A 143,601-nucleotide genomic window follows, 5' to 3' on the forward strand; every position below is an offset into this window, starting at 1 on the left:
CCCTGAACCTAAAACACCCCTAACCCTGGGCCCTGGGCCTGACCCTAAAACAACCCTAACCCTGGGCCCTGTCCTTGACCCTAAAACAAGCCTAAACCTGGGCCCTGGCCCTGACCCTAAAACAAGCCTAACCGTGGGCCCAGGACCTGACCCAAAAACAAGCCTAACCCTGGGCCCTGACCCTGACCCTAAAACAAGCCTAACCCTGGGCCCTGGCACTGACCCTAAAACAACCCTATCCCTGGGCCCTGGCCATGTCCTAAAACAACCCTAACCCTGGGCACTGACCCTAAAATAACCATAACCCTGGGCCCTGGCCCTAACCCTAAAACAACCCTAACCCTGGGCCCTGGCCCTGACACGGAAACAACCCTTACCCTGGACCCTGGCCCTGACCTTAAAACAACCCTAACCCTGGGCCCGGGCACTGACCCTAAAACAACCCTATTCCTGGACCCTGGCCCTGACCTAAAACAACCCTAAACCTGGACCCTGTCCCTGACCCTAAAACAACCGTAACCCTGGGCACTGGCACTAAAACAAGCCTAACACTGGGCCCAGTTCCTGAACCTAAAACAACCCTAACCCTGGGCCCTGGCCCTGACCCTAAAACAAGCCTAACCCTGGGCCCTGGCCCTGACCCTAAAACAACCCTAACCCTGGGCCCTGTCCCTGACCCTAAAACAAGCCTAACGCTCGGCTCTGGCCCTGACCCTAAAACAAGCCTAACCCTGGGCCCTGGCCCTGTCCCTAAAACAAGCCTAAACCTGGGCCCTAGCCCTGACCCGAAAACAACCCTAACCCTGGGCCCTGGCCCTGACCCTAAAACAACCCTAACCCTGGGAGCTGGCCCTGACCTAAAACAACCCTAACCCTGGGCCATGGCCCGGACCTAAAACAACCCTAAACCTGGGCCCTGGCCCTGACCCTAAAACAAGCCTAACCCTGGGCCCTCACCCTGACCCTAAAAAAACCCTAACCCTGGGCCCTGGCCCTAACCCTGACCCTAAAACAACCCTAACCCTGGGACCTGGCTCTGACCCTAAAACAAGCCTAACCCTGGGCCCTGGCCCTGACCCTAAAACAAGCCTAACCCTGGGCCCTGGCCCTGACCCTAAAACAAGCCTAACCCTGGGCCCAGGTCCTGACCCTAAAACAATCCTAACCCTGGGCCCTGGCCCTGACCCTAAAACAACCCTAACCCTGGGCCCTGCCCTGACCGTAAAACAACCCTAACGCTGGGCCCTGTCCCTGACCCTAAAACACCCATAAACCTGGGCCCTGGCCCTGACCTTAAAACAACCCTAATGCTGGGCCCTGGCACTGACCTAAAACAACCCTGACCCTGGGCCCTGGCCCTGACCCTAAAACAACCCGAACCCTGGGCCCTGGCACTAAAACAAGCCTAACCCTGAACCCAGGACCTGACCCTAAAACAACCCTAACCGTGGGCCCTGGCCCTGACCCTAAAACAACCCTAACGCTGGGCCCTGGCCCTGACCCTAAAACAACTCTAACCCTGGGCCCTGGCCCTGACCCTAAAACAAGCCTAACCCTGGGCCCTGGCCCTGACCCTAAAACAAGCCTAACCCTGGGCCCTGGCCCTGACCCTAAAACAAGCCTAACCCTGGGCCTTGGACCTGACCCTAATACAAGCCTAACCCTTGGCCCTGGCCCTGACCCTAAAACAAGCCTAAACCTGGGCCCTGGCCCTGACCCTAAAACAAGCCTAAACCTGGGCCCTGGCCCTGACCCTAAAACAAGCCTATCCCTGGGCCCTGGACCTCAAACTAAAACAACCCTAACCCTGGGCCCTGACCCTAAAACAACCCTAACCCTGGACCCTGGCCCTGACACTGAAACAACCCTTACACTGGACCCTGGCCCTGACCCTAAAACAACCCTAACCCTGGGCCCTGGCCCTGACACTGAAACAACCCTTACCCTGGGCCCTGGCCCTGACCCTAAAACACCCCTAAACCTGGGCCCTGTCCATGACCCTAAAACAACCCTAATGCTGGGCCCTGGCCCTGACCTAAAACAACCCTTACCCTGGGCCCTGGCCCTGACCCTAAAACAACCCTAGCCCAGGGCCCTGGCACTAAAACAAGCCTAACCCTGGGCCCAGGTCCTGAACCTAAAACAACCCTAACCCTGGGCCCTGGCCCTGACCCTAAAACAACCCTAACCGTGGGACCTGTCCCTGATCTAAAACAACCCTAGCCCTGGGCCCTGGCCCTGACCTAAAACAAACCTAAACCTGGGCCCTGGCCCAGACCCTAAAACAAGCCTAACCCTGGGCCCTCGCCCTGACCCTAAAAAATCCCTAACCCTGGGCACTGGCCCTAACCCTGACCCTAAAACAACCCTAACCCTGGGCCCTGGCTCTGACCCTAAAACAAGCCTAACCCTGGGGCCTGGCCCTGACCCTAAAACAAGCCTAACCCTGGGCCCAGGTCCTGACCCTAAAACAATCCTAACCCTGGGCCCTGGCCCTGACCCTAACACAACCCTAACCCTGGGCCCTGGCCCTGAACTTAAAACAACCCTAACCCTGGGCCCTGGACCTTACCCTAAAACAACCCTAAACCTGGGCCCTTGCCCTGACCCTAAAACAACCCTAACCCTGGGCCCTGGCCCTGACCCTAAAACAAGCCTAAACCTGGGCCCTGGCCCTTACCCTAAAACAACCCTAACCCTGGGCCCTGACCCTGACCCTAAAACAAACCTAACCCTGGGCCCTGACCCTGACCCTAAAATAAACCCAACCATGGGCACTAACCCTAAAACAATTCTAATCCTGGGCCCTGACCCTAAAACAACCCCAACCCTGGGACCTGGCCCTGACCTAAAACAACCCTAACCCTGGGCCCTGGCCATGACCTAAAACAACCCTAACCCTGGGCCCTGGCCCTGACCCTAAAACAAGCCTAACCCTGGGACCTGGCCCTGACCTAAAACAACCCTAACCCTGGGCCCTGGCCCTGACTTAAAACAACCGTAAACCTGGGCCCTGGCCCTGACCCTAAAACAACCCTAACCCTGGGCCCTGGCACTAAAACAACCCTAACCCTGGGCCCTGTCCCTGACCCTAAAACAGGCCTAACCCTGGGCCCTGGCCCTGACCCTAAAACAACCCTAACCCTGGGCCCTGGCCCTGACCCTAAAACAACCCTAACCCTGGGCCCTGGCACTAAAACAAGCCTAAACCTGGGCCCAGATCCTGACCCTAAAACAACCGTAACCCTGGGCCCTGGCCCTGAACCTAAAACACCACTAACCCTGGGCCCTGGGCCTGACCCTAAAACAACCCTAACCCTGGGCCCTGTCCTTGACCCTAAAACAAGCCTAAACCTGGGCCCTGGCCCTGACCCTAAAACAAGCCTAACCGTGGGCCCAGGACCTGACCCAAAAACAAGCCTAACCCTGGGCCCTGACCCTGACCCTAAAACAAGCCTAACCCTGGGCCCTGACACTGACCCTAAAACAACCCTATCCCTGGGCCCTGGCCATGTCCTAAAACAACCCTAACCCTGGGCACTGACCCTAAAATAACCATAACCCTGGGCCCTGGCCCTAACCCTAAAACAACCCTAACCCTGGGCCCTGGCCCTGACACGGAAACAACCCTTACCCTGGACCCTGGCCCTGACCTTAAAACAACCCTAACCCTGGGCCCGGGCACTGACCCTAAAACAACCCTATTCCTGGACCCTGGCCCTGACCTAAAACAACCCTAAACCTGGACCCTGGCCCTGACCCTAAAACAACCCTAACCCTGGGAGCTGGCACTAAAACAAGCCTAACACTGGGCCCAGGTCCTGAACCTAAAACAACCCTAACCCTGGGCCCTGGCCCTGACCCTAAAACAAGCCTAACCCTGGGCCCTGGCCCTGACCCTAAAACAACCCTAACCCTGGGCCCTGTCCCTGACCCTAAAACAAGCCTAACGCTCGGCTCTGGCCCTGACCCTAAAACAAGCCTAACCCTGGGCCCTGGCCCTGTCCCTAAAACAAGCCTAAACCTGGGCCCTAGCCCTGACCCGAAAACAACCCTAACCCTGGGCCCTGGCCCTGACCCTAAAACAACCCTAACCCTGGGAGCTGGCCCTGACCTAAAACAACCCTAACCCTGGGCCATGGCCCGGACCTAAAACAACCCTAAACCTGGGCCCTGGCCCTGACCCTAAAACAAGCCTAACCCTGGGCCCTCACCCTGACCCTAAAAAAACCCTAACCCTGGGCCCTGGCCCTAACCCTGACCCTAAAACAACCCTAACCCTGGGACCTGGCTCTGACCCTAAAACAAGCCTAACCCTGGGCCCTGGCCCTGACCCTAAAACAAGCCTAACCCTGGGCCATGGCCCTGACCCTAAAACAAGCCTAACCCTGGGCCCAGGTCCTGACCCTAAAACAATCCTAACCCTGGGCCCTGGCCCTGACCCTAAAACAACCCTAACCCTGGGCCCTGCCCTGACCGTAAAACAACCCTAACGCTGGGCCCTGTCCCTGACCCTAAAACACCCATAAACCTGGGCCCTGGCCCTGACCTTAAAACAACCCTAATGCTGGGCCCTGGCACTGACCTAAAACAACCCTGACCCTGGGCCCTGGCCCTGACCCTAAAACAACCCGAACCCTGGGCCCTGGCACTAAAACAAGCCTAACCCTGAACCCAGGACCTGACCCTAAAACAACCCTAACCGTGGGCCCTGGCCCTGACCCTAAAACAACCCTAACGCTGGGCCCTGGCCCTGACCCTAAAACAACTCTAACCCTGGGCCCTGGCCCTGACCCTAAAACAAGCCTAACCCTGGGCCCTGGCCCTGACCCTAAAACAAGCCTAACCCTGGGCCGTGGCCCTGACCCTAAAACAACCATAACCCTGGGCCCTGTCCTTGACCCTAAAACAAGCCTAATCTTGGGCCCTGGCCCTGACCCTAAAACAAGCCTAACCCTGGGCCCTGGCCCTGACCCTAAAACAAGCCTAACCCTGGGCCTTGGACCTGACCCTAATACAAGCCTAACCCTTGGCCCTGGCCCTGACCCTAAAACAAGCCTAAACCTGGGCCCTGGCCCTGACCCTAAAACAAGCCTAAACCTGGGCCCTGGCCCTGACCCTAAAACAAGCCTATCCCTGGGCCCTGGACCTCACCCTAAAACAACCCTAACCCTGGGCCCTGACCCTAAAACAACCCTAACCCTGGACCCTGGCCCTGACACTGAAACAACCCTTACACTGGACCCTGGCCCTGACCCTAAAACAACCCTAACCCTGGGCCCTGGCCCTGACACTGAAACAACCCTTACCCTGGGCCCTGGCCCTGACCCTAAAACACCCCTAAACCTGGGCCCTGTCCATGACCCTAAAACAACCCTAATGCTGGGCCCTGGCCCTGACCTAAAACAACCCTTACCCTGGGCCCTGGCCCTGACCCTAAAACAACCCTAGCCCAGGGCCCTGGCACTAAAACAAGCCTAACCCTGGGCCCAGGTCCTGCACCTAAAACAACCCTAACCCTGGGCCCTGGCCCTGACCCTAAAACAACCCTAACCGTGGGACCTGTCCCTGATCTAAAACAACCCTAGCCCTGGGCCCTGGCCCTGACCTAAAACAAACCTAAACCTGGGCCCTGGCCCAGACCCTAAAACAAGCCTAACCCTGGGCCCTCGCCCTGACCCTAAAAAAACCCTAACCCTGGGCACTGGCCCTAACCCTGACCCTAAAACAACCCTAACCCTGGGCCCTGGCTCTGACCCTAAAACAAGCCTAACCCTGGGGCCTGGCCCTGACCCTAAAACAAGCCTAACCCTGGGCCCAGGTCCTGACCCTAAAACAATCCTAACCCTGGGCCCTGGCCCTGACCCTAACACAACCCTAACCCTGGGCCCTGGCCCTGAACTTAAAACAACCCTAACCCTGGGCCCTGGACCTTACCCTAAAACAACCCTAAACCTGGGCCCTTGCCCTGACCCTAAAACAACCCTAACCCTGGGCCCTGGCCCTGACCCTAAAACAAGCCTAAACCTGGGCCCTGGCCCTGACCCTAAAACAACCCTAACCCTGGGCCCTGACCCTGACCCTAAAACAAACCTAACCCTGGGCCCTGACCCTGACCCTAAAATAAACCCAACCATGGGCACTAACCCTAAAACAATTCTAATCCTGGGCCCTGACCCTAAAACAACCCCAACCCTGGGACCTGGCCCTGACCTAAAACAACCCTAACCCTGGGCCCTGGCCATGACCTAAAACAACCCTAACCCTGGGCCCTGGCCCTGACCCTAAAACAAGCCTAACCCTGGGACCTGGCCCTGACCTAAAACAACCCTAACCCTGGGCCCTGGCCCTGACTTAAAACAACCGTAAACCTGGGCCCTGGCCCTGACCCTAAAACAACCCTAACCCTGGGCCCTGGCACTAAAACAAGCCTAACCCTGGGGCCAGGACCTGACCCTAAAACAACCCTAACCCTGGGCCCTGGCCCTGACCCTAAAACAACCCTAACCCTGGGCCCTGGCCCTGAACCTAAAACAAGCCTAACGCTGGGCCCTGGCCCTGACACTAAAACAAACCTAACCCTGGGCCCTGGCCCTGACCCTAAAACAACCCTAACCCTGGGCCCTGTCCCTGACCCTAAAACAGGCCTAACCCTGGGCCCTGGCCCTGACCCTAAAACAACCCTAACCCTGGGCCCTGGCCCTGACCCTAAAACAACCCTAACCCTGGGCCCTGGCACTAAAACAAGCCTAAACCTGGGCCCAGATCCTGACCCTAAAACAACCGTAACCCTGGGCCCTGGCCCTGAACCTAAAACACCCCTAACCCTGGGCCCTGGGCCTGACCCTAAAACAACCCTAACCCTGGGCCCTGTCCTTGACCCTAAAACAAGCCTAAACCTGGGCCCTGGCCCTGACCCTAAAACAAGCCTAACCGTGGGCCCAGGACCTGACCCAAAAACAAGCCTAACCCTGGGCCCTGACCCTGACCCTAAAACAAGCCTAACCCTGGGCCCTGGCACTGACCCTAAAACAACCCTATCCCTGGGCCCTGGCCATGTCCTAAAACAACCCTAACCCTGGGCACTGACCCTAAAATAACCATAACCCTGGGCCCTGGCCCTAACCCTAAAACAACCCTAACCCTGGGCCCTGGCCCTGACACGGAAACAACCCTTACCCTGGACCCTGGCCCTGACCTTAAAACAACCCTAACCCTGGGCCCGGGCACTGACCCTAAAACAACCCTATTCCTGGACCCTGGCCCTGACCTAAAACAACCCTAAACCTGGACCCTGTCCCTGACCCTAAAACAACCGTAACCCTGGGCACTGGCACTAAAACAAGCCTAACACTGGGCCCAGGTCCTGAACCTAAAACAACCCTAACCCTGGGCCCTGGCCCTGACCCTAAAACAAGCCTAACCCTGGGCCCTGGCCCTGACCCTAAAACAACCCTAACCCTGGGCCCTGTCCCTGACCCTAAAACAAGCCTAACGCTCGGCTCTGGCCCTGACCCTAAAACAAGCCTAACCCTGGGCCCTGGCCCTGTCCCTAAAACAAGCCTAAACCTGGGCCCTAGCCCTGACCCGAAAACAACCCTAACCCTGGGCCCTGGCCCTGACCCTAAAACAACCCTAACCCTGGGAGCTGGCCCTGACCTAAAACAACCCTAACCCTGGGCCATGGCCCGGACCTAAAACAACCCTAAACCTGGGCCCTGGCCCTGACCCTAAAACAAGCCTAACCCTGGGCCCTCACCCTGACCCTAAAAAAACCCTAACCCTGGGCCCTGGCCCTAACCCTGACCCTAAAACAACCCTAACCCTGGGACCTGGCTCTGACCCTAAAACAAGCCTAACCCTGGGCCCTGGCCCTGACCCTAAAACAAGCCTAACCCTGGGCCCTGGCCCTGACCCTAAAACAAGCCTAACCCTGGGCCCAGGTCCTGACCCTAAAACAATCCTAACCCTGGGCCCTGGCCCTGACCCTAAAACAACCCTAACCCTGGGCCCTGCCCTGACCGTAAAACAACCCTAACGCTGGGCCCTGTCCCTGACCCTAAAACACCCATAAACCTGGGCCCTGGCCCTGACCTTAAAACAACCCTAATGCTGGGCCCTGGCACTGACCTAAAACAACCCTGACCCTGGGCCCTGGCCCTGACCCTAAAACAACCCGAACCCTGGGCCCTGGCACTAAAACAAGCCTAACCCTGAACCCAGGACCTGACCCTAAAACAACCCTAACCGTGGGCCCTGGCCCTGACCCTAAAACAACCCTAACGCTGGGCCCTGGCCCTGACCCTAAAACAACTCTAACCCTGGGCCCTGGCCCTGACCCTAAAACAAGCCTAACCCTGGGCCCTGGCCCTGACCCTAAAACAAGCCTAACCCTGGGCCGTGGCCCTGACCCTAAAACAACCATAACCCTGGGCCCTGTCCTTGACCCTAAAACAAGCCTAATCTTGGGCCCTGGCCCTGACCCTAAAACAAGCCTAACCCTGGGCCCTGGCCCTGACCCTAAAACAAGCCTAACCCTGGGCCTTGGACCTGACCCTAATACAAGCCTAACCCTTGGCCCTGGCCCTGACCCTAAAACAAGCCTAAACCTGGGCCCTGGCCCTGACCCTAAAACAAGCCTAAACCTGGGCCCTGGCCCTGACCCTAAAACAAGCCTATCCCTGGGCCCTGGACCTCACCCTAAAACAACCCTAACCCTGGGCCCTGACCCTAAAACAACCCTAACCCTGGACCCTGGCCCTGACACTGAAACAACCCTTACACTGGACCCTGGCCCTGACCCTAAAACAACCCTAACCCTGGGCCCTGGCCCTGACACTGAAACAACCCTTACCCTGGGCCCTGGCCCTGACCCTAAAACACCCCTAAACCTGGGCCCTGTCCATGACCCTAAAACAACCCTAATGCTGGGCCCTGGCCCTGACCTAAAACAACCCTTACCCTGGGCCCTGGCCCTGACCCTAAAACAACCCTAGCCCAGGGCCCTGGCACTAAAACAAGCCTAACCCTGGGCCCAGGTCCTGAACCTAAAACAACCCTAACCCTGGGCCCTGGCCCTGACCCTAAAGCAACCCTAACCCAGGGCCCTGGCACTAAAACAAGCCTAAAACTGGGCCCAGGTCCTGACCCTAAAACAAGCCTAACCCTGGGCCCTGGCCCTGACCCTAAAACAAGCCTAACCCTGGGCCCTGGCCCTGACCCTAAAACAACCCTAACCCTGGGCCCTGTCCCTGACCCTAAAACAAGCCTAACGCTCGGCCCTAGCCCTGACCCTAAAACAAGCCTAACCCTGGGCCCTGGCCCTGACCCTAAAACAAGCCTAAACCTGGGCCCTAGCCCTGACCCTAAAACAACCCTAACCCTGGGCCCTGGCCCTGACCCTAAAACAACCCTAACCGTGGGACCTGTCCCTGACCTAAAACAACCCTAGCCCTGGGCCCTGGCCCTGACCTAAAACAAACCTAAACCTGGGCCCTGGCCCAGACCCTAAAACAAGCCTAACCCTGGGCCCTCGCCCTGACCCTAAAAAAACCCTAACCCTGGGCACTGGCCCTAACCCTGACCCTAAAACAACCCTAACCCTGGGCCCTGGCTCTGACCCTAAAACAAGCCTAACCCTGGGGCCTGGCCCTGACCCTAAAACAAGCCTAACCCTGGGCCCAGGTCCTGACCCTAAAACAATCCTAACCCTGGGCCCTGGCCCTGACCCTAACACAACCCTAACCCTGGGCCCTGGCCCTGAACTTAAAACAACCCTAACCCTGGGCCCTGGACCTTACCCTAAAACAACCCTAAACCTGGGCCCTTGCCCTGACCCTAAAACAACCCTAACCCTGGGCCCTGGCCCTGACCCTAAAACAAGCCTAAACCTGGGCCCTGGCCCTGACCCTAAAACAACCCTAACCCTGGGCCCTGACCCTGACCCTAAAACAAACCTAACCCTGGGCCCTGACCCTGACCCTAAAATAAACCCAACCATGGGCACTAACCCTAAAACAATTCTAATCCTGGGCCCTGACCCTAAAACAACCCCAACCCTGGGACCTGGCCCTGACCTAAAACAACCCTAACCCTGGGCCCTGGCCATGACCTAAAACAACCCTAACCCTGGGCCCTGGCCCTGACCCTAAAACAAGCCTAACCCTGGGACCTGGCCCTGACCTAAAACAACCCTAACCCTGGGCCCTGGCCCTGACTTAAAACAACCGTAAACCTGGGCCCTGGCCCTGACCCTAAAACAACCCTAACCCTGGGCCCTGGCACTAAAACAAGCCTAACCCTGGGGCCAGGACCTGACCCTAAAACAACCCTAACCCTGGGCCCTGGCCCTGACCCTAAAACAACCCTAACCCTGGGCCCTGGCCCTGAACCTAAAACAAGCCTAACGCTGGGCCCTGGCCCTGACACTAAAACAAACCTAACCCTGGGCCCTGGCCCTGACCCTAAAACAACCCTAACCCTGGGCCCTGTCCCTGACCCTAAAACAGGCCTAACCCTGGGCCCTGGCCCTGACCCTAAAACAACCCTAACCCTGGGCCCTGGCCCTGACCCTAAAACAACCCTAACCCTGGGCCCTGGCACTAAAACAAGCCTAAACCTGGGCCCAGATCCTGACCCTAAAACAACCGTAACCCTGGGCCCTGGCCCTGAACCTAAAACACCCCTAACCCTGGGCCCTGGGCCTGACCCTAAAACAACCCTAACCCTGGGCCCTGTCCTTGACCCTAAAACAAGCCTAAACCTGGGCCCTGGCCCTGACCCTAAAACAAGCCTAACCGTGGGCCCAGGACCTGACCCAAAAACAAGCCTAACCCTGGGCCCTGACCCTGACCCTAAAACAAGCCTAACCCTGGGCCCTGGCACTGACCCTAAAACAACCCTATCCCTGGGCCCTGGCCATGTCCTAAAACAACCCTAACCCTGGGCACTGACCCTAAAATAACCATAACCCTGGGCCCTGGCCCTAACCCTAAAACAACCCTAACCCTGGGCCCTGGCCCTGACACGGAAACAACCCTTACCCTGGACCCTGGCCCTGACCTTAAAACAACCCTAACCCTGGGCCCGGGCACTGACCCTAAAACAACCCTATTCCTGGACCCTGGCCCTGACCTAAAACAACCCTAAACCTGGACCCTGTCCCTGACCCTAAAACAACCGTAACCCTGGGCACTGGCACTAAAACAAGCCTAACACTGGGCCCAGGTCCTGAACCTAAAACAACCCTAATCCTGGGCCCTGGCCCTGACCCTAAAACAAGCCTAACCCTGGGCCCTGGCCCTGACCCTAAAACAACCCTAACCCTGGGCCCTGTCCCTGACCCTAAAACAACCCTAACGCTCGGCTCTGGCCCTGACCCTAAAACAAGCCTAACCCTGGGCCCTGGCCCTGTCCCTAAAACAAGCCTAAACCTGGGCCCTAGCCCTGACCCTAAAACAACCCTAACCCTGGGCCCTGGCCCTGACCCTAAAACAACCCTAACCCTGGGCCCTGGCCCTGACCCTAAAACAACCCTAACCCTGGGCCCTGGCACTAAAACAAGCCTAAACCTGGGCCCAGATCCTGACCCTAAAACAACCGTAACCCTGGGCCCTGGCCCTGAACCTAAAACACCCCTAACCCTGGGCCCTGGGCCTGACCCTAAAACAACCCTAACCCTGGGCCCTGTCCTTGACCCTAAAACAAGCCTAAACCTGGGCCCTGGCCCTGACCCTAAAACAAGCCTAACCGTGGGCCCAGGACCTGACCCAAAAACAAGCCTAACCCTGGGCCCTGACCCTGACCCTAAAACAAGCCTAACCCTGGGCCCTGGCACTGACCCTAAAACAACCCTATCCCTGGGCCCTGGCCATGTCCTAAAACAACCCTAACCCTGGGCACTGACCCTAAAATAACCATAACCCTGGGCCCTGGCCCTAACCCTAAAACAACCCTAACCCTGGGCCCTGGCCCTGACACGGAAACAACCCTTACCCTGGACCCTGGCCCTGACCTTAAAACAACCCTAACCCTGGGCCCGGGCACTGACCCTAAAACAACCCTATTCCTGGACCCTGGCCCTGACCTAAAACAACCCTAAACCTGGACCCTGTCCCTGACCCTAAAACAACCGTAACCCTGGGCACTGGCACTAAAACAAGCCTAACACTGGGCCCAGGTCCTGAACCTAAAACAACCCTAACCCTGGGCCCTGGCCCTGACCCTAAAACAAGCCTAACCCTGGGCCCTGGCCCTGACCCTAAAACAACCCTAACCCTGGGCCCTGTCCCTGACCCTAAAACAAGCCTAACGCTCGGCTCTGGCCCTGACCCTAAAACAAGCCTAACCCTGGGCCCTGGCCCTGGCCCTAAAACAAGCCTAAACCTGGGCCCTAGCCCTGACCCGAAAACAACCCTAACCCTGGGCCCTGGCCCTGACCCTAAAACAACCCTAACCCTGGGAGCTGGCCCTGACCTAAAACAACCCTAACCCTGGGCCATGGCCCGGACCTAAAACAACCCTAAACCTGGGCCCTGGCCCTGACCCTAAAACAAGCCTAACCCTGGGCCCTCACCCTGACCCTAAAAAAACCCTAACCCTGGGCCCTGGCCCTAACCCTGACCCTAAAACAACCCTAACCCTGGGACCTGGCTCTGACCCTAAAACAAGCCTAACCCTGGGCCCTGGCCCTGACCCTAAAACAAGCCTAACCCTGGGCCCTGGCCCTGACCCTAAAACAAGCCTAACCCTGGGCCCAGGTCCTGACCCTAAAACAATCCTAACCCTGGGCCCTGGCCCTGACCCTAAAACAACCCTAACCCTGGGCCCTGCCCTGACCGTAAAACAACCCTAACGCTGGGCCCTGTCCCTGACCCTAAAACACCCATAAACCTGGGCCCTGGCCCTGACCTTAAAACAACCCTAATGCTTGGCCCTGGCACTGACCTAAAACAACCCTGACCCTGGGCCCTGGCCCTGACCCTAAAACAACCCGAACCCTGGGCCCTGGCACTAAAACAAGCCTAACCCTGAACCCAGGACCTGACCCTAAAACAACCCTAACCGTGGGCCCTGGCCCTGACCCTAAAACAACCCTAACGCTGGGCCCTGGCCCTGACCCTAAAACAACTCTAACCCTGGGCCCTGGCCCTGACCCTAAAACAAGCCTAACCCTGGGCCCTGGCCCTGACCCTAAAACAAGCCTAACCCTGGGCCGTGGCCCTGACCCTAAAACAACCATAACCCTGGGCCCTGTCCTTGACCCTAAAACAAGCCTAATCTTGGGCCCTGGCCCTGACCCTAAAACAAGCCTAACCCTGGGCCCTGGCCCTGACCCTAAAACAAGCCTAACCCTGGGCCTTGGACCTGACCCTAATACAAGCCTAACCCTTGGCCCTGGCCCTGACCCTAAAACAAGCCTAAACCTGGGCCCTGGCCCTGACCCTAAAACAAGCCTAAACCTGGGCCCTGGCCCTGACCCTAAAACAAGCCTATCCCTGGGCCCTGGACCTCACCCTAAAACAACCCTAACCCTGGGCCCTGACCCTAAAACAACCCTAACCCTGGACCCTGGCCCTGACACTGAAACAACCCTTACACTGGACCCTGGCCCTGACCCTAAAACAACCCTAACCCTGGGCCCTGGCCCTGACACTGAAACAACCCTTACCCTGGGCCCTGGCCCTGACCCTAAAACACCCCTAAACCTGGGCCCTGTCCATGACCCTAAAACAACCCTAATGCTGGGCCCTGGCCCTGACCTAAAACAACCCTTACCCTGGGCCCTGGCCCTGACCCTAAAACAACCCTAGCCCAGGGCCCTGGCACTAAAACAAGCCTAACCCTGGGCCCAGGTCCTGAACCTAAAACAACCCTAACCCTGGGCCCCGGCCCTGACCCTAAAACAACCCTAACCCAGGGCCCTGGCACTAAAACAAGCCTAAAACTGGGCCCAGGTCCTGACCCTAAAACAAGCCTAACCCTGGGCCCTGGCCCTGACCCTAAAACAAGCCTAACCCTGGGCCCTGGCCCTGACCCTAAAACAACCCTAACCCTGGGCCCTGTCCCTGACCCTAAAACAAGCCTAACGCTCGGCCCTAGCCCTGACCCTAAAACAAGCCTAACCCTGGGCCCTGGCCCTGACCCTAAAACAAGCCTAAACCTGGGCCCTAGCCCTGACCCTAAAACAACCCTAACCCTGGGCCCTGGCCCTGACCCTAAAACAACCCTAACCGTGGGACCTGTCCCTGACCTAAAACAACCCTAGCCCTGGGCCCTGGCCCTGACCTAAAACAAACCTAAACCTGGGCCCTGGCCCAGACCCTAAAACAAGCCTAACCCTGGGCCCTCGCCCTGACCCTAAAAAAACCCTAACCCTGGGCACTGGCCCTAACCCTGACCCTAAAACAACCCTAACCCTGGGCCCTGGCTCTGACCCTAAAACAAGCCTAACCCTGGGGCCTGGCCCTGACCCTAAAACAAGCCTAACCCTGGGCCCAGGTCCTGACCCTAAAACAATCCTAACCCTGGGCCCTGGCCCTGACCCTAACACAACCCTAACCCTGGGCCCTGGCCCTGAACTTAAAACAACCCTAACCCTGGGCCCTGGACCTTACCCTAAAACAACCCTAAACCTGGGCCCTTGCCCTGACCCTAAAACAACCCTAACCCTGGGCCCTGGCCCTGACCCTAAAACAAGCCTAAACCTGGGCCCTGGCCCTGACCCTAAAACAACCCTAACCCTGGGCCCTGACCCTGACCCTAAAACAAACCTAACCCTGGGCCCTGACCCTGACCCTAAAATAAACCCAACCATGGGCACTAACCCTAAAACAATTCTAATCCTGGGCCCTGACCCTAAAACAACCCCAACCCTGGGACCTGGCCCTGACCTAAAACAACCCTAACCCTGGGCCCTGGCCATGACCTAAAACAACCCTAACCCTGGGCCCTGGCCCTGACCCTAAAACAAGCCTAACCCTGGGACCTGGCCCTGACCTAAAACAACCCTAACCCTGGGCCCTGGCCCTGACTTAAAACAACCGTAAACCTGGGCCCTGGCCCTGACCCTAAAACAACCCTAACCCTGGGCCCTGGCACTAAAACAAGCCTAACCCTGGGGCCAGGACCTGACCCTAAAACAACCCTAACCCTGGGCCCTGGCCCTGACCCTAAAACAACCCTAACCCTGGGCCCTGGCCCTGAACCTAAAACAAGCCTAACGCTGGGCCCTGGCCCTGACACTAAAACAAACCTAACCCTGGGCCCTGGCCCTGACCCTAAAACAACCGTAACCCTGGGCCCTGTCCCTGACCCTAAAACAGGCCTAACCCTGGGCCCTGGCCCTGACCCTAAAACAACCCTAACCCTGGGCCCTGGCCCTGACCCTAAAACAACCCTAACCCTGGGCCCTGGCACTAAAACAAGCCTAAACCTGGGCCCAGATCCTGACCCTAAAACAACCGTAACCCTGGGCCCTGGCCCTGAACCTAAAACACCCCTAACCCTGGGCCCTGGGCCTGACCCTAAAACAACCCTAACCCTGGGCCCTGTCCTTGACCCTAAAACAAGCCTAAACCTGGGCCCTGGCCCTGACCCTAAAACAAGCCTAACCGTGGGCCCAGGACCTGACCCAAAAACAAGCCTAACCCTGGGCCCTGACCCTGACCCTAAAACAAGCCTAACCCTGGGCCCTGGCACTGACCCTAAAACAACCCTATCCCTGGGCCCTGGCCATGTCCTAAAACAACCCTAACCCTGGGCACTGACCCTAAAATAACCATAACCCTGGGCCCTGGCCCTAACCCTAAAACAACCCTAACCCTGGGCCCTGGCCCTGACACGGAAACAACCCTTACCCTGGACCCTGGCCCTGACCTTAAAACAACCCTAACCCTGGGCCCGGGCACTGACCCTAAAACAACCCTATTCCTGGACCCTGGCCCTGACCTAAAACAACCCTAAACCTGGACCCTGTCCCTGACCCTAAAACAACCGTAACCCTGGGCACTGGCACTAAAACAAGCCTAACACTGGGCCCAGGTCCTGAACCTAAAACAACCCTAACCCTGGGCCCTGGCCCTGACCCTAAAACAAGCCTAACCCTGGGCCCTGGCCCTGACCCTAAAACAACCCTAACCCTGGGCCCTGTCCCTGACCCTAAAACAAGCCTAACGCTCGGCTCTGGCCCTGACCCTAAAACAAGCCTAACCCTGGGCCCTGGCCCTGGCCCTAAAACAAGCCTAAACCTGGGCCCTAGCCCTGACCCGAAAACAACCCTAACCCTGGGCCCTGGCCCTGACCCTAAAACAACCCTAACCCTGGGAGCTGGCCCTGACCTAAAACAACCCTAACCCTGGGCCATGGCCCGGACCTAAAACAACCCTAAACCTGGGCCCTGGCCCTGACCCTAAAACAAGCCTAACCCTGGGCCCTCACCCTGACCCTAAAAAAACCCTAACCCTGGGCCCTGGCCCTAACCCTGACCCTAAAACAACCCTAACCCTGGGACCTGGCTCTGACCCTAAAACAAGCCTAACCCTGGGCCCTGGCCCTGACCCTAAAACAAGCCTAACCCTGGGCCCTGGCCCTGACCCTAAAACAAGCCTAACCCTGGGCCCAGGTCCTGACCCTAAAACAATCCTAACCCTGGGCCCTGGCCCTGACCCTAAAACAACCCTAACCCTGGGCCCTGCCCTGACCGTAAAACAACCCTAACGCTGGGCCCTGTCCCTGACCCTAAAACACCCATAAACCTGGGCCCTGGCCCTGACCTTAAAACAACCCTAATGCTTGGCCCTGGCACTGACCTAAAACAACCCTGACCCTGGGCCCTGGCCCTGACCCTAAAACAACCCGAACCCTGGGCCCTGGCACTAAAACAAGCCTAACCCTGAACCCAGGACCTGACCCTAAAACAACCCTAACCGTGGGCCCTGGCCCTGACCCTAAAACAACCCTAACGCTGGGCCCTGGCCCTGACCCTAAAACAACTCTAACCCTGGGCCCTGGCCCTGACCCTAAAACAAGCCTAACCCTGGGCCCTGGCCCTGACCCTAAAACAAGCCTAACCCTGGGCCGTGGCCCTGACCCTAAAACAACCATAACCCTGGGCCCTGTCCTTGACCCTAAAACAAGCCTAATCTTGGGCCCTGGCCCTGACCCTAAAACAAGCCTAACCCTGGGGCCTGGCCCTGACCCTAAAACAAGCCTAACCCTGGGCCCAGGTCCTGACCCTAAAACAATCCTAACCCTGGGCCCTGGCCCTGACCCTAACACAACCCTAACCCTGGGCCCTGGCCCTGAACTTAAAACAACCCTAACCCTGGGCCCTGGACCTTACCCTAAAACAACCCTAAACCTGGGCCCTTGCCCTGACCCTAAAACAACCCTAACCCTGGGCCCTGGCCCTGACCCTAAAACAAGCCTAAACCTGGGCCCTGGCCCTGACCCTAAAACAACCCTAACCCTGGGCCCTGACCCTGACCCTAAAACAAACCTAACCCTGGGCCCTGACCCTGACCCTAAAATAAACCCAACCATGGGCACTAACCCTAAAACAATTCTAATCCTGGGCCCTGACCCTAAAACAACCCCAACCCTGGGACCTGGCCCTGACCTAAAACAACCCTAACCCTGGGCCCTGGCCATGACCTAAAACAACCCTAACCCTGGGCCCTGGCCCTGACCCTAAAACAAGCCTAACCCTGGGACCTGGCCCTGACCTAAAACAACCCTAACCCTGGGCCCTGGCCCTGACTTAAAACAACCGTAAACCTGGGCCCTGGCCCTGACCCTAAAACAACCCTAACCCTGGGCCCTGGCACTAAAACAAGCCTAACCCTGGGGCCAGGACCTGACCCTAAAACAACCCTAACCCTGGGCCCTGGCCCTGACCCTAAAACAACCCTAACCCTGGGCCCTGGCCCTGAACCTAAAACAAGCCTAACGCTGGGCCCTGGCCCTGACACTAAAACAAACCTAACCCTGGGCCCTGGCCCTGACCCTAAAACAACCGTAACCCTGGGCCCTGTCCCTGACCCTAAAACAGGCCTAACCCTGGGCCCTGGCCCTGACCCTAAAACAACCCTAACCCTGGGCCCTGGCCCTGACCCTAAAACAACCCTAACCCTGGGCCCTGGCACTAAAACAAGCCTAAACCTGGGCCCAGATCCTGACCCTAAAACAACCGTAACCCTGGGCCCTGGCCCTGAACCTAAAACACCCCTAACCCTGGGCCCTGGGCCTGACCCTAAAACAACCCTAACCCTGGGCCCTGTCCTTGACCCTAAAACAAGCCTAAACCTGGGCCCTGGCCCTGACCCTAAAACAAGCCTAACCGTGGGCCCAGGACCTGACCCAAAAACAAGCCTAACCCTGGGCCCTGACCCTGACCCTAAAACAAGCCTAACCCTGGGCCCTGGCACTGACCCTAAAACAACCCTATCCCTGGGCCCTGGCCATGTCCTAAAACAACCCTAACCCTGGGCACTGACCCTAAAATAACCATAACCCTGGGCCCTGGCCCTAACCCTAAAACAACCCTAACCCTGGGCCCTGGCCCTGACACGGAAACAACCCTTACCCTGGACCCTGGCCCTGACCTTAAAACAACCCTAACCCTGGGCCCGGGCACTGACCCTAAAACAACCCTATTCCTGGACCCTGGCCCTGACCTAAAACAACCCTAAACCTGGACCCTGTCCCTGACCCTAAAACAACCGTAACCCTGGGCACTGGCACTAAAACAAGCCTAACACTGGGCCCAGGTCCTGAACCTAAAACAACCCTAACCCTGGGCCCTGGCCCTGACCCTAAAACAAGCCTAACCCTGGGCCCTGGCCCTGACCCTAAAACAACCCTAACCCTGGGCCCTGTCCCTGACCCTAAAACAAGCCTAACGCTCGGCTCTGGCCCTGACCCTAAAACAAGCCTAACCCTGGGCCCTGGCCCTGGCCCTAAAACAAGCCTAAACCTGGGCCCTAGCCCTGACCCGAAAACAACCCTAACCCTGGGCCCTGGCCCTGACCCTAAAACAACCCTAACCCTGGGAGCTGGCCCTGACCTAAAACAACCCTAACCCTGGGCCATGGCCCGGACCTAAAACAACCCTAAACCTGGGCCCTGGCCCTGACCCTAAAACAAGCCTAACCCTGGGCCCTCACCCTGACCCTAAAAAAACCCTAACCCTGGGCCCTGGCCCTAACCCTGACCCTAAAACAACCCTAACCCTGGGACCTGGCTCTGACCCTAAAACAAGCCTAACCCTGGGCCCTGGCCCTGACCCTAAAACAAGCCTAACCCTGGGCCCTGGCCCTGACCCTAAAACAAGCCTAACCCTGGGCCCAGGTCCTGACCCTAAAACAATCCTAACCCTGGGCCCTGGCCCTGACCCTAAAACAACCCTAACCCTGGGCCCTGCCCTGACCGTAAAACAACCCTAACGCTGGGCCCTGTCCCTGACCCTAAAACACCCATAAACCTGGGCCCTGGCCCTGACCTTAAAACAACCCTAATGCTGGGCCCTGGCACTGACCTAAAACAACCCTGACCCTGGGCCCTGGCCCTGACCCTAAAACAACCCGAACCCTGGGCCCTGGCACTAAAACAAGCCTAACCCTGAACCCAGGACCTGACCCTAAAACAACCCTAACCGTGGGCCCTGGCCCTGACCCTAAAACAACCCTAACGCTGGGCCCTGGCCCTGACCCTAAAACAACTCTAACCCTGGGCCCTGGCCCTGACCCTAAAACAAGCCTAACCCTGGGCCCTGGCCCTGACCCTAAAACAAGCCTAACCCTGGGCCGTGGCCCTGACCCTAAAACAACCATAACCCTGGGCCCTGTCCTTGACCCTAAAACAAGCCTAATCTTGGGCCCTGGCCCTGACCCTAAAACAAGCCTAACCCTGGGCCCTGGCCCTGACCCTAAAACAAGCCTAACCCTGGGCCTTGGACCTGACCCTAATACAAGCCTAACCCTTGGCCCTGGCCCTGACCCTAAAACAAGCCTAAACCTGGGCCCTGGCCCTGACCCTAAAACAAGCCTAAACCTGGGCCCTGGCCCTGACCCTAAAACAAGCCTATCCCTGGGCCCTGGACCTCACCCTAAACCAACCCTAACCCTGGGCCCTGACCCTAAAACAACCCTAACCCTGGACCCTGGCCCTGACACTGAAACAACCCATACACTGGACCCTGGCCCTGACCCTAAAACAACCCTAACCCTGGGCCCTGGCCCTGACACTGAAACAACCCTTACCCTGGGCCCTGGCCCTGACCCTAAAACACCCCTAAACCTGGGCCCTGTCCATCACCCTAAAACAACCCTAATGCTGGGCCCTGGCCCTGACCTAAAACAACCCTTACCCTGGGCCCTGGCCCTGACCCTAAAACAACCCTAACGCTGGGCCCTGGCCCTGACCCTAAAACAACTCTAACCCTGGGCCCTGGCCCTGACCCTAAAACAAGCCTAACCCTGGGCCCTGGCCCTGACCCTAAAACAAGCCTAACCCTGGGCCGTGGCCCTGACCCTAAAACAACCATAACCCTGGGCCCTGTCCTTGACCCTAAAACAAGCCTAATCTTGGGCCCTGGCCCTGACCCTAAAACAAGCCTAACCCTGGGCCCTGGCCCTGACCCTAAAACAAGCCTAACCCTGGGCCTTGGACCTGACCCTAATACAAGCCTAACCCTTGGCCCTGGCCCTGACCCTAAAACAAGCCTAAACCTGGGCCCTGGCCCTGACCCTAAAACAAGCCTAAACCTGGGCCCTGGCCCTGACCCTAAAACAAGCCTATCCCTGGGCCCTGGACCTCACCCTAAAACAACCCTAACCCTGGGCCCTGACCCTAAAACAACCCTAACCCTGGACCCTGGCCCTGACACTGAAACAACCCTTACACTGGACCCTGGCCCTGACCCTAAAACAACCCTAACCCTGGGCCCTGGCCCTGACACTGAAACAACCCTTACCCTGGGCCCTGGCCCTGACCCTAAAACACCCCTAAACCTGGGCCCTGTCCATGACCCTAAAACAACCCTAATGCTGGGCCCTGGCCCTGACCTAAAACAACCCTTACCCTGGGCCCTGGCCCTGACCCTAAAACAACCCTAGCCCAGGGCCCTGGCACTAAAACAAGCCTAACCCTGGGCCCAGGTCCTGAACCTAAAACAACCTTAACCCTGGGCCCTGGCCCTGACCCTAAAACAACCCTAACCCAGGGCCCTGGCACTAAAACAAGCCTAAAACTGGGCCCAGGTCCTGACCCTAAAACAAGCCTAACCCTGGGCCCTGGCCCTGACCCTAAAACAAGCCTAACCCTGGGCCCTGGCCCTGACCCTAAAACAACCCTAACCCTGGGCCCTGTCCCTGACCCTAAAACAAGCCTAACGCTCGGCCCTAGCCCTGACCCTAAAACAAGCCTAACCCTGGGCCCTGGCCCTGACCCTAAAACAAGCCTAAACCTGGGCCCTAGCCCTGACCCTAAAACAACCCTAACCCTGGGCCCTGGCCCTGACCCTAAAACAACCCTAACCGTGGGACCTGTCCCTGACCTAAAACAACCCTAGCCCTGGGCCCCGGCCCTGACCTAAAACAAACCTAAACCTGGGCCCTGGCCCAGACCCTAAAACAAGCCTAACCCTGGGCCCTCACCCTGACCCTAAAAAAACCCTAACCCTGGGCACTGGCCCTAACCCTGACCCTAAAACAACCCTAACCCTGGGCCCTGGCTCTGACCCTAAAACAAGCCTAACCCTGGGGCCTGGCCCTGACCCTAAAACAAGCCTAACCCTGGGCCCAGGTCCTGACCCTAAAACAATCCTAACCCTGGGCCCTGGCCCTGACCCTAACACAACCCTAACCCTGGGCCCTGGCCCTGAACTTAAAACAACCCTAACCCTGGGCCCTGGACCTTACCCTAAAACAACCCTAAACCTGGGCCCTTGCCCTGACCCTAAAACAACCCTAACCCTGGGCCCTGGCCCTGACCCTAAAACAAGCCTAAACCTGGGCCCTGACCCTGACCCTAAAACAACCCTAACCCTGGGCCCTGACCCTGACCCTAAAACAAACCTAACCCTGGGCCCTGACCCTGACCCTAAAATAAACCCAACCATGGGCACTAACCGTAAAACAATTCTAATCCTGGGCCCTGACCCTAAAACAACCCCAACCCTGGGACCTGGCCCTGACCTAAAACAACCCTAACCCTGGGCCCTGGCCATGACCTAAAACAACCCTAACCCTGGGCCCTGGCCCTGACCCTAAAACAAGCCTAACCCTGGGACCTGGCCCTGACCTAAAACAACCCTAACCCTGGGCCCTGGCCCTGACTTAAAACAACCGTAAACCTGGGCCCTGGCCCTGACCCTAAAACAACCCTAACCCTGGGCCCTGGCACTAAAACAAGCCTAACCCTGGGGCCAGGACCTGACCCTAAAACAACCCTAACCCTGGGCCCTGGCCCTGACCCTAAAACAACCCTAACCCTGGGACCTGGCCCTGAACCTAAAACAAGCCTAACGCTGGGCCCTGGCCCTGACACTAAAACAAACCTAACCCTGGGCCCTGGCCCTGACCCTAAAACAACCCTAACCCTGGGCCCTGTCCCTGACCCTAAAACAGGCCTAACCCTGGGCCCTGGCCCTGACCCTAAAACAACCCTAACCCTGGGCCCTGGCCCTGACCCTAAAACAAGCCTAACCCTGTGCCCTGGCCCTGACCCTAAAACAACCCTAACCCTGGGACCTGGCCTTGACCCTAAAACAACCCTATCCCTGGGCCCTGGCCCTGAGCCTAAAACAAGCCTAACCCTGGGCCCTGGCCCTGACCCTAAAACAAGCCTAACCCTGGGCCCTGGCCCTGACCCTAAAACAAGCCTAATCCTGGGCCCTGGCCCAGACCCTAAAACAACCCTAACCCTGGGCCCTGTCCCTGACCCTAAAACAAGCCTAACCCTGGGCCCTGGCCCTGACCCTAAAACAAGCCTAACCCTGGGACCTGGCCCTGACCCTAAAACAAGCCTAACCCTGGGCCCTGGCCCTGACCGTAAAACAACCCTAACGCTGGGCCCTGGCCCTGACCTAAAACAACCCTAAACCTGGGCCCTGGAACTAAAACAAGCCTAACACTGGGCTCAGGTCCTGACCCTAAAACAACCCTAACACTGGGCACTGTCCTTGACCCTAAAACAAGCCTAATCCTGAGCCCTGGCCCTGACTCTAAAACAAGCCTAACCGTGGGCCCAGGACATGACCCTAAAACAAGCCTAACCCTGGGCCCTGACCCTGTCCCTAAAACAACCCTAACCCTGGGCCCTGGCCCTGACCCTAAAACAACCCTATCCCTGGGCCCTGGCCATGACCTAAAACAACCCTAACCCTGGGCACTGACCCTAAAACAACCCTAACCCTGGGCACTGACCCTAAAATCACCATAACCCTGGGCCCTGGCCCTGACCCTAAAACAAACCCAACCCTGGGCCCTCACCCTAAAACAACACTAACCCTGGGCCCTGACCCTAAAACAACCCTAACCCTGCGTCCTGACCCTAAAACAACCCTAACACTGGGCCCTGGCCCTGACCCTAAAACAACCCTAAACCTGGGCCCGAGCCTTGTCCCTAAAACAACCCTAACCCTGGGCCCTGCCCCTGGCCCTAAAACAACCCTAACCCTGGGCCCTGGCCCTGACCCTAAAACATCCCTAACCCTGGGCCCTGGCCCAAATTGTAATGAGGTCTGTTGGGCAAAATTCCATATAAGCATAGTATAAATTAATAAAGCAAATCGTGATAAATTAGTACGATTGACTTCTGGAGTTTCTGAGAATAAAAGTAAGGAAAATGCAGAACACAAAGACAGAGAGTAAAAAGAGAAATTAGGAAAGCATTCTACATGTTTAATAGGAAGACAGTGGTCGTGTTCCTGCAGCGGCAGTATGTCACGACATGACATACTTTGGAGAGAAGTTAACAGATGAGGAAGTTGATAAAAATCATAAGAGAAGCAAAATACTGGTAGCGACACTCAAGGAAACCACGAAATTTCCATAACTTATGTCAGCAAAGTGGGAATATTGTACAGTGTGTGTTGAAGTTCCTATACAACATTGCTTATCTGCCGTTTGTTTGTTTGTAAGGAATGTATATACTAAGAGTTCTTCTTGCTGTCAAAAGAATATGTGTGAATAAGTCATTTTAACTTATTCTTCTGTTTTTCTTTTATCTTCCTGCCATCATCCACAGCCTTACTTTAGAAATTTTTTCTTTAGAAAATTGAACAAGTGCCCCTTGTGGTGGCACATACCTCGAGGATGGGAGGCAGGGGTGGAAGGGTCACTTGAGGCCATTAGTTTGACAGCAGCCTGGCCAACAAAGTGAGACCCCATGTCTGCAAAACAATTTAAAAATTAGCCAAGTATCGTCATGTATACCTACAGTCCCAGCTACCTCAACTTACGGAGAAAGTTCAGGGCCTGGAGAGAAGGCTGGGCGGCAGGAGCTGGGTCTAAAGAGGCCATTGTAACGATGGAGCTGTGCCTGTGGAGGCTGTTGTGAGGCAGTAGGCTCATCTGCGGAGACTGCCGTGAGGTAGGGTATGGGCCTCAATAGGCCATTGTGAGTCATGAGCTTGGTCTGTAGAGGCTGACTGGAGAGAGTTCTGGGCCTGGCGAGGCTGCCGGGAGGTAGGAGCTGGGCCAAAAGATTTAAGCACATTTACGTTTATTAGGCACTTCATTTCCATTATTACACTGGAATATATAATAAAATAATTATAGAACTCACCATAATGTAGAATCAGTGGGCGTGTTAAGCTTGTTTTCCTGAAACTGGATGGTCCCACCTGAGCGTGATGGGAGAAAGTGACAGATCAATAGGTATTAGATTCTCATAAGAACAGCGCAACCTAGATCCCTCACATGCACGGTTCACAACAGGGTGCGTTCTCCTATGAGAATCTAATGCTGCTGCTCATCTGAGAAGGTGGAGCTCAGGCGGGAATGTGAGCAAAGGGGAGTGGCTGTAAATACAGACGAAGCTTCCCTCACTCCCTCACTCGACACCACTCACCTGCTGTGTGGCTCCTTACGGCTCCATGGCTCAGGGGTTGGGGACCCCTGCTCAAGTGCATCCGAAGCGACCCTTCCCACACCAGTCTTCATAGTAGTCAAGGGCAGCAACCAATTAGCTCCCAAGGCATGTGCCTCAGCTGGCATTTCATCACAATCAACAGTAAGTGGTAGCCTGAGTCACTGTGAGGTCACTTCCTGGAAATCACCCTAACCCTGGGCCCTGACCCAAAAACCCTAACCCTGGGCCATGACCCTAAAACCCTAACCCTGGGACCTGACCCTAAAACCCAAACCCTGGGCCCTGACCCTAAAAACCTAACCCTGGGCCCAGGCCCTGACCCTAAAACCCTAACCCTGGGCCCTGGCCCTGACCCTAAAACCCTAACCCTGGGCCCTGGCCCTGACCCTAAAACCCTAACCCTGGGCCCAGGCCCTGACCCTAAAACCCTAACAATGGGCACTGGCCCTAACCCTAAAACACTAACCCTGGGCCCTGGACCTGACCCTAAATCCCTAACCCTGGGCCCTGGCATTGATCCTAAAACCCTAACCCTGGGCCCTGGCCCTGAGCCTAAAACCCTAACCCTGGGCCCTGGCCCTGACCCTAAAACCCTAACCCTGGGCCCTGGCCTCGAGCCTAAAACCCTAACCCTGGTACCTGGCCCTGACCCTAAAACCCTAACCCTGGGCCCTGGCCCTGACCCTAAAACCCTAACCCTGGGCCCTGGCCCTGAGCCTAAAACCCTAACCCTGGGCCCTGGCCCTGAGCCTAAAACCATAACCCTGGGCCCTGGCCCTGAGCCTAAATCCCTAACCCTGGGCCCTGGCCCTGAGCCTAAAACCCTAACCCTGGGCCCTGGCCCTGAGCCTAAATCCCTAACCCTGGGCCCTGGCCCTGAGCCTAAAACCCTAACCCTTGGCCCTGACCCTAAAACAACCCTAACTTTGGGCCCTGGCCCTGACCCTAAAACGCCCCTAGCCCTGGGCCCTGGCCCTGACCCTAAAACAACCCTAACCCTGGGCCCTGGCCCTGACCCTAAAACAACCCTAACCCTGGGCCCTGGCCCAAATTGTAATGAGGTCTGTTGGGCAAAATTCCATATAAGCATAGTATAAATTAATAAAGCAAATCGTGATAAATTAGTACGATTGACTTTCTGGAGTTTCTGACAATAAAAGTAAGGAAAATGCAGAACACAAAGACAGAGAGTAAAAAGAGAAATTAGGAAAGCATTCTACATGTTTAATAGGAAGACACTGGCCGTGTTCGTGCAGCGGCAGTATGTCGTGACATGACATACTTTGGAGAGAAGTTAACAGATGAGGAAGTTGATAAAAATCATCAGAGAAGCAAAATACTGGTAGCGACACTCAAGGAAACCACGAAATTTCCATAACTTATGTCAGCAAAGTGGGAAGATTGTACAGTGTGTGTTGAAGTTCCTATACAACATTGTTTATCTGCCGTTTGTTTGTTTGTAAGGAATGTATATACTAAGAGTTCTTCTTGCTGTCAAAAGAATATGTGTGAATAAGTCATTTTAACTTATTCTTCTGTTTTTCTTTTATCTTCCTGCCATCATCCCACAGCCTTACTTTAGAAATTTTTTCTTTAGAAAATTGAACAAGTGCCCCTTGTGGTGGCACATACCTCGAGGATGGGAGGCAGGGGTGGAAGGGTCACTTGAGGCCATTAGTTTGACACCAGCCTGGCCAACAAAGTGAGACCCCATGTCTGCAAAACAATTTAAAAATTAGCCAAGTATCGTCATGTATACCTACAGTCCCAGCTACCTCAACTTACGGAGAAAGTTCAGGGCCTGGAGAGAAGGCTGGGCGGCAGGAGCTGGGTCTAAAGAGGCCATTGTCACGATGGAGCTGTGCCTGTGGAGGCTGTTGTGAGGCAGTAGGCTCATCTGCGGAGACTGCCGTGAGGTAGGGTATGGGCCTCAATAGGCCATTGTGAGTCATGAGCTTGGTCTGTAGAGGCTGACTGGAGAGAGTTCTGGGCCTGGCGAGGCTGCCGGGAGGTAGGAGCTGGGCCAAAAGATTTAAGCACATTTACGTTTATTAGGCACTTCATTTCCATTATTACACTGGAATATATAATAAAATAATTATAGAACTCACCATAATGTAGAATCAGTGGGCGTGTTAAGCTTGTTTTCCTGAAACTGGATGGTCCCACCTGAGCGTGATGGGAGAAAGTGACAGATCAATAGGTATTAGATTCTCATAAGCACAGCGCAACCTAGATCCCTCACATGCACGGTTCACAACAGGGTGCGTTCTCCTATGAGAATCTAATGCTGCTGCTCATCTGAGAAGGTGGAGCTCAGGCGGGAATGTGAGCAAAGGGGAGTGGCTGTAAATACAGACGAAGCTTCCCTCACTCCCTCACTCGACACCACTCACCTGCTGTGTGGCTCCTTACGGCTCCATGGCTCAGGGGTTGGGGACCCCTGCTCAAGTGCATCCAAAGCGACCCTTCCCACACCAGTCTTCATAGTAGTCAAGTGCAGCAACCACTTAGCTCCCAAGGCGTGTGCCTCAGCTGGCATTTCATCACAATCAACAGTAAGTGGTAGCTTGAGTCGTTGTGAGGTCACTTCCTGGAAATCACCCTAACCCTGGGCCCCGGGCCCTGACCCTAAAACCCTAACCCTGGGCCCCGGGCCCGGACCCTGAAGCCCTAACCCTGGGCCCCGGGCCCTGACCCTGAAGCCCTAACCCTGGGCCCCGGGCCCTGACCCTGAAGCCCTAACCCAGTGTCCCGGGCCCTGGCCCTGAAGCCCTAACCCTGGGCCCCGGGCCCTGATCCTAAAACCCTAACCCTGGGCCCCGGGCCCTGACCCTGAAGCCCTAACCCTGGGCCCCGGGCCCTGGCCCTGAAGCCCTAACCCTGGGCCCCGGGCCGTGATCCTGAAGCCCTAACCCTGGGCCCCGGTCCCTGACCCTAAAACTCTAACCCTGGGCCCTGGGCCCTGACCCTAAAACCCTAACACTGGGCCCTGGGCCCTGACCCTAAGACCCTAACCCTGGGCCCTGGCCCTGACCCTAAAACCCTAACCCTGGGCCCTGACCCTAAAATCCTAACCCTGGGCCCTGACCCTAAAACCCTAACCCTTCGCCCTGACCCTAAATCCCTGACCCTGGGCCCTGACCCTAAAGCCCTAACCCTTCGCCCTTACCCTAAATCCCTAACCCTTCGCCCTTACCCTAAAACCCTAACCCTTCGCCCTTACCCTAAAACCCTAACCCTTCGCCCTTACCCTAAAACCCTAACCCTAACCCTAGTGAGCCTAGACCACACATTGCACTCCAGCCTGGGTGACAGAGCATGACTCTGTCTCAAAAAAAAAAAAAAGAAGAAGAAAAGACAGAGAAAAGAAAGCCAACAAGACACCATTAGGCAAACCATTGTCAGGTTATGGGAGTTTGAGAAGGAAAGTAGAGAAAGGAGAAGAAAGCTTATTTAAAGAATGGCTGAAGACTGCCTAAATCATGGGAAAGATTTGGACATCTAAATCCATGAAGCTTAAAGATTCCTAAAGAGGTTCAAACCAAATAGATACTCACCAAGTCACAATATAATCAAATAGTCAAAAGTTAAAGAAACTTTGCAGGTCAGGACAGAATCGAATAATAGATTCAAAGTGCTGAAAGAAAAAAAGTGCCAGCAACTAATACTATGTCTGACAAAGCTGTCCTTCAGAGAGAAAAAAGAAATAACGTGCTTCCTCGACAAACAAAGCTGAGGGCATTCAGGACCACTAGGTCTACCTTAAAAAAATGCTTAACGGAGTTTTTCAAGTAAAAATGAATGAAGTTGGGAGCAGTGGCTCATGCCCGTAATCCCATTTTGGGAGGCTGAGGTGGGTGGATCACCTGAGGTCGGGAGGTCAAGACCAGCCTGGCCAACATGGCAAAACCCCACCCCCAGTAAAAATACAAAAAATTAGCCAGGTATGAAGGCCACTGAGATCGTGCCACTGCACTCCAGCCTGGGTGACAAGAGACAAACTACATTTCAAAAACAAAAAAACAAACAAAAAAAACAAAACTTGAGGCCTGGCCTTCTGCTCCTCTCCAACCCCCACTTCTCTGGGCCCAAGCCACCTGGGCTGAGGAGGGGGTGAGGTGTGAGCCCCTGCCAGGAACTCCCTGCCCGGACCAAGTACTCGGCCCCCAGGCCTGCATTCAGTGAGGCCTCCCGTGGCGTCAGCATGTTCGTGTGGAGGAATGTGGAAGGTCACTCTGTGGCCGTGTTCCCCTGGTACTCCATCCCCTTCCTGACCCCTCCCTGCAGCCACACGAGGCCCAGCAACCTGCCAGTTACTCAGTGGCCTCCAACCAGAGAAAACAACCTGCCAAGTTGGCAGCTGTTGCTCATGAGCATCCACCAGGTGGCACAGGGAGTGTTGACCCTGGGCGGCCCCCTGGAGCCACCTGCCCTGAAAGCCCAGGGCCCGCAACCCCACACACTTTGGGGGTGGTGGAACCTGTTAAAAGCTCACCTCCCACCATGGAGGAGGAGCCCTGGGCCCCTCAGGGGAGTCCCTGCTGGACAGTGAGACAGAGAATGACCATGATGATGCTTTCCTCTCCATCATGTCTCCTGACACCCAGTTGCCTCTACCACTCAGATGATGTCAGGCCCAGTCCCTCAGTGCCCTGCGCAAGGAACAGGACTCATCTTCTGAGAAGGATGGACGCAGCCCCAACAAATGGGACAAGGACCACATCGGTGGCCCATGAGTGGCGGTCATGATCTTCAGCAAGCGGCACCAGGCCCTGGCAGGGCGCACCAGGGTCACTCCAACCAGGATATCCGGACTGTCAGCCAGATGCTGACTCTGGCCCAAAGACTTCTACTCAGTATGGAGCTCCAGGCCACTTTGCAGCCCCTGGTGAGGGAGGTGTACATACCATGAATTGTGGGACCTTCAGAGCTTTTCACTTTTCGGAAAATAGCTCCTGTTGGGGCTACAAGATGGAGTGTGAAGAGGGCCTTGGGCCACAGGGAGGTGCCTGTGGACTAGGGGGAGTTCATGCACCCCTTCTTTCCCCAGAGGGGCTGGACTCAGGTGAGTATGGGGGTGGGGGCTCCTGCACTTCGACACAGGCAGCGGGAGGGTTTTCTCCCCATTCCCTCTGCACTCCCAACTTGAGCTATACTTTTTAAGAAAGTGATTCACCCTGCCTTTGCCCCCTTCCCCAGAACAGAACACGTTGATCATGGGCGATATTTTTCATTGTGCCAAACAGTTGCCATGACCGTCATTAAACCTGTTTAACACCAAATAATAAGGAAAATAAAATAAAAAATTCGGGCTTGGTGCAGAAACTCACTCCAAATAAATCACCTACCAAAATATTTACATAATGGTGGAAATATTCCAAAATTCAATATTTTGGGATTTATACACAAAAGATAAACAAATTAGAGGCCAAGAGGCTGCCAGAAGGGAAAAACGGGGCCTGGGAAGGCCGTTGTGAGGAATGAGCTGGGCCTAAAGAGGCCACTGGCAGGCGGGAGCTGGGCCTGCCGAAGCGGCCGAGAGGCAGGAGCTTTGGACTCGGGAGGCCGCAATGAGGCGAGAGCTAGCTGGGCATGGAGAGTCCGCTGTGAGTCCGCTGTGAGTCCGGGCCCATGCAGGCCTTCGAGAGGCAGGAGGCCGGGCCTGCAAAGGCCCACTGGAGGTCAAGTTCTGGGCCTGAAGAGGCCACCAAAAGTCAAAAGCGGGGCCTGGGAAGGCCGCCAAGAGCCATGAGCTGGTCTGGGCTGAAAGAGGCCACTGGGAGGCAGGAGGAGCGGGGCCTGGAGAGGCTGACTCGAGGAAGTTTTGCACCTGGAGAGGCCGCCGAGAGGACGGAGCTGGGCCCGGGGAGGCCGACTTGCTGCTCTTCCGGGCCCAATTCCAGGCCGACTTGACGACGACTTGGGCCTGCTGGGAGCTGGGCAGGAGCTGAGTCCAAAGACGTTGTTGGGAGGCCAGAGTCAGGCCTGGAGACGCAGCCGGGAGGAAGAGCTGGGCCCGGAGAGGATGCCGGGAGGCTGCAAGTGGGTCTGGAGAGGCCGATTTGAGGAGGCCCGGCCTCCGCCTCCCGCATGGCGGCCTCTGCAGGCAGAGCTGTTTCTCCTGGCTGCATCTCCCGCCTCCCAGCAAACAACCTTTTTTGGCTCAGCTCCCGCCTGCGTTTGTAGACCCCGAAGTTTCTGCAACCAAGCTCTTCAGACCCACATCCCACCTCCCAGTACCTGAACAGTCCCAGCTCCGGCTGGAGAACAGAGTCTGTAGGCCCCGCTGTTGCCTCCCAGGGGAGTCTCCAAGCCCAGCTCTCACCCCACCACGACCTCCCAGGCCCAAGTCGCTGCCTGCCTCACAGCAGCCCGCGTGCGACCCTGCTCCTCCCTCAGGGTGGCCTGTTGAGGCAGGGGGTCACGCTGACCTCTCTCAGCGTGGGAGGGGCCGGTGTGAGGCAAGGGCTCACGCCGACCTCTCTCAGCGTGGGAGGGGCCGGTGTGAGGCAAGGGGCTGACGCCGACCTCTCTCACCGTGGGAGGGGCCGGTGTGAGGCAAGGGCTCACACTGACCTCTCTCAGCGTGGGAGGGGCCGGTGTGAGGCAAGGGGCTGACGCCGACCTCTCTCAGCGTGGGAGGGGCCGGTGTGAGGCAAGGGCTCACACTGACCTCTCTCAGCGTGGGAGGGGCCGGTGTGAGGCAAGGGGCTGACGATGACCTCTCTCAGCGTGGGAGGGGCCGGTGTGAGGCAAGGGCTCACGCCGACCTCTCTCAGCGTGGGAGGGGCCGGTGTGAGGCAAGGGGCTGACGCTGACCTCTCTCACCGGGGGAGGGGCCGGTGTGAGGCAAGGGCTCACGCTGACCTCTCTCACCGTGGGAGGGGCCGGTGTGAGGCAAGGGCTCACGCTGACCTCTCTCAGCGTGGGAGGGGCCGGTGTGAGGCAAGGGGCTGACGCTGACCTCTCTCACCGTGGGAGGGGCCGCTGTGAGGCAAGGGCTCACGCTGACCTCTCTCAGCGTGGGAGGGGCCGGTGTGAGGCAAGGGGCTCACGCTGACCTCCCTCAACGTGGGAGTGGCCGGTGTGAGGCAAGGGGGTGACGCTGACCTCTCTCACCGTGGGAGGGTCCGGTGTGAGTCAAGGGCTCACGCCGACCTCTTCTGTGTGGGAGGGGCCGGTGTGAGGCAAGGGGCTCATGCTGACCTCTCTCAGCGTGGGAGGGGCCGGTGTGAGTCAAGGGCTCACGCCGACCTCTTCTGTGTGGGAGGGGCCGGTGTGAGGCAAGGGGCTCATGCTGACCTCTCTCAGCGTGGGAGGGGCCGGTGTGAGGCAAGGGGCTCACGCTGACCTCTCTCAGCGTGGGAGGGGCCAGTGTGAGGCAAGGGGCTCATGTTGACCTCTCTCAGCGTGGGAGGGGCCGGTGTGGGGCAAGGGCTCACGCCGACCTCTCTCAGCGTGGGAGGGGCCGGTGTGAGGCAAGGGGCTCACGCCGACCTCTCTCAGCGTGGGAGGGGCGGGTGTGAGGCAAGGGGCTCACGCCGACCTCTCTCAGCGTGGGAGGGGCCGGTGTGAGGCAAGAGGCTGACGCTGACCTCTCTCACCGTGGGAGGGGCCGGTGTGAGGCAAGGGCTCACGCCGACCTCTCTCAGCGTGGGAGGGGCCGGTGTGAGGTAAGGGGGTGACGCTGACCTCTCTCACCGTGGGAGGGGCCGGTGTGAGTCAAGGGCTCACGCCGACCTCTCTCAGCGTGGGAGGGGCCGATGTGAGGCAAGGGGCTCACGCTGACCTCTCTCAGCGTGGGAGGGGCCGGTGTGAGGCAAGGGCTCACGCTGACCTCTCTCAGCGTGGGAGGAGCCAGTGTGTGGCAGGGGCTCATGCCTCTGGGCAGGGTACCAGAGGCATGGGCATCAACAGGCCACCGTGAGGGAGGAGCTGGGCCGCATGCGGGCTGCTGGGAGGCAGGCAGGGACTTGGCCCCGGGTGGCCGCCGTGGGGGCGAGAGCTGGGCCTGGAGAGGCCCCTGGGAGGCAAGAGCGGGACCTGCAGAGGCCGTTCTCCAACCATTGCTGGGCCCGTACAGGCCACCGGGCGGCAGGAATGAGGCCCAAAGAACGTGGCTGGAGAAAGTTCGGGACCTACAAAGGCGGTTGGGAGCTGGGCAGGAGTTGAGCCAAAAGAGCTTGCTTACTTGCTGGGAGGCACGGCTGGGAGATGCTGACTTCAGGACAACTTGGGCCTGCAGAGGTCACCGGGAGGCCCAAGCTTGGCGTGGAGGAGCCCACCGACCGGAGACCATTTGGGGCCTGCAGGTGCCATTGGAGGGCAGGAGCTCATCGTGGAGGGGGCACCGTGAGGCCTGACCTGGGCCTGGGGAGCTTGGCTTGAGGAAGCTGTGGGCCGACCAAGGACGCCAGGAGATGGGTAGGCACTGAGTCCAAAGACGTTGTTGAGAGGCAGGAGTCGGGCCTGGAGACACAGCCAGGAAGAGGAGCTTGGCCCGGAGAGGACGCCTGGAGGGTGCAAGTGGGTCTGGAGAGGCCGACTTGAGGAGGTTCTCAGCCCGGAGAGGCCGCCGGAAGGGAAAAACTGGGACTGGAAAGGCTGTTGTGAGGAATGAGCCCCATGGGCCTGAAGAGGCCACTGGCAGGCGGGAGCTGGGTGTGTAGAAGCTGCTGAAAGGTTGGGAGCTTGGCTTGGGGGGTCCACAGTGAGGCAGATGCTGGGCCTGAAGAATCTGCTTAAAAAGATTTAAGCACATTTACATTTATTAGGCACTTTATTTCCATTATTACATATATCTAAATATATATATATACGTATTATATATCCGATATATAATAAAATAACTATACAACTCACCATAATGTAGAATCAGTGGGCGTGTTAAGCTTGTTTTCCTGAAACTGGATGGTCCCACCTGAGCGTGATGGGAGAAAGTGACAGATCAATAGGTATTAGATTCTCATAAGAACAGCGCAACCTAGATCCCTCACATGCACGGTTCACAACAGGGTGCGTTCTCCTATGAGAATCTAATGCTGCTGCTCATCTGAGAAGGTGGAGCTCAGGCGGGAATGTGAGCAAAGGGGAGTGGCTGTAAATACAGACGAAGCTTCCCTCACTCCCTCACTCGACACCACTCACCTGCTGTGTGGCTCCTTACGGCTCCATGGCTCAGGGGTTGGGGAACCCTGCTCAAGTGCATCCAAAGCGACCCTTCCCACACCAGTCTTCATAGTAGTCAAGGGCAGCAACCACTTAGCCCCCAAGGCATGTGCCTCAGCTGGCATTTCATCACAATCAACAGTAAGTGGTAGCTTGAGTCACTGTGAGGTCACTTCCTGGAAATCACCCTAACCCTGGGCCCTGACCCTAAAACCCTAACCCTGGGCCATGACCCTAAAACCCTAACCCTGGGTCCTGACCCTAAAACCCTAACCCTGGGCCCTGACCCTAAAACCCAGACCCTGGGCCCTGACCCTAAAAACCTAACCCTGGGCCCAGGCCCTGACCCTAAAACCCTAACCCTGGGCCCTGACCCTGACCCTAAAACCCTAACCCTGGGCCCTGGCCCTGACCCTAAAACCCTAACCCTGGGCCCAGGCCCTGACCCTAAAACCCTAACCCTGGGCACTGGCCCTAACCCTAAAACCCTAACCCTGGGCCCTGGACCTGACCCTAAAACCCTAACCCTGGGCCCTGGCACTGATCCTAAAACCCTAACCCTGGGCCCTGGCCCTGAGCCTAAAACCCTAACCCTGGGCCCTGGCCCTGACCCTAAAACCCCAACCCTGGGCCCTGGCCCCGAGCCTAAAACCCTAACCCTGGGCCCTGGCCCTGAGCCTAAAACCCTAACCCTGGGCCCTGGCCCTGACCCTAAAACCCTAACCCTGGGCCCTGGCCCTGAGCCTAAAACCCTAACCCTGGGCCCTGGCCCTGAGCCTAAAACCCTAACCCTGGGCCCTGGCCCTGAGCCTAAAACCATAACCCTGGGCCCTGACCCTAAAACAACCCTAACTTTGGGCCCTGGCCCTGACCCTAAAACACCCCTAGCCCTGGGCCCTGGCCCTGACCCTAAAACAACCCTAACCCTGGGCCCTGGCCCTGACCCTAAAACAACCCTAACCCTGGGCCGTGGCCCAAATTGTAATGAGGTCTGTTGGGCAAAATTCCATATAAGCATAGTATAAATTAATAAAGCAAATCGTGATAAATTAGTACGATTGACTTTCTGGAGTTTCTGACAATAAAAGTAAGGAAAATGCAGAACACAAAGACAGAGAGTAAAAAGAGAAATTAGGAAAGCATTCTACATGTTTAATAGGAAGACACTGGCCGTGTTCGTGCAGCGGCAGTATGTCGTGACATGACATACTTTGGAGAGAAGTTAACAGATGAGGAAGTTGATAAAAATCATCAGAGAAGCAAAATACTGGTAGCGACACTCAAGGAAACCACGAAATTTCCATAACTTATGTCAGCAAAGTGGGAAGATTGTACAGTGTGTGTTGAAGTTCCTATACAACATTGTTTATCTGCCGTTTGTTTGTTTGTAAGGAATGTATATACTAAGAGTTCTTCTTGCTGTCAAAAGAATATGTGTGAATAAGTCATTTTAACTTATTCTTCTGTTTTTCTTTTATCTTCCTGCCATCATCCCACAGCCTTACTTTAGAAATTTTTTCTTTAGAAAATTGAACAAGTGCCCCTTGTGGTGGCACATACCTCGAGGATGGGAGGCAGGGGTGGAAGGGTCACTTGAGGCCATTAGTTTGACACCAGCCTGGCCAACAAAGTGAGACCCCATGTCTGCAAAACAATTTAAAAATTAGCCAAGTATCGTCATGTATACCTACAGTCCCAGCTACCTCAACTTACGGAGAAAGTTCAGGGCCTGGAGAGAAGGCTGGGAGGCAGGAGCTGGGTCTAAAGAGGCCATTGTAACGATGGAGCTGTGCCTGTGGAGGCTGTTGTGAGGCAGTAGGCTCATCTGCGGAGACTGCCGTGAGGTAGGGTATGGGCCTCAATAGGCCATTGTGAGTCATGAGCTTGGTCTGTAGAGGCTGACTGGAGAGAGTTCTGGGCCTGGCGAGGCTGCCGGGAGGTAGGAGCTGGGCCAAAAGATTTAAGCACATTTACGTTTATTAGGCACTTCATTTCCATTATTACACTGGAATATATAATAAAATAATTATAGAACTCACCATAATGTAGAATCAGTGGGCGTGTTAAGCTTGTTTTCCTGAAACTGGATGGTCCCACCTGAGCGTGATGGGAGAAAGTGACAGATCAATAGGTATTAGATTCTCATAAGCACAGCGCAACCTAGATCCCTCACATGCACGGTTCACAACAGGGTGCGTTCTCCTATGAGAATCTAATGCTGCTGCTCATCTGAGAAGGTGGAGCTCAGGTGGGAATGTGAGCAAAGGGGAGTGGCTGTAAATACAGACGAAGCTTCCCTCACTCCCTCACTCGACACCACTCACCTGCTGTGTGGCTCCTTATGGCTCCATGGCTCAGGGGTTGGGGACCCCTGCTCAAGTGCATCCAAAGCGACCCTTCCCACACCAGTCTTCATAGTAGTCAAGGGCAGCAACCAATTAGCTGCCAAGGCATGTGCCTCAGCTGGCATTTCATCACAATCAACAGTAAGTGGTAGCCTGAGTCACTGTGAGGTCACTTCCTGGAAATCACCCTAACCCTGGGCCCCGGGCCCTGACCCTAAAACCCTAACCCTGGGCCCCGGGCCCGGACCCTGAAGCCCTAACCCTGGGCCCTGACCCTAAAACCCTAACCCTGGGCACTGACCCTAAAAACCTAACCCTGGGCCCAGGCCCTGACCCTAAAACCCTAACCCTGGGCCCTGGCCCCGAGCCTAAAACCCTAACCCTGGGCCCTGGCCCTGAGCCTAAAACCCTAACCCTGGGCCCTGGCCCTGACCTTAAAACCCTAACCCTGGGCCCTGGCCCTGAGCCTAAAACCCTAACCGTGGGCACTGACCCTGAGCCTAAAACCCTAACCCTGGGCCCTGGCCCTGAGCCTAAAACCCTAACCCTGGGCCCTGACCCTAAAACAACCCTAACTTTGGGCCCTGGCCCTGACCCTAAAACACCCCTAGCCCTGGGCCCTGGCCCTGACCCTAAAACAACCCGAACCCTGGGCCCTGGCCCAAATTGTAATGAGGTCTGTTGGGCAAAATTCCATATAAGCATAGTATCAGTTAATAAAGCAAATCGTGATAAATTAGTACGATTGACTTTCTGGAGTTTCTGACAATAAAAGTAAGGAAAATGCAGAACACAAAGACAGAGAGTAAAAGGAGAAATTAGGAAAGCGTTCTACATGTTTAATAGGAAGACACTGGCCGTGTTCATGCAGCGGCAGTATGTCGTGACATGACATACTTTGGAGAGAAGTTAACAGATGAGGAAGTTGATAAAAATCGTCAGAGGAGCAAAATACTGGTAGCGACACTCAAGGAAACCACGAAATTTCCATAACTTATGTCAGCAAAGTGGGAATATTGTACAGTGTGTGTTGAAGTTCCTATACAACATTGTTTATCTGCCGTTTGTTTGTTTGTAAGGAATGTATATACTAAAAGTTCTTCTTGCTGTCAAAAGAATATGTGTGAATAAGTCATTTTAACTTATTCTTCTGTTTTTCTTTTATCTTCCTGCCATCATCCCACAGCCTTACTTTAGAAATTTTTTCTTTAGAAAATTGAACAAGTGCCCCTTGTGGTGGCACATACCTCGAGGATGGGAGGCAGGGGTGGAAGGGTCACTTGAGGCCATTAGTTTGACACCAGCCTGGCCAACAAAGTGAGACCCCATGTCTGCAAAACAATTTAAAAAGTAGCCAAGTATCATCATGTATACCTACAGTCCCAGCTACCTCAACTTACGGAGAAAGTTCAGGGCCTGGAGAGAAGGCTGGGCGGCAGGAGCTGGGTCTAAAGAGGCCATTGTAACGATGGAGCTGTGCCTGTGGAGGCTGTTGTGAGGCAGTAGGCTCATCTGCGGAGACTGCCGTGAGGTAGGGTATGGGCCTCAATAGGCCATTGTGAGTCATGAGCTTGGTCTGTAGAGGCTGACTGGAGAGAGTTCTGGGCCTGGCGAGGCTGCCGGGAGGTAGGAGCTGGGCCAAAAGATTTAAGCACATTTACGTTTATTAGGCACTTCATTTCCATTATTACACTGGAATATATAATAAAATAATTATAGAACTCACCATAATGTAGAATCAGTGGGCGTGTTAAGCTTGTTTTCCTGAAACTGGATGGTCCCACCTGAGCGTGATGGGAGAAAGTGACAGATCAATAGGTATTAGATTCTCATAAGCACAGCGCAACCTAGATCCCTCACATGCACGGTTCACAACAGGGTGCGTTCTCCTATGAGAATCTAATGCTGCTGCTCATCTGAGAAGGTGGAGCTCAGGTGGGAATGTGAGCAAAGGGGAGTGGCTGTAAATACAGACGAAGCTTCCCTCACTCCCTCACTCGACACCACTCACCTGCTGTGTGGCTCCTTACGGCTCCATGGCTCAGGGATTGGGGACCCCTGCTCAAGTGCATCCAAAGCGACCCTTCCCACACCAGTCTTCATAGTAGTCAAGGGCAGCAACCACTTAGCTCCCAAGGCATGTGCCTCAGCTGGCATTTCATCACAATCAACAGTAAGTGGTAGCTTGAGTCACTGTGAGGTCACTTCCTGGAAATCACCCAAATCCTGGGCCCTGACCCTAAAACCCTAACCCTGGGCCATGACCCTAAAACCCTAACACTGGGTCCTGACCCTAAAACCCTAACCCTGGGCCCTGACCCTAAAACCCTAACCCTGGGCCCTGACCGTAAAAACCTAACCCTGGGCCCAGGCCCTGACCCTAAAACCCTAACCCTGGGACATGGCCCTGAGCCTAAAACCCTAACCCTGGGCCCTTGCGCTGAGCCTAACACCCTAACTGTGGGCCCTGGCCCTGACTGTAAAACCCTAACCATGGGACCTGGCCCTAAAAGAACCCTAACCCTGGGACCTGGCAGTGACCCTAAAACAAGCCTAAACCTGGGCCCTAGCCCTGACCCTAAAACAACCCTAACGCTGGGCCCTGGCCCTGACCCAAAAACAACCCTAACCCTGGGCCCTGTCCCTGACCCTAAAACAAGCCTAACGCTCGTCCCTGGCAATGACCCTAAAACAAGCCTAACCCTGGGCCCTGGCCCTGACCCTAAAACAAGCCTAAACCTGGGCCCTGGCCCTGACCCTAAAACAACCCTAACCCTGGGCCCTGGCACTAAAACAAGCCTAACCCTGGGCCCAGGTCCTGACCCTAAAACAACCTTAACCCTGGGCCCTGTCCTTGACCCTAAAACAAGCCTAATCCTGGGCCCTGGCCCTGAACCTACAACAACCCTAACGCTGGGCCCTGGCCCTGACCCTAAAAGAAGCCTAAACCTGGGACCTGGCCCTGACCCTAAAGCAACCCTAACCGTGGGCCCTGGCCCTGATCCTAAAACAAGCCTAACCCTGAGCCCTGGCCCTGACCCTAAAACAACCCTAACCCTGGGCCCTGGCCCTGAGCCTAAAACAAGCCTAACCCTGGGCCCTGGCCCTGACCCTAAAACAACACTAACCCTGGGACCTGGACCTGACCCTAAAACAAGCCTAACCCTGGGCCCTGACCCTGACCCTAAAATAACCCTAACCCTGGGCCCTGGCCCTGACCCTAAAAAAACCCTATCCCTGGGCCCTCGCCCTGACCCTAAAACAAGCCTAACCCTGGGCCCTGGCCCTGACCCTAAAACAACCCTAACCCTGGGCACTGACACTAAAACATCCCTAACCCTGGGTACTGACCCTAAAATAACCATAACCCTGGGCCCTGGCCCTAACCCTAAAACAACCCTAACCCTGGGCCCTGGCCCTGACACTGAAACAACCATTACCCTGGACCCTGGCCCTGACCCTAAAACAACCCTTACACTGGGCCCTGGCCCTGACACTGAAACAACCCTTACCCTGGGCACTGGCCCTGACCCTAAAACACCCCTAAACCTGGGCCCTGTCCCTGACCCTAAAACAACCCTGATGCTGGGCCCTGACCCTGACCTAAAACAACCCTGACCCTGGGCCCTGGCCATGACCCTAAAACAACCGTAACCCTGGGCACTGGCACTAAAACAAGCCTAACACTGGGCCCAAGTCCTGAACCTAAAACAACCCTAACCCTGGGCCCTGGCCCTGACCCTAAAACAAGCCTAACCCTGGGCCCTGCCCCTGACCCTAAAACAACCCTAACCCTGGGCCCTGTCCCTGACCCTAAAACAAGCCTAACGCTCGGCTCTGGCCCTGACCCTAAAACAAGCCTAACCCTGGGCCCTGGCCCTGTCCCTAAAACAAGCCTAAACCTGGGCCCTAGCCCTGACCCTAAAACAACCCTAACCCTGGGCCCTGGCCCTGACCCTAAAACAACCCTAACCCTAGGAGCTGGCCCTGACCTAAAACAACCCTAACCCTGGGCCATGGCCCGGACCTAAAACAACCCTAAACCTGGGCCCTGGCCCTGACCCTAAAACAAGCCTAACCCTGGGCCCTCACCCTGACCCTAAAAAAACCCTAACCCTGGGCCCTGGCCCTAACCCTGACCCTAAAACAACCCTAACCCTGGGACCTGGCTCTGACCCTAAAACAAGCCTAACCCTGGGCCCTGGCCCTGACCCTAAAACAAGCCTAACCCTGGGCCATGGCCCTGACCCTAAAACAAGCCTAACCCTGGGCCCAGGTCCTGACCCTAAAACAATCCTAACCCTGGGCCCTGGCCCTGACCCTAAAACAACCCTAACCCTGGGCCCTGCCCTGACCGTAAAACAACCCTAACGCTGGGCCCTGTCCCTGACCCTAAAACACCCATAAACCTGGGCCCTGGCCCTGACCTTAAAACAACCCTAATGCTGGGCCCTGGCACTGACCTAAAACAACCCTGACCCTGGGCCCTGGCCCTGACCCTAAAACAACCCGAACCCTGGGCCCTGGCACTAAAACAAGCCTAACCCTGAACCCAGGACCTGACCCTAAAACAACCCTAACGCTGGGCCCTGGCCCTGACCCTAAAACAACTCTAACCCTGGGCCCTGGCCCTGACCCTAAAACAAGCCTAACCCTGGGCCCTGGCCCTGACCCTAAAACAAGCCTAACCCTGGGCCGTGGCCCTGACCCTAAAACAACCATAACCCTGGGCCCTGTCCTTGACCCTAAAACAAGCCTAATCTTGGGCCCTGGCCCTGACCCTAAAACAAGCCTAACCCTGGGCCCTGGCCCTGACCCTAAAACAAGCCTAACCCTGGGCCTTGGACCTGACCCTAATACAAGCCTAACCCTTGGCCCTGGCCCTGACCCTAAAACAAGCCTAAACCTGGGCCCTGGCCCTGACCCTAAAACAAGCCTAAACCTGGGCCCTGGCCCTGACCCTAAAACAAGCCTATCCCTGGGCCCTGGACCTCACCCTAAAACAACCCTAACCCTGGGCCCTGACCCTAAAACAACCCTAACCCTGGACCCTGGCCCTGACACTGAAACAACCCTTACACTGGACCCTGGCCCTGACCCTAAAACAACCCTAACCCTGGGCCCTGGCCCTGACACTGAAACAACCCTTACCCTGGGCCCTGGCCCTGACCCTAAAACACCCCTAAACCTGGGCCCTGTCCATGACCCTAAAACAACCCTAATGCTGGGCCCTGGCCCTGACCTAAAACAACCCTTACCCTGGGCCCTGGCCCTGACCCTAAAACAACCCTAACCCAGGGCCCTGGCACTAAAACAAGCCTACCCCTGGGCCCAGGTCCTGAACCTAAAACAACCCTAACCCTGGGCCCTGGCCCTGACCCTAAAACAACCCTAACCCAGGGCCCTGGCACTAAAACAAGCCTAAAACTGGGCCCAGGTCCTGACCCTAAAACAAGCCTAACCCTGGGCCCTGGCCCTGACCCTAAAACAAGCCTAACCCTGGGCCCTGGCCCTGACCCTAAAACAACCCTAACCCTGGGCCCTGTCCCTGACCCTAAAACAAGCCTAACGCTCGGCCCTAGCCCTGACCCTAAAACAAGCCTAACCCTGGGCCCTGGCCCTGACCCTAAAACAAGCCTAAACCTGGGCCCTAGCCCTGACCCTAAAACAACCCTAACCCTGGGCCCTGGCCCTGACCCTAAAACAACCCTAACCGTGGGACCTGTCCCTGACCTAAAACAACCCTAGCCCTGGGCCCTGGCCCTGACCTAAAACAAACCTAAACCTGGGCCCTGGCCCAGACCCTAAAACAAGCCTAACCCTGGGCCCTCGCCCTGACCCTAAAAAAACCCTAACCCTGGGCACTGGCCCTAACCCTGACCCTAAAACAACCCTAACCCTGGGCCCTGGCTCTGACCCTAAAACAAGCCTAACCCTGGGGCCTGGCCCTGACCCTAAAACAAGCCTAACCCTGGGCCCAGGTCCTGACCCTAAAACAATCCTAACCCTGGGCCCTGGCCCTGACCCTAACACAACCCTAACCCTGGGCCCTGGCCCTGAACTTAAAACAACCCTAACCCTGGGCCCTGGACCTTACCCTAAAACAACCCTAAACCTGGGCCCTTGCCCTGACCCTAAAACAACCCTAACCCTGGGCCCTGGCCCTGACCCTAAAACAAGCCTAAACCTGGGCCCTGGCCCTGACCCTAAAACAACCCTAACCCTGGGCCCTGACCCTGACCCTAAAACAAACCTAACCCTGGGCCCTGACCCTGACCCTAAAATAAACCCAACCATGGGCACTAACCCTAAAACAATTCTAATCCTGGGCCCTGACCCTAAAACAACCCCAACCCTGGGACCTGGCCCTGACCTAAAACAACCCTAACCCTGGGCCCTGGCCATGACCTAAAACAACCCTAACCCTGGGCCCTGGCCCTGACCCTAAAACAAGCCTAACCCTGGGACCTGGCCCTGACCTAAAACAACCCTAACCCTGGGCCCTGGCCCTGACTTAAAACAACCGTAAACCTGGGCCCTGGCCCTGACCCTAAAACAACCCTAACCCTGGGCCCTGGCACTAAAACAAGCCTAACCCTGGGGCCAGGACCTGACCCTAAAACAACCCTAACCCTGGGCCCTGGCCCTGACCCTAAAACAACCCTAACCCTGGGCCCTGGCCCTGAACCTAAAACAAGCCTAACGCTGGGCCCTGGCCCTGACACTAAAACAAACCTAACCCTGGGCCCTGGCCCTGACCCTAAAACAACCCTAACCCTGGGCCCTGTCCCTGACCCTAAAACAGGCCTAACCCTGGGCCCTGGCCCTGACCCTAAAACAACCCTAACCCTGGGCCCTGGCCCTGACCCTAAAACAACCCTAACCCTGGGCCCTGGCACTAAAACAAGCCTAAACCTGGGCCCAGATCCTGACCCTAAAACAACCGTAACCCTGGGCCCTGGCCCTGAACCTAAAACACCCCTAACCCTGGGCCCTGGGCCTGACCCTAAAACAACCCTAACCCTGGGCCCTGTCCTTGACCCTAAAACAAGCCTAAACCTGGGCCCTGGCCCTGACCCTAAAACAAGCCTAACCGTGGGCCCAGGACCTGACCCAAAAACAAGCCTGACCCTGGGCCCTGACCCTGACCCTAAAACAAGCCTAACCCTGGGCCCTGGCACTGACCCTAAAACAACCCTATCCCTGGGCCCTGGCCATGTCCTAAAACAACCCTAACCCTGGGCACTGACCCTAAAATAACCATAACCCTGGGCCCTGGCCCTAACCCTAAAACAACCCTAACCCTGGGCCCTGGCCCTGACACGGAAACAACCCTTACCCTGGACCCTGGCCCTGACCTTAAAACAACCCTAAACCTGGGCCCGGGCACTGACCCTAAAACAACCCTATTCCTGGACCCTGGCCCTGACCTAAAACAACCCTAAACCTGGACCCTGTCCCTGACCCTAAAACAACCGTAACCCTGGGCACTGGCACTAAAACAAGCCTAACACTGGGCCCAGGTCCTGAACCTAAAACAACCCTAACCCTGGGCCCTGGCCCTGACCCTAAAACAAGCCTAACCCTGGGCCCTGGCCCTGACCCTAAAACAACCCTAACCCTGGGCCCTGTCCCTGACCCTAAAACAAGCCTAACGCTCGGCCCTAGCCCTGACCCTAAAACAAGCCTAACCCTGGGCCCTGGCCCTGACCCTAAAACAAGCCTAAACCTGGGCCCTAGCCCTGACCCTAAAACAACCCTAACCCTGGGCCCTGGCCCTGACCCTAAAACAAGCCTAACCCTGGGCCCTGGCCCTGTCCCTAAAACAAGCCTAAACCTGGGCCCTAGCCCTGACCCTAAAACAACCCTAACCCTGGGCCCTGGCCCTGACCCTAAAACAACCCTAACCCTAGGAGCTGGCCCTGACCTAAAACAACCCTAACCCTGGGCCATGGCCCGGACCTAAAACAACCCTAAACCTGGGCCCTGGCCCTGACCCTAAAACAAGCCTAACCCTGGGCCCTCACCCTGACCCTAAAAAAACCCTAACCCTGGGCCCTGGCCCTAACCCTGACCCTAAAACAACCCTAACCCTGGGACCTGGCTCTGACCCTAAAACAAGCCTAACCCTGGGCCCTGGCACTGACCCTAAAACAAGCCTAACCCTGGGCCATGGCCCTGACCCTAAAACAAGCCTAACCCTGGGCCCAGGTCCTGACCCTAAAACAATCCTAACCCTGGGCCCTGGCCCTGACCCTAAAACAACCCTAACCCTGGGCCCTGCCCTGACCGTAAAACAACCCTAACGCTGGGCCCTGTCCCTGACCCTAAAACACCCATAAACCTGGGCCCTGGCCCTGACCTTAAAACAACCCTAATGCTGGGCCCTGGCACTGACCTAAAACAACCCTGACCCTGGGCCCTGGCCCTGACCCTAAAACAACCCGAACCCTGGGCCCTGGCACTAAAACAAGCCTAACCCTGAACCCAGGACCTGACCCTAAAACAACCCTAACGCTGGGCCCTGGCCCTGACCCTAAAACAACTCTAACCCTGGGCCCTGGCCCTGACCCTAAAACAAGCCTAACCCTGGGCCCTGGCCCTGACCCTAAAACAAGCCTAACCCTGGGCCCTGGCCCTGACCCTAAAACAACCATAACCCTGGGCCCTGTCCTTGACCCTAAAACAAGCCTAATCTTGGGCCCTGGCCCTGACCCTAAAACAAGCCTAACCCTGGGCCCTTGCCCTGACCCTAAAACAACCCTAACCCTGGGCCCTGGCCCTGACCCTAAAACAAGCCTAAACCTGGGCCCTGGCCCTGACCCTAAAACAACCCTAACCCTGGGCCCTGACCCTGACCCTAAAACAAACCTAACCCTGGGCCCTGACCCTGACCCTAAAATAAACCCAACCATGGGCACTAACCCTAAAACAATTCTAATCCTGGGCCCTGACCCTAAAACAACCCCAACCCTGGGACCTGGCCCTGACCTAAAACAACCCTAACCCTGGGCCCTGGCCATGACCTAAAACAACCCTAACCCTGGGCCCTGGCCCTGACCCTAAAACAAGCCTAACCCTGGGACCTGGCCCTGACCTAAAACAACCCTAACCCTGGGCCCTGGCCCTGACTTAAAACAACCGTAAACCTGGGCCCTGGCCCTGACCCTAAAACAACACTAACCCTGGGCCCTGGCACTAAAACAAGCCTAACCCTGGGGCCAGGACCTGACCCTAAAACAACCCTAACCCTGGGCCCTGGCCCTGACCCTAAAACAACCCTAACCCTGGGCCCTGGCCCTGAACCTAAAACAAGCCTAACGCTGGGCCCTGGCCCTGACACTAAAACAAACCTAACCCTGGGCCCTGGCCCTGACCCTAAAACAACCCTAACCCTGGGCCCTGTCCCTGACCCTAAAACAGGCCTAACCCTGGGCCCTGGCCCTGACCCTAAAACAACCCTAACCCTGGGCCCTGGCCCTGACCCTAAAACAACCCTAACCCTGGGCCCTGGCACTAAAACAAGCCTAAACCTGGGCCCAGATCCTGACCCTAAAACAACCGTAACCCTGGGCCCTGGCCCTGAACCTAAAACACCCCTAACCCTGGGCCCTGGGCCTGACCCTAAAACAACCCTAACCCTGGGCCCTGTCCTTGACCCTAAAACAAGCCTAAACCTGGGCCCTGGCCCTGACCCTAAAACAAGCCTAACCGTGGGCCCAGGACCTGACCCAAAAACAAGCCTAACCCTGGGCCCTGACCCTGACCCTAAAACAAGCCTAACCCTGGGCCCTGGCACTGACCCTAAAACAACCCTATCCCTGGGCCCTGGCCATGTCCTAAAACAACCCTAACCCTGGGCACTGACCCTAAAATAACCATAACCCTGGGCCCTGGCCCTAACCCTAAAACAACCCTAACCCTGGGCCCTGGCCCTGACATGGAAACAACCCTTACCCTGGACCCTGGCCCTGACCTTAAAACAACCCTAACCCTGGGCCCGGGCACTGACCCTAAAACAACCCTATTCCTGGACCCTGGCCCTGACCTAAAACAACCCTAAACCTGGACCCTGTCCCTGACCCTAAAACAACCGTAACCCTGGGCACTGGCACTAAAACAAGCCTAACACTGGGCCCAGGTCCTGAACCTAAAACAACCCTAACCCTGGGCCCTGGCCCTGACCCTAAAACAAGCCTAACCCTGGGCCCTGGCCCTGACCCTAAAACAACCCTAACCCTGGGCCCTGTCCCTGACCCTAAAACAAGCCTAACGCTCGGCTCTGCCCCTGACCCTAAAACAAGCCTAAACCTGGGCCCTGGCCCTGTCCCTAAAACAAGCCTAAACCTGGGCCCTAGCCCTGACCCAAAAACAACCCTAACCCTGGGCCCTGGCCCTGACCCTAAAACAACCCTAACCCTGGGAGCTGGCCCTGACCTAAAACAACCCTAACCCTGGGCCATGGCCCGGACCTAAAACAACCCTAAACCTGGGCCCTGGCCCTGACCCTAAAACAAGCCTAACCCTGGGCCCTCACCCTGACCCTAAAAAAACCCTAACCCTGGGCCCTGGCCCTAACCCTGACCCTAAAACAACCCTAACCCTGGGACCTGGCCCTGACCCAAAAACAACCCTAACCCTGGGCCCTGTCCCTGACCCTAAAACAAGCCTAACGCTCGTCCCTGGCAATGACCCTAAAACAAGCCTAACCCTGGGCCCTGGCCCTGACCCTAAAACAAGCCTAAACCTGGGCCCTGGCCCTGACACTAAAACAAACCTAACCCTGGGCCCTGGCCCTGACCCTAAAACAACCCTAACCCTGGGACTTGGCCCTGACCTAAAACAACCCTAACCCTCGGCCCTGGCCCTGACCTAAAACAACCCTAAACCTGGGCCCTGGCCCTGACCCTAAAACAACCCTAACCCTGGGCCCTGGCACTAAAACAAGCCTAACCCTGGGCCCACGTCCTGACCCTAAAACAACCTTAACCCTGGGCCCTGTCCTTGACCCTAAAACAAGCCTAATCCTGGGCCCTGGCCCTGAACCTACAACAACCCTAACGCTGGGCCCTGGCCCTGACCCTAAAAGAAGCCTAAACCTGGGACCTGGCCCTGACCCTAAAGCAACCCTAACCGTGGGCCCTGGCCCTGATCCTAAAACAAGCCTAACCCTGAGCCCTGGCCCTGACCCTAAAACAACCCTAACCCTGGGCCCTGGCCCTGAGCCTAAAACAAGCCTAACCCTGGGCCCTGGCCCTGACCCTAAAACAACCCTAACCCTGCGACCTGGACCTGACCCTAAAACAAGCCTAACCCTGGGCCCTGACCCTGACCCTAAAATAACCCTAAACCTGGGCCCTGGCCCTGACCCTAAAAAAACCCTATCCCTGGGCCCTCGCCCTGACCCTAAAACAAGCCTAACCCTGGGCCCTGGCCCTGACCCTAAAACAACCCTAACCCTGGGCACTGACACTAAAACATCCCTAACCCTGGGTACTGACCCTAAAATAACCATAACCCTGGGCCCTGGCCCTAACCCTAAAACAACCCTAACCCTGGGCCCTGGCCCTGACACTGAAACAACCCTAACCCAGGGCCCTGGCACTAAAACAAGCCTAAAACTGGGCCCAGGTCCTGACCCTAAAACAAGCCTAACCCTGGGCCCTGGCCCTGACCCTAAAACAAGCCTAACCCTGGGCCCTGGCCCTGACCCTAAAACAACCCTAACCCTGGGCCCTGTCCCTGACCCTAAAACAAGCCTAACGCTCGGCCCTAGCCCTGACCCTAAAACAAGCCTAACCCTGGGCCCTGGCCCTGACCCTAAAACAAGCCTAAACCTGGGCCCTAGCCCTGACCCTAAAACAACCCTAACCCTGGGCCCTGGCCCTGACCCTAAAACAACCCTAACCGTGGGACCTGTCCCTGACCTAAAACAACCCTAGCCCTGGGCCCTGGCCCTGACCTAAAACAAACCTAAACCTGGGCCCTGGCCCAGACCCTAAAACAAGCCTAACCCTGGGCCCTCGCCCTGACCCTAAAAAAACCCTAACCCTGGGCACTGGCCCTAACCCTGACCCTAAAACAACCCTAACCCTGGGCCCTGGCTCTGACCCTAAAACAAGCCTAACCCTGGGGCCTGGCCCTGACCCTAAAACAAGCCTAACCCTGGGCCCAGGTCCTGACCCTAAAACAATCCTAACCCTGGGCCCTGGCCCTGACCCTAACACAACCCTAACCCTGGGCCCTGGCCCTGAACTTAAAACAACCCTAACCCTGGGCCCTGGACCTTACCCTAAAACAACCCTAAACCTGGGCCCTTGCCCTGACCCTAAAACAACCCTAACCCTGGGCCCTGGCCCTGACCCTAAAACAAGCCTAAACCTGGGCCCTGGCCCTGACCCTAAAACAACCCTAACCCTGGGCCCTGACCCTGACCCTAAAACAAACCTAACCCTGGGCCCTGACCCTGACCCTAAAATAAACCCAACCATGGGCACTAACCCTAAAACAATTCTAATCCTGGGCCCTGACCCTAAAACAACCCCAACCCTGGGACCTGGCCCTGACCTAAAACAACCCTAACCCTGGGCCCTGGCCATGACCTAAAACAACCCTAACCCTGGGCCCTGGCCCTGACCCTAAAACAAGCCTAACCCTGGGACCTGGCCCTGACCTAAAACAACCCTAACCCTGGGCCCTGGCCCTGACTTAAAACAACCGTAAACCTGGGCCCTGGCCCTGACCCTAAAACAACCCTAACCCTGGGCCCTGGCACTAAAACAAGCCTAACCCTGGGGCCAGGACCTGACCCTAAAACAACCCTAACCCTGGGCCCTGGCCCTGACCCTAAAACAACCCTAACCCTGGGCCCTGGCCCTGAACCTAAAACAAGCCTAACGCTGGGCCCTGGCCCTGACACTAAAACAAACCTAACCCTGGGCCCTGGCCCTGACCCTAAAACAACCCTAACCCTGGGCCCTGTCCCTGACCCTAAAACAGGCCTAACCCTGGGCCCTGGCCCTGACCCTAAAACAACCCTAACCCTGGGCCCTGGCCCTGACCCTAAAACAACCCTAACCCTGGGCCCTGGCACTAAAACAAGCCTAAACCTGGGCCCAGATCCTGACCCTAAAACAACCGTAACCCTGGGCCCTGGCCCTGAACCTAAAACACCCCTAACCCTGGGCCCTGGGCCTGACCCTAAAACAACCCTAACCCTGGGCCCTGTCCTTGACCCTAAAACAAGCCTAAACCTGGGCCCTGGCCCTGACCCTAAAACAAGCCTAACCGTGGGCCCAGGACCTGACCCAAAAACAAGCCTAACCCTGGGCCCTGACCCTGACCCTAAAACAAGCCTAACCCTGGGCCCTGGCACTGACCCTAAAACAACCCTATCCCTGGGCCCTGGCCATGTCCTAAAACAACCCTAACCCTGGGCACTGACCCTAAAATAACCATAACCCTGGGCCCTGGCCCTAACCCTAAAACAACCCTAACCCTGGGCCCTGGCCCTGACACGGAAACAACCCTTACCCTGGACCCTGGCCCTGACCTTAAAACAACCCTAACCCTGGGCCCGGGCACTGACCCTAAAACAACCCTATTCCTGGACCCTGGCCCTGACCTAAAACAACCCTAAACCTGGACCCTGTCCCTGACCCTAAAACAACCGTAACCCTGGGCACTGGCACTAAAACAAGCCTAACACTGGGCCCAGGTCCTGAACCTAAAACAACCCTAACCCTGGGCCCTGGCCCTGACCCTAAAACAAGCCTAACCCTGGGCCCTGGCCCTGACCCTAAAACAACCCTAACCCTGGGCCCTGTCCCTGACCCTAAAACAAGCCTAACGCTCGGCTCTGGCCCTGACCCTAAAACAAGCCTAACCCTGGGCCCTGGCCCTGGCCCTAAAACAAGCCTAAACCTGGGCCCTAGCCCTGACCCGAAAACAACCCTAACCCTGGGCCCTGGCCCTGACCCTAAAACAACCCTAACCCTGGGAGCTGGCCCTGACCTAAAACAACCCTAACCCTGGGCCATGGCCCGGACCTAAAACAACCCTAAACCTGGGCCCTGGCCCTGACCCTAAAACAAGCCTAACCCTGGGCCCTCACCCTGACCCTAAAAAAACCCTAACCCTGGGCCCTGGCCCTAACCCTGACCCTAAAACAACCCTAACCCTGGGACCTGGCCCTGACCCAAAAACAACCCTAACCCTGGGCCCTGTCCCTGACCCTAAAACAAGCCTAACGCTCGTCCCTGGCAATGACCCTAAAACAAGCCTAACCCTGGGCCCTGGCCCTGACCCTAAAACAAGCCTAAACCTGGGCCCTGGCCCTGACACTAAAACAAACCTAACCCTGGGCCCTGGCCCTGACCCTAAAACAACCCTAACCCTGGGACCTGGCCCTGACCTAAAACAACCCTAACCCTCGACCCTGGCCCTGACCTAAAACAACCCTAAACCTGGGCCCTGGCCCTGACCCTAAAACAACCCTAACCCTGGGCCCTGGCACTAAAACAAGCCTAACCCTGGGCCCAGGTCCTGACCCTAAAACAACCTTAAGCCTGGGCCCTGTCCTTGACCCTAAAACAAGCCTAATCCTGGGCCCTGGCCCTGAACCTACAACAACCCTAACGCTGGGCCCTGGCCCTGACCCTAAAAGAAGCCTAAACCTGGGACCTGGCCCTGACCCTAAAGCAACCCTAACCGTGGGCCCTGGCCCTGATCCTAAAACAAGCCTAACCCTGAGCCCTGGCCCTGACCCTAAAACAACCCTAACCCTGGGCCCTGGCCCTGAGCCTAAAACAAGCCTAACCCTGGGCCCTGGCCCTGACCCTAAAACAACCCTAACCCTGCGACCTGGACCTGACCCTAAAACAAGCCTAACCCTGGGCCCTGACCCTGACCCTAAAATAACCCTAACCCTGGGCCCTGGCCCTGACCCTAAAAAAACCCTATCCCTGGGCCCTCGCCCTGACCCTAAAACAAGCCTAACCCTGGGCCCTGGCCCTGACCCTAAAACAACCCTAACCCTGGGCACTGACACTAAAACATCCCTAACCCTGGGTACTGACCCTAAAATAACCATAACCCTGGGCCCTGGCCCTAACCCTAAAACAACCCTAACCCTGGGCCCTGGCCCTGACACTGAAACAACCATTACCCTGGACCCTGGCCCTGACCCTAAAACAACCCTAACACTGGGCCCTGGCCCTGACACTGAAACAACCCTTACCCTGGGCCCTGGCCCTGACCCTAAAACACCCCTAAACCTGGGCCCTGTCCCTGACCCTAAAACAACCCTGATGCTGGGCCCTGACCCTGACCTAAAACAACCCTGACCCTGGTCCCTGGCCATGACCCTAAAACAACCGTAACCCTGGGCACTGGCACTAAAACAAGCCTAACACTGGGCCCAGGTCCTGAACCTAAAACAACCCTAACCCTGGGCCCTGGCCCTGACCCTAAAACAAGCCTAACCCTGGGCCCTGCCCCTGACCCTAAAACAACCCTAACCCTGGGCCCTGTCCCTGACCCTAAAACAAGCCTAACGCTCGGCTCTGGCCCTGACCCTAAAACAAGCCTAACCCTGGGCCCTGGCCCTGTCCCTAAAACAAGCCTAAACCTGGGCCCTAGCCCTGACCCTAAAACAACCCTAACCCTAGGCCCTGGCCCTGACCCTAAAACAACCCTAACCCTAGGAGCTGGCCCTGACCTAAAACAACCCTAACCCTGGGCCATGGCCCGGACCTAAAACAACCCTAAACCTGGGCCCTGGCCCTGACCCTAAAACAAGCCTAACCCTGGGCCCTCACCCTGACCCTAAAAAAACCCTAACCCTGGGCCCTGGCCCTAACCCTGACCCTAAAACAACCCTAACCCTGGGACCTGGCTCTGACCCTAAAACAAGCCTAACCCTGGGCCCTGGCCCTGACCCTAAAACAAGCCTAACCCTGGGCCATGGCCCTGACCCTAAAACAAGCCTAACCCTGGGCCCAGGTCCTGACCCTAAAACAATCCTAACCCTGGGCCCTGGCCCTGACCCTAAAACAACCCTAACCCTGGGCCCTGCCCTGACCGTAAAACAACCCTAACGCTGGGCCCTGTCCCTGACCCTAAAACACCCATAAACCTGGGCCCTGGCCCTGACCTTAAAACAACCCTAATGCTGGGCCCTGGCACTGACCTAAAACAACCCTGACCCTGGGCCCTGGCCCTGACCCTAAAACAACCCGAACCCTGGGCCCTGGCACTAAAACAAGCCTAACCCTGAACCCAGGACCTGACCCTAAAACAACCCTAACCGTGGGCCCTGGCCCTGACCCTAAAACAACCCTAACGCTGGGCCCTGGCCCTGACCCTAAAACAACTCTAACCCTGGGCCCTGGCCCTGACCCTAAAACAAGCCTAACCCTGGGCCCTGGCCCTGACCCTAAAACAAGCCTAACCCTGGGCCGTGGCCCTGACCCTAAAACAACCATAACCCTGGGCCCTGTCCTTGACCCTAAAACAAGCCTAATCTTGGGCCCTGGCCCTGACCCTAAAACAAGCCTAACCCTGGGCCCTGGCCCTGACCCTAAAACAAGCCTAACCCTGGGCCTTGGACCTGACCCTAATACAAGCCTAACCCTTGGCCCTGGCCCTGACCCTAAAACAAGCCTAAACCTGGGCCCTGGCCCTGACCCTAAAACAAGCCTAAACCTGGGCCCTGGCCCTGACCCTAAAACAAGCCTATCCCTGGGCCCTGGACCTCACCCTAAAACAACCCTAACCCTGGGCCCTGACCCTAAAACAACCCTAACCCTGGACCCTGGCCCTGACACTGAAACAACCCTTACACTGGACCCTGGCCCTGACCCTAAAACAACCCTAACCCTGGGCCCTGGCCCTGACACTGAAACAACCCTTACCCTGGGCCCTGGCCCTGACCCTAAAACACCCCTAAACCTGGGCCCTGTCCATGACCCTAAAACAACCCTAATGCTGGGCCCTGGCCCTGACCTAAAACAACCCTTACCCTGGGCCCTGGCCCTGACCCTAAAACAACCCTAGCCCAGGGCCCTGGCACTAAAACAAGCCTAACCCTGGGCCCAGGTCCTGAACCTAAAACAACCCTAACCCTGGGCCCTGGCCCTGACCCTAAAACAACCCTAACCCAGGGCCCTGGCACTAAAACAAGCCTAAAACTGGGCCCAGGTCCTGACCCTAAAACAAGCCTAACCCTGGGCCCTGGCCCTGACCCTAAAACAAGCCTAACCCTGGGCCCTGGCCCTGACCCTAAAACAACCCTAACCCTGGGCCCTGTCCCTGACCCTAAAACAAGCCTAACGCTCGGCCCTAGCCCTGACCCTAAAACAAGCCTAACCCTGGGCCCTGGCCCTGACCCTAAAACAAGCCTAAACCTGGGCCCTAGCCCTGACCCTAAAACAACCCTAACCCTGGGCCCTGGCCCTGACCCTAAAACAACCCTAACCGTGGGACCTGTCCCTGACCTAAAACAACCCTAGCCCTGGGCCCTGGCCCTGACCTAAAACAAACCTAAACCTGGGCCCTGGCCCAGACCCTAAAACAAGCCTAACCCTGGGCCCTCGCCCTGACCCTAAAAAAACCCTAACCCTGGGCACTGGCCCTAACCCTGACCCTAAAACAACCCTAACCCTGGGCCCTGGCTCTGACCCTAAAACAAGCCTAACCCTGGGGCCTGGCCCTGACCCTAAAACAAGCCTAACCCTGGGCCCAGGTCCTGACCCTAAAACAATCCTAACCCTGGGCCCTGGCCCTGACCCTAACACAACCCTAACCCTGGGCCCTGGCCCTGAACTTAAAACAACCCTAACCCTGGGCCCTGGACCTTACCCTAAAACAACCCTAAACCTGGGCCCTTGCCCTGACCCTAAAACAACCCTAACCCTGGGCCCTGGCCCTGACCCTAAAACAAGCCTAAACCTGGGCCCTGGCCCTGACCCTAAAACAACCCTAACCCTGGGCCCTGACCCTGACCCTGACCCTAAAACAAACCTAACCCTGGGCCCTGACCCTGACCCTAAAATAAACCCAACCATGGGCACTAACCCTAAAACAATTCTAATCCTGGGCCCTGACCCTAAAACAACCCCAACCCTGGGACCTGGCCCTGACCTAAAACAACCCTAACCCTGGGCCCTGGCCATGACCTAAAACAACCCTAACCCTGGGCCCTGGCCCTGACCCTAAAACAAGCCTAACCCTGGGACCTGGCCCTGACCTAAAACAACCCTAACCCTGGGCCCTGGCCCTGACTTAAAACAACCGTAAACCTGGGCCCTGGCCCTGACCCTAAAACAACCCTAACCCTGGGCCCTGGCACTAAAACAAGCCTAACCCTGGGGCCAGGACCTGACCCTAAAACAACCCTAACCCTGGGCCCTGGCCCTGACCCTAAAACAACCCTAACCCTGGGCCCTGGCCCTGAACCTAAAACAAGCCTAACGCTGGGCCCTGGCCCTGACACTAAAACAAACCTAACCCTGGGCCCTGGCCCTGACCCTAAAACAACCCTAACCCTGGGCCCTGTCCCTGACCCTAAAACAGGCCTAACCCTGGGCCCTGGCCCTGACCCTAAAACAACCCTAACCCTGGGCCCTGGCCCTGACCCTAAAACAACCCTAACCCTGGGCCCTGGCACTAAAACAAGCCTAAACCTGGGCCCAGATCCTGACCCTAAAACAACCGTAACCCTGGGCCCTGGCCCTGAACCTAAAACACCCCTAACCCTGGGCCCTGGGCCTGACCCTAAAACAACCCTAACCCTGGGCCCTGTCCTTGACCCTAAAACAAGCCTAAACCTGGGCCCTGGCCCTGACCCTAAAACAAGCCTAACCGTGGGCCCAGGACCTGACCCAAAAACAAGCCTAACCCTGGGCCCTGACCCTGACCCTAAAACAAGCCTAACCCTGGGCCCTGGCACTGACCCTAAAACAACCCTATCCCTGGGCCCTGGCCATGTCCTAAAACAACCCTAACCCTGGGCACTGACCCTAAAATAACCATAACCCTGGGCCCTGGCCCTAACCCTAAAACAACCCTAACCCTGGGCCCTGGCCCTGACACGGAAACAACCCTTACCCTGGACCCTGGCCCTGACCTTAAAACAACCCTAACCCTGGGCCCGGGCACTGACCCTAAAACAACCCTATTCCTGGACCCTGGCCCTGACCTAAAACAACCCTAAACCTGGACCCTGTCCCTGACCCTAAAACAACCGTAACCCTGGGCACTGGCACTAAAACAAGCCTAACACTGGGCCCAGGTCCTGAACCTAAAACAACCCTAACCCTGGGCCCTGGCCCTGACCCTAAAACAAGCCTAACCCTGGGCCCTGGCCCTGACCCTAAAACAACCCTAACCCTGGGCCCTGTCCCTGACCCTAAAACAAGCCTAACGCTCGGCTCTGGCCCTGACCCTAAAACAAGCCTAACCCTGGGCCCTGGCCCTGTCCCTAAAACAAGCCTAAACCTGGGCCCTAGCCCTGACCCGAAAACAACCCTAACCCTGGGCCCTGGCCCTGACCCTAAAACAAGCCTATCCCTGGGCCCTGGACCTCACCCTAAAACAACCCTAACCCTGGGCCCTGACCCTAAAACAACCCTAACCCTGGACCCTGGCCCTGACACTGAAACAACCCTTACACTGGACCCTGGCCCTGACCCTAAAACAACCCTAACCCTGGGCCCTGGCCCTGACACTGAAACAACCCTTACCCTGGGCCCTGGCCCTGACCCTAAAACACCCCTAAACCTGGGCCCTGTCCATGACCCTAAAACAACCCTAATGCTGGGCCCTGGCCCTGACCTAAAACAACCCTTACCCTGGGCCCTGGCCCTGACCCTAAAACAACCCTAGCCCAGGGCCCTGGCACTAAAACAAGCCTAACCCTGGGCCCAGGTCCTGAACCTAAAACAACCCTAACCCTGGGCCCTGGCCCTGACCCTAAAACAACCCTAACCCAGGGCCCTGGCACTAAAACAAGCCTAAAACTGGGCCCAGGTCCTGACCCTAAAACAAGCCTAACCCTGGGCCCTGGCCCTGACCCTAAAACAAGCCTAACCCTGGGCCCTGGCCCTGACCCTAAAACAACCCTAACCCTGGGCCCTGTCCCTGACCCTAAAACAAGCCTAACGCTCGGCCCTAGCCCTGACCCTAAAACAAGCCTAACCCTGGGCCCTGGCCCTGACCCTAAAACAAGCCTAAACCTGGGCCCTAGCCCTGACCCTAAAACAACCCTAACCCTGGGCCCTGGCCCTGACCCTAAAACAACCCTAACCGTGGGACCTGTCCCTGACCTAAAACAACCCTAGCCCTGGGCCCTGGCCCTGACCTAAAACAAACCTAAACCTGGGCCCTGGCCCAGACCCTAAAACAAGCCTAACCCTGGGCCCTCGCCCTGACCCTAAAAAAACCCTAACCCTGGGCACTGGCCCTAACCCTGACCCTAAAACAACCCTAACCCTGGGCCCTGGCTCTGACCCTAAAACAAGCCTAACCCTGGGGCCTGGCCCTGACCCTAAAACAAGCCTAACCCTGGGCCCAGGTCCTGACCCTAAAACAATCCTAACCCTGGGCCCTGGCCCTGACCCTAACACAACCCTAACCCTGGGCCCTGGCCCTGAACTTAAAACAACCCTAACCCTGGGCCCTGGACCTTACCCTAAAACAACCCTAAACCTGGGCCCTTGCCCTGACCCTAAAACAACCCTAACCCTGGGCCCTGGCCCTGACCCTAAAACAAGCCTAAACCTGGGCCCTGGCCCTGACCCTAAAACAACCCTAACCCTGGGCCCTGACCCTGACCCTGACCCTAAAACAAACCTAACCCTGGGCCCTGACCCTGACCCTAAAATAAACCCAACCATGGGCACTAACCCTAAAACAATTCTAATCCTGGGCCCTGACCCTAAAACAACCCCAACCCTGGGACCTGGCCCTGACCTAAAACAACCCTAACCCTGGGCCCTGGCCATGACCTAAAACAACCCTAACCCTGGGCCCTGGCCCTGACCCTAAAACAAGCCTAACCCTGGGACCTGGCCCTGACCTAAAACAACCCTAACCCTGGGCCCTGGCCCTGACTTAAAACAACCGTAAACCTGGGCCCTGGCCCTGACCCTAAAACAACCCTAACCCTGGGCCCTGGCACTAAAACAAGCCTAACCCTGGGGCCAGGACCTGACCCTAAAACAACCCTAACCCTGGGCCCTGGCCCTGACCCTAAAACAACCCTAACCCTGGGCCCTGGCCCTGAACCTAAAACAAGCCTAACGCTGGGCCCTGGCCCTGACACTAAAACAAACCTAACCCTGGGCCCTGGCCCTGACCCTAAAACAACCCTAACCCTGGGCCCTGTCCCTGACCCTAAAACAGGCCTAACCCTGGGCCCTGGCCCTGACCCTAAAACAACCCTAACCCTGGGCCCTGGCCCTGACCCTAAAACAACCCTAACCCTGGGCCCTGGCACTAAAACAAGCCTAAACCTGGGCCCAGATCCTGACCCTAAAACAACCGTAACCCTGGGCCCTGGCCCTGAACCTAAAACACCCCTAACCCTGGGCCCTGGGCCTGACCCTAAAACAACCCTAACCCTGGGCCCTGTCCTTGACCCTAAAACAAGCCTAAACCTGGGCCCTGGCCCTGACCCTAAAACAAGCCTAACCGTGGGCCCAGGACCTGACCCAAAAACAAGCCTAACCCTGGGCCCTGACCCTGACCCTAAAACAAGCCTAACCCTGGGCCCTGGCACTGACCCTAAAACAACCCTATCCCTGGGCCCTGGCCATGTCCTAAAACAACCCTAACCCTGGGCACTGACCCTAAAATAACCATAACCCTGGGCCCTGGCCCTAACCCTAAAACAACCCTAACCCTGGGCCCTGGCCCTGACACGGAAACAACCCTTACCCTGGACCCTGGCCCTGACCTTAAAACAACCCTAACCCTGGGCCCGGGCACTGACCCTAAAACAACCCTATTCCTGGACCCTGGCCCTGACCTAAAACAACCCTAAACCTGGACCCTGTCCCTGACCCTAAAACAACCGTAACCCTGGGCACTGGCACTAAAACAAGCCTAACACTGGGCCCAGGTCCTGAACCTAAAACAACCCTAACCCTGGGCCCTGGCCCTGACCCTAAAACAAGCCTAACCCTGGGCCCTGGCCCTGACCCTAAAACAACCCTAACCCTGGGCCCTGTCCCTGACCCTAAAACAAGCCTAACGCTCGGCTCTGGCCCTGACCCTAAAACAAGCCTAACCCTGGGCCCTGGCCCTGTCCCTAAAACAAGCCTAAACCTGGGCCCTAGCCCTGACCCGAAAACAACCCTAACCCTGGGCCCTGGCCCTGACCCTAAAACAACCCTAACCCTGGGAGCTGGCCCTGACCTAAAACAACCCTAACCCTGGGCCATGGCCCGGACCTAAAACAACCCTAAACCTGGGCCCTGGCCCTGACCCTAAAACAAGCCTAACCCTGGGCCCTCACCCTGACCCTAAAAAAACCCTAACCCTGGGCCCTGGCCCTAACCCTGACCCTAAAACAATCCTAACCCTGGGCCCTGGCCCTGACCCTAAAACAACCCTAACCCTGGGCCCTGCCCTGACCGTAAAACAACCCTAACGCTGGGCCCTGTCCCTGACCCTAAAACACCCATAAACCTGGGCCCTGGCCCTGACCTTAAAACAACCCTAATGCTGGGCCCTGGCACTGACCTAAAACAACCCTGACCCTGGGCCCTGGCCCTGACCCTAAAACAACCCGAACCCTGGGCCCTGGCACTAAAACAAGCCTAACCCTGAACCCAGGACCTGACCCTAAAACAACCCTAACCGTGGGCCCTGGCCCTGACCCTAAAACAACCCTAACGCTGGGCCCTGGCCCTGACCCTAAAACAACTCTAACCCTGGGCCCTGGCCCTGACCCTAAAACAAGCCTAACCCTGGGCCCTGGCCCTGACCCTAAAACAAGCCTAACCCTGGGCCGTGGCCCTGACCCTAAAACAACCATAACCCTGGGCCCTGTCCTTGACCCTAAAACAAGCCTAATCTTGGGCCCTGGCCCTGACCCTAAAACAAGCCTAACCCTGGGCCCTGGCCCTGACCCTAAAACAAGCCTAACCCTGGGCCTTGGACCTGACCCTAATACAAGCCTAACCCTTGGCCCTGGCCCTGACCCTAAAACAAGCCTAAACCTGGGCCCTGGCCCTGACCCTAAAACAAGCCTAAACCTGGGCCCTGGCCCTGACCCTAAAACAAGCCTATCCCTGGGCCCTGGACCTCACCCTAAAACAACCCTAACCCTGGGCCCTGACCCTAAAACAACCCTAACCCTGGACCCTGGCCCTGACACTGAAACAACCCTTACACTGGACCCTGGCCCTGACCCTAAAACAACCCTAACCCTGGGCCCTGGCCCTGACACTGAAACAACCCTTACCCTGGGCCCTGGCCCTGACCCTAAAACACCCCTAAACCTGGGCCCTGTCCATGACCCTAAAACAACCCTAATGCTGGGCCCTGGCCCTGACCTAAAACAACCCTTACCCTGGGCCCTGGCCCTGACCCTAAAACAACCCTAGCCCAGGGCCCTGGCACTAAAACAAGCCTAACCCTGGGCCCAGGTCCTGAACCTAAAACAACCCTAACCCTGGGCCCTGGCCCTGACCCTAAAACAACCCTAACCCAGGGCCCTGGCACTAAAACAAGCCTAAAACTGGGCCCAGGTCCTGACCCTAAAACAAGCCTAACCCTGGGCCCTGGCCCTGACCCTAAAACAAGCCTAACCCTGGGCCCTGGCCCTGACCCTAAAACAACCCTAACCCTGGGCCCTGTCCCTGACCCTAAAACAAGCCTAACGCTCGGCCCTAGCCCTGACCCTAAAACAAGCCTAACCCTGGGCCCTGGCCCTGACCCTAAAACAAGCCTAAACCTGGGCCCTAGCCCTGACCCTAAAACAACCCTAACCCTGGGCCCTGGCCCTGACCCTAAAACAACCCTAACCGTGGGACCTGTCCCTGACCTAAAACAACCCTAGCCCTGGGCCCTGGCCCTGACCTAAAACAAACCTAAACCTGGGCCCTGGCCCAGACCCTAAAACAAGCCTAACCCTGGGCCCTCGCCCTGACCCTAAAAAAACCCTAACCCTGGGCACTGGCCCTAACCCTGACCCTAAAACAACCCTAACCCTGGGCCCTGGCTCTGACCCTAAAACAAGCCTAACCCTGGGGCCTGGCCCTGACCCTAAAACAAGCCTAACCCTGGGCCCAGGTCCTGACCCTAAAACAATCCTAACCCTGGGCCCTGGCCCTGACCCTAACACAACCCTAACCCTGGGCCCTGGCCCTGAACTTAAAACAACCCTAACCCTGGGCCCTGGACCTTACCCTAAAACAACCCTAAACCTGGGCCCTTGCCCTGACCCTAAAACAACCCTAACCCTGGGCCCTGGCCCTGACCCTAAAACAAGCCTAAACCTGGGCCCTGGCCCTGACCCTAAAACAACCCTAACCCTGGGCCCTGACCCTGACCCTAAAACAAACCTAACCCTGGGCCCTGACCCTGACCCTAAAATAAACCCAACCATGGGCACTAACCCTAAAACAATTCTAATCCTGGGCCCTGACCCTAAAACAACCCCAACCCTGGGACCTGGCCCTGACCTAAAACAACCCTAACCCTGGGCCCTGGCCATGACCTAAAACAACCCTAACCCTGGGCCCTGGCCCAGACCCTAAAACAAGCCTAACCCTGGGACCTGGCCCTGACCTAAAACAACCCTAACCCTGGGCCCTGGCCCTGACTTAAAACAACCGTAAACCTGGGCCCTGGCCCTGACCCTAAAACAACCCTAACCCTGGGCCCTGGCCCTGACCCTAAAACAACCCTAACCCTGGGCCCTGGCACTAAAACAAGCCTAAACCTGGGCCCAGATCCTGACCCTAAAACAACCGTAACCCTGGGCCCTGGCCCTGAACCTAAAACACCCCTAACCCTGGGCCCTGGGCCTGACCCTAAAACAACCCTAACCCTGGGCCCTGTCCTTGACCCTAAAACAAGCCTAAACCTGGGCCCTGGCCCTGACCCTAAAACAAGCCTAACCGTGGGCCCAGGACCTGACCCAAAAACAAGCCTAACCCTGGGCCCTGACCCTGACCCTAAAACAAGCCTAACCCTGGGCCCTGGCCCTGACCCTAAAACAAGCCTAACCCTGGGCCCTGGCCCTGACCCTAAAACAACCCTAACCCTGGGCCCTGGCCCTGACCCTAAAACAAGCCTAACGCTCGGCCCTAGCCCTGACCCTAAAACAAGCCTAACCCTGGGCCCTGTCCCTGACCCTAAAACAAGCCTAACGCTCGGCCCTAGCCCTGACCCTAAAACAAGCCTAACCCTGGGCCCTGGCCCTGACCCTAAAACAAGCCTAAACCTGGGCCCTAGCCCTGACCCTAAAACAACCCTAACCCTGGGCCCTGGCCCTGACCCTAAAACAACCCTAACCGTGGGACCTGTCCCTGACCTAAAACAACCCTAGCCCTGGGCCCTGGCCCTGACCTAAAACAAACCTAAACCTGGGCCCTGGCCCAGACCCTAAAACAAGCCTAACCCTGGGCCCTCGCCCTGACCCTAAAAAAACCCTAACCCTGGGCACTGGCCCTAACCCTGACCCTAAAACAACCCTAACCCTGGGCCCTGGCTCTGACCCTAAAACAAGCCTAACCCTGGGGCCTGGCCCTGACCCTAAAACAAGCCTAACCCTGGGCCCAGGTCCTGACCCTAAAACAATCCTAACCCTGGGCCCTGGCCCTGACCCTAACACAACCCTAACCCTGGGCCCTGGCCCTGAACTTAAAACAACCCTAACCCTGGGCCCTGGACCTTACCCTAAAACAACCCTAAACCTGGGCCCTTGCCCTGACCCTAAAACAACCCTAACCCTGGGCCCTGGCCCTGACCCTAAAACAAGCCTAAACCTGGGCCCTGGCCCTGACCCTAAAACAACCCTAACCCTGGGCCCTGACCCTGACCCTAAAACAAACCTAACCCTGGGCCCTGACCCTGACCCTAAAATAAACCCAACCATGGGCACTAACCCTAAAACAATTCTAATCCTGGGCCCTGACCCTAAAACAACCCCAACCCTGGGACCTGGCCCTGACCTAAAACAACCCTAACCCTGGGCCCTGGCCATGACCTAAAACAACCCTAACCCTGGGCCCTGGCCCTGACCCTAAAACAAGCCTAACCCTGGGACCTGGCCCTGACCTAAAACAACCCTAACCCTGGGCCCTGGCCCTGACTTAAAACAACCGTAAACCTGGGCCCTGGCCCTGACCCTAAAACAACCCTAACCCTGGGCCCTGGCACTAAAACAAGCCTAACCCTGGGGCCAGGACCTGACCCTAAAACAACCCTAACCCTGGGCCCTGGCCCTGACCCTAAAACAACCCTAACCCTGGGCCCTGGCCCTGAACCTAAAACAAGCCTAACGCTGGGCCCTGGCCCTGACACTAAAACAAACCTAACCCTGGGCCCTGGCCCTGACCCTAAAACAACCCTAACCCTGGGCCCTGTCCCTGACCCTAAAACAGGCCTAACCCTGGGCCCTGGCCCTGACCCTAAAACAACCCTAACCCTGGGCCCTGTCCCTGACCCTAAAACAGGCCTAACCCTGGGCCCTGGCCCTGACCCTAAAACAACCCTAACCCTGGGCCCTGGCCCTGACCCTAAAACAAGCCTAACCCTGTGCCCTGGCCCTGACCCTAAAACAACCCTATCCCTGGGCCCTGGCCCTGACCCTAAAACAAGCCTAACCCTGGGCCCTGGCCCTGACCCTAAAACAAGCCTAACCCTGGGCCCTGGCCCTGACCCTAAAACAAGCCTAATCCTGGGCCCTGGCCCAGACCCTAAAACAACCCTAACCCTGGGCCCTGTCCCTGACCCTAAAACAAGCCTAACCCTGGGCCCTGGCCCTGACCCTAAAACAAGCCTAACCCTGGGACCTGGCCCTGACCCTAAAACAAGCCTAACCCTGGGCCCTGGCCCTGACCGTAAAACAACCCTAACGCTGGGCCCTGGCCCTGACCTAAAACAACCCTAAACCTGGGCCCTGGAACTAAAACAAGCCTAACACTGGGCCCAGGTCCTGACCCTAAAACAACCCTAACACTGGGCACTGTCCTTGACCCTAAAACAAGCCTAATCCTGAGCCCTGGCCCTGACTCTAAAACAAGCCTAACCGTGGGCCCAGGACATGACCCTAAAACAAACCTAACCCTGGGCCCTGACCCTGTCCCTAAAACAACCCTAACCCTGGGCCCTGGCCCTGACCCTAAAACAACCCTATCCCTGGGCCCTGGCCATGACCTAAAACAACCCTAACCCTGGGCACTGACCCTAAAACAACCCTAACCCTGGGCACTGACCCTAAAATCACCATAACCCTGGGCCCTGGCCCTGACCCTAAAACAATCCCAACCCTGGGCCCTCACCCTAAAACAACACTAACCCTGGGCCCTGACTCTAAAACAACCCTAACCCTGCGTCCTGACCCTAAAACAACCCTAACACTGGGCCCTGGCCCTGACCCTAAAACAACCCTAAACCTGGGCACGAACCTTGTCCCTAAAACAAGCCTAACCCTGGCCCTGCCCCTGGCCCTAAAACAACCCTAACCCTGGGCCCTGGCCCTGACCCTAAAACAACCCTAACCCTGGGCCCTGGCCCAAATTGTAATGAGGTCTGTTGGGCAAAATTCCATATAAGCATAGTATAAATTAATAAAGCAAATCGTGATAAATTAGTACGATTGATTTCTGGAGTTTCTGAGAATAAAAGTAAGGAAAATGCAGAACACAAAGACAGAGAGTAAAAAGAGAAATTAGGAAAGCATTCTACATGTTTAATAGGAAGACAGTGGCCGTGTTCCTGCAGCGGCAGTATGTCACGACATGACATACTTTGGAGAGAAGTTAACAGATGAGGAAGTTGATAAAAATCATAAGAGAAGCAAAATACTGGTAGCGACACTCAAGGAAACCACGAAATTTCCATAACTTATGTCAGCAAAGTGGGAAGATTGTACAGTGTGTGTTGAAGTTCCTATACAACATTGCTTATCTGCCGTTTGTTTGTTTGTAAGGAATGTATATACTAAGAGTTCTTCTTGCTGTCAAAAGAATATGTGTGAATAAGTCATTTTAACTTATTCTTCTGTTTTTCTTTTATCTTCCTGCCATCATCCACAGCCTTACTTTAGAAATTTTTTCTTTAGAAAATTGAACAAGTGCCCCTTGTGGTGGCACATACCTCGAGGATGGGAGGCAGGGGTGGAAGGGTCACTTGAGGCCATTAGTTTGACACCAGCCTGGCCAACAAAGTGAGACCCCATGTCTGCAAAACAATTTAAAAATTAGCCAAGTATCGTCATGTATACCTACAGTCCCAGCTACCTCAACTTACGGAGAAAGTTCAGGGCCTGGAGAGAAGGCTGGACGGCAGGAGCTGGGTCTAAAGAGGCCATTGTAACGATGGAGCTGTGCCTGTGGAGGCTGTTGTGAGGCAGTAGGCTCATCTGCGGAGACTGCCGTGAGGTAGGGTATGGGCCTCAATAGGCCATTGTGAGTCATGAGCTTGGTCTGTAGAGGCTGACTGGAGAGAGTTCTGGGCCTGGCGAGGCTGCCAGGAGGTAGGAGCTGGGCCAAAAGATTTAAGCACATTTACGTTTATTAGGCACTTCATTTCCATTATTACACTGGAATATATAATAAAATAATTATAGAACTCACCATAATGTAGAATCAGTGGGCGTGTTAAGCTTGTTTTCCTGAAACTGGATGGTCCCACCTGAGCGTGATGGGAGAAAGTGACAGATCAATAGGTATTAGATTCTCATAAGCACAGCGCAACCTAGATCCCTCACATGCACGGTTCACAACAGGGTGCGTTCTCCTATGAGAATCTAATGCTGCTGCTCATCTGAGAAGGTGGAGCTCAGGCGGGAATGTGAGCAAAGGGGAGTGGCTGTAAATACAGACGAAGCTTCCCTCACTCCCTCACTCGACACCACTCACCTGCTGTGTGGCTCCTTACGGCTCCATGGCTCAGGGGTTGGGGACCCCTGCTCAAGTGCATCCGAAGCGACCCTTCCCACACCAGTCTTCATAGTAGTCAAGGGCAGCAACCAATTAGCTCCCAAGGCATGTGCCTCAGCTGGCATTTCATCACAATCAACAGTAAGTGGTAGCCTGAGTCACTGTGAGGTCACTTCCTGGAAATCACCCTAACCCTGGGCCCTGACCCAAAAACCCTAACCCTGGGCCATGACCCTAAAACCCTAACCCTGGGCCCTGACCCTAAAACCCTAACCCTGGGACCTGACCCTAAAACCCGAACCCTGGGCCCTGACCCTAAAAACCTAACCCTGGGCCAAGGCCCTGACCCTAAAACCCTAACCCTGGGCCCTGGCCCTGACCCTAAAACCCTAACCCTGGGCCCTGGCCCTGACCCTAAAACCCTAACCCTGGGCCCAGGCCCTGACCCTAAAACCCTAACAATGGGCACTGGCCCTAACCCTAAAACACTAACCCTGGGCCCTGGACCTGACCCTAAATCCCTAACCCTGGGCCATGGCATTGATCCTAAAACCCTAACCCTGGGCCCTGGCCCTGAGCCTAAAACCCTAACCCTGGGCCCTGGCCCTGACCCTAAAACCCTAACCCTGGGCCCTGGCCTCGAGCCTAAAACCCTAACCCTGGGCCCTGGCCCTGACCCTAAAACCCTAACCCTGGGCCCTGGCCCTGACCCTAAAACCCTAACCCTGGGCCCTGGCCCTGAGCCTAAAACCCTAACCCTGGGCCCTGGCCCTGAGCCTAAAACCATAACCCTGGGCCCTGGACCTGAGCCTAAATCCCTAACCCTGGGCCCTGGCCCTGAGCCTAAAACCCTAACCCTGGGCCCTGGCCCTGAGCCTAAATCCCTAACCCTGGGCCCTGGCCCTGAGCCTAAAACCCTAACCCTGGGCCCTGACCCTAAAACAACCCTAAATTTGGGCCCTGGCCCTGACCCTAAAACGCCCCTAGCCCTGGGCCCTGGCCCTGACCCTAAAACAACCCTAACCCTGGGCCCTGGCCCTGACCCTAAAACAACCCTAACCCTGGGCCCTGGCCCAAATTGTAATGAGGTCTGTTGGGCAAAATTCCATATAAGCATAGTATAAATTAATAAAGCAAATCGTGATAAATTAGTACGATTGACTTTCTGGAGTTTCTGACAATAAAAGTAAGGAAAATGCAGAACACAAAGACAGAGAGTAAAAAGAGAAATTAGGAAAGCATTCTACATGTTTAATAGGAAGACACTGGCCGTGTTCGTGCAGCGGCAGTATGTCGTGACATGACATACTTTGGAGAGAAGTTAACAGATGAGGAAGTTGATAAAAATCATCAGAGAAGCAAAATACTGGTAGCGACACTCAAGGAAACCATGAAATTTCCATAACTTATGTCAGCAAAGTGGGAAGATTGTACAGTGTGTGTTGAAGTTCCTATACAACATTGTTTATCTGCCGTTTGTTTGTTTGTAAGGAATGTATATACTAAGAGTTCTTCTTGCTGTCAAAAGAATATGTGTGAATAAGTCATTTTAACTTATTCTTCTGTTTTTCTTTTATCTTCCTGCCATCATCCCACAGCCTTACTTTAGAAATTTTTTCTTTAGAAAATTGAACAAGTGCCCCTTGTGGTGGCACATACCTCGAGGATGGGAGGCAGGGGTGGAAGGGTCACTTGAGGCCATTAGTTTGACACCAGCCTGGCCAACAAAGTGAGACCCCATGTCTGCAAAACAATTTAAAAATTAGCCAAGTATCGTCATGTATACCTACAGTCCCAGCTACCTCAACTTACGGAGAAAGTTCAGGGCCTGGAGAGAAGGCTGGGAGGCAGGAGCTGGGTCTAAAGAGGCCATTGTAACGATGGAGCTGTGCCTGTGGAGGCTGTTGTGAGGCAGTAGGCTCATCTGCGGAGACTGCCGTGAGGTAGGGTATGGGCCTCAATAGGCCATTGTGAGTCATGAGCTTGGTCTGTAGAGGCTGACTGGAGAGAGTTCTGGGCCTGGCGAGGCTGCCGGGAGGTAGGAGCTGGGCCAAAAGATTTAAGCACATTTACGTTTATTAGGCACTTCATTTCCATTATTACACTGGAATATATAATAAAATAATTATAGAACTCACCATAATGTAGAATCAGTGGGCGTGTTAAGCTTGTTTTCCTGAAACTGGATGGTCCCACCTGAGCGTGATGGGAGAAAGTGACAGATCAATAGGTATTAGATTCTCATAAGCACAGCGCAACCTAGATCCCTCACATGCACGGTTCACAACAGGGTGCGTTCTCCTATGAGAATCTAATGCTGCTGCTCATCTGAGAAGGTGGAGCTCAGGCGGGAATGTGAGCAAAGGGGAGTGGCTGTAAATACAGACGAAGCTTCCCTCACTCCCTCACTCGACACCACTCACCTGCTGTGTGGCTCCTTACGGCTCCATGGCTCAGGGGTTGGGGACCCCTGCTCAAGTGCATCCAAAGCGACCCTTCCCACACCAGTCTTCATAGTAGTCAAGTGCAGCAACCACTTAGCTCCCAAGGCGTGTGCCTCAGCTGGCATTTCATCACAATCAACAGTAAGTGGTAGCTTGAGTCGTTGTGAGGTCACTTCCTGGAAATCACCCTAACCCTGGGCCCCGGGCCCTGACCCTAAAACCCTAACCCTGGGCCCCGGGCCCGGACCCTGAAGCCCTAACCCTGGGCCCCGGGCCCTGACCCTGAAGCCCTAACCCTGGGCCCCGGGCCCTGACCCTGAAGCCCTAACCCAGTGTCCCGGGCCCTGGCCCTGAAGCCCTAACCCTGGGCCCCGGGCCCTGATCCTAAAACCCTAACCCTGGGCCCTGGGCCCTGACCCTGAAGCCCTAACCCTGGGCCCCGGGCCCTGGCCCTGAAGCCCTAACCCTGGGCCCCGGGCCGTGATCCTGAAGCCCTAACCCTGGGCCCCGGTCCCTGACCCTAAAACTCTAACCCTGGGCCCTGTGCCCTGACCCTAAAACCCTAACACTGGGCCCTGGGCCCTGACCCTAAGACCCTAACCCTGGGCCCTGGCCCTGACCCTAAAACCCTAACCCTGGGCCCTGACCCTAAAATCCTAACCCTGGGCCCTGACCCTAAAACCCTAACCCTTCGCCCTGACCCTAAATCCCTGACCCTGGGCCCTGACCCTAAAGCCCTAACCCTTCGCCCTTACCCTAAATCCCTAACCCTTCGCCCTTACCCTAAAACCCTAACCCTTCGCCCTTACCCTAAAACCCTAACCCTTCGCCCTTACCCTAAAACCCTAACCCTAACCCTAGTGAGCCTAGACCACACATTGCACTCCAGCCTGGGTGACAGAGCATGACTCTGTCTCAAAAAAAAAAAAAAGAAGAAGAAAAGACAGAGAAAAGAAAGCCAACAAGACACCATTAGGCAAACCATTGTCAGGTTATGGGAGTTTGAGAAGGAAAGTAGAGAAAGGAGAAGAAAGCTTATTTAAAGAATGGCTGAAGACTGCCTAAATCATGGGAAAGATTTGGACATCTAAATCCATGAAGCTTAAAGATTCCTAAAGAGGTTCAAACCAAATAGATACTCACCAAGTCACAATATAATCAAATAGTCAAAAGTTAAAGAAACTTTGCAGGTCAGGACAGAATCGAATAATACATTCAAAGTGCTGAAAGAAAAAAAGTGCCAGCAACTAATACTATGTCTGACAAAGCTGTCCTTCAGAGAGAAAAAAGAAATAACGTGCTTCCTCGACAAACAAAGCTGAGGGCATTCAGGACCACTAGGTCTACCTTAAAAAAATGCTTAACGGAGTTTTTCAAGTAAAAATGAATGAAGTTGGGAGCAGTGGCTCATGCCCGTAATCCCATTTTGGGAGGCTGAGGTGGGTGGATCACCTGAGGTCGGGAGGTCAAGACCAGCCTGGCCAACATGGCAAAACCCCACCCCCAGTAAAAATACAAAAAATTAGCCAGGTATGAAGGCCACTGAGATCGTGCCACTGCACTCCAGCCTGGGTGACAAGAGTCAAACTACATTTCAAAAACAAAAAAACAAACAAAAAAAACAAAACTTGAGGCCTGGCCTTCTGCTCCTCTCCAACCCCCACTTCTCTGGGCCCAAGCCACCTGGGCTGAGGAGGGGGTGAGGTGTGAGCCCCTGCCAGGAACTCCCTGCCCGGACCAAGTACTCGGCCCCCAGGCCTGCATTCAGTGAGGCCTCCCGTGGCGTCAGCATGTTCGTGTGGAGGAATGTGGAAGGTCACTCTGTGGCCGTGTTCCCCTGGTACTCCATCCCCTTCCTGACCCCTCCCTGCAGCCACACGAGGCCCAGCAACCTGCCAGTTACTCAGTGGCCTCCAACCAGAGAAAACAACCTGCCAAGTTGGCAGCTGTTGCTCATGAGCATCCACCAGGTGGCACAGGGAGTGTTGACCCTGGGCGGCCCCCTGGAGCCACCTGCCCTGAAAGCCCAGGGCCCGCAACCCCACACACTTTGGGGGTGGTGGAACCTGTTAAAAGCTCACCTCCCACCATGGAGGAGGAGCCCTGGGCCCCTCAGGGGAGTCCCTGCTGGACAGTGAGACAGAGAATGACCATGATGATGCTTTCCTCTCCATCATGTCTCCTGACACCCAGTTGCCTCTACCACTCAGATGATGTCAGGCCCAGTCCCTCAGTGCCCTGCGCAAGGAACAGGACTCATCTTCTGAGAAGGATGGACGCAGCCCCAACAAATGGGACAAGGACCACATCGGTGGCCCATGAGTGGCGGTCATGATCTTCAGCAAGCGGCACCAGGCCCTGGCAGGGCGCACCAGGGTCACTCCAACCAGGATATCCGGACCGTCAGCCAGATGCTGACTCTGGCCCAAAGACTTCTACTCAGTATGGAGCTCCAGGCCACTTTGCAGCCCCTGGTGAGGGAGGTGTACATACCATGAATTGTGGGACCTTCAGAGCTTTTCACTTTTCGGAAAATAGCTCCTGTTGGGGCTACAAGATGGAGTGTGAAGAGGGCCTTGGGCCACAGGGAGGTGCCTGTGGACTAGGGGGAGTTCATGCACCCCTTCTTTCCCCAGAGGGGCTGGACTCAGGTGAGTATGGGGGTGGGGGCTCCTGCACTTCGACACAGGCAGCGGGAGGGTTTTCTCCCCATTCCCTCTGCACTCCCAACTTGAGCTATACTTTTTAAGAAAGTGATTCACCCTGCCTTTGCCCCCTTCCCCAGAACAGAACACGTTGATCATGGGCGATATTTTTCATTGTGCCAAACAGTTGCCATGACCGTCATTAAACCTGTTTAACACCAAATAATAAGGAAAATAAAATAAAAAATTCGGGCTTGGTGCAGAAACTCACCCCAAATAAATCACCTACCAAAATATTTACATAATGGTGGAAATATTCCAAAATTCAATATTTTGGGATTTATACACAAAAGATAAACAAATTAGAGGCCAAGAGGCTGCCAGAAGGGAAAAACGGGGCCTGGGAAGGCCGTTGTGAGGAATGAGCTGGGCCTAAAGAGGCCACTGGCAGGCGGGAGCTGGGCCTGCCGAAGCGGCCGAGAGGCAGGAGCTTTGGACTCGGGAGGCCGCAATGAGGCGAGAGCTAGCTGGGCATGGAGAGTCCGCTGTGAGTCCGCTGTGAGTCCGGGCCCATGCAGGCCTTCGAGAGGCAGGAGGCCGGGCCTGCAAAGGCCCACTGGAGGTCAAGTTCTGGGCCTGAAGAGGCCACCAAAAGTCAAAAGCGGGGCCTGGGAAGGCCGCCAAGAGCCATGAGCTGGTCTGGGCTGAAAGAGGCCACTGGGAGGCAGGAGGAGCGGGGCCTGGAGAGGCTGACTCGAGGAAGTTTTGCACCTGGAGAGGCCGCCGAGAGGACGGAGCTGGGCCCGGGGAGGCCGACTTGCTGCTCTTCCGGGCCCAATTCCAGGCCGACTTGACGACGACTTGGGCCTGCTGGGAGCTGGGCAGGAGCTGAGTCCAAAGACGTTGTTGGGAGGCCAGAGTCAGGCCTGGAGACGCAGCCGGGAGGAAGAGCTGGGCCCGGAGAGGATGCCGGGAGGCTGCAAGTGGGTCTGGAGAGGCCGATTTGAGGAGGCCCGGCCTCCGCCTCCCGCATGGCGGCCTCTGCAGGCAGAGCTGTTTCTCCTGGCTGCATCTCCCGCCTCCCAGCAAACAACCTTTTTTGGCTCAGCTCCCGCCTGCGTTTGTAGACCCCGAAGTTTCTGCAACCAAGCTCTTCAGACCCACATCCCACCTCCCAGTACCTGAACAGTCCCAGCTCCGGCTGGAGAACAGAGTCTGTAGGCCCCGCTGTTGCCTCCCAGGGGAGTCTCCAAGCCCAGCTCTCACCCCACCACGACCTCCCAGGCCCAAGTCGCTGCCTGCCTCACAGCAGCCCGCGTGCGACCCTGCTCCTCCCTCAGGGTGGCCTGTTGAGGCAGGGGGTCACGCTGACCTCTCTCAGCGTGGGAGGGGCCGGTGTGAGGCAAGGGCTCACGCCGACCTCTCTCAGCGTGGGAGGGGCCGGTGTGAGGCAAGGGGCTGACGCCGACCTCTCTCAGCGTGGGAGGGGCCGGTGTGAGGCAAGGGCTCACACTGACCTCTCTCAGCGTGGGAGGGGCCGGTGTGAGGCAAGGGGCTGACGATGACCTCTCTCAGCGTGGGAGGGGCCGGTGTGAGGCAAGGGCTCACGCCGACCTCTCTCAGCGTGGGAGGGGCCGGTGTGAGGCAAGGGGCTGACGCTGACCTCTCTCACCGGGGGAGGGGCCGGTGTGAGGCAAGGGCTCACGCTGACCTCTCTCACCGTGGGAGGGGCCGGTGTGAGGCAAGGGCTCACGCTGACCTCTCTCAGCGTGGGAGGGGCCGGTGTGAGGCAAGGGGCTGACGCTGACCTCTCTCACCGTGGGAGGGGCCGCTGTGAGGCAAGGGCTCACGCTGACCTCTCTCAGCGTGGGAGGGGCCGGTGTGAGGCAAGGGGCTCACGCTGACCTCCCTCAACGTGGGAGTGGCCGGTGTGAGGCAAGGGGGTGACGCTGACCTCTCTCACCGTGGGAGGGTCCGGTGTGAGTCAAGGGCTCACGCCGACCTCTTCTGTGTGGGAGGGGCCGGTGTGAGGCAAGGGGCTCATGCTGACCTCTCTCAGCGTGGGAGGGGCCGGTGTGAGTCAAGGGCTCACGCCGACCTCTTCTGTGTGGGAGGGGCCGGTGTGAGGCAAGGGGCTCATGCTGACCTCTCTCAGCGTGGGAGGGGCCGGTGTGAGGCAAGGGGCTCACGCTGACCTCTCTCAGCGTGGGAGGGGCCAGTGTGAGGCAAGGGGCTCATGTTGACCTCTCTCAGCGTGGGAGGGGCCGGTGTGGGGCAAGGGCTCACGCCGACCTCTCTCAGCGTGGGAGGGGCCGGTGTGAGGCAAGGGGCTCACGCCGACCTCTCTCAGCGTGGGAGGGGCGGGTGTGAGGCAAGGGGCTCACGCCGACCTCTCTCAGCGTGGGAGGGGCCGGTGTGAGGCAAGAGGCTGACGCTGACCTCTCTCACCGTGGGAGGGGCCGGTGTGAGGCAAGGGCTCACGCCGACCTCTCTCAGCGTGGGAGGGGCCGGTGTGAGGTAAGGGGGTGACGCTGACCTCTCTCACCGTGGGAGGGGCCGGTGTGAGTCAAGGGCTCACGCCGACCTCTCTCAGCGTGGGAGGGGCCGATGTGAGGCAAGGGGCTCACGCCGACCTCTCTCAGCGTGGGAGGGGCGGGTGTGAGGCAAGGGGCTCACGCCGACCTCTCTCAGCGTGGGAGGGGCCGGTGTGAGGCAAGAGGCTGACGCTGACCTCTCTCACCGTGGGAGGGGCCGGTGTGAGGCAAGGGCTCACGCCGACCTCTCTCAGCGTGGGAGGGGCCGGTGTGAGGTAAGGGGGTGACGCTGACCTCTCTCACCGTGGGAGGGGCCGGTGTGAGTCAAGGGCTCACGCCGACCTCTCTCAGCGTGGGAGGGGCCGATGTGAGGCAAGGGGCTCACGCTGACCTCTCTCAGCGTGGGAGGGGCCGGTGTGAGGCAAGGGCTCACGCTGACCTCTCTCAGCGTGGGAGGAGCCAGTGTGTGGCAGGGGCTCATGCCTCTGGGCAGGGTACCAGAGGCATGGGCATCAACAGGCCACCGTGAGGGAGGAGCTGGGCCGCATGCGGGCTGCTGGGAGGCAGGCAGGGACTTGGCCCCGGGTGGCCGCCGTGGGGGCGAGAGCTGGGCCTGGAGAGGCCCCTGGGAGGCAAGAGCGGGACCTGCAGAGGCCGTTCTCCAACCATTGCTGGGCCCGTACAGGCCACCGGGCGGCAGGAATGAGGCCCAAAGAACGTGGCTGGAGAAAGTTCGGGACCTACAAAGGCGGTTGGGAGCTGGGCAGGAGTTGAGCCAAAAGAGCTTGCTTACTTGCTGGGAGGCACGGCTGGGAGATGCTGACTTCAGGACAACTTGGGCCTGCAGAGGTCACCGGGAGGCCCAAGCTTGGCGTGGAGGAGCCCACCGACCGGAGACCATTTGGGGCCTGCAGGTGCCATTGGAGGGCAGGAGCTCATCGTGGAGGGGGCACCGTGAGGCCTGACCTGGGCCTGGGGAGCTTGGCTTGAGGAAGCTGTGGGCCGACCAAGGACGCCAGGAGATGGGTAGGCACTGAGTCCAAAGACGTTGTTGAGAGGCAGGAGTCGGGCCTGGAGACACAGCCAGGAAGAGGAGCTTGGCCCGGAGAGGACGCCTGGAGGGTGCAAGTGGGCCTGGAGAGGCCGACTTGAGGAGGTTCTCAGCCCGGAGAGGCTGCCGGAAGGGAAAAACTGGGACTGGAAAGGCTGTTGTGAGGAATGAGCCCCATGGGCCTGAAGAGGCCACTGGCAGGCGGGAGCTGGGTGTGTAGAAGCTGCTGAAAGGTTGGGAGCTTGGCTTGGGGGGTCCACAGTGAGGCAGATGCTGGGCCTGAAGAATCTGCTTAAAAAGATTTAAGCACATTTACATTTATTAGGCACTTTATTTCCATTATTACATATATCTAAATATATATATATACGTATTATATATCCGATATATAATAAAATAACTATACAACTCACCATAATGTAGAATCAGTGGGCGTGTTAAGCTTGTTTTCCTGAAACTGGATGGTCCCACCTGAGCGTGATGGGAGAAAGTGACAGATCAATAGGTATTAGATTCTCATAAGAACAGCGCAACCTAGATCCCTCACATGCACGGTTCACAACAGGGTGCGTTCTCCTATGAGAATCTAATGCTGCTGCTCATCTGAGAAGGTGGAGCTCAGGCGGGAATGTGAGCAAAGGGGAGTGGCTGTAAATACAGACGAAGCTTCCCTCACTCCCTCACTCGACACCACTCACCTGCTGTGTGGCTCCTTACGGCTCCATGGCTCAGGGGTTGGGGAACCCTGCTCAAGTGCATCCAAAGCGACCCTTCCCACACCAGTCTTCATAGTAGTCAAGGGCAGCAACCACTTAGCCCCCAAGGCATGTGCCTCAGCTGGCATTTCATCACAATCAACAGTAAGTGGTAGCTTGAGTCACTGTGAGGTCACTTCCTGGAAATCACCCTAACCCTGGGCCCTGACCCTAAAACCCTAACCCTGGGCCATGACCCTAAAACCCTAACCCTGGGTCCTGACCCTAAAACCCTAACCCTGGGCCCTGACCCTAAAACCCAGACCCTGGGCCCTGACCCTAAAAACCTAACCCTGGGCCCAGGCCCTGACCCTAAAACCCTAACCCTGGGCCCTGACCCTGACCCTAAAACCCTAACCCTGGGCCCTGGCCCTGACCCTAAAACCCTAACCCTGGGCCCAGGCCCTGACCCTAAAACCCTAACCCTGGGCACTGGCCCTAACCCTAAAACCCTAACCCTGGGCCCAGGACCTGACCCTAAAACCCTAACCCTGGGCCCTGGCACTGATCCTAAAACCCTAACCCTGGGCCCTGGCCCTGAGCCTAAAACCCTAACCCTGGGCCCTGGCCCTGACCCTAAAACCCCAACCCTGGGCCCTGGCCCCGAGCCTAAAACCCTAAGCCTGGGCCCTGGCCCTGAGCCTAAAACCCTAACCCTGGGCCCTGGCCCTGACCCTAAAACCCTAACCCTGGGCCCTGGCCCTGAGCCTAAAACCCTAACCCTGGGCCCTGGCCCTGAGCCTAAAACCCTAACCCTGGGCCCTGGCCCTGAGCCTAAAACCCTAACCCTGGGCCCTGACCCTAAAACAACCCTAACTTTGGGCCCTGGCCCTGACCCTAAAACACCCCTAGCCCTGGGCCCTGGCCCTGACCCTAAAACAACCCGAACCCTGGGCACTGGCCCTGACCCTAAAACAACCCTAACCCTGGGCCGTGGCCCAAATTGTAATGAGGTCTGTTGGGCAAAATTCCATATAAGCATAGTATAAATTAATAAAGCAAATCGTGATAAATTAGTACGATTGACTTTCTGGAGTTTCTGACAATAAAAGTAAGGAAAATGCAGAACACAAAGACAGAGAGTAAAAAGAGAAATTAGGAAAGCATTCTACATGTTTAATAGGAAGACACTGGCCGTGTTCGTGCAGCGGCAGTATGTCGTGACATGACATACTTTGGAGAGAAGTTAACAGATGAGGAAGTTGATAAAAATCATCAGAGAAGCAAAATACTGGTAGCGACACTCAAGGAAACCACGAAATTTCCATAACTTATGTCAGCAAAGTGGGAAGATTGTACAGTGTGTGTTGAAGTTCCTATACAACATTGTTTATCTGCCGTTTGTTTGTTTGTAAGGAATGTATATACTAAGAGTTCTTCTTGCTGTCAAAAGAATATGTGTGAATAAGTCATTTTAACTTATTCTTCTGTTTTTCTTTTATCTTCCTGCCATCATCCCACAGCCTTACTTTAGAAATTTTTTCTTTAGAAAATTGAACAAGTGCCCCTTGTGGTGGCACATACCTCGAGGATGGGAGGCAGGGGTGGAAGGGTCACTTGAGGCCATTAGTTTGACAGCAGCCTGGCCAACAAAGTGAGACCCCATGTCTGCAAAACAATTTAAAAATTAGCCAAGTATCGTCATGTATACCTACAGTCCCAGCTACCTCAACTTACGGAGAAAGTTCAGGGCCTGGAGAGAAGGCTGGGCGGCAGGAGCTGGGTCTAAAGAGGCCATTGTAACGATGGAGCTGTGCCTGTGGAGGCTGTTGTGAGGCAGTAGGCTCATCTGCGGAGACTGCCGTGAGGTAGGGTATGGGCCTCAATAGGCCATTGTGAGTCATGAGCTTGGTCTGTAGAGGCTGACTGGAGAGAGTTCTGGGCCTGGCGAGGCTGCCGGGAGGTAGGAGCTGGGCCAAAAGATTTAAGCACATTTACGTTTATTAGGCACTTCATTTCCATTATTACACTGGAATATATAATAAAATAATTATAGAACTCACCATAATGTAGAATCAGTGGGCGTGTTAAGCTTGTTTTCCTGAAACTGGATGGTCCCACCTGAGCGTGATGGGAGAAAGTGACAGATCAATAGGTATTAGATTCTCATAAGCACAGCGCAACCTAGATCCCTCACATGCACGGTTCACAACAGGGTGCGTTCTCCTATGAGAATCTAATGCTGCTGCTCATCTGAGAAGGTGGAGCTCAGGCGGGAATGTGAGCAAAGGGGAGTGGCTGTAAATACAGATGAAGCTTCCCTCACTCCCTCACTCGACACCACTCACCTGCTCTGTGGCTCCTTACGGCTCCATGGCTCAGGGATTGGGGACCCCTGCTCAAGTGCATCCAAAGCGACCCTTCCCACACCAGTCTTCATAGTAGTCAAGGGCAGCAACCACTTAGCTCCCAAGGCATGTGCCTCAGCTGGCATTTCATCACAATCAACAGTAAGTGGTAGCTTGAGTCACTGTGAGGTCACTTCCTGGAAATCACCCAAATCCTGGGCCCTGACCCTAAAACCCTAACCCTGGGCCATGACCCTAAAACCCTAACACTGGGTCCTGACCCTAAAACCCTAACCCTGGGCCCTGACCCTAAAACCCTAACCCTGGGCCCTGACCGTAAAAACCTAACCCTGGGCCCAGGCCCTGACCCTAAAACCCTAACCCTGGGACATGGCCCTGAGCCTAAAACCCTAACCCTGGGCCCTTGCGCTGAGCCTAACACCCTAACTGTGGGCCCTGGCCCTGACTGTAAAACCCTAACCATGGGACCTGGCCCTAAAAGAACCCTAACCCTGGGACCTGGCAGTGACCCTAAAACAAGCCTAAACCTGGGCCCTAGCCCTGACCCTAAAACAACCCTAACCCTGGGCCCTGGCCCTGACCCTAAAAAAACCCTAACCCTGGGCACTGACCCTAAAACAACACTAACCCAGGGCACTGACCCTAAAATAACCCTAACCCTGGGCGCTGGCCCTGAACCTAAAAAAAGCCTAACCCTGGGCCCTGGCCCTGACCCTAAAACAACCCTAACCCTTGGCCCTGGCCCTGACCATAAAACAACCCTATCCCTGGGCCCTGGCCCTGACCCTACAGCAAGCCTAACCCTGGGCCCTGGCCCTAACCCTAAAACAAGCCTAACCCTGGGCCCTGGCACTAAAACAAGCCTAACCCTTGGCCCAGGTCCTGACCCTAAAACAACCTTAACCCTGGGCCCTAGCCCTGATGCTAAAACAAGCCTAACACTGGGCCCTGGCCCTGACCCTGACCCTAAAACAAGCCTAACCGTGGGCGCTCGACCTGACCCTAAAACAAGCCTAACCCTAGGCCCTGGCCCTGACCCTAAAACAACCCTAAACGTGGGCCCTGGCCCTGACCCTAAAACAACCCTATCCCTGGGCCCTGGCCCTGACCTAAAACAACCCTAACCCTGGGCCCTGGCCAGACCCTAAAACAACCCTAACCCTTGGCCCTTGCACTAAATCAACCCTAAACCTGCGCCAAGGACCTGACCCTAAAACAACCCTAACCCTGGGCCCTGACCCTGAAACAACTCTAACCCAGGGCCCTGACCCTGAAACAACCCTAACCCTGGGCCCTGACCCTGAAACAACCCTAACCCTGGTCCCTGACCCTGAAACAACCCTATCCCTGGGCCCTGACCCTAAAACAACCCTAACCCTGGGCCCTGACCCTAAAACAACCAAAACCCTGGGCCCTCACCCTGAAAAAACCCTAACCCTGGGCCCTGACCCTGAAACAACCCTAACTCAGGGCCCTGATCCTGAAACAACCCTAACACTGGGCCCTGGCCCTGACCGTACAACAAACCTAAACCTGGGCCCTGGCCCTGACCCTAAATCAACCCTAAACCTGGGCCCTGGCCCTGACCCTTAATTAACCCTAACCCTGGGCCATGGCCCTGAGCCTAAAACCCTAACCTGAGGCCCTGGCCCTGAGCCTAAAACCCAAACTCTGGGCCCTGACCCTAAAACAAACCTAACCCTGGGCCCTGGCCCTGACCCTAAAACAAACCTAACACTGGGCCCTGGCCCTGACCCTAAAACAACCCTAACCCTGGGCCCTGGTCCTGACCCTAAAACAACCCTAACCCTGGGCCCTGGCCCTGACCCTATAACAACCCTAACCCTGGGCCCTGGCCCTGACCCTAAAACAACCCTAACCATGGGCCCTGGCCCTGAGCCTAAAACAACCCTAACCCTGGGCCCTGGCCCTGACTCTAAAACACTAACCCTGGGCCCTGGCCCTGAGCCTAAAACCCTAACCCTGGGCCCTGAACCTGATCCTAAATCCCTAACCCTGGGCCCTAGCCCTGAGCCTAAAACCCTAACCCTGGGCCCTGGCCCTGAGCCTAAAACCCTAACCCTGGGCCCTGGCCCTTACCCTAAAACCCAAACCCTGGACCCTGACCCTGATCCTAAAAATCTAATCGTGGGTCCTGACCCTAAAACAACCCTACCCTGGGCCCTGACCCTAAAACAACCACAACCCTGGGCCCTGACCCTAAAACAACCCTAACACTGGGCCCTGACCCTAAAACAACACTGACCCTGGGCCCTGACCCTAAAACAACACTAACCCTGGGCCCTGACCCTAAAACAACCCTAACCCTGGGCCCTGACCCTTAAACAACCCTAACCCTGGGCCCTGACCCTAAAACAACCCTAACTCTGGGCCCTGACCCTAAAACACCCCTAGCCCTGGGCCCTGGCCCTGACCCTAAAACAACCCGAACCCTGGGCCCTGGCCCAAATTGTAATGAGGTCTGTTGGGCAAAATTCCATATAAGCATAGTATAAATTAATAAAGCAAATCGTGATAAATTAGTACGATTCACTTTCTGGAGTTTCTGACAATAAAAGTAAGGAAAATGCAGAACACAAAGACAGAGAGTAAAAAGAGAAATTAGGAAAGCTTTCTTCATGTTTAATAGGAAGACACTGGCCGTGTTCGTGCAGCGGCAGTATGTCGTGACATGACATACCTTGGAGAGAAGTTAACAGATGAGGAAGTTGATAAAAATCATCAGAGAAGCAAAATACTGGTAGCGACACTCAAGGAAACCACGAAATTTCCATAACTTACGTCAGCAAAGTGGGAATATTGTACAGTATGTGTTGAAGTTCCTATACAACATTGTTTATCTGCCATTTGTTTGTTTCTAAGGAATGTATATACTAAAAGTTCTTCTTGCTGTCAAAAGAATATGTGTGAATAATTCATTTTAACTTATTCTTCTGTTTTTCTTTTATCTTCCTGCCATCATCCCACAGCCTTACTTTAGAAATTTTTTTTTTAGAAAATTGAACAAGTGCCCCTTGTGGTGGCACATACCTCGAGGATGGGAGGCAGGGGTGGAAGGGTCACTTGAGGCCATTAGTTTGACAGCAGCCTGGCCAACAAAGTGAGACCCCATGTCTGCAAAACAATTTAAAAATTAGCCAAGTATCGTCATGTATACCTACAGTCCCAGCTACCTCAACTTACGGAGAAAGTTCAGGGCCTGGAGAGAAGGCTGGGAGGCAGGAGCTGGGTCTAAAGAGGCCATTGTAATGATGGAGCTGTGCCTGTGGAGGCTGTTGTGAGGCAGTAGGCTCATCTGCGGAGACTGCCGTGAGGTAGGGTATGGGCCTCAATAGGCCATTGTGAGTCATGAGCTTGGTCTGTAGAGGCTGACTGGAGAGAGTTCTGGGCCTGGCGAGGCTGCCGGGAGGTAGGAGCTGGGCCAAAAGATTTAAGCACATTTACGTTTATTAGGCACTTCATTTCCATTATTACACTGGAATATATAATAAATAATTATAGAACTCACCATAATGTAGAATCAGTGGGCGTGTTAAGCTTGTTTTCCTGAAACTGGATGGTCCCACCTGAGCGTGATGGGAGAAAGTGACAGATCAATAGGTATTAGATTCTCATAAGCACAGTGCAACCTAGATCCCTCACATGCACGGTTCACAACAGGGTGCGTTCTCCTATGAGAATCTAATGCTGCTGCTCATCTGAGAAGGTGGAGCTCAGGCGGGAATGTGAGCAAAGGGGAGTGGCTGTAAATACAGACGAAGCTTCCCTCACTCCCTCACTCGACACCACTCACCTGCTGTGTGGCTCCTTATGGCTCCATGGCTCAGGGATTGGGGACCCCTGCTCAAGTGCATCCAAAGCGACCCTTCCCACACCAGTCTTCATAGTAGTCAAGGGCAGCAACCACTTAGCTCCCAAGGCATGTGCCTCAGCTGGCATTACATCACAATCAACAGTAAGTGGTAGCTTGAGTCACTGTGAGGTCACTTCCTGGAAATCACCCTAACCCTGGGCCCTGACCCTAAAACCCTAACCCTGGGCCATGACCCTAAAACTCTAACACTGGGTCCTGACCCTAAAACCCTAACCCTGGGCCCTGACCCTAAAACCCTAACCCTGGGCCCTGACCGTAAAAACCTAACCCTGGGCCCAGGCCCTGACCCTAAAACCCTAACCCTGGGACATGGCCCTGAGCCTAAAACCCTAACCCTGGGCCCTTGCGCTGAGCCTAATACCCTAACTGTGGGCCCTGGCCCTGACTGTAAAACCCTAACCATGGGACCTGGCCCTAAAAGAACCCTAACCCTGGGACCTGGCCGTGACCCTAAAACAAGCCTAAACCTGGGCCCTAGCCCTGACCCTAAAACAACCGTAACCCTGGGCCCTGGCCCTGTCCCTAAAACACGCCTAACCCTGGGCCCTGGACCTGACCCTAAAACAACCCTAACCCTGGGCACTGACCCTAAAACAACACTAACCCTGGGCACTGACCCTAAAACAACCCTAACCCTGGGCCCTGGCCCTGACCCTAAAAAAAGCCTAACCCTGGGCCCTGGCCCTGACCCTAAAACAACCCTAACCCTTGGCCCTGGCCCTGACCCTAAAACAACCCTATCCCTGGGTCCTGGCCCTGACCCTACAACAAGCCTAACCCTGGGCCCTGGCACTAACCCTAAAACAAGCCTAACCCTGGGCCCTGGCACTAAAACAAGCCTAACCCTGGGCCCAGGTCCTGACCCTAAAACAACCTTAACCCTGGGCCCTAGCCCTGACCCTAAAACAAGCCTAACACTGGGCCCTGGCCCTGACCCTAAAACAAGCCTAACCTTGGGCGCTCGACCTGACCCTAAAACAAGCCTAACCCTGGGCCCTGGCCCTGACCCTAAAACAACCCTAAACGTGGGCCCTGGACCTGACCCTAAAACAACCCTATCCCTGGGCCCTGGCCCTGACCTAAAACAACCCTAACCCTGGGCCCTGACCCTGAAACAACCCTAACCCAGGGCCCTGACCCTGAAACAACCCTAAACCTGGGCCCTGACCCTGAAACAAACCTAACCCTGGTCCCTGACCCTGAAACAACCCTATCCCTGGGCCTGGACCCTAAAACAACCCTAACCCTGGGCCCTGACCCTAAAACAACCCAAACCCTGGGCCCTCACCCTGAAAAAACCCTAACCCTGGGCCCTGACCCTGAAACAACCCTAACTCAGGGCCCTGATCCTGAAACAACCCTAACACTGGGCCCTGGCCCTGACCGTACAACAACCCTAAACCTGGGCCCTGGCCCTTACCCTAAATCAACCCTAAACCTGGGCCCTGGCCCTGACCCTTAATTAACCCTAACCCTGGGCCATGGCCCTGAGCCTAAAACCCTAACCCGAGGCCCTGGCCCTGAGCCTAAAACCCGAACTTTGGGCCCTGACCCTAAAACAACCCTAAACCTGGGCCCTGGCCCTGACCCTAAAACAAACCTAACACTGGGCCCTGGCCCTGACCCTAAAACAACCCTAACCCTAGGCCCTGGTCCTGACCCTAAAACAACACCAACCCTGGGCCCTGGCCCTGACCCTGACCCTATAACAACCCTAAACCTGGGCCCTGGCCCTGACCCTAAAACAACCCTAACCCTAGGCCCTGACCCTGATCCTAAAACCCAAACCCTGGGCCCTAGCCCTGAGCCTAAAACCCTAACCCTGGGCCCTGGCCCTGAGCCTAAAACCCTAACCCTGGGCACTGGCCCTTACCCTAAAACCATAACCCTGGGGCCTGACCCTGATCCTAAAAATCTAATCGTGGGTCCTGACCCTAAAACAACCCTACCCTGGGCCCTGACCCTAAAACAACCCCAACCCTGGGCCCTGAGCCTAAAACAACCCTAACACTGGGCCCTGACCATAAAACAACACTAACCCTGGGCCCTGACCCTAAAACAACACTAACCCTGGGTCCTGACCCTAAAACAACCGTAACCCTGGGACCTGACCCTTAAACAACCCTAACCCTGGGCCCTGACCCTAAAACAACCCTAACCCTGGGCCCTGACCCTAAAACAAACCTAACCCTGGGCCCTGACCCTAAAACAACCCTAACCCTGGGCCCTGATCCTAAAACAAGCCTAACCCTGGGCCCCGACCCTAAAAAAACCCTAAACCTTGGCCCGGGCACTAAAACAACCCTAACCCTGGGCCCTGGCCCTGAACCTAAAACAACCCAAACGCTGGGCCCTGGCCCTGACCCTAAAACAAGCCTAACCCTGGGCCCTGGCCCTGACCCTAAAACAACCCTAAACCTGGGCCCTGGCCCTGACCCTAAAACAAGCCTAACCCTGGGCCCTGGCCCTGACCCTAAAACAAACCTAAACCTGGGCCCTGGCCCTGACCCTAAAACAAGCCTAACCCTGGGCCCTGGCCCTGAACCTAAAACAACCCTACCCCTGGGCTCTGGCCCTGACCCTAAAACAAGCCTAACCCTGGGCCCTGGCCCTGACCCTACAACAACCCTAACCCTGGGCCCTGGCCCTGACCCTAAAACAACTCTATCCCTGGGCCCTGGCCCTGACGCTAAAACAAATGTATCCCTTGGCCCTGGACCTGACCTAAAACAACCCTAACCCTGGGCCCAGGCCCTGACCCTAAAACACCCCTAAACCTGGGCCCTGCCCCTGACCCTAAAACAACCCTAATGCTGGGCCCTGGCCCTGACCTAAATCAACCCTGACCCTGGGCCCTGGCACTAAAACAAGGCTAACCTTGGGCCCAGGTCCTGCCCCCAAAACAACCCTAACCCTGGGCCCTAGCCCAGACCCTAAAACAACTCTAACGCTGGGCCCTGGCCCTGACCCAAAAACAACCCTAACCCTGGGCCCTGTCCCTGACTCTAAAACAAGCCTAACGCTCGTCCCTGGCAATGACCCTAAAACAAGCCTAACCCTGGGCCCTGGCCCTGACCCTAAAACAAGCCTAAACCTGGGCCCTGGCCCTGACACTAAAACAAACCTAACCCTGGGCCCTGGCCCTGACCCTAAAACAACCCTAACCCTGGGACCTGGCCCTGACCTAAAACAACCCTAACCCTCGGCCCTGGCCCTGACCTAAAACAACCCTAAACCTGGGCCCTGGCCCTGACCCTAAAACAACCCTAACCCTGGGCCCTGGCACTAAAACAAGCCTAACCCTGGGCCCAGGTCCTGACCCTAAAACAACCTTAACCCTGGGCCCTGTCCTTGACCCTAAAACAAGCCTAATCCTGGGCCCTGGCCCTGAACCTACAACAACCCTAACGCTGCGCCCTGGCCCTGACCCTAAAAGAAGCCTAAACCTGGGACCTGGCCCTGACCCTAAAGCAACCCTAACCGTGGGCCCTGGCCCTGATCCTAAAACAAGCCTAACCCTGAGCCCTGGCCCTGACCCTAAAACAACCCTAACCCTGGGCCCTGGCCCTGAGCCTAAAACAAGCCTAACCCTGGGCCCTGGCCCTGACCCTAAAACAACCCTAACCCTGGGACCTGGACCTGACCCTAAAACAAGCCTAACCCTGGGCCCTGACCCTGACCCTAAAATAACCCTAACCCTGGGCCCTGGCCCTGACCCTAAAAAAACCCTATCCCTGGGCCCTCGCCCTGACCCTAAAACAAGCCTAACCCTGGGCCCTGGCCCTGACCCTAAAACAACCCTAACCCTGGGCACTGACACTAAAACATCCCTAACCCTGGGTACTGACCCTAAAATAACCATAACCCTGGGCCCTGGCCCTAACCCTAAAACAACCCTAACCCTGGGCCCTGGCCCTGACACTGAAACAACCATTACCCTGGACCCTGGCCCTGACCCTAAAACAACCCTAACCCTGGGCCCTGGCACTAAAATAAGCCTAACCCTGGGACCAGGTCCTGAGCCTAAAACGACCCTAACCCTGCGCCTTGGCCCTGACCCTAAAACAACCCTAACGCTGGGCCCTGGCCCTGACCCTAAAACAACCCTAATCCTGGGCCCTGGCAATGACCCTAAAACAAGCCTAACCCTGGGCCCTGGCCCTGACCCAAAAACAAGCCTAACCCTGGGCCCTGGCCCTGACCCTAAAACAACCCTAACCCTGGGCCCTGTCCATGACCCTAAAACAACCCTAACCCACGGCCCTGGCCCTGACCGTAAAACAACCCTAATCCTGGGCCCTGGCGCTGACCTAAAACAAGCCTAACCCTGGGCCATGGCCCTGACCCTAAAACAACTCTAACCCTGGGACCTGGCAGTAAAACAAGCCTCACACTGGGCCCAGGTCCAGACCCTAAAACAACCCTAACCCTGGGCCCTGGCCAAGAGCCTAAAACAGGCCTAACCCTGGGCCCTGGCCCTGACCCTAAAACAACCCTAACCCTGGGCCCTATCCCTGACCCTAAAACAAGCCTAACGCTCGGCCCTGGCCCTGACCCTAAAACAACCCTAACCCTGGGCCCTGGCCCTGACCCTAAAACAAGCCTAAACCTGGGCCCTGGCCCTGACCCTAAAACAACCCTAACCCTGGGCCCTGGCCCTGACCCTAAAACAACCCTAACCCTGGGCCCTGGCACTAAAACAAGCCTGAACCTGGGCCCTGGCCCTGACCCGAAAACAAGCCTAATCCTGGGCCCTGGCCCTGAACCTATAACAACCCTAACGCTGGGCCCTGGCCCTGACCCTAAAACAAGCCTAACCCTGGTCCCTGGCCCTCACCCTAAAACAACCCTAACCGTGGGCCCTGGCCCTGACCCTAAAACAAGCCTAACCCTCGGCCCTGGCCCTGACCCTAAAACAACCCTAACCCTGGTCCCTGGCCCTGACCCTAAAACAAGCCTAACCCTGGGCCCTGGCCCTGACCCTAAAACAACCCTAACCCTGGGCCCTGGCCCTGACCCTAAAACAACCCTAACCCTGGGCCCTGGCACTAAAACAAGCCTAAACCTGGGCCCAGATCCTGACCCTAAAACAACCGTAACCCTGGGCCCTGGCCCTGAACCTAAAACACCCCTAACCCTGGGCCCTGGGCCTGACCCTAAAACAACCCTAACCCTGGGCCCTGTCCTTGACCCTAAAACAAGCCTAAACCTGGGCCCTGGCCCTGACCCTAAAACAAGCCTAACCGTGGGCCCAGGACCTGACCCAAAAACAAGCCTAACCCTGGGCCCTGACCCTGACCCTAAAACAAGCCTAACCCTGGGCCCTGGCACTGACCCTAAAACAACCCTATCCCTGGGCCCTGGCCATGTCCTAAAACAACCCTAACCCTGGGCACTGACCCTAAAATAACCATAACCCTGGGCCCTGGCCCTAACCCTAAAACAACCCTAACCCTGGGCCCTGGCCCTGACACGGAAACAACCCTTACCCTGGACCCTGGCCCTGACCTTAAAACAACCCTAACCCTGGGCCCGGGCACCGACCCTAAAACAACCCTATTCCTGGACCCTGGCCCTGACCTAAAACAACCCTAAACCTGGACCCTGTCCCTGACCCTAAAACAACCGTAACCCTGGGCACTGGCACTAAAACAAGCCTAACACTGGGCCCAGGTCCTGAACCTAAAACAACCCTAACCCTGAGCCCTGGCCCTGACCCTAAAACAAGCCTAACCCTGGGCCCTGGCCCTGACCCTAAAACAACCCTAACCCTGGGCCCTGTCCCTGACCCTAAAACAAGCCTAACGCTCGGCTCTGGCCCTGACCCTAAAACAAGCCTAACCCTGGGCCCTGGCCCTGTCCCTAAAACAAGCCTAAACCTGGGCCCTAGCCCTGACCCGAAAACAACCCTAACCCTGGGCCCTGGCCCTGACCCTAAAACAACCCTAACCCTGGGAGCTGGCCCTGACCTAAAACAACCCTAACCCTGGGCCATGGCCCGGACCTAAAACAACCCTAAACCTGGGCCCTGGCCCTGACCCTAAAACAAGCCTAACCCTGGGCCCTCACACTGACCCTAAAAAAACCCTAACCCTGGGCCCTGGCCCTAACCCTGAACCTAAAACAACCCTAACCCTGGGACCTGGCTCTGACCCTAAAACAAGCCTAACCCTGGGCCCTGGCCCTGACCCTAAAACAAGCCTAACCCTGGGCCCTGGCCCTGACCCTAAAACAAGCCTAACCCTGGGCCCAGGTCCTGACCCTAAAACAATCCTAACCCTGGGCCCTGGCCCTGACCCTAAAACAACCCTAACCCTGGGCCCTGCCCTGACCGTAAAACAACCCTAACGCTGGGCCCTGTCCCTGACCCTAAAACACCCATAAACCTGGGCCCTGGCCCTGACCTTAAAACAACCCTAATGCTGGGCCCTGGCACTGACCTAAAACAACCCTGACCCTGGGCCCTGGCCCTGACCCTAAAACAACCCGAACCCTGGGCCCTGGCACTAAAACAAGCCTAACCCTGAACCCAGGACCTGACCCTAAAACAACCCTAACCGTGGGCCCTGGCCCTGACCCTAAAACAACCCTAACGCTGGGCCCTGGCCCTGACCCTAAAACAACTCTAACCCTGGGCCCTGGCCCTGACCCTAAAACAAGCCTAACCCTGGGCCCTGGCCCTGACCCTAAAACAAGCCTAACCCTGGGCCCTGGCCCTGACCCTAAAACAAGCCTAACCCTGGGCCTTGGACCTGACCCTAATACAAGCCTAACCCTTGGCCCTGGCCCTGACCCTAAAACAAGCCTAAACCTGGGCCCTGGCCCTGACCCTAAAACAAGCCTAAACCTCGGCCCTGGCCCTGACCCTAAAACAAGCCTATCCCTGGGCCCTGGACCTCACCCTAAAACAACCCTAACCCTGGGCCCTGACCCTAAAACAACCCTAACCCTGGACCCTGGCCCTGACACTGAAACAACCCTTACACTGGACCCTGGCCCTGACCCTAAAACAACCCTAACCCTGGGCCCTGGCCCTGACACTGAAACAACCCTTACCCTGGGCCCTGGCCCTGACCCTAAAACACCCCTAAACCTGGGCCCTGTCCATGACCCTAAAACAACCCTAATGCTGGGCCCTGGCCCTGACCTAAAACAACCCTTACCCTGGGCCCTGGCCCTGACCCTAAAACAACCCTAGCCCAGGGCCCTGGCACTAAAACAAGCCTAACCCTGGGCCCAGGTCCTGAACCTAAAACAACCCTAACCCTGGGCCCTGGCCCTGACCCTAAAACAACCCTAACCGTGGGACCTGTCCCTGATCTAAAACAACCCTAGCCCTGGGCCCTGGCCCTGACCTAAAACAAACCTAAACCTGGGCCCTGGCCCAGACCCTAAAACAAGCCTAACCCTGGGCCCTCGCCCTGACCCTAAAAAATCCCTAACCCTGGGCACTGGCCCTAACCCTGACCCTAAAACAACCCTAACCCTGGGCCCTGGCTCTGACCCTAAAACAAGCCTAACCCTGGGGCCTGGCCCTGACCCTAAAACAAGCCTAACCCTGGGCCCAGGTCCTGACCCTAAAACAATCCTAACCCTGGGCCCTGGCCCTGACCCTAACACAACCCTAACCCTGGGCCCTGGCCCTGAACTTAAAACAACCCTAACCCTGGGCCCTGGACCTTACCCTAAAACAACCCTAAACCTGGGCCCTTGCCCTGACCCTAAAACAACCCTAACCCTGGGCCCTGGCCCTGACCCTAAAACAAGCCTAAACCTGGGCCCTGGCCCTTACCCTAAAACAACCCTAACCCTGGGCCCTGACCCTGACCCTAAAACAAACCTAACCCTGGGCCCTGACCCTGACCCTAAAATAAACCCAACCATGGGCACTAACCCTAAAACAATTCTAATCCTGGGCCCTGACCCTAAAACAACCCCAACCCTGGGACCTGGCCCTGACCTAAAACAACCCTAACCCTGGGCCCTGGCCATGACCTAAAACAACCCTAACCCTGGGCCCTGGCCCTGACCCTAAAACAAGCCTAACCCTGGGACCTGGCCCTGACCTAAAACAACCCTAACCCTGGGCCCTGGCCCTGACTTAAAACAACCGTAAACCTGGGCCCTGGCCCTGACCCTAAAACAACCCTAACCCTGGGCCCTGGCACTAAAACAACCCTAACCCTGGGCCCTGTCCCTGACCCTAAAACAGGCCTAACCCTGGGCCCTGGCCCTGACCCTAAAACAACCCTAACCCTGGGCCCTGGCCCTGACCCTAAAACAACCCTAACCCTGGGCCCTGGCACTAAAACAAGCCTAAACCTGGGCCCAGATCCTGACCCTAAAACAACCGTAACCCTGGGCCCTGGCCCTGAACCTAAAACACCACTAACCCTGGGCCCTGGGCCTGACCCTAAAACAACCCTAACCCTGGGCCCTGTCCTTGACCCTAAAACAAGCCTAAACCTGGGCCCTGGCCCTGACCCTAAAACAAGCCTAACCGTGGGCCCAGGACCTGACCCAAAAACAAGCCTAACCCTGGGCCCTGACCCTGACCCTAAAACAAGCCTAACCCTGGGCCCTGGGCCTGACCCTAAAACAACCCTATCCCTGGGCCCTGGCCATGTCCTAAAACAACCCTAACCCTGGGCACTGACCCTAAAATAACCATAACCCTGGGCCCTGGCCCTAACCCTAAAACAACCCTAACCCTGGGCCCTGGCCCTGACACGGAAACAACCCTTACCCTGGACCCTGGCCCTGACCTTAAAACAACCCTAACCCTGGGCCCGGGCACTGACCCTAAAACAACCCTATTCCTGGACCCTGGCCCTGACCTAAAACAACCCTAAACCTGGACCCTGGCCCTGACCCTAAAACAACCCTAACCCTGGGAGCTGGCACTAAAACAAGCCTAACACTGGGCCCAGGTCCTGAACCTAAAACAACCCTAACCCTGGGCCCTGGCCCTGACCCTAAAACAAGCCTAACCCTGGGCCCTGGCCCTGACCCTAAAACAAGCCTAACCCTGGGCCATGGCCCTGACCCTAAAACAAGCCTAACCCTGGGCCCAGGTCCTGACCCTAAAACAATCCTAACCCTGGGCCCTGGCCCTGACCCTAAAACAACCCTAACCCTGGGCCCTGCCCTGACCGTAAAACAACCCTAACGCTGGGCCCTGTCCCTGACCCTAAAACACCCATAAACCTGGGCCCTGGCCCTGACCTTAAAACAACCCTAATGCTGGGCCCTGGCACTGACCTAAAACAACCCTGACCCTGGGCCCTGGCCCTGACCCTAAAACAACCCGAACCCTGGGCCCTGGCACTAAAACAAGCCTAACCCTGAACCCAGGACCTGACCCTAAAACAACCCTAACCGTGGGCCCTGGCCCTGACCCTAAAACAACCCTAACGCTGGGCCCTGGCCCTGACCCTAAAACAACTCTAACCCTGGGCCCTGGCCCTGACCCTAAAACAAGCCTAACCCTGGGCCCTGGCCCTGACCCTAAAACAAGCCTAACCCTGGGCCGTGGCCCTGACCCTAAAACAACCATAACCCTGGGCCCTGTCCTTGACCCTAAAACAAGCCTAATCTTGGGCCCTGGCCCTGACCCTAAAACAAGCCTAACCCTGGGCCCTGGCCCTGACCCTAAAACAAGCCTAACCCTGGGCCTTGGACCTGACCCTAATACAAGCCTAACCCTTGGCCCTGGCCCTGACCCTAAAACAAGCCTAAACCTGGGCCCTGGCCCTGACCCTAAAACAAGCCTAAACCTGGGCCCTGGCCCTGACCCTAAAACAAGCCTATCCCTGGGCCCTGGACCTCACCCTAAAACAACCCTAACCCTGGGCCCTGACCCTAAAACAACCCTAACCCTGGACCCTGGCCCTGACACTGAAACAACCCTTACACTGGACCCTGGCCCTGACCCTAAAACAACCCTAACCCTGGGCCCTGGCCCTGACACTGAAACAACCCTTACCCTGGGCCCTGGCCCTGACCCTAAAACACCCCTAAACCTGGGCCCTGTCCATGACCCTAAAACAACCCTAATGCTGGGCCCTGGCCCTGACCTAAAACAACCCTTACCCTGGGCCCTGGCCCTGACCCTAAAACAACCCTAGCCCAGGGCCCTGGCACTAAAACAAGCCTAACCCTGGGCCCAGGTCCTGAACCTAAAACAACCCTAACCCTGGGCCCTGGCCCTGACCCTAAAGCAACCCTAACCCAGGGCCCTGGCACTAAAACAAGCCTAAAACTGGGCCCAGGTCCTGACCCTAAAACAAGCCTAACCCTGGGCCCTGGCCCTGACCCTAAAACAAGCCTAACCCTGGGCCCTGGCCCTGACCCTAAAACAACCCTAACCCTGGGCCCTGTCCCTGACCCTAAAACAAGCCTAACGCTCGGCCCTAGCCCTGACCCTAAAACAAGCCTAACCCTGGGCCCTGGCCCTGACCCTAAAACAAGCCTAAACCTGGGCCCTAGCCCTGACCCTAAAACAACCCTAACCCTGGGCCCTGGCCCTGACCCTAAAACAACCCTAACCGTGGGACCTGTCCCTGACCTAAAACAACCCTAGCCCTGGGCCCTGGCCCTGACCTAAAACAAACCTAAACCTGGGCCCTGGCCCAGACCCTAAAACAAGCCTAACCCTGGGCCCTCGCCCTGACCCTAAAAAAACCCTAACCCTGGGCACTGGCCCTAACCCTGACCCTAAAACAACCCTAACCCTGGGCCCTGGCTCTGACCCTAAAACAAGCCTAACCCTGGGGCCTGGCCCTGACCCTAAAACAAGCCTAACCCTGGGCCCAGGTCCTGACCCTAAAACAATCCTAACCCTGGGCCCTGGCCCTGACCCTAACACAACCCTAACCCTGGGCCCTGGCCCTGAACTTAAAACAACCCTAACCCTGGGCCCTGGACCTTACCCTAAAACAACCCTAAACCTGGGCCCTTGCCCTGACCCTAAAACAACCCTAACCCTGGGCCCTGGCCCTGACCCTAAAACAAGCCTAAACCTGGGCCCTGGCCCTGACCCTAAAACAACCCTAACCCTGGGCCCTGACCCTGACCCTAAAACAAACCTAACCCTGGGCCCTGACCCTGACCCTAAAATAAACCCAACCATGGGCACTAACCCTAAAACAATTCTAATCCTGGGCCCTGACCCTAAAACAACCCCAACCCTGGGACCTGGCCCTGACCTAAAACAACCCTAACCCTGGGCCCTGGCCATGACCTAAAACAACCCTAACCCTGGGCCCTGGCCCTGACCCTAAAACAAGCCTAACCCTGGGACCTGGCCCTGACCTAAAACAACCCTAACCCTGGGCCCTGGCCCTGACTTAAAACAACCGTAAACCTGGGCCCTGGCCCTGACCCTAAAACAACCCTAACCCTGGGCCCTGGCACTAAAACAAGCCTAACCCTGGGGCCAGGACCTGACCCTAAAACAACCCTAACCCTGGGCCCTGGCCCTGACCCTAAAACAACCCTAACCCTGGGCCCTGGCCCTGAACCTAAAACAAGCCTAACGCTGGGCCCTGGCCCTGACACTAAAACAAACCTAACCCTGGGCCCTGGCCCTGACCCTAAAACAACCCTAACCCTGGGCCCTGTCCCTGACCCTAAAACAGGCCTAACCCTGGGCCCTGGCCCTGACCCTAAAACAACCCTAACCCTGGGCCCTGGCCCTGACCCTAAAACAACCCTAACCCTGGGCCCTGGCACTAAAACAAGCCTAAACCTGGGCCCAGATCCTGACCCTAAAACAACCGTAACCCTGGGCCCTGGCCCTGAACCTAAAACACCCCTAACCCTGGGCCCTGGGCCTGACCCTAAAACAACCCTAACCCTGGGCCCTGTCCTTGACCCTAAAACAAGCCTAAACCTGGGCCCTGGCCCTGACCCTAAAACAAGCCTAACCGTGGGCCCAGGACCTGACCCAAAAACAAGCCTAACCCTGGGCCCTGACCCTGACCCTAAAACAAGCCTAACCCTGGGCCCTGGCACTGACCCTAAAACAACCCTATCCCTGGGCCCTGGCCATGTCCTAAAACAACCCTAACCCTGGGCACTGACCCTAAAATAACCATAACCCTGGGCCCTGGCCCTAACCCTAAAACAACCCTAACCCTGGGCCCTGGCCCTGACACGGAAACAACCCTTACCCTGGACCCTGGCCCTGACCTTAAAACAACCCTAACCCTGGGCCCGGGCACTGACCCTAAAACAACCCTATTCCTGGACCCTGGCCCTGACCTAAAACAACCCTAAACCTGGACCCTGTCCCTGACCCTAAAACAACCGTAACCCTGGGCACTGGCACTAAAACAAGCCTAACACTGGGCCCAGGTCCTGAACCTAAAACAACCCTAATCCTGGGCCCTGGCCCTGACCCTAAAACAAGCCTAACCCTGGGCCCTGGCCCTGACCCTAAAACAACCCTAACCCTGGGCCCTGTCCCTGACCCTAAAACAACCCTAACGCTCGGCTCTGGCCCTGACCCTAAAACAAGCCTAACCCTGGGCCCTGGCCCTGTCCCTAAAACAAGCCTAAACCTGGGCCCTAGCCCTGACCCGAAAACAACCCTAACCCTGGGCCCTGGCCCTGACCCTAAAACAACCCTAACCCTGGGAGTTGGCCCTGACCTAAAACAACCCTAACCCTGGGCCATGGCCCGGACCTAAAACAACCCTAAACCTGGGCCAGGGCCCTGACCCTAAAACAAGCATAACCCTGGGCCCTCACCATGACCCTAAAAAAACCCTAACCCTGGGCACTGGCCCTAACCCTGACCCTAAAACAACCCTAACCCTGGGACCTGGCTCTGACCCTAAAACAAGCCTAACCCTGGGCCCTGGCCCTGACCCTAAAACAAGCCTAACCCTGGGCCCAGGTCCTGACCCTAAAACAATCCTAACCCTGGGCCCTGGCCCTGACCCTAACACAACCCTAACCCTGGGCCCTGGCCCTGAACTTAAAACAACCCTAACCCTGGGAACTGGACCTTACCCTAAAACAACCCTAAACCTGGGCCCTTGCCCTGACCCTAAAACAACCCTAACCCTGGGCCCTGGCCCTGACCCTAAAACAAGCCTAAACCTGGGCCCTGGCCCTGACCCTAAAACAACCCTAACCCTGGGCCCTGACCCTGACCCTAAAACAAACCTAACCCTGGGCCCTGACCCTGACCCTAAAATAAACCCAACCATGGGCACTAACCCTAAAACAATTCTAATCCTGGGCTCTGACCCTAAAACAACCCTAACCCTGGGCCCTGGCCATGACCTAAAACAACCCTAACCCTGGGCCCTGGCCCTGACCCTAAAACAAGCCTAACCCTGGGACCTGGCCCTGACCTAAAACAACCCTAACCCTGGGCCCTGGCCCTGACTTAAAACAACCGTAAACCTGGGCCCTGGCCCTGACCCTAAAACAACCCTAACCCTGGGCCCTGGCACTAAAACAAACCTAACCCTGGGGCCAGGACCTGACCCTAAAACAACCCTAACCCTGGGCCCTGGCCCTGACCCTAAAACAACCCTAACCCTGGGCCCTGGCCCTGAACCTAAAACAAGCCTAACGCTGGGCCCTGGCCCTGACACTAAAACAAACCTAACCCTGGGCCCTGGCCCTGACCCTAAAACAACCCTAACCCTGGGCCCTGTCCCTGACCCTAAAACAGGCCTAACCCTGGGCCCTGGCCCTGACCCTAAAACAACCCTAACCCTGGGCCCTGGCCCTGACCCTAAAACAACCCTAACCCTGGGCCCTGGCACTAAAACAAGCCTAAACCTGGGCCCAGATCCTGACCCTAAAACAACCGTAACCCTGGGCCCTGGCCCTGAACCTAAAACACCCCTAACCCTGGGCCCTGGGCCTGACCCTAAAACAACCCTAACCCTGGGCCCTGTCCTTGACCCTAAAACAAGCCTAAACCTGGGCCCTGGCCCTGACCCTAAAACAAGCCTAACCGTGGGCCCAGGACCTGACCCAAAAACAAGCCTAACCCTGGGCCCTGACCCTGACCCTAAAACAAGCCTAACCCTGGGCCCTGGCACTGACCCTAAAACAACCCTATCCCTGGGCCCGGGCCATGTCCTAAAACAACCCTAACCCTGGGCACTGACCCTAAAATAACCATAACCCTAGGCCCTGGCCCTAACCCTAAAACAACCCTAACCCTGGGCCCTGGCCCTGACACGGAAACAACCCTTACCCTGGACCCTGGCCCTGACCTTAAAACAACCCTAACCCTGGGCCCGGGCACTGACCCTAAAACAACCCTATTCCTGGACCCTGGCCCTGACCTAAAACAACCCTAAACCTGGACCCTGTCCCTGACCCTAAAACAACCGTAACCCTGGGCACTGGCACTAAAACAAGCCTAACACTGGGCCCAGGTCCTGAACCTAAAACAACCCTAACCCTGGGCCCTGGCCCTGACCCTAAAACAAGCCTAAACCTGGGCCCTAGCCCTGACCCGAAAACAACCCTAACCCTGGGCCCTGGCCCTGACCCTAAAACAACCCTAACCCTGGGAGCTGGCCCTGACCTAAAACAACCCTAACCCTGGGCCATGGCCCGGACCTAAAACAACCCTAAACCAGGGCCCTGGCCCTGACCCTAAAACAAGCCTAACCCTGGGCCCTGGCCCTGACCCTAAAACAAGCCTAACCCTGGGCCCAGGTCCTGACCCTAAAACAATCCTAACCCTGGGCCCTGGCCCTGACCCTAAAACAACCCTAACCCTGGGCCCTGCCCTGACCGTAAAACAACCCTAACGCTGGGCCCTGTCCCTGACCCTAAAACACCCATAAACCTGGGCCCTGGCCCTGACCTTAAAACAACCCTAATGCTGGGCCCTGGCACTGACCTAAAACAACCCTGACCCTGGGCCCTGGCCCTGACCCTAAAACAACCCGAACCCTGGGCCCTGGCACTAAAACAAGCCTAACCCTGAACCCAGGACCTGACCCTAAAACAACCCTAACCGTGGGCCCTGGCCCTGACCCTAAAACAACCCTAACGCTGGGCCCTGGCCCTGACCCTAAAACAACTCTAACCCTGGGCCCTGGCCCTGACCCTAAAACAAGCCTAACCCTGGGCCCTGGCCCTGACCCTAAAACAAGCCTAACCCTGGGCCGTGGCCCTGACCCTAAAACAACCATAACCCTGGGCCCTGTCCTTGACCCTAAAACAAGCCTAATCTTGGGCCCTGGCCCTGACCCTAAAACAAGCCTAACCCTGGGCCCTGGCCCTGACCCTAAAACAAGCCTAACCCTGGGCCTTGGACCTGACCCTAATACAAGCCTAACCCTTGGCCCTGGCCCTGACCCTAAAACAAGCCTAAACCTGGGCCCTGGCCCTGACCCTAAAACAAGCCTAAACCTGGGCCCTGGCCCTGACCCTAAAACAAGCCTATCCCTGGGCCCTGGACCTCACCCTAAAACAACCCTAACCCTGGGCCCTGACCCTAAAACAACCCTAACCCTGGACCCTGGCCCTGACACTGAAACAACCCTTACACTGGACCCTGGCCCTGACCCTAAAACAACCCTAACCCTGGGCCCTGGCCCTGACACTGAAACAACCCTTACCCTGGGCCCTGGCCCTGACCCTAAAACACCCCTAAACCTGGGCCCTGTCCATGACCCTAAAACAACCCTAATGCTGGGCCCTGGCCCTGACCTAAAACAACCCTTACCCTGGGCCCTGGCCCTGACCCTAAAACAACCCTAGCCCAGGGCCCTGGCACTAAAACAAGCCTAACCCTGGGCCCAGGTCCTGAACCTAAAACAACCCTAACCCTGGGCCCTCTCCCTGACCCTAAAACAACCCTAACCCAGGGCCCTGGCACTAAAACAAGCCTAAAACTGGGCCCAGGTCCTGACCCTAAAACAAGCCTAACCCTGGGCCCTGGCCCTGACCCTAAAACAAGCCTAACCCTGGGCCCTGGCCCTGACCCTAAAACAACCCTAACCCTGGGCCCTGTCCCTGACCCTAAAACAAGCCTAACGCTCGGCCCTAGCCCTGACCCTAAAACAAGCCTAACCCTGGGCCCTGGCCCTGACCCTAAAACAAGCCTAAACCTGGGCCCTAGCCCTGACCCTAAAACAACCCTAACCCTGGGCCCTGGCCCTGACCCTAAAACAACCCTAACCGTGGGACCTGTCCCTGACCTAAAACAACCCTAGCCCTGGGCCCTGGCCCTGACCTAAAACAAACCTAAACCTGGGCCCTGGCCCAGACCCTAAAACAAGCCTAACCCTGGGCCCTCGCCCTGACCCTAAAACAACCCTAACCCTGGGCCCTGGCCCTGACTTAAAACAACCGTAAACCTGGGCCCTGGCCCTGACCCTAAAACAACCCTAACCCTGGGCCCTGGCACTAAAACAAGCCTAACCCTGGGGCCAGGACCTGACCCTAAAACAACCCTAACCCTGGGCCCTGGCCCTGACCCTAAAACAAGCCTAACGCTGGGCCCTGGCCCTGACACTAAAACAAACCTAACCCTGGGCCCTGGCCCTGACCCTAAAACAACCCTAACCCTGGGCCCTGTCCCTGACCCTAAAACAGGCCTAACCCTGGGCCCTGGCCCTGACCCTAAAACAACCCTAACCCTGGGCCCTGGCCCTGACCCTAAAACAACCCTAACCCTGGGCCCTGGCACTAAAACAAGCCTAAACCTGGGCCCAGATCCTGACCCTAAAACAACCGTAACCCTGGGCCCTGGCCCTGAACCTAAAACACCCCTAACCCTGGGCCCTGGGCCTGACCCTAAAACAACCCTAACCCTGGGCCCTGTCCTTGACCCTAAAACAAGCCTAAACCTGGGCCCTGGCCCTGACCCTAAAACAAGCCTAACCGTGGGCCCAGGACCTGACCCAAAAACAAGCCTAACCCTGGGCCCTGACCCTGACCCTAAAACAAGCCTAACCCTGGGCCCTGGCACTGACCCTAAAACAACCCTATCCCTGGGCCCTGGCCATGTCCTAAAACAACCCTAACCCTGGGCACTGACCCTAAAATAACCATAACCCTGGGCCCTGGCCCTAACCCTAAAACAACCCTAACCCTGGGCCCTGGCCCTGACACGGAAACAACCCTTACCCTGGACCCTGGCCCTGACCTTAAAACAACCCTAACCCTGGGCCCGGGCACTGACCCTAAAACAACCCTATTCCTGGACCCTGGCCCTGACCTAAAACAACCCTAAACCTGGACCCTGTCCCTGACCCTAAAACAACCGTAACCCTGGGCACTGGCACTAAAACAAGCCTAACACTGGGCCCAGGTCCTGAACCTAAAACAACCCTAACCCTGGGCCCTGGCCCTGACCCTAAAACAAGCCTAACCCTGGGCCCTGGCCCTGTCCCTAAAACAAGCCTAAACCTGGGCCCTAGCCCTGACCCGAAAACAACCCTAACCCTGGGCCCTGGCCCTGACCCTAAAACAACCCTAACCCTGGGAGCTGGCCCTGACCTAAAACAACCCTAACCCTGGGCCATGGCCCGGACCTAAAACAACCCTAAACCTGGGCCCTGGCCCTGACCCTAAAACAAGCCTAACCCTGGGCCCTCACCCTGACCCTAAAAAAACCCTAACCCTGGGCCCTGGCCCTAACCCTGACCCTAAAACAACCCTAACCCTGGGACCTGGCTCTGACCCTAAAACAAGCCTAACCCTGGGCCCTGGCCCTGACCCTAAAACAAGCCTAACCCTGGGCCCTGGCCCTGACCCTAAAACAAGCCTAACCCTGGGCCCAGGTCCTGACCCTAAAACAATCCTAACCCTGGGCCCTGGCCCTGACCCTAAAACAACCCTAACCCTGGGCCCTGCCCTGACCGTAAAACAACCCTAACGCTGGGCCCTGTCCCTGACCCTAAAACACCCATAAACCTGGGCCCTGGCCCTGACCTTAAAACAACCCTAATGCTGGGCCCTGGCACTGACCTAAAACAACCCTGACCCTGGGCCCTGGCCCTGACCCTAAAACAACCCGAACCCTGGGCCCTGGCACTAAAACAAGCCTAACCCTGAACCCAGGACCTGACCCTAAAACAACCCTAACCGTGGGCCCTGGCCCTGACCCTAAAACAACCCTAACGCTGGGCCCTGGCCCTGACCCTAAAACAACTCTAACCCTGGGCCCTGGCCCTGACCCTAAAACAAGCCTAACCCTGGGCCCTGGCCCTGACCCTAAAACAAGCCTAACCCTGGGCCGTGGCCCTGACCCTAAAACAACCATAACCCTGGGCCCTGTCCTTGACCCTAAAACAAGCCTAATCTTGGGCCCTGGCCCTGACCCTAAAACAAGCCTAACCCTGGGCCCTGGCCCTGACCCTAAAACAAGCCTAACCCTGGGCCTTGGACCTGACCCTAATACAAGCCTAACCCTTGGCCCTGGCCCTGACCCTAAAACAAGCCTAAACCTGGGCCCTGGCCCTGACCCTAAAACAAGCCTAAACCTGGGCCCTGGCCCTGACCCTAAAACAAGCCTATCCCTGGGCCCTGGACCTCACCCTAAAACAACCCTAACCCTGGGCCCTGACCCTAAAACAACCCTAACCCTGGACCCTGGCCCTGACACTGAAACAACCCTTACACTGGACCCTGGCCCTGACCCTAAAACAACCCTAACCCTGGGCCCTGGCCCTGACACTGAAACAACCCTTACCCTGGGCCCTGGCCCTGACCCTAAAACACCCCTAAACCTGGGCCCTGTCCATGACCCTAAAACAACCCTAATGCTGGGCCCTGGCCCTGACCTAAAACAACCCTTACCCTGGGCCCTGGCCCTGACCCTAAAACAACCCTAGCCCAGGGCCCTGGCACTAAAACAAGCCTAACCCTGGGCCCAGGTCCTGAACCTAAAACAACCCTAACCCTGGGCCCTGGCCCTGACCCTAAAACAACCCTAACCCAGGGCCCTGGCACTAAAACAAGCCTAAAACTGGGCCCAGGTCCTGACCCTAAAACAAGCCTAACCCTGGGCCCTGGCCCTGACCCTAAAACAAGCCTAACCCTGGGCCCTGGCCCTGACCCTAAAACAACCCTAACCCTGGGCCCTGTCCCTGACCCTAAAACAAGCCTAACGCTCGGCCCTAGCCCTGACCCTAAAACAAGCCTAACCCTGGGCCCTGGCCCTGACCCTAAAACAAGCCTAAACCTGGGCCCTAGCCCTGACCCTAAAACAACCCTAACCCTGGGCCCTGGCCCTGACCCTAAAACAACCCTAACCGTGGGACCTGTCCCTGACCTAAAACAACCCTAGCCCTGGGCCCTGGCCCTGACCTAAAACAAACCTAAACCTGGGCCCTGGCCCAGACCCTAAAACAAGCCTAACCCTGGGCCCTCGCCCTGACCCTAAAAAAACCCTAACCCTGGGCACTGGCCCTAACCCTGACCCTAAAACAACCCTAACCCTGGGCCCTGGCTCTGACCCTAAAACAAGCCTAACCCTGGGGCCTGGCCCTGACCCTAAAACAAGCCTAACCCTGGGCCCAGGTCCTGACCCTAAAACAATCCTAACCCTGGGCCCTGGCCCTGACCCTAACACAACCCTAACCCTGGGCCCTGGCCCTGAACTTAAAACAACCCTAACCCTGGGCCCTGGACCTTACCCTAAAACAACCCTAAACCTGGGCCCTTGCCCTGACCCTAAAACAACCCTAACCCTGGGCCCTGGCCCTGACCCTAAAACAAGCCTAAACCTGGGCCCTGGCCCTGACCCTAAAACAACCCTAACCCTGGGCCCTGACCCTGACCCTAAAACAAACCTAACCCTGGGCCCTGACCCTGACCCTAAAATAAACCCAACCATGGGCACTAACCCTAAAACAATTCTAATCCTGGGCCCTGACCCTAAAACAACCCCAACCCTGGGACCTGGCCCTGACCTAAAACAACCCTAACCCTGGGCCCTGGCCATGACCTAAAACAACCCTAACCCTGGGCCCTGGCCCTGACCCTAAAACAAGCCTAACCCTGGGACCTGGCCCTGACCTAAAACAACCCTAACCCTGGGCCCTGGCCCTGACTTAAAACAACCGTAAACCTGGGCCCTGGCCCTGACCCTAAAACAACCCTAACCCTGGGCCCTGGCACTAAAACAAGCCTAACCCTGGGGCCAGGACCTGACCCTAAAACAACCCTAACCCTGGGCCCTGGCCCTGACCCTAAAACAACCCTAACCCTGGGCCCTGGCCCTGAACCTAAAACAAGCCTAACGCTGGGCCCTGGCCCTGACACTAAAACAAACCTAACCCTGGGCCCTGGCCCTGACCCTAAAACAACCCTAACCCTGGGCCCTGTCCCTGACCCTAAAACAGGCCTAACCCTGGGCCCTGGCCCTGACCCTAAAACAACCCTAACCCTGGGCCCTGGCCCTGACCCTAAAACAACCCTAACCCTGGGCCCTGGCACTAAAACAAGCCTAAACCTGGGCCCAGATCCTGACCCTAAAACAACCGTAACCCTGGGCCCTGGCCCTGAACCTAAAACACCCCTAACCCTGGGCCCTGGGCCTGACCCTAAAACAACCCTAACCCTGGGCCCTGTCCTTGACCCTAAAACAAGCCTAAACCTGGGCCCTGGCCCTGACCCTAAAACAAGCCTAACCGTGGGCCCAGGACCTGACCCAAAAACAAGCCTAACCCTGGGCCCTGACCCTGACCCTAAAACAAGCCTAACCCTGGGCCCTGGCACTGACCCTAAAACAACCCTATCCCTGGGCCCTGGCCATGTCCTAAAACAACCCTAACCCTGGGCACTGACCCTAAAATAACCATAACCCTGGGCCCTGGCCCTAACCCTAAAACAACCCTAACCCTGGGCCCTGGCCCTGACACGGAAACAACCCTTACCCTGGACCCTGGCCCTGACCTTAAAACAACCCTAACCCTGGGCCCGGGCACTGACCCTAAAACAACCCTATTCCTGGACCCTGGCCCTGACCTAAAACAACCCTAAACCTGGACCCTGTCCCTGACCCTAAAACAACCGTAACCCTGGGCACTGGCACTAAAACAAGCCTAACACTGGGCCCAGGTCCTGAACCTAAAACAACCCTAACCCTGGGCCCTGGCCCTGACCCTAAAACAAGCCTAACCCTGGGCCCTGGCCCTGACCCTAAAACAACCCTAACCCTGGGCCCTGTCCCTGACCCTAAAACAAGCCTAACGCTCGGCTCTGGCCCTGACCCTAAAACAAGCCTAACCCTGGGCCCTGGCCCTGGCCCTAAAACAAGCCTAAACCTGGGCCCTAGCCCTGACCCGAAAACAACCCTAACCCTGGGCCCTGGCCCTGACCCTAAAACAACCCTAACCCTGGGAGCTGGCCCTGACCTAAAACAACCCTAACCCTGGGCCATGGCCCGGACCTAAAACAACCCTAAACCTGGGCCCTGGCCCTGACCCTAAAACAAGCCTAACCCTGGGCCCTCACCCTGACCCTAAAAAAACCCTAACCCTGGGCCCTGGCCCTAACCCTGACCCTAAAACAACCCTAACCCTGGGACCTGGCTCTGACCCTAAAACAAGCCTAACCCTGGGCCCTGGCCCTGACCCTAAAACAAGCCTAACCCTGGGCCCTGGCCCTGACCCTAAAACAAGCCTAACCCTGGGCCCAGGTCCTGACCCTAAAACAATCCTAACCCTGGGCCCTGGCCCTGACCCTAAAACAACCCTAACCCTGGGCCCTGCCCTGACCGTAAAACAACCCTAACGCTGGGCCCTGTCCCTGACCCTAAAACACCCATAAACCTGGGCCCTGGCCCTGACCTTAAAACAACCCTAATGCTGGGCCCTGGCACTGACCTAAAACAACCCTGACCCTGGGCCCTGGCCCTGACCCTAAAACAACCCGAACCCTGGGCCCTGGCACTAAAACAAGCCTAACCCTGAACCCAGGACCTGACCCTAAAACAACCCTAACCGTGGGCCCTGGCCCTGACCCTAAAACAACCCTAACGCTGGGCCCTGGCCCTGACCCTAAAACAACTCTAACCCTGGGCCCTGGCCCTGACCCTAAAACAAGCCTAACCCTGGGCCCTGGCCCTGACCCTAAAACAAGCCTAACCCTGGGCCGTGGCCCTGACCCTAAAACAACCATAACCCTGGGCCCTGTCCTTGACCCTAAAACAAGCCTAATCTTGGGCCCTGGCCCTGACCCTAAAACAAGCCTAACCCTGGGCCCTGGCCCTGACCCTAAAACAAGCCTAACCCTGGGCCTTGGACCTGACCCTAATACAAGCCTAACCCTTGGCCCTGGCCCTGACCCTAAAACAAGCCTAAACCTGGGCCCTGGCCCTGACCCTAAAACAAGCCTAAACCTGGGCCCTGGCCCTGACCCTAAAACAAGCCTATCCCTGGGCCCTGGACCTCACCCTAAACCAACCCTAACCCTGGGCCCTGACCCTAAAACAACCCTAACCCTGGACCCTGGCCCTGACACTGAAACAACCCATACACTGGACCCTGGCCCTGACCCTAAAACAACCCTAACCCTGGGCCCTGGCCCTGACACTGAAACAACCCTTACCCTGGGCCCTGGCCCTGACCCTAAAACACCCCTAAACCTGGGCCCTGTCCATCACCCTAAAACAACCCTAATGCTGGGCCCTGGCCCTGACCTAAAACAACCCTTACCCTGGGCCCTGGCCCTGACCCTAAAACAACCCTAACGCTGGGCCCTGGCCCTGACCCTAAAACAACTCTAACCCTGGGCCCTGGCCCTGACCCTAAAACAAGCCTAACCCTGGGCCCTGGCCCTGACCCTAAAACAAGCCTAACCCTGGGCCGTGGCCCTGACCCTAAAACAACCATAACCCTGGGCCCTGTCCTTGACCCTAAAACAAGCCTAATCTTGGGCCCTGGCCCTGACCCTAAAACAAGCCTAACCCTGGGCCCTGGCCCTGACCCTAAAACAAGCCTAACCCTGGGCCTTGGACCTGACCCTAATACAAGCCTAACCCTTGGCCCTGGCCCTGACCCTAAAACAAGCCTAAACCTGGGCCCTGGCCCTGACCCTAAAACAAGCCTAAACCTGGGCCCTGGCCCTGACCCTAAAACAAGCCTATCCCTGGGCCCTGGACCTCACCCTAAAACAACCCTAACCCTGGGCCCTGACCCTAAAACAACCCTAACCCTGGACCCTGGCCCTGACACTGAAACAACCCTTACACTGGACCCTGGCCCTGACCCTAAAACAACCCTAACCCTGGGCCCTGGCCCTGACACTGAAACAACCCTTACCCTGGGCCCTGGCCCTGACCCTAAAACACCCCTAAACCTGGGCCCTGTCCATGACCCTAAAACAACCCTAATGCTGGGCCCTGGCCCTGACCTAAAACAACCCTTACCCTGGGCCCTGGCCCTGACCCTAAAACAACCCTAGCCCAGGGCCCTGGCACTAAAACAAGCCTAACCCTGGGCCCAGGTCCTGAACCTAAAACAACCCTAACCCTGGGCCCTGGCCCTGACCCTAAAACAACCCTAACCCAGGGCCCTGGCACTAAAACAAGCCTAAAACTGGGCCCAGGTCCTGACCCTAAAACAAGCCTAACCCTGGGCCCTGGCCCTGACCCTAAAACAAGCCTAACCCTGGGCCCTGGCCCTGACCCTAAAACAACCCTAACCCTGGGCCCTGTCCCTGACCCTAAAACAAGCCTAACGCTCGGCCCTAGCCCTGACCCTAAAACAAGCCTAACCCTGGGCCCTGGCCCTGACCCTAAAACAAGCCTAAACCTGGGCCCTAGCCCTGACCCTAAAACAACCCTAACCCTGGGCCCTGGCCCTGACCCTAAAACAACCCTAACCGTGGGACCTGTCCCTGACCTAAAACAACCCTAGCCCTGGGCCCCGGCCCTGACCTAAAACAAACCTAAACCTGGGCCCTGGCCCAGACCCTAAAACAAGCCTAACCCTGGGCCCTCACCCTGACCCTAAAAAAACCCTAACCCTGGGCACTGGCCCTAACCCTGACCCTAAAACAACCCTAACCCTGGGCCCTGGCTCTGACCCTAAAACAAGCCTAACCCTGGGGCCTGGCCCTGACCCTAAAACAAGCCTAACCCTGGGCCCAGGTCCTGACCCTAAAACAATCCTAACCCTGGGCCCTGGCCCTGACCCTAACACAACCCTAACCCTGGGCCCTGGCCCTGAACTTAAAACAACCCTAACCCTGGGCCCTGGACCTTACCCTAAAACAACCCTAAACCTGGGCCCTTGCCCTGACCCTAAAACAACCCTAACCCTGGGCCCTGGCCCTGACCCTAAAACAAGCCTAAACCTGGGCCCTGGCCCTGACCCTAAAACAACCCTAACCCTGGGCCCTGACCCTGACCCTAAAACAAACCTAACCCTGGGCCCTGACCCTGACCCTAAAATAAACCCAACCATGGGCACTAACCCTAAAACAATTCTAATCCTGGGCCCTGACCCTAAAACAACCCCAACCCTGGGACCTGGCCCTGACCTAAAACAACCCTAACCCTGGGCCCTGGCCATGACCTAAAACAACCCTAACCCTGGGCCCTGGCCCTGACCCTAAAACAAGCCTAACCCTGGGACCTGGCCCTGACCTAAAACAACCCTAACCCTGGGCCCTGGCCCTGACTTAAAACAACCGTAAACCTGGGCCCTGGCCCTGACCCTAAAACAACCCTAACCCTGGGCCCTGGCACTAAAACAAGCCTAACCCTGGGGCCAGGACCTGACCCTAAAACAACCCTAACCCTGGGCCCTGGCCCTGACCCTAAAACAACCCTAACCCTGGGACCTGGCCCTGAACCTAAAACAAGCCTAACGCTGGGCCCTGGCCCTGACACTAAAACAAACCTAACCCTGGGCCCTGGCCCTGACCCTAAAACAACCCTAACCCTGGGCCCTGTCCCTGACCCTAAAACAGGCCTAACCCTGGGCCCTGGCCCTGACCCTAAAACAACCCTAACCCTGGGCCCTGGCCCTGACCCTAAAACAAGCCTAACCCTGTGCCCTGGCCCTGACCCTAAAACAACCCTAACCCTGGGACCTGGCCTTGACCCTAAAACAACCCTATCCCTGGGCCCTGGCCCTGAGCCTAAAACAAGCCTAACCCTGGGCCCTGGCCCTGACCCTAAAACAAGCCTAACCCTGGGCCCTGGCCCTGACCCTAAAACAAGCCTAATCCTGGGCCCTGGCCCAGACCCTAAAACAACCCTAACCCTGGGCCCTGTCCCTGACCCTAAAACAAGCCTAACCCTGGGCCCTGGCCCTGACCCTAAAACAAGCCTAACCCTGGGACCTGGCCCTGACCCTAAAACAAGCCTAACCCTGGGCCCTGGCCCTGACCGTAAAACAACCCTAACGCTGGGCCCTGGCCCTGACCTAAAACAACCCTAAACCTGGGCCCTGGAACTAAAACAAGCCTAACACTGGGCTCAGGTCCTGACCCTAAAACAACCCTAACACTGGGCACTGTCCTTGACCCTAAAACAAGCCTAATCCTGAGCCCTGGCCCTGACTCTAAAACAAGCCTAACCGTGGGCCCAGGACATGACCCTAAAACAAGCCTAACCCTGGGCCCTGACCCTGTCCCTAAAACAACCCTAACCCTGGGCCCTGGCCATGACCTAAAACAACCCTAACCCTGGGCACTGACCCTAAAACAACCCTAACCCTGGGCACTGACCCTAAAATCACCATAACCCTGGGCCCTGGCCCTGACCCTAAAACAAACCCAACCCTGGGCCCTCACCCTAAAACAACACTAACCCTGGGCCCTGACCCTAAAACAACCCTAACCCTGCGTCCTGACCCTAAAACAACCCTAACACTGGGCCCTGGCCCTGACCCTAAAACAACCCTAAACCTGGGCCCGAGCCTTGTCCCTAAAACAACCCTAACCCTGGGCCCTGCCCCTGGCCCTAAAACAACCCTAACCCTGGGCCCTGGCCCTGACCCTAAAACATCCCTAACCCTGGGCCCTGGCCCAAATTGTAATGAGGTCTGTTGGGCAAAATTCCATATAAGCATAGTATAAATTAATAAAGCAAATCGTGATAAATTAGTACGATTGACTTCTGGAGTTTCTGAGAATAAAAGTAAGGAAAATGCAGAACACAAAGACAGAGAGTAAAAAGAGAAATTAGGAAAGCATTCTACATGTTTAATAGGAAGACAGTGGCCGTGTTCCTGCAGCGGCAGTATGTCACGACATGACATACTTTGGAGAGAAGTTAACAGATGAGGAAGTTGATAAAAATCATAAGAGAAGCAAAATACTGGTAGCGACACTCAAGGAAACCACGAAATTTCCATAACTTATGTCAGCAAAGTGGGAATATTGTACAGTGTGTGTTGAAGTTCCTATACAACATTGCTTATCTGCCGTTTGTTTGTTTGTAAGGAATGTATATACTAAGAGTTCTTCTTGCTGTCAAAAGAATATGTGTGAATAAGTCATTTTAACTTATTCTTCTGTTTTTCTTTTATCTTCCTGCCATCATCCACAGCCTTACTTTAGAAATTTTTTCTTTAGAAAATTGAACAAGTGCCCCTTGTGGTGGCACATACCTCGAGGATGGGAGGCAGGGGTGGAAGGGTCACTTGAGGCCATTAGTTTGACAGCAGCCTGGCCAACAAAGTGAGACCCCATGTCTGCAAAACAATTTAAAAATTAGCCAAGTATCGTCATGTATACCTACAGTCCCAGCTACCTCAACTTACGGAGAAAGTTCAGGGCCTGGAGAGAAGGCTGGGCGGCAGGAGCTGGGTCTAAAGAGGCCATTGTAACGATGGAGCTGTGCCTGTGGAGGCTGTTGTGAGGCAGTAGGCTCATCTGCGGAGACTGCCGTGAGGTAGGGTATGGGCCTCAATAGGCCATTGTGAGTCATGAGCTTGGTCTGTAGAGGCTGACTGGAGAGAGTTCTGGGCCTGGCGAGGCTGCCGGGAGGTAGGAGCTGGGCCAAAAGATTTAAGCACATTTACGTTTATTAGGCACTTCATTTCCATTATTACACTGGAATATATAATAAAATAATTATAGAACTCACCATAATGTAGAATCAGTGGGCGTGTTAAGCTTGTTTTCCTGAAACTGGATGGTCCCACCTGAGCGTGATGGGAGAAAGTGACAGATCAATAGGTATTAGATTCTCATAAGAACAGCGCAACCTAGATCCCTCACATGCACGGTTCACAACAGGGTGCGTTCTCCTATGAGAATCTAATGCTGCTGCTCATCTGAGAAGGTGGAGCTCAGGCGGGAATGTGAGCAAAGGGGAGTGGCTGTAAATACAGACGAAGCTTCCCTCACTCCCTCACTCGACACCACTCACCTGCTGTGTGGCTCCTTACGGCTCCATGGCTCAGGGGTTGGGGACCCCTGCTCAAGTGCATCCGAAGCGACCCTTCCCACACCAGTCTTCATAGTAGTCAAGGGCAGCAACCAATTAGCTCCCAAGGCATGTGCCTCAGCTGGCATTTCATCACAATCAACAGTAAGTGGTAGCCTGAGTCACTGTGAGGTCACTTCCTGGAAATCACCCTAACCCTGGGCCCTGACCCAAAAACCCTAACCCTGGGCCATGACCCTAAAACCCTAACCCTGGGACCTGACCCTAAAACCCAAACCCTGGGCCCTGACCCTAAAAACCTAACCCTGGGCCCAGGCCCTGACCCTAAAACCCTAACCCTGGGCCCTGGCCCTGACCCTAAAACCCTAACCCTGGGCCCTGGCCCTGACCCTAAAACCCTAACCCTGGGCCCAGGCCCTGACCCTAAAACCCTAACAATGGGCACTGGCCCTAACCCTAAAACACTAACCCTGGGCCCTGGACCTGACCCTAAATCCCTAACCCTGGGCCCTGGCATTGATCCTAAAACCCTAACCCTGGGCCCTGGCCCTGAGCCTAAAACCCTAACCCTGGGCCCTGGCCCTGACCCTAAAACCCTAACCCTGGGCCCTGGCCTCGAGCCTAAAACCCTAACCCTGGTACCTGGCCCTGACCCTAAAACCCTAACCCTGGGCCCTGGCCCTGACCCTAAAACCCTAACCCTGGGCCCTGGCCCTGAGCCTAAAACCCTAACCCTGGGCCCTGGCCCTGAGCCTAAAACCATAACCCTGGGCCCTGGCCCTGAGCCTAAATCCCTAACCCTGGGCCCTGGCCCTGAGCCTAAAACCCTAACCCTGGGCCCTGGCCCTGAGCCTAAATCCCTAACCCTGGGCCCTGGCCCTGAGCCTAAAACCCTAACCCTTGGCCCTGACCCTAAAACAACCCTAACTTTGGGCCCTGGCCCTGACCCTAAAACGCCCCTAGCCCTGGGCCCTGGCCCTGACCCTAAAACAACCCTAACCCTGGGCCCTGGCCCTGACCCTAAAACAACCCTAACCCTGGGCCCTGGCCCAAATTGTAATGAGGTCTGTTGGGCAAAATTCCATATAAGCATAGTATAAATTAATAAAGCAAATCGTGATAAATTAGTACGATTGACTTTCTGGAGTTTCTGACAATAAAAGTAAGGAAAATGCAGAACACAAAGACAGAGAGTAAAAAGAGAAATTAGGAAAGCATTCTACATGTTTAATAGGAAGACACTGGCCGTGTTCGTGCAGCGGCAGTATGTCGTGACATGACATACTTTGGAGAGAAGTTAACAGATGAGGAAGTTGATAAAAATCATCAGAGAAGCAAAATACTGGTAGCGACACTCAAGGAAACCACGAAATTTCCATAACTTATGTCAGCAAAGTGGGAAGATTGTACAGTGTGTGTTGAAGTTCCTATACAACATTGTTTATCTGCCGTTTGTTTGTTTGTAAGGAATGTATATACTAAGAGTTCTTCTTGCTGTCAAAAGAATATGTGTGAATAAGTCATTTTAACTTATTCTTCTGTTTTTCTTTTATCTTCCTGCCATCATCCCACAGCCTTACTTTAGAAATTTTTTCTTTAGAAAATTGAACAAGTGCCCCTTGTGGTGGCACATACCTCGAGGATGGGAGGCAGGGGTGGAAGGGTCACTTGAGGCCATTAGTTTGACACCAGCCTGGCCAACAAAGTGAGACCCCATGTCTGCAAAACAATTTAAAAATTAGCCAAGTATCGTCATGTATACCTACAGTCCCAGCTACCTCAACTTACGGAGAAAGTTCAGGGCCTGGAGAGAAGGCTGGGCGGCAGGAGCTGGGTCTAAAGAGGCCATTGTCACGATGGAGCTGTGCCTGTGGAGGCTGTTGTGAGGCAGTAGGCTCATCTGCGGAGACTGCCGTGAGGTAGGGTATGGGCCTCAATAGGCCATTGTGAGTCATGAGCTTGGTCTGTAGAGGCTGACTGGAGAGAGTTCTGGGCCTGGCGAGGCTGCCGGGAGGTAGGAGCTGGGCCAAAAGATTTAAGCACATTTACGTTTATTAGGCACTTCATTTCCATTATTACACTGGAATATATAATAAAATAATTATAGAACTCACCATAATGTAGAATCAGTGGGCGTGTTAAGCTTGTTTTCCTGAAACTGGATGGTCCCACCTGAGCGTGATGGGAGAAAGTGACAGATCAATAGGTATTAGATTCTCATAAGAACAGCGCAACCTAGATCCCTCACATGCACGGTTCACAACAGGGTGCGTTCTCCTATGAGAATCTAATGCTGCTGCTCATCTGAGAAGGTGGAGCTCAGGCGGGAATGTGAGCAAAGGGGAGTGGCTGTAAATACAGACGAAGCTTCCCTCACTCCCTCACTCGACACCACTCACCTGCTGTGTGGCTCCTTACGGCTCCATGGCTCAGGGGTTGGGGACCCCTGCTCAAGTGCATCCAAAGCGACCCTTCCCACACCAGTCTTCATAGTAGTCAAGGGCAGCAACCACTTAGCTCCCAAGGCGTGTGCCTCAGCTGGCATTTCATCACAATCAACAGTAAGTGGTAGCTTGAGTCGTTGTGAGGTCACTTCCTGGAAATCACCCTAACCCTGGGCCCCGGGCCCTGACCCTAAAACCCTAACCCTGGGCCCCGGGCCCGGACCCTGAAGCCCTAACCCTGGGCCCCGGGCCCTGACCCTGAAGCCCTAACCCTGGGCCCCGGGCCCTGACCCTGAAGCCCTAACCCAGTGTCCCGGGCCCTGGCCCTGAAGCCCTAACCCTGGGCCCCGGGCCCTGATCCTAAAACCCTAACCCTGGGCCCCGGGCCCTGACCCTGAAGCCCTAACCCTGGGCCCCGGGCCCTGGCCCTGAAGCCCTAACCCTGGGCCCCGGGCCGTGATCCTGAAGCCCTAACCCTGGGCCCCGGTCCCTGACCCTAAAACTCTAACCCTGGGCCCTGGGCCCTGACCCTAAAACCCTAACACTGGGCCCTGGGCCCTGACCCTAAGACCCTAACCCTGGGCCCTGGCCCTGACCCTAAAACCCTAACCCTGGGCCCTGACCCTAAAATCCTAACCCTGGGCCCTGACCCTAAAACCCTAACCCTTCGCCCTGACCCTAAATCCCTGACCCTGGGCCCTGACCCTAAAGCCCTAACCCTTCGCCCTTACCCTAAATCCCTAACCCTTCGCCCTTACCCTAAAACCCTAACCCTTCGCCCTTACCCTAAAACCCTAACCCTTCGCCCTTACCCTAAAACCCTAACCCTAACCCTAGTGAGCCTAGACCACACATTGCACTCCAGCCTGGGTGACAGAGCATGACTCTGTCTCAAAAAAAAAAAAAAGAAGAAGAAAAGACAGAGAAAAGAAAGCCAACAAGACACCATTAGGCAAACCATTGTCAGGTTATGGGAGTTTGAGAAGGAAAGTAGAGAAAGGAGAAGAAAGCTTATTTAAAGAATGGCTGAAGACTGCCTAAATCATGGGAAAGATTTGGACATCTAAATCCATGAAGCTTAAAGATTCCTAAAGAGGTTCAAACCAAATAGATACTCACCAAGTCACAATATAATCAAATAGTCAAAAGTTAAAGAAACTTTGCAGGTCAGGACAGAATCGAATAATACATTCAAAGTGCTGAAAGAAAAAAAGTGCCAGCAACTAATACTATGTCTGACAAAGCTGTCCTTCAGAGAGAAAAAAGAAATAACGTGCTTCCTCGACAAACAAAGCTGAGGGCATTCAGGACCACTAGGTCTACCTTAAAAAAATGCTTAACGGAGTTTTTCAAGTAAAAATGAATGAAGTTGGGAGCAGTGGCTCATGCCCGTAATCCCATTTTGGGAGGCTGAGGTGGGTGGATCACCTGAGGTCGGGAGGTCAAGACCAGCCTGGCCAACATGGCAAAACCCCACCCCCAGTAAAAATACAAAAAATTAGCCAGGTATGAAGGCCACTGAGATCGTGCCACTGCACTCCAGCCTGGGTGACAAGAGACAAACTACATTTCAAAAACAAAAAAACAAACAAAAAAAACAAAACTTGAGGCCTGGCCTTCTGCTCCTCTCCAACCCCCACTTCTCTGGGCCCAAGCCACCTGGGCTGAGGAGGGGGTGAGGTGTGAGCCCCTGCCAGGAACTCCCTGCCCGGACCAAGTACTCGGCCCCCAGGCCTGCATTCAGTGAGGCCTCCCGTGGCGTCAGCATGTTCGTGTGGAGGAATGTGGAAGGTCACTCTGTGGCCGTGTTCCCCTGGTACTCCATCCCCTTCCTGACCCCTCCCTGCAGCCACACGAGGCCCAGCAACCTGCCAGTTACTCAGTGGCCTCCAACCAGAGAAAACAACCTGCCAAGTTGGCAGCTGTTGCTCATGAGCATCCACCAGGTGGCACAGGGAGTGTTGACCCTGGGCGGCCCCCTGGAGCCACCTGCCCTGAAAGCCCAGGGCCCGCAACCCCACACACTTTGGGGGTGGTGGAACCTGTTAAAAGCTCACCTCCCACCATGGAGGAGGAGCCCTGGGCCCCTCAGGGGAGTCCCTGCTGGACAGTGAGACAGAGAATGACCATGATGATGTTTTCCTCTCCATCATGTCTCCTGACACCCAGTTGCCTCTACCACTCAGATGATGTCAGGCCCAGTCCCTCAGTGCCCTGCGCAAGGAACAGGACTCATCTTCTGAGAAGGATGGACGCAGCCCCAACAAATGGGACAAGGACCACATCGGTGGCCCATGAGTGGCGGTCATGATCTTCAGCAAGCGGCACCAGGCCCTGGCAGGGCGCACCAGGGTCACTCCAACCAGGATATCCGGACTGTCAGCCAGATGCTGACTCTGGCCCAAAGACTTCTACTCAGTATGGAGCTCCAGGCCACTTTGCAGCCCCTGGTGAGGGAGGTGTACATACCATGAATTGTGGGACCTTCAGAGCTTTTCACTTTTCGGAAAATAGCTCCTGTTGGGGCTACAAGATGGAGTGTGAAGAGGGCCTTGGGCCACAGGGAGGTGCCTGTGGACTAGGGGGAGTTCATGCACCCCTTCTTTCCCCAGAGGGGCTGGACTCAGGTGAGTATGGGGGTGGGGGCTCCTGCACTTCGACACAGGCAGCGGGAGGGTTTTCTCCCCATTCCCTCTGCACTCCCAACTTGAGCTATACTTTTTAAGAAAGTGATTCACCCTGCCTTTGCCCCCTTCCCCAGAACAGAACACGTTGATCATGGGCGATATTTTTCATTGTGCCAAACAGTTGCCATGACCGTCATTAAACCTGTTTAACACCAAATAATAAGGAAAATAAAATAAAAAATTCGGGCTTGGTGCAGAAACTCACTCCAAATAAATCACCTACCAAAATATTTACATAATGGTGGAAATATTCCAAAATTCAATATTTTGGGATTTATACACAAAAGATAAACAAATTAGAGGCCAAGAGGCTGCCAGAAGGGAAAAACGGGGCCTGGGAAGGCCGTTGTGAGGAATGAGCTGGGCCTAAAGAGGCCACTGGCAGGCGGGAGCTGGGCCTGCCGAAGCGGCCGAGAGGCAGGAGCTTTGGACTCGGGAGGCCGCAATGAGGCGAGAGCTAGCTGGGCATGGAGAGTCCGCTGTGAGTCCGCTGTGAGTCCGGGCCCATGCAGGCCTTCGAGAGGCAGGAGGCCGGGCCTGCAAAGGCCCACTGGAGGTCAAGTTCTGGGCCTGAAGAGGCCACCAAAAGTCAAAAGCGGGGCCTGGGAAGGCCGCCAAGAGCCATGAGCTGGTCTGGGCTGAAAGAGGCCACTGGGAGGCAGGAGGAGCGGGGCCTGGAGAGGCTGACTCGAGGAAGTTTTGCACCTGGAGAGGCCGCCGAGAGGACGGAGCTGGGCCCGGGGAGGCCGACTTGCTGCTCTTCCGGGCCCAATTCCAGGCCGACTTGACGACGACTTGGGCCTGCTGGGAGCTGGGCAGGAGCTGAGTCCAAAGACGTTGTTGGGAGGCCAGAGTCAGGCCTGGAGACGCAGCCGGGAGGAAGAGCTGGGCCCGGAGAGGATGCCGGGAGGCTGCAAGTGGGTCTGGAGAGGCCGATTTGAGGAGGCCCGGCCTCCGCCTCCCGCATGGCGGCCTCTGCAGGCAGAGCTGTTTCTCCTGGCTGCATCTCCCGCCTCCCAGCAAACAACCTTTTTTGGCTCAGCTCCCGCCTGCGTTTGTAGACCCCGAAGTTTCTGCAACCAAGCTCTTCAGACCCACATCCCACCTCCCAGTACCTGAACAGTCCCAGCTCCGGCTGGAGAACAGAGTCTGTAGGCCCCGCTGTTGCCTCCCAGGGGAGTCTCCAAGCCCAGCTCTCACCCCACCACGACCTCCCAGGCCCAAGTCGCTGCCTGCCTCACAGCAGCCCGCGTGCGACCCTGCTCCTCCCTCAGGGTGGCCTGTTGAGGCAGGGGGTCACGCTGACCTCTCTCAGCGTGGGAGGGGCCGGTGTGAGGCAAGGGCTCACGCCGACCTCTCTCAGCGTGGGAGGGGCCGGTGTGAGGCAAGGGGCTGACGCCGACCTCTCTCACCGTGGGAGGGGCCGGTGTGAGGCAAGGGCTCACACTGACCTCTCTCAGCGTGGGAGGGGCCGGTGTGAGGCAAGGGGCTGACGCCGACCTCTCTCAGCGTGGGAGGGGCCGGTGTGAGGCAAGGGCTCACACTGACCTCTCTCAGCGTGGGAGGGGCCGGTGTGAGGCAAGGGGCTGACGATGACCTCTCTCAGCGTGGGAGGGGCCGGTGTGAGGCAAGGGCTCACGCCGACCTCTCTCAGCGTGGGAGGGGCCGGTGTGAGGCAAGGGGCTGACGCTGACCTCTCTCAGCGTGGGAGGGGCCGGTGTGAGGCAAGGGCTCACGCTGACCTCTCTCACCGTGGGAGGGGCCGGTGTGAGGCAAGGGCTCACGCTGACCTCTCTCAGCGTGGGAGGGGCCGGTGTGAGGCAAGGGGCTGACGCTGACCTCTCTCACCGTGGGAGGGGCCGCTGTGAGGCAAGGGCTCACGCTGACCTCTCTCAGCGTGGGAGGGGCCGGTGTGAGGCAAGGGGCTCACGCTGACCTCCCTCAACGTGGGAGTGGCCGGTGTGAGGCAAGGGGGTGACGCTGACCTCTCTCACCGTGGGAGGGTCCGGTGTGAGTCAAGGGCTCACGCCGACCTCTTCTGTGTGGGAGGGGCCGGTGTGAGGCAAGGGGCTCATGCTGACCTCTCTCAGCGTGGGAGGGGCCGGTGTGAGTCAAGGGCTCACGCCGACCTCTTCTGTGTGGGAGGGGCCGGTGTGAGGCAAGGGGCTCATGCTGACCTCTCTCAGCGTGGGAGGGGCCGGTGTGAGGCAAGGGGCTCACGCTGACCTCTCTCAGCGTGGGAGGGGCCAGTGTGAGGCAAGGGGCTCATGTTGACCTCTCTCAGCGTGGGAGGGGCCGGTGTGGGGCAAGGGCTCACGCCGACCTCTCTCAGCGTGGGAGGGGCCGGTGTGAGGCAAGGGGCTCACGCCGACCTCTCTCAGCGTGGGAGGGGCGGGTGTGAGGCAAGGGGCTCACGCCGACCTCTCTCAGCGTGGGAGGGGCCGGTGTGAGGCAAGAGGCTGACGCTGACCTCTCTCACCGTGGGAGGGGCCGGTGTGAGGCAAGGGCTCACGCCGACCTCTCTCAGCGTGGGAGGGGCCGGTGTGAGGTAAGGGGGTGACGCTGACCTCTCTCACCGTGGGAGGGGCCGGTGTGAGTCAAGGGCTCACGCCGACCTCTCTCAGCGTGGGAGGGGCCGATGTGAGGCAAGGGGCTCACGCTGACCTCTCTCAGCGTGGGAGGGGCCGGTGTGAGGCAAGGGCTCACGCTGACCTCTCTCAGCGTGGGAGGAGCCAGTGTGTGGCAGGGGCTCATGCCTCTGGGCAGGGTACCAGAGGCATGGGCATCAACAGGCCACCGTGAGGGAGGAGCTGGGCCGCATGCGGGCTGCTGGGAGGCAGGCAGGGACTTGGCCCCGGGTGGCCGCCGTGGGGGCGAGAGCTGGGCCTGGAGAGGCCCCTGGGAGGCAAGAGCGGGACCTGCAGAGGCCGTTCTCCAACCATTGCTGGGCCCGTACAGGCCACCGGGCGGCAGGAATGAGGCCCAAAGAACGTGGCTGGAGAAAGTTCGGGACCTACAAAGGCGGTTGGGAGCTGGGCAGGAGTTGAGCCAAAAGAGCTTGCTTACTTGCTGGGAGGCACGGCTGGGAGATGCTGACTTCAGGACAACTTGGGCCTGCAGAGGTCACCGGGAGGCCCAAGCTTGGCGTGGAGGAGCCCACCGACCGGAGACCATTTGGGGCCTGCAGGTGCCATTGGAGGGCAGGAGCTCATCGTGGAGGGGGCACCGTGAGGCCTGACCTGGGCCTGGGGAGCTTGGCTTGAGGAAGCTGTGGGCCGACCAAGGACGCCAGGAGATGGGTAGGCACTGAGTCCAAAGACGTTGTTGAGAGGCAGGAGTCGGGCCTGGAGACACAGCCAGGAAGAGGAGCTTGGCCCGGAGAGGACGCCTGGAGGGTGCAAGTGGGTCTGGAGAGGCCGACTTGAGGAGGTTCTCAGCCCGGAGAGGCCGCCGGAAGGGAAAAACTGGGACTGGAAAGGCTGTTGTGAGGAATGAGCCCCATGGGCCTGAAGAGGCCACTGGCAGGCGGGAGCTGGGTGTGTAGAAGCTGCTGAAAGGTTGGGAGCTTGGCTTGGGGGGTCCACAGTGAGGCAGATGCTGGGCCTGAAGAATCTGCTTAAAAAGATTTAAGCACATTTACATTTATTAGGCACTTTATTTCCATTATTACATATATCTAAATATATATATATACGTATTATATATCCGATATATAATAAAATAACTATACAACTCACCATAATGTAGAATCAGTGGGCGTGTTAAGCTTGTTTTCCTGAAACTGGATGGTCCCACCTGAGCGTGATGGGAGAAAGTGACAGATCAATAGGTATTAGATTCTCATAAGAACAGCGCAACCTAGATCCCTCACATGCACGGTTCACAACAGGGTGCGTTCTCCTATGAGAATCTAATGCTGCTGCTCATCTGAGAAGGTGGAGCTCAGGCGGGAATGTGAGCAAAGGGGAGTGGCTGTAAATACAGACGAAGCTTCCCTCACTCCCTCACTCGACACCACTCACCTGCTGTGTGGCTCCTTACGGCTCCATGGCTCAGGGGTTGGGGAACCCTGCTCAAGTGCATCCAAAGCGACCCTTCCCACACCAGTCTTCATAGTAGTCAAGGGCAGCAACCACTTAGCCCCCAAGGCATGTGCCTCAGCTGGCATTTCATCACAATCAACAGTAAGTGGTAGCTTGAGTCACTGTGAGGTCACTTCCTGGAAATCACCCTAACCCTGGGCCCTGACCCTAAAACCCTAACCCTGGGCCATGACCCTAAAACCCTAACCCTGGGTCCTGACCCTAAAACCCTAACCCTGGGCCCTGACCCTAAAACCCAGACCCTGGGCCCTGACCCTAAAAACCTAACCCTGGGCCCAGGCCCTGACCCTAAAACCCTAACCCTGGGCCCTGACCCTGACCCTAAAACCCTAACCCTGGGCCCTGGCCCTGACCCTAAAACCCTAACCCTGGGCCCAGGCCCTGACCCTAAAACCCTAACCCTGGGCACTGGCCCTAACCCTAAAACCCTAACCCTGGGCCCTGGACCTGACCCTAAAACCCTAACCCTGGGCCCTGGCACTGATCCTAAAACCCTAACCCTGGGCCCTGGCCCTGAGCCTAAAACCCTAACCCTGGGCCCTGGCCCTGACCCTAAAACCCCAACCCTGGGCCCTGGCCCCGAGCCTAAAACCCTAACCCTGGGCCCTGGCCCTGAGCCTAAAACCCTAACCCTGGGCCCTGGCCCTGACCCTAAAACCCTAACCCTGGGCCCTGGCCCTGAGCCTAAAACCCTAACCCTGGGCCCTGGCCCTGAGCCTAAAACCCTAACCCTGGGCCCTGGCCCTGAGCCTAAAACCCTAACCCTGGGCCCTGACCCTAAAACAACCCTAACTTTGGGCCCTGGCCCTGACCCTAAAACACCCCTAGCCCTGGGCCCTGGCCCTGACCCTAAAACAACCCTAACCCTGGGCCCTGGCCCTGACCCTAAAACAACCCTAACCCTGGGCCCTGGCCCAAATTGTAATGAGGTCTGTTGGGCAAAATTCCATATAAGCATAGTATAAATTAATAAAGCAAATCGTGATAAATTAGTACGATTGACTTTCTGGAGTTTCTGACAATAAAAGTAAGGAAAATGCAGAACACAAAGACAGAGAGTAAAAAGAGAAATTAGGAAAGCATTCTACATGTTTAATAGGAAGACACTGGCTGTGTTCGTGCAGCGGCAGTATGTCGTGACATGACATACTTTGGAGAGAAGTTAACAGATGAGGAAGTTGATAAAAATCATCAGAGAAGCAAAATACTGGTAGCGACACTCAAGGAAACCACGAAATTTCCATAACTTATGTCAGCAAAGTGGGAAGATTGTACAGTGTGTGTTGAAGTTCCTATACAACATTGTTTATCTGCCGTTTGTTTGTTTGTAAGGAATGTATATACTAAGAGTTCTTCTTGCTGTCAAAAGAATATGTGTGAATAAGTCATTTTAACTTATTCTTCTGTTTTTCTTTTATCTTCCTGCCATCATCCCACAGCCTTACTTTAGAAATTTTTTCTTTAGAAAATTGAACAAGTGCCCCTTGTGGTGGCACATACCTCGAGGATGGGAGGCAGGGGTGGAAGGGTCACTTGAGGCCATTAGTTTGACAGCAGCCTGGCCAACAAAGTGAGACCCCATGTCTGCAAAACAATTTAAAAATTAGCCAAGTATCGTCATGTATACCTACAGTCCCAGCTACCTCAACTTACGGAGAAAGTTCAGGGCCTGGAGAGAAGGCTGGGAGGCAGGAGCTGGGTCTAAAGAGGCCATTGTAACGATGGAGCTGTGCCTGTGGAGGCTGTTGTGAGGCAGTAGGCTCATCTGCGGAGACTGCCGTGAGGTAGGGTATGGGCCTCAATAGGCCATTGTGAGTCATGAGCTTGGTCTGTAGAGGCTGACTGGAGAGAGTTCTGGGCCTGGCGAGGCTGCCGGGAGGTAGGAGCTGGGCCAAAAGATTTAAGCACATTTACGTTTATTAGGCACTTCATTTCCATTATTACACTGGAATATATAATAAAATAATTATAGAACTCACCATAATGTAGAATCAGTGGGCGTGTTAAGCTTGTTTTCCTGAAACTGGATGGTCCCACCTGAGCGTGATGGGAGAAAGTGACAGATCAATAGGTATTAGATTCTCATAAGCACAGCGCAACCTAGATCCCTCACATGCACGGTTCACAACAGGGTGCGTTCTCCTATGAGAATCTAATGCTGCTGCTCATCTGAGAAGGTGGAGCTCAGGTGGGAATGTGAGCAAAGGGGAGTGGCTGTAAATACAGACGAAGCTTCCCTCACTCCCTCACTCGACACCACTCACCTGCTGTGTGGCTCCTTACGGCTCCATGGCTCAGGGGTTGGGGACCCCTGCTCAAGTGCATCCAAAGCGACCCTTCCCACACCAGTCTTCATAGTAGTCAAGGGCAGCAACCAATTAGCTGCCAAGGCATGTGCCTCAGCTGGCATTTCATCACAATCAACAGTAAGTGGTAGCCTGAGTCACTGTGAGGTCACTTCCTGGAAATCACCCTAACCCTGGGCCCCGGGCCCTGACCCTAAAACCCTAACCCTGGGCCCCGGGCCCGGACCCTGAAGCCCTAACCCTGGGCCCTGACCCTAAAACCCTAACCCTGGGCACTGACCCTAAAAACCTAACCCTGGGCCCAGGCCCTGACCCTAAAACCCTAACCCTGGGCCCTGGCCCCGAGCCTAAAACCCTAACCCTGGGCCCTGGCCCTGAGCCTAAAACCCTAACCCTGGGCCCTGGCCCTGACCTTAAAACCCTAACCCTGGGCCCTGGCCCTGAGCCTAAAACCCTAACCGTGGGCACTGACCCTGAGCCTAAAACCCTAACCCTGGGCCCTGGCCCTGAGCCTAAAACCCTAACCCTGGGCCCTGACCCTAAAACAACCCTAACTTTGGGCCCTGGCCCTGACCCTAAAACACCCCTAGCCCTGGGCCCTGGCCCTGACCCTAAAACAACCCGAACCCTGGGCCCTGGCCCAAATTGTAATGAGGTCTGTTGGGCAAAATTCCATATAAGCATAGTATCAGTTAATAAAGCAAATCGTGATAAATTAGTACGATTGACTTTCTGGAGTTTCTGACAATAAAAGTAAGGAAAATGCAGAACACAAAGACAGAGAGTAAAAGGAGAAATTAGGAAAGCGTTCTACATGTTTAATAGGAAGACACTGGCCGTGTTCATGCAGCGGCAGTATGTCGTGACATGACATACTTTGGAGAGAAGTTAACAGATGAGGAAGTTGATAAAAATCGTCAGAGGAGCAAAATACTGGTAGCGACACTCAAGGAAACCACGAAATTTCCATAACTTATGTCAGCAAAGTGGGAATATTGTACAGTGTGTGTTGAAGTTCCTATACAACATTGTTTATCTGCCGTTTGTTTGTTTGTAAGGAATGTATATACTAAAAGTTCTTCTTGCTGTCAAAAGAATATGTGTGAATAAGTCATTTTAACTTATTCTTCTGTTTTTCTTTTATCTTCCTGCCATCATCCCACAGCCTTACTTTAGAAATTTTTTCTTTAGAAAATTGAACAAGTGCCCCTTGTGGTGGCACATACCTCGAGGATGGGAGGCAGGGGTGGAAGGGTCACTTGAGGCCATTAGTTTGACACCAGCCTGGCCAACAAAGTGAGACCCCATGTCTGCAAAACAATTTAAAAAGTAGCCAAGTATCATCATGTATACCTACAGTCCCAGCTACCTCAACTTACGGAGAAAGTTCAGGGCCTGGAGAGAAGGCTGGGCGGCAGGAGCTGGGTCTAAAGAGGCCATTGTAACGATGGAGCTGTGCCTGTGGAGGCTGTTGTGAGGCAGTAGGCTCATCTGCGGAGACTGCCGTGAGGTAGGGTATGGGCCTCAATAGGCCATTGTGAGTCATGAGCTTGGTCTGTAGAGGCTGACTGGAGAGAGTTCTGGGCCTGGCGAGGCTGCCGGGAGGTAGGAGCTGGGCCAAAAGATTTAAGCACATTTACGTTTATTAGGCACTTCATTTCCATTATTACACTGGAATATATAATAAAATAATTATAGAACTCACCATAATGTAGAATCAGTGGGCGTGTTAAGCTTGTTTTCCTGAAACTGGATGGTCCCACCTGAGCGTGATGGGAGAAAGTGACAGATCAATAGGTATTAGATTCTCATAAGCACAGCGCAACCTAGATCCCTCACATGCACGGTTCACAACAGGGTGCGTTCTCCTATGAGAATCTAATGCTGCTGCTCATCTGAGAAGGTGGAGCTCAGGTGGGAATGTGAGCAAAGGGGAGTGGCTGTAAATACAGACGAAGCTTCCCTCACTCCCTCACTCGACACCACTCACCTGCTGTGTGGCTCCTTACGGCTCCATGGCTCAGGGATTGGGGACCCCTGCTCAAGTGCATCCAAAGCGACCCTTCCCACACCAGTCTTCATAGTAGTCAAGGGCAGCAACCACTTAGCTCCCAAGGCATGTGCCTCAGCTGGCATTTCATCACAATCAACAGTAAGTGGTAGCTTGAGTCACTGTGAGGTCACTTCCTGGAAATCACCCAAATCCTGGGCCCTGACCCTAAAACCCTAACCCTGGGCCATGACCCTAAAACCCTAACACTGGGTCCTGACCCTAAAACCCTAACCCTGGGCCCTGACCCTAAAACCCTAACCCTGGGCCCTGACCGTAAAAACCTAACCCTGGGCCCAGGCCCTGACCCTAAAACCCTAACCCTGGGACATGGCCCTGAGCCTAAAACCCTAACCCTGGGCCCTTGCGCTGAGCCTAACACCCTAACTGTGGGCCCTGGCCCTGACTGTAAAACCCTAACCATGGGACCTGGCCCTAAAAGAACCCTAACCCTGGGACCTGGCAGTGACCCTAAAACAAGCCTAAACCTGGGCCCTAGCCCTGACCCTAAAACAACCCTAACCCTGGGCCCTGGCCCTGACCCTAAAAAAACCCTAACCCTGGGCACTGACCCTAAAACAACACTAACCCAGGGCACTGACCCTAAAATAACCCTAACCCTGGGCGCTGGCCCTGAACCTAAAAAAAGCCTAACCCTGGGCCCTGGCCCTGACCCTAAAACAACCCTAACCCTTGGCCCTGGCCCTGACCATAAAACAACCCTATCCCTGGGCCCTGGCCCTGACCCTACAACAAGCCTAACCCTGGGCCCTGGCCCTAACCCTAAAACAAGCCTAACCCTGGGCCCTGGCACTAAAACAAGCCTAACCCTTGGCCCAGGTCCTGACCCTAAAACAACCTTAACCCTGGGCCCTAGCCCTGATGCTAAAACAAGCCTAACACTGGGCCCTGGCCCTGACCCTGACCCTAAAACAAGCCTAACCGTGGGCGCTCGACCTGACCCTAAAACAAGCCTAACCCTAGGCCCTGGCCCTGACCCTAAAACAACCCTAAACGTGGGCCCTGGCCCTGACCCTAAAACAACCCTATCCCTGGGCCCTGGCCCTGACCTAAAACAACCCTAACCCTGGGCCCTGGCCAGACCCTAAAACAACCCTAACCCTTGGCCCTTGCACTAAATCAACCCTAAACCTGCGCCAAGGACCTGACCCTAAAACAACCCTAACCCTGGGCCCTGACCCTGAAACAACTCTAACCCAGGGCCCTGACCCTGAAACAACCCTAACCCTGGGCCCTGACCCTGAAACAACCCTAACCCTGGTCCCTGACCCTGAAACAACCCTATCCCTGGGCCCTGACCCTAAAACAACCCTAACCCTGGGCCCTGACCCTAAAACAACCAAAACCCTGGGCCCTCACCCTGAAAAAACCCTAACCCTGGGCCCTGACCCTGAAACAACCCTAACTCAGGGCCCTGATCCTGAAACAACCCTAACACTGGGCCCTGGCCCTGACCGTACAACAAACCTAAACCTGGGCCCTGGCCCTGACCCTAAATCAACCCTAAACCTGGGCCCTGGCCCTGACCCTTAATTAACCCTAACCCTGGGCCATGGCCCTGAGCCTAAAACCCTAACCTGAGGCCCTGGCCCTGAGCCTAAAACCCAAACTCTGGGCCCTGACCCTAAAACAAACCTAACCCTGGGCCCTGGCCCTGACCCTAAAACAAACCTAACACTGGGCCCTGGCCCTGACCCTAAAACAACCCTAACCCTGGGCCCTGGTCCTGACCCTAAAACAACCCTAACCCTGGGCCCTGGCCCTGACCCTATAACAACCCTAACCCTGGGCCCTGGCCCTGACCCTAAAACAACCCTAACCATGGGCCCTGGCCCTGAGCCTAAAACAACCCTAACCCTGGGCCCTGGCCCTGACTCTAAAACACTAACCCTGGGCCCTGGCCCTGAGCCTAAAACCCTAACCCTGGGCCCTGAACCTGATCCTAAATCCCTAACCCTGGGCCCTAGCCCTGAGCCTAAAACCCTAACCCTGGGCCCTGGCCCTGAGCCTAAAACCCTAACCCTGGGCCCTGGCCCTTACCCTAAAACCCAAACCCTGGACCCTGACCCTGATCCTAAAAATCTAATCGTGGGTCCTGACCCTAAAACAACCCTACCCTGGGCCCTGACCCTAAAACAACCACAACCCTGGGCCCTGACCCTAAAACAACCCTAACACTGGGCCCTGACCCTAAAACAACACTGACCCTGGGCCCTGACCCTAAAACAACACTAACCCTGGGCCCTGACCCTAAAACAACCCTAACCCTGGGCCCTGACCCTTAAACAACCCTAACCCTGGGCCCTGACCCTAAAACAACCCTAACTCTGGGCCCTGACCCTAAAACACCCCTAGCCCTGGGCCCTGGCCCTGACCCTAAAACAACCCGAACCCTGGGCCCTGGCCCAAATTGTAATGAGGTCTGTTGGGCAAAATTCCATATAAGCATAGTATAAATTAATAAAGCAAATCGTGATAAATTAGTACGATTCACTTTCTGGAGTTTCTGACAATAAAAGTAAGGAAAATGCAGAACACAAAGACAGAGAGTAAAAAGAGAAATTAGGAAAGCTTTCTTCATGTTTAATAGGAAGACACTGGCCGTGTTCGTGCAGCGGCAGTATGTCGTGACATGACATACCTTGGAGAGAAGTTAACAGATGAGGAAGTTGATAAAAATCATCAGAGAAGCAAAATACTGGTAGCGACACTCAAGGAAACCACGAAATTTCCATAACTTACGTCAGCAAAGTGGGAATATTGTACAGTATGTGTTGAAGTTCCTATACAACATTGTTTATCTGCCATTTGTTTGTTTCTAAGGAATGTATATACTAAAAGTTCTTCTTGCTGTCAAAAGAATATGTGTGAATAATTCATTTTAACTTATTCTTCTGTTTTTCTTTTATCTTCCTGCCATCATCCCACAGCCTTACTTTAGAAATTTTTTTTTTAGAAAATTGAACAAGTGCCCCTTGTGGTGGCACATACCTCGAGGATGGGAGGCAGGGGTGGAAGGGTCACTTGAGGCCATTAGTTTGACACCAGCCTGGCCAACAAAGTGAGACCCCATGTCTGCAAAACAATTTAAAAATTAGCCAAGTATCGTCATGTATACCTACAGTCCCAGCTACCTCAACTTACGGAGAAAGTTCAGGGCCTGGAGAGAAGGCTGGGAGGCAGGAGCTGGGTCTAAAGAGGCCATTGTAACGATGGAGCTGTGCCTGTGGAGGCTGTTGTGAGGCAGTAGGCTCATCTGCGGAGACTGCCGTGAGGTAGGGTATGGGCCTCAATAGGCCATTGTGAGTCATGAGCTTGGTCTGTAGAGGCTGACTGGAGAGAGTTCTGGGCCTGGCGAGGCTGCCGGGAGGTAGGAGCTGGGCCAAAAGATTTAAGCACATTTACGTTTATTAGGCACTTCATTTCCATTATTACACTGGAATATATAATAAATAATTATAGAACTCACCATAATGTAGAATCAGTGGGCGTGTTAAGCTTGTTTTCCTGAAACTGGATGGTCCCACCTGAGCGTGATGGGAGAAAGTGACAGATCAATAGGTATTAGATTCTCATAAGCACAGTGCAACCTAGATCCCTCACATGCACGGTTCACAACAGGGTGCGTTCTCCTATGAGAATCTAATGCTGCTGCTCATCTGAGAAGGTGGAGCTCAGGCGGGAATGTGAGCAAAGGGGAGTGGCTGTAAATACAGACGAAGCTTCCCTCACTCCCTCACTCGACACCACTCACCTGCTGTGTGGCTCCTTATGGCTCCATGGCTCAGGGATTGGGGACCCCTGCTCAAGTGCATCCAAAGCGACCCTTCCCACACCAGTCTTCATAGTAGTCAAGGGCAGCAACCACTTAGCTCCCAAGGCATGTGCCTCAGCTGGCATTACATCACAATCAACAGTAAGTGGTAGCTTGAGTCACTGTGAGGTCACTTCCTGGAAATCACCCTAACCCTGGGCCCTGACCCTAAAACCCTAACCCTGGGCCATGACCCTAAAACTCTAACACTGGGTCCTGACCCTAAAACCCTAACCCTGGGCCCTGACCCTAAAACCCTAACCCTGGACCCTGACCGTAAAAACCTAACCCTGGGCCCAGGCCCTGACCCTAAAACCCTAACCCTGGGACATGGCCCTGAGCCTAAAACCCTAACCCTGGGCCCTTGCGCTGAGCCTAATACCCTAACTGTGGGCCCTGGCCCTGACTGTAAAACCCTAACCATGGGACCTGGCCCTAAAAGAACCCTAACCCTGGGACCTGGCCGTGACCCTAAAACAAGCCTAAACCTGGGCCCTAGCCCTGACCCTAAAACAACCGTAACCCTGGGCCCTGGCCCTGTCCCTAAAACACGCCTAACCCTGGGCCCTGGACCTGACCCTAAAACAACCCTAACCCTGGGCACTGACCCTAAAACAACACTAACCCTGGGCACTGACCCTAAAATAACCCTAACCCTGGGCCCTGGCCCTGACCCTAAAAAAAGCCTAACCCTGGGCCCTGGCCCTGACCCTAAAACAACCCTAACCCTTGGCCCTGGCCCTGACCCTAAAACAACCCTATCCCTGGGTCCTGGCCCTGACCCTACAACAAGCCTAACCCTGGGCCCTGGCACTAACCCTAAAACAAGCCTAACCCTGGGCCCTGGCACTAAAACAAGCCTAACCCTGGGCCCAGGTCCTGACCCTAAAACAACCTTAACCCTGGGCCCTACCCCTGACCCTAAAACAAGCCTAACACTGGGCCCTGGCCCTGACCCTAAAACAAGCCTAACCTTGGGCGCTCGACCTGACCCTAAAACAAGCCTAACCCTGGGCCCTGGCCCTGACCCTAAAACAACCCTAAACGTGGGCCCTGGACCTGACCCTAAAACAACCCTATCCCTGGGCCCTGGCCCTGACCTAAAACAACCCTAACCCTGGGCCCTGACCCTGAAACAACCCTAACCCAGGGCCCTGACCCTGAAACAACCCTAAACCTGGGCCCTGACCCTGAAACAAACCTAACCCTGGTCCCTGACCCTGAAACAACCCTATCCCTGGGCCTGGACCCTAAAACAACCCTAACCCTGGGCCCTGACCCTAAAACAACCCAAACCCTGGGCCCTCACCCTGAAAAAACCCTAACCCTGGGCCCTGACCCTGAAACAACCCTAACTCAGGGCCCTGATCCTGAAACAACCCTAACACTGGGCCCTGGCCCTGACCGTACAACAACCCTAAACCTGGGCCCTGGCCCTTACCCTAAATCAACCCTAAACCTGGGCCCTGGCCCTGACCCTTAATTAACCCTAACCCTGGGCCATGGCCCTGAGCCTAAAACCCTAACCCGAGGCCCTGGCCCTGAGCCTAAAACCCGAACTTTGGGCCCTGACCCTAAAACAACCCTAAACCTGGGCCCTGGCCCTGAACCTAAAACAAACCTAACACTGGGCTCTGGCCCTGACCCTAAAACAACCCTAACCCTAGGCCCTGGTCCTGACCCTAAAACAACACCAACCCTGGGCCCTGGCCCTGACCCTGACCCTATAACAACCCTAAACCTGGGCCCTGGCCCTGACCCTAAAACAACCCTAACCCTGGGCCCTGACCCTGATCCTAAAACCCAAACCCTGGGCCCTAGCCCTGAGCCTAAAACCCTAACCCTGGGCCCTGGCCCTGAGCCTAAAACCCTAACCCTGGGCACTGGCCCTTACCCTAAAACCCTAACCCTGGGGCCTGACCCTGATCCTAAAAATCTAATCGTGGGTCCTGACCCTAAAACAACCCTACCCTGGGCCCTGACCCTAAAACAACCCCAACCCTGGGCCCTGAGCCTAAAACAACCCTAACACTGGGCCCTGACCGTAAAACAACACTAACCCTGGGCCCTGACCCTAAAACAACACTAACCCTGGGTCCTGACCCTAAAACAACCGTAACCCTGGGACCTGACCCTTAAACAACCCTAACCCTGAGCCCTGACCCTAAAACAACCCTAACCCTGGGCCCTGACCCTAAAACAAACCTAACCCTGGGCCCGGACCCTAAAACAACCCTAACCCTGGGCCCTGATCCTAAAACAAGCCTAACCCTGGGCCCCGACCCTAAAAAAACCCTAAACCTTGTCCCGGGCACTAAAACAACCCTAACCCTGGGCCCTGGCCCTGAACCTAAAACAACCCAAACGCTGGGCCCTGGCCCTGACCCTAAAACAAGCCTAACCCTGGGCCCTGGCCCTGACCCTAAAACAACCCTAAACCTGGGCCCTGGCCCTGACCCTAAAACAAGCCTAACCCTGGGCCCTGGCCCTGACCCTAAAACAACCCTAAACCTGGGCCCTGGCCCTGACCCTAAAACAAGCCTAACCCTGGGCCCTGGCCCTGAACCTAAAACAACCCTACCCCTGGGCTCTGGCCCTGACCCTAAAACAAGCCTAACCCTGGGCCCTGGCCCTGACCCTACAACAACCCTAACCCTGGGCCCTGGCCCTGACCCTAAAACAACTCTATCCCTGGGCCCTGGCCCTGACGCTAAAACAAATGTATCCCTTGGCCCTGGACCTGACCTAAAACAACCCTAACCCTGGGCCCAGGCCCTGACCCTAAAACACCCCTAAACCTGGGCCCTGCCCCTGACCCTAAAACAACCCTAATGCTGGGCCCTGGCCCTGACCTAAATCAACCCTGACCCTGGGCCCTGGCACTAAAACAAGGCTAACCTTGGGCCCAGGTCCTGCCCCCAAAACAACCCTAACCCTGGGCCCTAGCCCAGACCCTAAAACAACCCTAACGCTGGGCCCTGGCCCTGACCCAAAAACAACCCTAACCCTGGGCCCTGTCCCTGACCCTAAAACAAGCCTAACGCTCGTCCCTGGCAATGACCCTAAAACAAGCCTAACCCTGGGCCCTGGCCCTGACCCTAAAACAAGCCTAAACCTGGGCCCTGGCCCTGACCCTAAAACAACCCTAACCCTGGGCCCTGGCACTAAAACAAGCCTAACCCTGGGCCCAGGTCCTGACCCTAAAACAACCTTAACCCTGGGCCCTGTCCTTGACCCTAAAACAAGCCTAATCCTGGGCCCTGGCCCTGAACCTACAACAACCCTAACGCTGGGCCCTGGCCCTGACCCTAAAAGAAGCCTAAACCTGGGACCTGGCCCTGACCCTAAAGCAACCCTAACCGTGGGCCCTGGCCCTGATCCTAAAACAAGCCTAACCCTGAGCCCTGGCCCTGACCCTAAAACAACCCTAACCCTGGGCCCTGGCCCTGAGCCTAAAACAAGCCTAACCCTGGGCCCTGGCCCTGACCCTAAAACAACCCTAACCCTGGGACCTGGACCTGACCCTAAAACAAGCCTAACCCTGGGCCCTGACCCTGACCCTAAAATAACCCTAACCCTGGGCCCTGGCCCTGACCCTAAAAAAACCCTATCCCTGGGCCCTCGCCCTGACCCTAAAACAAGCCTAACCCTGGGCCCTGGCCCTGACCCTAAAACAACCCTAACCCTGGGCACTGACACTAAAACATCCCTAACCCTGGGTACTGACCCTAAAATAACCATAACCCTGGGCCCTGGCCCTAACCCTAAAACAACCCTAACCCTGGGCCCTGGCCCTGACACTGAAACAACCATTACCCTGGACCCTGGCCCTGACCCTAAAACAACCCTTACACTGGGCCCTGGCCCTGACACTGAAACAACCCTTACCCTGGGCACTGGCCCTGACCCTAAAACACCCCTAAACCTGGGCCCTGTCCCTGACCCTAAAACAACCCTGATGCTGGGCCCTGACCCTGACCTAAAACAACCCTGACCCTGGGCCCTGGCCATGACCCTAAAACAACCGTAACCCTGGGCACTGGCACTAAAACAAGCCTAACACTGGGCCCAAGTCCTGAACCTAAAACAACCCTAACCCTGGGCCCTGGCCCTGACCCTAAAACAAGCCTAACCCTGGGCCCTGCCCCTGACCCTAAAACAACCCTAACCCTGGGCCCTGTCCCTGACCCTAAAACAAGCCTAACGCTCGGCTCTGGCCCTGACCCTAAAACAAGCCTAACCCTGGGCCCTGGCCCTGTCCCTAAAACAAGCCTAAACCTGGGCCCTAGCCCTGACCCTAAAACAACCCTAACCCTGGGCCCTGGCCCTGACCCTAAAACAACCCTAACCCTAGGAGCTGGCCCTGACCTAAAACAACCCTAACCCTGGGCCATGGCCCGGACCTAAAACAACCCTAAACCTGGGCCCTGGCCCTGACCCTAAAACAAGCCTAACCCTGGGCCCTCACCCTGACCCTAAAAAAACCCTAACCCTGGGCCCTGGCCCTAACCCTGACCCTAAAACAACCCTAACCCTGGGACCTGGCTCTGACCCTAAAACAAGCCTAACCCTGGGCCCTGGCCCTGACCCTAAAACAAGCCTAACCCTGGGCCATGGCCCTGACCCTAAAACAAGCCTAACCCTGGGCCCAGGTCCTGACCCTAAAACAATCCTAACCCTGGGCCCTGGCCCTGACCCTAAAACAACCCTAACCCTGGGCCCTGCCCTGACCGTAAAACAACCCTAACGCTGGGCCCTGTCCCTGACCCTAAAACACCCATAAACCTGGGCCCTGGCCCTGACCTTAAAACAACCCTAATGCTGGGCCCTGGCACTGACCTAAAACAACCCTGACCCTGGGCCCTGGCCCTGACCCTAAAACAACCCGAACCCTGGGCCCTGGCACTAAAACAAGCCTAACCCTGAACCCAGGACCTGACCCTAAAACAACCCTAACGCTGGGCCCTGGCCCTGACCCTAAAACAACTCTAACCCTGGGCCCTGGCCCTGACCCTAAAACAAGCCTAACCCTGGGCCCTGGCCCTGACCCTAAAACAAGCCTAACCCTGGGCCGTGGCCCTGACCCTAAAACAACCATAACCCTGGGCCCTGTCCTTGACCCTAAAACAAGCCTAATCTTGGGCCCTGGCCCTGACCCTAAAACAAGCCTAACCCTGGGCCCTGGCCCTGACCCTAAAACAAGCCTAACCCTGGGCCTTGGACCTGACCCTAATACAAGCCTAACCCTTGGCCCTGGCCCTGACCCTAAAACAAGCCTAAACCTGGGCCCTGGCCCTGACCCTAAAACAAGCCTAAACCTGGGCCCTGGCCCTGACCCTAAAACAAGCCTATCCCTGGGCCCTGGACCTCACCCTAAAACAACCCTAACCCTGGGCCCTGACCCTAAAACAACCCTAACCCTGGACCCTGGCCCTGACACTGAAACAACCCTTACACTGGACCCTGGCCCTGACCCTAAAACAACCCTAACCCTGGGCCCTGGCCCTGACACTGAAACAACCCTTACCCTGGGCCCTGGCCCTGACCCTAAAACACCCCTAAACCTGGGCCCTGTCCATGACCCTAAAACAACCCTAATGCTGGGCCCTGGCCCTGACCTAAAACAACCCTTACCCTGGGCCCTGGCCCTGACCCTAAAACAACCCTAACCCAGGGCCCTGGCACTAAAACAAGCCTAACCCTGGGCCCAGGTCCTGAACCTAAAACAACCCTAACCCTGGGCCCTGGCCCTGACCCTAAAACAACCCTAACCCAGGGCCCTGGCACTAAAACAAGCCTAAAACTGGGCCCAGGTCCTGACCCTAAAACAAGCCTAACCCTGGGCCCTGGCCCTGACCCTAAAACAAGCCTAACCCTGGGCCCTGGCCCTGACCCTAAAACAACCCTAACCCTGGGCCCTGTCCCTGACCCTAAAACAAGCCTAACGCTCGGCCCTAGCCCTGACCCTAAAACAAGCCTAACCCTGGGCCCTGGCCCTGACCCTAAAACAAGCCTAAACCTGGGCCCTAGCCCTGACCCTAAAACAACCCTAACCCTGGGCCCTGGCCCTGACCCTAAAACAACCCTAACCGTGGGACCTGTCCCTGACCTAAAACAACCCTAGCCCTGGGCCCTGGCCCTGACCTAAAACAAACCTAAACCTGGGCCCTGGCCCAGACCCTAAAACAAGCCTAACCCTGGGCCCTCGCCCTGACCCTAAAAAAACCCTAACCCTGGGCACTGGCCCTAACCCTGACCCTAAAACAACCCTAACCCTGGGCCCTGGCTCTGACCCTAAAACAAGCCTAACCCTGGGGCCTGGCCCTGACCCTAAAACAAGCCTAACCCTGGGCCCAGGTCCTGACCCTAAAACAATCCTAACCCTGGGCCCTGGCCCTGACCCTAACACAACCCTAACCCTGGGCCCTGGCCCTGAACTTAAAACAACCCTAACCCTGGGCCCTGGACCTTACCCTAAAACAACCCTAAACCTGGGCCCTTGCCCTGACCCTAAAACAACCCTAACCCTGGGCCCTGGCCCTGACCCTAAAACAAGCCTAAACCTGGGCCCTGGCCCTGACCCTAAAACAACCCTAACCCTGGGCCCTGACCCTGACCCTAAAACAAACCTAACCCTGGGCCCTGACCCTGACCCTAAAATAAACCCAACCATGGGCACTAACCCTAAAACAATTCTAATCCTGGGCCCTGACCCTAAAACAACCCCAACCCTGGGACCTGGCCCTGACCTAAAACAACCCTAACCCTGGGCCCTGGCCATGACCTAAAACAACCCTAACCCTGGGCCCTGGCCCTGACCCTAAAACAAGCCTAACCCTGGGACCTGGCCCTGACCTAAAACAACCCTAACCCTGGGCCCTGGCCCTGACTTAAAACAACCGTAAACCTGGGCCCTGGCCCTGACCCTAAAACAACCCTAACCCTGGGCCCTGGCACTAAAACAAGCCTAACCCTGGGGCCAGGACCTGACCCTAAAACAACCCTAACCCTGGGCCCTGGCCCTGACCCTAAAACAACCCTAACCCTGGGCCCTGGCCCTGAACCTAAAACAAGCCTAACGCTGGGCCCTGGCCCTGACACTAAAACAAACCTAACCCTGGGCCCTGGCCCTGACCCTAAAACAACCCTAACCCTGGGCCCTGTCCCTGACCCTAAAACAGGCCTAACCCTGGGCCCTGGCCCTGACCCTAAAACAACCCTAACCCTGGGCCCTGGCCCTGACCCTAAAACAACCCTAACCCTGGGCCCTGGCACTAAAACAAGCCTAAACCTGGGCCCAGATCCTGACCCTAAAACAACCGTAACCCTGGGCCCTGGCCCTGAACCTAAAACACCCCTAACCCTGGGCCCTGGGCCTGACCCTAAAACAACCCTAACCCTGGGCCCTGTCCTTGACCCTAAAACAAGCCTAAACCTGGGCCCTGGCCCTGACCCTAAAACAAGCCTAACCGTGGGCCCAGGACCTGACCCAAAAACAAGCCTAACCCTGGGCCCTGACCCTGACCCTAAAACAAGCCTAACCCTGGGCCCTGGCACTGACCCTAAAACAACCCTATCCCTGGGCCCTGGCCATGTCCTAAAACAACCCTAACCCTGGGCACTGACCCTAAAATAACCATAACCCTGGGCCCTGGCCCTAACCCTAAAACAACCCTAACCCTGGGCCCTGGCCCTGACATGGAAACAACCCTTACCCTGGACCCTGGCCCTGACCTTAAAACAACCCTAACCCTGGGCCCGGGCACTGACCCTAAAACAACCCTATTCCTGGACCCTGGCCCTGACCTAAAACAACCCTAAACCTGGACCCTGTCCCTGACCCTAAAACAACCGTAACCCTGGGCACTGGCACTAAAACAAGCCTAACACTGGGCCCAGGTCCTGAACCTAAAACAACCCTAACCCTGGGCCCTGGCCCTGACCCTAAAACAAGCCTAACCCTGGGCCCTGGCCCTGACCCTAAAACAACCCTAACCCTGGGCCCTGTCCCTGACCCTAAAACAAGCCTAACGCTCGGCTCTGGCCCTGACCCTAAAACAAGCCTAACCCTGGGCCCTGGCCCTGTCCCTAAAACAAGCCTAAACCTGGGCCCTAGCCCTGACCCTAAAACAACCCTAACCCTGGGCCCTGGCCCTGACCCTAAAACAACCCTAACCCTGGGAGCTGGCCCTGACCTAAAACAACCCTAACCCTGGGCCATGGCCCGGACCTAAAACAACCCTAAACCTGGGCCCTGGCCCTGACCCTAAAACAAGCCTAACCCTGGGCCCTCACCCTGACCCTAAAAAAACCCTAACCCTGGGCCCTGGCCCTAACCCTGACCCTAAAACAACCCTAACCCTGGGACCTGGCCCTGACCCAAAAACAACCCTAACCCTGGGCCCTGTCCCTGACCCTAAAACAAGCCTAACGCTCGTCCCTGGCAATGACCCTAAAACAAGCCTAACCCTGGGCCCTGGCCCTGACCCTAAAACAAGCCTAAACCTGGGCCCTGGCCCTGACACTAAAACAAACCTAACCCTGGGCCCTGGCCCTGACCCTAAAACAACCCTAACCCTGGGACCTGGCCCTGACCTAAAACAACCCTAACCCTCGGCCCTGGCCCTGACCTAAAACAACCCTAAACCTGGGCCCTGGCCCTGACCCTAAAACAACCCTAACCCTGGGCCCTGGCACTAAAACAAGCCTAACCCTGGGCCCAGGTCCTGACCCTAAAACAACCTTAACCCTGGGCCCTGTCCTTGACCCTAAAACAAGCCTAATCCTGGGCCCTGGCCCTGAACCTACAACAACCCTAACGCTGGGCCCTGGCCCTGAACCTAAAAGAAGCCTAAACCTGGGACCTGGCCCTGACCCTAAAGCAACCCTAACCGTGGGCCCTGGCCCTGATCCTAAAACAAGCCTAACCCTGAGCCCTGGCCCTGACCCTAAAACAACCCTAACCCTGGGCCCTGGCCCTGAGCCTAAAACAAGCCTAACCCTGGGCCCTGGCCCTGACCCTAAAACAACCCTAACCCTGCGACCTGGACCTGACCCTAAAACAAGCCTAACCCTGGGCCCTGACCCTGACCCTAAAATAACCCTAACCCTGGGCCCTGGCCCTGACCCTAAAAAAACCCTATCCCTGGGCCCTCGCCCTGACCCTAAAACAAGCCTAACCCTGGGCCCTGGCCCTGAACCTAAAACAACCCTAACCCTGGGCACTGACACTAAAACATCCCTAACCCTGGGTACTGACCCTAAAATAACCATAACCCTGGGCCCTGGCCCTAACCCTAAAACAACCCTAACCCTGGGCCCTGGCCCTGACACTGAAACAACCCTAACCCAGGGCCCTGGCACTAAAACAAGCCTAAAACTGGGCCCAGGTCCTGACCCTAAAACAAGCCTAACCCTGGGCCCTGGCCCTGACCCTAAAACAAGCCTAACCCTGGGCCCTGGCCCTGACCCTAAAACAACCCTAACCCTGGGCCCTGTCCCTGACCCTAAAACAAGCCTAACGCTCGGCCCTAGCCCTGACCCTAAAACAAGCCTAACCCTGGGCCCTGGCCCTGACCCTAAAACAAGCCTAAACCTGGGCCCTAGCCCTGACCCTAAAACAACCCTAACCCTGGGCCCTGGCCCTGACCCTAAAACAAGCCTAACCCTGGGCCCTGGCCCTGTCCCTAAAACAAGCCTAAACCTGGGCCCTAGCCCTGACCTTAAAACAACCCTAACCCTGGGCCCTGGCCCTGACCCTAAAACAACCCTAACCCTAGGAGCTGGCCCTGACCTAAAACAACCCTAACCCTGGGCCATGGCCCGGACCTAAAACAACCCTAAACCTGGGCCCTGGCCCTGACCCTAAAACAAGCCTAACCCTGGGCCCTCACCCTGACCCTAAAAAAACCCTAACCCTGGGCCCTGGCCCTAACCCTGACCCTAAAACAACCCTAACCCTGGGACCTGGCTCTGACCCTAAAACAAGCCTAACCCTGGGCCCTGGCCCTGACCCTAAAACAAGCCTAACCCTGGGCCATGGCCCTGACCCTAAAACAAGCCTAACCCTGGGCCCAGGTCCTGACCCTAAAACAATCCTAACCCTGGGCCCTGGCCCTGACCCTAAAACAACCCTAACCCTGGGCCCTGCCCTGACCGTAAAACAACCCTAACGCTGGGCCCTGTCCCTGACCCTAAAACACCCATAAACCTGGGCCCTGGCCCTGACCTTAAAACAACCCTAATGCTGGGCCCTGGCACTGACCTAAAACAACCCTGACCCTGGGCCCTGGCCCTGACCCTAAAACAACCCGAACCCTGGGCCCTGGCACTAAAACAAGCCTAACCCTGAACCCAGGACCTGACCCTAAAACAACCCTAACGCTGGGCCCTGGCCCTGACCCTAAAACAACTCTAACCCTGGGCCCTGGCCCAGACCCTAAAACAAGCCTAACCCTGGGCCCTGGCCCTGACCCTAAAACAAGCCTAACCCTGGGCCCTGGCCCTGACCCTAAAACAACCATAACCCTGGGCCCTGTCCTTGACCCTAAAACAAGCCTAATCTTGGGCCCTGGCCCTGACCCTAAAACAAGCCTAACCCTGGGCCCTTGCCCTGACCCTAAAACAACCCTAACCCTGGGCCCTGGCCCTGACCCTAAAACAAGCCTAAACCTGGGCCCTGGCCCTGACCCTAAAACAACCCTAACCCTGGGCCCTGACCCTGACCCTAAAACAAACCTAACCCTGGGCCCTGACCCTGACCCTAAAATAAACCCAACCATGGGCACTAACCCTAAAACAATTCTAATCCTGGGCCCTGACCCTAAAACAACCCCAACCCTGGGACCTGGCCCTGACCTAAAACAACCCTAACCCTGGGCCCTGGCCATGACCTAAAACAACCCTAACCCTGGGCCCTGGCCCTGACCCTAAAACAAGCCTAACCCTGGGACCTGGCCCTGACCTAAAACAACCCTAACCCTGGGCCCTGGCCCTGACTTAAAACAACCGTAAACCTGGGCCCTGGCCCTGACCCTAAAACAACCCTAACCCTGGGCCCTGGCACTAAAACAAGCCTAACCCTGGGGCCAGGACCTGACCCTAAAACAACCCTAACCCTGGGCCCTGGCCCTGACCCTAAAACAAGCCTAACCCTGGGCCCTGGCCCTGAACCTAAAACAAGCCTAACGCTGGGCCCTGGCCCTGACACTAAAACAAACCTAACCCTGGGCCCTGGCCCTGACCCTAAAACAACCCTAACCCTGGGCCCTGTCCCTGACCCTAAAACAGGCCTAACCCTGGGCCCTGGCCCTGACCCTAAAACAACCCTAACCCTGGGCCCTGGCCCTGACCCTAAAACAACCCTAACCCTGGGCCCTGGCACTAAAACAAGCCTAAACCTGGGCCCAGATCCTGACCCTAAAACAACCGTAACCCTGGGCCCTGGCCCTGAACCTAAAACACCCCTAACCCTGGGCCCTGGGCCTGACCCTAAAACAACCCTAACCCTGGGCCCTGTCCTTGACCCTAAAACAAGCCTAAACCTGGGCCCTGGCCCTGACCCTAAAACAAGCCTAACCGTGGGCCCAGGACCTGACCCAAAAACAAGCCTAACCCTGGGCCCTGACCCTGACCCTAAAACAAGCCTAACCCTGGGCCCTGGCACTGACCCTAAAACAACCCTATCCCTGGGCCCTGGCCATGTCCTAAAACAACCCTAACCCTGGGCACTGACCCTAAAATAACCATAACCCTGGGCCCTGGCCCTAACCCTAAAACAACCCTAACCCTGGGCCCTGGCCCTGACATGGAAACAACCCTTACCCTGGACCCTGGCCCTGACCTTAAAACAACCCTAACCCTGGGCCCGGGCACTGACCCTAAAACAACCCTATTCCTGGACCCTGGCCCTGACCTAAAACAACCCTAAACCTGGACCCTGTCCCTGACCCTAAAACAACCGTAACCCTGGGCACTGGCACTAAAACAAGCCTAACACTGGGCCCAGGTCCTGAACCTAAAACAACCCTAACCCTGGGCCCTGGCCCTGACCCTAAAACAAGCCTAACCCTGGGCCCTGGCCCTGACCCTAAAACAACCCTAACCCTGGGCCCTGTCCCTGACCCTAAAACAAGCCTAACGCTCGGCTCTGCCCCTGACCCTAAAACAAGCCTAACCCTGGGCCCTGGCCCTGTCCCTAAAACAAGCCTAAACCTGGGCCCTAGCCCTGACCCTAAAACAACCCTAACCCTGGGCCCTGGCCCTGACCCTAAAACAACCCTAACCCTGGGAGCTGGCCCTGACCTAAAACAACCCTAACCCTGGGCCATGGCCCGGACCTAAAACAACCCTAAACCTGGGCCCTGGCCCTGACCCTAAAACAAGCCTAACCCTGGGCCCTCACCCTGACCCTAAAAAAACCCTAACCCTGGGCCCTGGCCCTAACCCTGACCCTAAAACAACCCTAACCCTGGGACCTGGCCCTGACCCAAAAACAACCCTAACCCTGGGCCCTGTCCCTGACCCTAAAACAAGCCTAACGCTCGTCCCTGGCAATGACCCTAAAACAAGCCTAACCCTGGGCCCTGGCCCTGACCCTAAAACAAGCCTAAACCTGGGCCCTGGCCCTGACACTAAAACAAACCTAACCCTGGGCCCTGGCCCTGACCCTAAAACAACCCTAACCCTGGGACTTGGCCCTGACCTAAAACAACCCTAACCCTCGGCCCTGGCCCTGACCTAAAACAACCCTAAACCTGGGCCCTGGCCCTGACCCTAAAACAACCCTAACCCTGGGCCCTGGCACTAAAACAAGCCTAACCCTGGGCCCACGTCCTGACCCTAAAACAACCTTAACCCTGGGCCCTGTCCTTGACCCTAAAACAAGCCTAATCCTGGGCCCTGGCCCTGAACCTACAACAACCCTAACGCTGGGCCCTGGCCCTGACCCTAAAAGAAGCCTAAACCTGGGACCTGGCCCTGACCCTAAAGCAACCCTAACCGTGGGCCCTGGCCCTGATCCTAAAACAAGCCTAACCCTGAGCCCTGGCCCTGACCCTAAAACAACCCTAACCCTGGGCCCTGGCCCTGAGCCTAAAACAAGCCTAACCCTGGGCCCTGGCCCTGACCCTAAAACAACCCTAACCCTGCGACCTGGACCTGACCCTAAAACAAGCCTAACCCTGGGCCCTGACCCTGACCCTAAAATAACCCTAAACCTGGGCCCTGGCCCTGACCCTAAAAAAACCCTATCCCTGGGCCCTCACCCTGACCCTAAAACAAGCCTAACCCTGGGCCCTGGCCCTGACCCTAAAACAACCCTAACCCTGGGCACTGACACTAAAACATCCCTAACCCTGGGTACTGACCCTAAAATAACCATAACCCTGGGCCCTGGCCCTAACCCTAAAACAACCCTAACCCTGGGCCCTGGCCCTGACACTGAAACAACCCTAACCCAGGGCCCTGGCACTAAAACAAGCCTAAAACTGGGCCCAGGTCCTGACCCTAAAACAAGCCTAACCCTGGGCCCTGGCCCTGACCCTAAAACAAGCCTAACCCTGGGCCCTGGCCCTGACCCTAAAACAACCCTAACCCTGGGCCCTGTCCCTGACCCTAAAACAAGCCTAACGCTCGGCCCTAGCCCTGACCCTAAAACAAGCCTAACCCTGGGCCCTGGCCCTGACCCTAAAACAAGCCTAAACCTGGGCCCTAGCCCTGACCCTAAAACAACCCTAACCCTGGGCCCTGGCCCTGACCCTAAAACAACCCTAACCGTGGGACCTGTCCCTGACCTAAAACAACCCTAGCCCTGGGCCCTGGCCCTGACCTAAAACAAACCTAAACCTGGGCCCTGGCCCAGACCCTAAAACAAGCCTAACCCTGGGCCCTCGCCCTGACCCTAAAAAAACCCTAACCCTGGGCACTGGCCCTAACCCTGACCCTAAAACAACCCTAACCCTGGGCCCTGGCTCTGACCCTAAAACAAGCCTAACCCTGGGGCCTGGCCCTGACCCTAAAACAAGCCTAACCCTGGGCCCAGGTCCTGACCCTAAAACAATCCTAACCCTGGGCCCTGGCCCTGACCCTAACACAACCCTAACCCTGGGCCCTGGCCCTGAACTTAAAACAACCCTAACCCTGGGCCCTGGACCTTACCCTAAAACAACCCTAAACCTGGGCCCTTGCCCTGACCCTAAAACAACCCTAACCCTGGGCCCTGGCCCTGACCCTAAAACAAGCCTAAACCTGGGCCCTGGCCCTGACCCTAAAACAACCCTAACCCTGGGCCCTGACCCTGACCCTAAAACAAACCTAACCCTGGGCCCTGACCCTGACCCTAAAATAAACCCAACCATGGGCACTAACCCTAAAACAATTCTAATCCTGGGCCCTGACCCTAAAACAACCCCAACCCTGGGACCTGGCCCTGACCTAAAACAACCCTAACCCTGGGCCCTGGCCATGACCTAAAACAACCCTAACCCTGGGCCCTGGCCCTGACCCTAAAACAAGCCTAACCCTGGGACCTGGCCCTGACCTAAAACAACCCTAACCCTGGGCCCTGGCCCTGACTTAAAACAACCGTAAACCTGGGCCCTGGCCCTGACCCTAAAACAACCCTAACCCTGGGCCCTGGCACTAAAACAAGCCTAACCCTGGGGCCAGGACCTGACCCTAAAACAACCCTAACCCTGGGCCCTGGCCCTGACCCTAAAACAACCCTAACCCTGGGCCCTGGCCCTGAACCTAAAACAAGCCTAACGCTGGGCCCTGGCCCTGACACTAAAACAAACCTAACCCTGGGCCCTGGCCCTGACCCTAAAACAACCCTAACCCTGGGCCCTGTCCCTGACCCTAAAACAGGCCTAACCCTGGGCCCTGGCCCTGACCCTAAAACAACCCTAACCCTGGGCCCTGGCCCTGACCCTAAAACAACCCTAACCCTGGGCCCTGGCACTAAAACAAGCCTAAACCTGGGCCCAGATCCTGACCCTAAAACAACCGTAACCCTGGGCCCTGGCCCTGAACCTAAAACACCCCTAACCCTGGGCCCTGGGCCTGACCCTAAAACAACCCTAACCCTGGGCCCTGTCCTTGACCCTAAAACAAGCCTAAACCTGGGCCCTGGCCCTGACCCTAAAACAAGCCTAACCGTGGGCCCAGGACCTGACCCAAAAACAAGCCTAACCCTGGGCCCTGACCCTGACCCTAAAACAAGCCTAACCCTGGGCCCTGGCACTGACCCTAAAACAACCCTATCCCTGGGCCCTGGCCATGTCCTAAAACAACCCTAACCCTGGGCACTGACCCTAAAATAACCATAACCCTGGGCCCTGGCCCTAACCCTAAAACAACCCTAACCCTGGGCCCTGGCCCTGACACGGAAACAACCCTTACCCTGGACCCTGGCCCTGACCTTAAAACAACCCTAACCCTGGGCCCGGGCACTGACCCTAAAACAACCCTATTCCTGGACCCTGGCCCTGACCTAAAACAACCCTAAACCTGGACCCTGTCCCTGACCCTAAAACAACCGTAACCCTGGGCACTGGCACTAAAACAAGCCTAACACTGGGCCCAGGTCCTGAACCTAAAACAACCCTAACCCTGGGCCCTGGCCCTGACCCTAAAACAAGCCTAACCCTGGGCCCTGGCCCTGACCCTAAAACAACCCTAACCCTGGGCCCTGTCCCTGACCCTAAAACAAGCCTAACGCTCGGCTCTGGCCCTGACCCTAAAACAAGCCTAACCCTGGGCCCTGGCCCTGGCCCTAAAACAAGCCTAAACCTGGGCCCTAGCCCTGACCCGAAAACAACCCTAACCCTGGGCCCTGGCCCTGACCCTAAAACAACCCTAACCCTGGGAGCTGGCCCTGACCTAAAACAACCCTAACCCTGGGCCATGGCCCGGACCTAAAACAACCCTAAACCTGGGCCCTGGCCCTGACCCTAAAACAAGCCTAACCCTGGGCCCTCACCCTGACCCTAAAAAAACCCTAACCCTGGGCCCTGGCCCTAACCCTGACCCTAAAACAACCCTAACCCTGGGACCTGGCCCTGACCCAAAAACAACCCTAACCCTGGGCCCTGTCCCTGACCCTAAAACAAGCCTAACGCTCGTCCCTGGCAATGACCCTAAAACAAGCCTAACCCTGGGCCCTGGCCCTGACCCTAAAACAAGCCTAAACCTGGGCCCTGGCCCTGACACTAAAACAAACCTAACCCTGGGCCCTGGCCCTGACCCTAAAACAACCCTAACCCTGGGACCTGGCCCTGACCTAAAACAACCCTAACCCTCGACCCTGGCCCTGACCTAAAACAACCCTAAACCTGGGCCCTGGCCCTGACCCTAAAACAACCCTAACCCTGGGCCCTGGCACTAAAACAAGCCTAACCCTGGGCCCAGGTCCTGACCCTAAAACAACCTTAACCCTGGGCCCTGTCCTTGACCCTAAACCAAGCCTAATCCTGGGCCCTGGCCCTGAACCTACAACAACCCTAACGCTGGGCCCTGGCCCTGACCCTAAAAGAAGCCTAAACCTGGGACCTGGCCCTGACCCTAAAGCAACCCTAACCGTGGGCCCTGGCCCTGATCCTAAAACAAGCCTAACCCTGAGCCCTGGCCCTGACCCTAAAACAACCCTAACCCTGGGCCCTGGCCCTGAGCCTAAAACAAGCCTAACCCTGGGCCCTGGCCCTGACCCTAAAACAACCCTAACCCTGCGACCTGGACCTGACCCTAAAACAAGCCTAACCCTGGGCCCTGACCCTGACCCTAAAATAACCCTAACCCTGGGCCCTGGCCCTGACCCTAAAAAAACCCTATCCCTGGGCCCTCGCCCTGACCCTAAAACAAGCCTAACCCTGGGCCCTGGCCCTGACCCTAAAACAACCCTAACCCTGGGCACTGACACTAAAACATCCCTAACCCTGGGTACTGACCCTAAAATAACCATAACCCTGGGCCCTGGCCCTAACCCTAAAACAACCCTAACCCTGGGCCCTGGCCCTGACACTGAAACAACCATTACCCTGGACCCTGGCCCTGACCCTAAAACAACCCTAACACTGGGCCCTGGCCCTGACACTGAAACAACCCTTACCCTGGGCCCTGGCCCTGACCCTAAAACACCCCTAAACCTGGGCCCTGTCCCTGACCCTAAAACAACCCTGATGCTGGGCCCTGACCCTGACCTAAAACAACCCTGACCCTGGGCCCTGGCCATGACCCTAAAACAACCGTAACCCTGGGCACTGGCACTAAAACAAGCCTAACACTGGGCCCAGGTCCTGAACCTAAAACAACCCTAACCCTGGGCCCTGGCCCTGACCCTAAAACAAGCCTAACCCTGGGCCCTGCCCCTGACCCTAAAACAACCCTAACCCTGGGCCCTGTCCCTGACCCTAAAACAAGCCTAACGCTCGGCTCTGGCCCTGACCCTAAAACAAGCCTAACCCTGGGCCCTGGCCCTGT

The 143,601-nt window shown here is 56.4% G+C and overlaps 5 long non-coding RNA genes across 6 annotated transcripts; all 5 read right to left on the reverse strand.

Moving 5' to 3' along the window:
- Positions 1 to 24,436: 24,436 nt before the first annotated feature.
- LOC134757745 (uncharacterized) lies at positions 24,437 to 27,856 on the reverse strand. The gene is made up of 4 exons (XR_010132161.1): positions 27,204 to 27,856; positions 26,878 to 27,110; positions 24,787 to 24,844; positions 24,437 to 24,693 (listed from the first exon to the last, which is right to left on the reverse strand). It is a non-coding gene; the product is annotated as an uncharacterized lncRNA (long non-coding RNA).
- A 2,453-nt stretch (positions 27,857 to 30,309) lies between these two features.
- LOC129528753 (uncharacterized) lies at positions 30,310 to 65,320 on the reverse strand. Its single transcript, XR_010132160.1, has 7 exons — positions 65,094 to 65,320; positions 38,335 to 38,392; positions 38,009 to 38,241; positions 36,303 to 36,360; positions 35,977 to 36,209; positions 33,958 to 34,015; positions 30,310 to 33,832 (listed from the first exon to the last, which is right to left on the reverse strand). It is a non-coding gene; the product is annotated as an uncharacterized lncRNA (long non-coding RNA).
- A 99-nt stretch (positions 65,321 to 65,419) lies between these two features.
- Positions 65,420 to 68,638, reverse strand: LOC134757746 (uncharacterized). The gene is made up of 3 exons (XR_010132163.1): positions 67,864 to 68,638; positions 67,538 to 67,770; positions 65,420 to 65,477 (listed from the first exon to the last, which is right to left on the reverse strand). It is a non-coding gene; the product is annotated as an uncharacterized lncRNA (long non-coding RNA).
- Positions 68,639 to 70,969: 2,331 nt separating this feature from the next.
- LOC129528485 (uncharacterized) lies at positions 70,970 to 81,071 on the reverse strand. The gene is made up of 6 exons (XR_010132162.1): positions 80,993 to 81,071; positions 80,668 to 80,900; positions 77,158 to 77,215; positions 76,832 to 77,064; positions 74,813 to 74,870; positions 70,970 to 74,687 (listed from the first exon to the last, which is right to left on the reverse strand). It is a non-coding gene; the product is annotated as an uncharacterized lncRNA (long non-coding RNA).
- A 26,977-nt stretch (positions 81,072 to 108,048) lies between these two features.
- On the reverse strand, positions 108,049 to 125,895 carry LOC134757747 (uncharacterized). 2 transcript variants are annotated; one of them, XR_010132165.1, is made up of 10 exons: positions 125,782 to 125,895; positions 125,457 to 125,689; positions 121,947 to 122,004; positions 121,621 to 121,853; positions 119,915 to 119,972; positions 119,589 to 119,821; positions 117,570 to 117,627; positions 110,490 to 110,722; positions 108,399 to 108,456; positions 108,049 to 108,305 (listed from the first exon to the last, which is right to left on the reverse strand). It is a non-coding gene; the product is annotated as an uncharacterized lncRNA (long non-coding RNA). The 2 variants fall into 2 exon arrangements; XR_010132164.1 differs by lacking the exons at positions 108,049 to 108,305; positions 108,399 to 108,456; positions 110,490 to 110,722 and adding an exon at positions 113,922 to 117,444 and having other exon boundaries at positions 125,782 to 125,882.
- Positions 125,896 to 143,601: the final 17,706 nt, after the last annotated feature.

This window comes from Gorilla gorilla, chromosome 20 (genome assembly GCF_029281585.2).
Source record: "Gorilla gorilla gorilla isolate KB3781 chromosome 20, NHGRI_mGorGor1-v2.1_pri, whole genome shotgun sequence".
Taxonomy (NCBI): domain Eukaryota; kingdom Metazoa; phylum Chordata; class Mammalia; order Primates; family Hominidae; genus Gorilla; species Gorilla gorilla.